The 144,179-nt window shown below is 36.6% G+C and overlaps 1 protein-coding gene and 1 pseudogene across 1 annotated transcript; one reads left to right on the top strand and one right to left on the bottom strand.

Moving 5' to 3' along the window:
- Positions 1 to 84,822: 84,822 nt before the first annotated feature.
- Positions 84,823 to 121,758, top strand: LOC148569285 (uncharacterized; annotated as a pseudogene).
- Positions 121,759 to 125,142: 3,384 nt separating this feature from the next.
- LOC148569284 (uncharacterized) lies at positions 125,143 to 131,174 on the bottom strand. The gene is made up of 3 exons (XM_088483568.1): positions 131,146 to 131,174; positions 125,523 to 126,954; positions 125,143 to 125,163 (listed from the first exon to the last, which is right to left on the bottom strand). Exons 1-3 carry the CDS (start codon positions 131,172 to 131,174, stop codon positions 125,143 to 125,145), a joined length of 1,482 nt encoding a protein of 493 aa, XP_088339694.1.
- Positions 131,175 to 144,179: the final 13,005 nt, after the last annotated feature.

The raw sequence follows: 144,179 nt of genomic DNA, 5'->3' as shown, positions 1-144,179 counted from the left end.
TAAATCATATCCAACACCCTCAATGGTGTATATTCACGGGGGCGAGCTCATCCGAAACTTTCACAGTGTCCGGCAACACTTACGACATAGGAGTAGCAGAGTATCGAGTCTCCACCTAGAGCACGTGGTGGCTAGCCACTGCTTTCACCCAGGAAAACTCGTATCTCAGATAGGTGGAGTGCAACAACCATAATAATCAACAATTCAGCATATATGCATTTAATCACAGCCATATATTAACATTCATCTCAGCCATCCAGCTTACAATTCATAATTTATAATCAGTCATAAATCACCATCAGATACCGCCATTCGGCTCATCTCATACTCAGCCATTCGGCTCATGTCATACACAGCTACTCGCCTCATATCATATACAACACTCCACCATCGTCCTCATTAACTCATACCACCCTCATTAATCATAACTCATCATAATATCCTCTTTTTTCATCCACAAGTTACCCTCTTCCCTAGCTTACTCTCAATCATTAGGCATTCTATATCAATTTAAGATTTAAGGGATGAAATTGGGAGTTTATAAGTGTGAAATAACATCTCGGAAGGTTACAAGCTTGTTGAGAATGTGAAAGACTTGAAAACAAAAGCTATAGAAAGGACAGGGTTGCGTGCGTACGCACAGGGGTGTGTGTGCGCACACCCAGAATCATTTTCAGAAAGTGTGCGTGCACATAGGCTTGTGCGTACGCACAGAAAGTTAAATTTCCAGGGTTGAGTGCGCGCACAAGGTGTGCTAGTGCCATCAACCGAATGCCATTCCTAACGTGTGCGTGTGCACAGGCCTGTGCGTACGCACAGTTCGCAAACCTTCGTTGATTGTGTGTGCACACAGGGCGTTTAATAGGTCGATCCAGTTGGACCGACGGTCCGGTTTGGATCCGGTTCAATCGGTTCGGCCCGTCAGGTCCAATCTTGGACCGTTTTCTTCAAAATTAGTGTCAAAATTCTCATTTTGATGAGCTCTATCCTAATTTGATATAATATTAGCATTTCTAATCTTTCTTATTAAAAACTAATTTATTGACTAATTATCTTCTAATTTATCGGGGTTTACATCCTACTCACCTAACAAAGAATTTTGCCCTCAAAATTCAAATTTAGTTACCTGAAAAGAGATGTAGGTAGTCCTTTCGCATATCTGATTCAATACTAGCTCGATTCCAAGCTACCTTTACCAATGATACTTCTTTCCCGCGTAATCGTTTAACATTAGTGTCATCAATTCTCACCGGAATTACTGGGAGTGTTAGATCTTCTCTTACCTAAATTGGTTCCGGTTCCAGAACATGACTCGTGTCAGGAGTATACTTCCGAAGCTGTGATACATGAAATACGTCGTGAAAATTCAAAAGATACGGCGGTAAGGCAATTCTATAAGCTACTGGCCTAATTCTTTTCAGGATTTCAAATGGTCCAATATAACGGGGATTCAGTTTCTTAGTCTTAATAGCTCTTCCCACTCCAGTAGTTGGTATAACTTTCAGAAAGACATGTTCCCCTTGTTCAAACTCCAAAGGCTTTCGCCTTTGATCAGCATAACTTTTCTGACGGCTTTGGGCTATAAGCATTCGGCTACAAATCTTATTTATCTGTTCTGTAGTTTCAACTATCATCTCAGGCCCTAATAAACTTCTTTCTCCAGTTTCATACCAACATAGCGAAAATTGACATTTCCTGCCATACAGAGCCTCATATGGAGCCATTCTGATGCTTGCATGGTAGCTATTATTATAAGCAAACTCTACTAATGGAATATATAGTCCCAGCTCGCCGGCTGGTCCAAAACGCAAGCCCTTAGCATATCTTCCAAAGTCTGAATGGTTCTCTCTAACTGACCATCTGTCTGAGGGTGATATGCAGTACTCAAACTTAACTGAGTTCCAAATGCACGCTGAAAAGCTCCCCAGAACCTTGATGTGAAACGAGGATCCCTGTCAGATATAATGGTAGAAGGCACGCCGTGCAACCTGACAATCTCTTTGATATACATTCGAGCCAATTCTTCCATTGTGCAACTTATTCAAATAGGAAGAAAGTGAGCTGATTTTGTCAGTCGATCCACAACCACCCAAATAGCGTCACAACCAGACCGGGTTCTAGGCAAACCTATCACAATATCCATTACAATACTCTCCCATTTCCATTCTGGAATCTCCAAAGGCTGAAGGGTCCCTAACGGTCTCTGATGCTCGATCTTAACTTTCTGACATGTTAAACATTTAGATACATGCAATGCCACATCATTCTTCATCCATGGCCACCAGAACATCATTTTTAGATCCTGATACATTTTGTTGCTCTTTGGATGAATTGAAAACCCGCTCTTATGAGCTTCCTCCAAGATACTTTGTCGCAGGTCTCCGACATCTGGCACAATAATTCGGTTCTTGAACCTCCACAAACCATCCTGTCCTTTTGACACTTTCCACTATTTTCCCTGTTCAGTTGTTGGCAATATCTTAGTAATGCTTCACCATCTTGATGAGCCTTCAGAAGTTTTGATTTAAAATCACTTGAAATCTGCAACTGACTCAAACACAGAATTCCAGATTCTTCTCTAACTCCCAAATTCAAACCTTGAAATGCCTTTAGTAACTCTTCTTCTCGCAACATCATCCAGGCTACATATAAAGACTTCCGACTCAAGGCGTCTGCACAACATTCGCTTTTCCTGGATGGTAATTCAATTCAAAATCATAATCTTTCAGAAGCTCCATCCACCTCCTCTGATGCATATTCAACTCTTTCTGTTCAAAGAGATACTTCAAACTCTTATGGTATGAGAAAACGTGAAAATTAACGCCATAGAGATAATGTCTCCAAATTTTTAGAGGAAACACAACAGCAACAAGTTCTAAATTGTGAGTCGAATAGTTCATCTCATGCGGCCTTAATTGCCATGAGGTGTAACACCCTAATATTCAAATCCTTATGCTCGAGTCATAAGTCAATGATATTACAGTGGTACGACTCTCAGGTGGATTTTTAATAAATAAATATAGGTAATTTCGAAAGGAGTATTAATCGAGAAGCCTGAAAAGAGTAGAAATAAAATCGCGAAGACGTATCTCTCACGTTTCGACAACAAAAGATAAACCGTGAAGCCAAAAATGATATACGGACAAGGCGTAGAGGAGATTAAGAGATAGATAACAGATAGATATATATAACATAAGTAAATAGCCACTAGTCGCGACCCGCGAAGTTTAGGTCGGCTAGGGTACAGTATAAAAGTAGTTGACAACAGTATATCCTAATCTCTCCCGAAGAAAACATGAGAGCCTCTATAGGCAAATTCAAAGAGTTCAATATATAATGTAAACTTTCCAAAACAAAGGTGGAGAGATTCTAATCAAAACACAAAGTAGAGGAAATAAAGATCTTCGCCGTCTCTCAGACGACCCACAATTCACTTCTGAGCACCTGGACCTGTATATGAAAAACGAGAGATATATACGGAATGAGAACCCCGGGCCCATGGGTTCCCAGTACGGTAAAAGTGCCAAATAAATACAATGCACTGCAATAAAACTCACTAAGCATCCTAAGCTTCTTCACCAATTATTCATCTTAGGTTCTCGCTAATCCATGAATAGGCAACTGTCATAAGGGAGTGCTAAATCTAATTCATGTTTCACATGTTTCCCAACTCGCTGACTCTTCCACGAATCAGACTCAGAATTATAAGCAAAACCATCACCAGTTATTCTGCCTCAGCAATTCTATATCAATACATCATACACTCGCCTGGAGCTAGTGAAACCACATCATTGCGTCTACCCAGGGAGCTACAATTATCTCATTCAATAATCATCATCATCATGCAATCGCATCATCAATTCATCCCATCAAGAACAACCCTCAACACCCACCGACACCAGCATGAGGGGCCTCTCAGTTGTACAAACACAAGCAATACAGGCAAGTAATACACAAATATGGTACAAGTAGAACAAGTAACATATAGTCAGGTAACATGGCATATATGATGTAGAAATCCAAAACAAATGGCAAACCCAAACAATTCAAACATATGCAAATGATGAATTCCTGCCCTATGGCTGATGATATCATCTGTCGGTTATATAGCCAACCCGACATGTCCTGGTAGCTAACCATTGGACAGAAACACCCATTGCGGAGCAAGTAGGTTTGAGCTACAACCCCCTTGCTACTACCCGCTCAACCCAGAGCTAGTGGAATAACCAATACTGCGGCTACTACCCAGGTGGGTGTTTAAAAGCTCAACCTGGAGCGAGTGGATTCACCACTACTGCCGCTACTACTCAGGCGTCACAATCTCTGACCTGGAGCAAGTGGGACGAACCACAACCCTTGCTACTACCCAGGTATCTCAAGCATTGGCCCGGAGCAAGTGGGACGAACCACAACCCTTGCTGCTGCCCAGGTATCTCAAACATATATTCATTCAATCTCAATTCATATTATCAACATTCATTGTTACCAAATCTCAAACATTAACTTGGAGCAAGTGGGATGAACCACAACCCTTACTACTACCCAAATATCACAAATAAACATTTATTCATAATCACTCTTCATTATTATCAATTCTCAGACAATGACCCGGAGCAAGCGGGACGAACCACGACCCTTGCTACTACCCAGGTATCACAAATACACATTTATTCAAAACTCCATGATTAAACTCATTTATCATAATCCTCCTTTTCCGTCTCATACCCGGAGCAAGTGGACAACGCCACTGCCTACTACCCGGGGTCGCACATCACATTTCAATATTTTTTCATTATTATCCATCTAACATATTCATTCATTAATCATATATGCATTTATACTCAGCCATAAACAATAATGGCTTTGCCGTAACCCGGCAATAACTTAGCCATCCGGCTCATGGTCCAATCAAGAACCGGCCATTTATCAATAAATATAGCCCTCCGGCTCATGGCATACACGGTACTTCCACCGTCATCCTCCATATCTCATATAATCATCTTTGATCATTATTGATCATAACTTTTCCCCTTGCTTCACTCGCAAGTTACCACATCTCCTAGCTCCTTTCTCATTGCTAGGCATATCATAATGATTTAATATATAAGAGGTGAGATCGGAGGCTTAGAAGTATGAGATTTGGCTTTTAAAACTCAAAAATCAACTTTGGCATGAAAACAGGGCCACGCGTACGCGTACTCCACGCGCACGCATTGATGGCCACAAAACTCATCGACGCATATGCGTCATGCACGCAGACGCGTGGATTGAAAATTTGCCAAATGACGCGTACGCGTCAGCCACACGTACGCGCGGATACATTTGTGCCCCAGGCACAAAACTGGCACAACTCTCGGGAAAATGGCTGGGCATTTGCTGCAGTGCATCGACGCGCCCGCGCACACCACGCATACGCGTGGATGGTGCTTTCTTGAAGAACGACGCGTACGCGCCAAGTGCGCCTACGCGCGGAGGGTCGTTCTGCTAAAAATTTTCTAAGTTAAAAGCTGCAGAATTTACAGATTCAACCCCCAATCTTCCGACGGACATAACTTTCTCATTTTAAATCATTTTTCACTCGTTCTTCGAACGGCATGGACATCCCGGATCCAATTTCATTTCTAAACAGATTTGGCACAAAACAGAGATCCGTAGTCCAAGTTATGTCCCGTCAAAGTATGCCCAAAAACCATATTTTCATACAAAACCACAAGGTGCCATTTTCAAAACAAGCCATTTTCAACTCTTTTCAAAATCAACCAAAACATGCCAATTTCAACCTTTTTTGAAATCAATCAAAATGTACCAAAATCCACATCAAGCCATCCTCAACTCACACATTGACATTTTAGCAAAAATTCCCAAAACCACATCCAACCATTTTAACACTTCTCAATCAAATGACTAAAGGACAAACACAATATCATGTCATACATCCTTCCTCATCCCAATTTCCAATAATACCATTTCCAATCAACCATCATTATACATAATCAATATCATACTCACTATCACGTGATTTCACCCACAAATCAACCTTAATCATTCCCCAAGCATATATCACAACATACATATCTCTAATGCATCATCATACCATTCAGGCATCAATAACCATAATCATATATATGATCACATAATATATCTCAACCGAACCAAACATACCTCATCTACATAATTTCACCCAAAATTACCAAATTCCACACTTCAACTTCTCAAACCTTATTATTCAATAACCAACCTAATCATTCATATATTCATTATCTGAAATTCATCCAATCACTTGTGCCATCATACAATGCACACATCAACTTACCTTTCTTACCTCTTTCCGGCCTCCGGCCCAAAATTCACGGCCTCCGGCCCAATTTCACAATTTAAATGCATAAACCACAAATCAATACTCATTACCCAGTACATCAAATTCTCAATACACCAAGCATACAAGGTTACACAATCCTCAACCCAATCATTAATTCACATTACATACCAACTATGCATATTAGCACCAACCATTTACGCAATCCAAACTTAATCCTAGGGGCATCTAGCCTAGGAATTCTCATCACAACACATGGTACTTAAATGAAACTTAAACCGTACCTCTTGTAGCCAAACCAATTGAGCCTCTTCTACGGAAGTCTTCACCAACCTTAGCTCCAAGCCTCACCAAAGCTCCTCAAGCAATACCAATCTTCCAATTGTGCACCAACATCACCAAATACACTAACATAACCAATATCACATACATACATCAACCTAGGGCTCATAAAAATGGAAAATCACAAGGGTTTGAGCACATCTTACCTCAGCCCATATGAAGTAGGGATAGAACCCACTTAGAATCCATGTTGGAGTATCCCTAAACATCTAAAATCACAAGATTTCAATACTAACTACCCAAAAACGTGTAACAGTGGGGAATTTCGAAAACTGGGCAGAGATGAATGAAATAATCACCACATAACTTAGATAGAATTGTAGAGGATGAGAAGAGCGACGCGTGGCCGCAAACGGCTCGTCAATCGGAGCTCCGTAGCTCAAGTTATAGTGGTTTGAAGATCAAAGAGAGTTAGGTTTTCTCTCTTCTCTTCTCTCTTCTCAATTTCAGCGCCCCAATCCTTCTTTTTAGGGTAAAATGAGCTGAAATGCTCATAACTAATGTTTATATATGTTGGATCTTGGGCCCACTTAGGCCCGGTTCACTTATTTTTGTCCGTTGGCCCAATTTTGGGCCAAAACCTTTAAGATTAGCGCTCTAAATCGCACTTTAAATATTTCTACCTTCCCTAATTATAATTCCTCATTTCTTAATCTCATTTACCCATAATCAATTTCTTCAGCTGTAGTACCAGACAGATCTCAGCCGGTACTGCCGGTCAAAATTCTACTGCGCGCTTTTACGCAGAAAACTATATTTTCCGACTCGGAAAAAATTCACTGAATCCAAATATCATATTTAAATTATCAAATTCCAATTGTCAAATCTTCCAACCATATTCGCTCCTATTTAACTTATTATTTAATTAATTTCGGTTAGACCGGGTATTACATTCTACCCCCCTAACAGAAATTTTTGCCCTCGAAAATTCCATCCATCACTATCCTCTCCCTCTGCCAAGCCAATTACCATTAATCACAGCTCAACTCCAAGCATAACCTCCAAACTTACTTTCTTATTCTCAAACCCTCGAATTTCTACATGACTTGCTGTTATAAAGTCTCTGACTCATCAATCAAAAACCCCTTTCATTTCTAGAAAGCAAATAAGTTTGAAATAACAATTTAACAAAAATCATGAGAATCCGCTTTCCTTTAATAATCTATAAAATCATCCGAGACACATCAATTTAGTGGCTTTCACATTCGTCTTTCAAAACCAATCATTATAAATCTCAATCTAATTCCAAGGTCACTATGACCAAACATCATGGTACTCATCTCTCAAACACGACAACTTGCACTCTCTCATCATCTAAATCCAATTATGCATCAATGATAATTTCCTCATCCGCTTTAGAACCATCAAAGCTCGCAGCCGCAATCAATTCCAACTATTTGGGGATCATTACTTGTAGTAACCCACTTAACCCTTCTAGTATTCAAACTTAAGATATTATAGTAAACTTTTACAGCTCCTATTTGTAGCTATCCTGTGTTACTGCTTCCGCAAGTTTCTGCTACTTTATTCTGATCTCTCGTCTAGTATGAGCTCTATTACTTACTTCCTCAAGTACTCAACCACAACTTAGCATAACTGGCATTTCAAATCAACGTTTCCAAATCCCTCATTTAGGACCATTCCTTATCTATTTAAATCAAAGGAACTAAAAGTCACGGGTTCAATCCGTTCCACCAAAAATCCAGAAATCAACCAACTACATAACAAACACAACATATCATTCTCAACAAAAAATCATTTACATCACAGGAATTTATCCATTTGTATTAAGGCAAATCCTTACTCGGATCATCCGATTTGCTCCTCAGTCTAATATTAAACTCGACATTCCCAGTTTTACGGTACATGCGGTATTATAAAATCACGCACTGTCCTTTAAGCCTGATTATTGCAATTACCTCAATCTTACTGTCGCAATTAGCCCACATCCTGACTCTCTCCTTGTTGGCAATTTTTTGATACATGCCCTGGTAACCCGCACTTGTAACATACGCCTAACCCCAATCGGCACGGCCTATTTGAGTGATGACTACCACATCTCTGACAGCTCAAAACATCAGAAGCAGTCGCTGCCCGTTTTCCCTTACCATTTCTTTGGGACTCCTCACTCGTCGCAAAGTTATTCTGTCCTTGGGGAAAGTGTTGTACGTATCCTCTCTCCTTAAACTCTCGACCCCTTGGTGCGAATCCTTGGTTGTGTTCTCTATGACTTCCTTTCTCTGCAACCCTCCTTTTCACACACTCTTCAGCAATTCTGCTTTTATTCACTAACTCTGAAAAAGTTCGGATCTCCATTGGTCCCACTGAACTTAAGATGTCGCTCCGGAGCCCTCCTTCATACTTAATGCATTTCCATTCCTCGAAGTCTCCCGGAGCTCCTTGACACATGCGGGAAAACCTGAATAGCTCCTCAAATTTGTCTGTATACTCAGATACGGACATAGCACCTTGCTTTAGCTGCAGTAACTCCAATTCCTTGGCTGTCCTGGCAGAATTCGGAAAGTACTTCTTATAGAATTCTACCTGGAAGGCATCCCAAGTGATATGATCATTCACCTGTTGCAGGAGACGTCGAGCCCCTTGCCACCAATGCGATGCTTCCCCCGTGAGTAGATAGGTAGCGAATTCAACACGCTGCTCTTCAAGCACCAACTGCGCTTGTAGTGCTCGCTCCATAGCCTGAAACCAAGTATCAGCTTCTGTCGGATTGGTGGTTCCCTTGAACTTAGGTTGATTAACCTTTAAGAAGGTTGCCAGTGTCATCGGGCCCTGAGCTTCCCTTCCACCATTGTCATTATTGTTTATCTGTTGCCCAAGAGCCTCCGCAGTGGCCTGCATAGCAGCAGCCATATTCTCCAACGCCGCCATAAGGTTTACCGGGTTATTCGGGTTGATTTTCGATTCCTGCGTATTAGTACGACCTCTTTCACGTCCTCGACCGGGTCCACGAGGTGCCATCTGGTTTCTATACACACCAAACAATCGATATCAAGTTGATCAGTCTTAATATCGGAAGTATAGTGCTTCAAAGTACCAAAGGTACACTCATAGACTTCATGCTAGATGTATCAGTTAGATACCCTAACTAGCACAGGCACAGACTCAGAGTATGCATTGAAGCATAAGCAGTTCCATCCCTCAGGCTCACGAGGACGAACTGCTCTGATACCATAATGTAACACCCTAATATTCAAATCCTTATGCTCGAGTCATAAGTCAATGATATTACGGTGGTACGACTTTCAGGTGGATTTTTAATAAATAAATATAGGTAATTTCGAAAGGAGTATTAATCGAGAAGCCTGAAAAGAGTAGAAATAAAATTGCGAAGACGTATCTCTCACGTTTCGACAACAAAAGATAAACCGTGAAGCCGAAAACGATATACGGACAAGGCGTAGAGGAGATTAAGAGATAGATAACAAATAGATATATATAACATAAGTAAATAGCCACTAGTCGCGACCCGCGAAGTTTAGGTCGGCTAGGGTACATTATGAAAGTAGTTGACAACAGTATATCCTAATTTCTCCCGAAGAAAACATGAGAGCCTCTATAGGCAAATTCAAAGAGTTCAATACATAATGTAAACTTTCCAAAACAAAGGTGGAGAGATTCTAATCAAAACACAAAGTAGAGGAAATAAAGATCTTCGCCGTCTCTCAGACGACCCACAACTCACTTCTGAGCACCTGGACCTGTATCTGAAAAATGAGAGATATATACGGAATGAGAACCCCGGGCCCATGGGTTTCCAGTACGGTAAAAGTGCCAAATAAATACAATGCACTGCAATAAAACTCACTAAGCATCCTAAGCTTCTTCACCAATTATTCATCTTAGGTTCTCGCTAATCCATGAATAGGCAACTGTCATAAGGGAGTGCTAAATCTAATTCATGTTTCACATGTTTCCCAACTCGCTGACTCTTCCACGAATCAGACTCAGAATTATAAGCAAAACCATCACCAGTTGTTCTGCCTCAGCAATTCTATATCAATACATCATACACTCGCCTGGAGCTAGTGAAACCACATCACTACGTCTACCCAGGGAGCTACAATTATCTCATTCAATAATCATCATCATCATGCAATCGCATCATCAATTCATCCCATCAAGAACAACCCTCAACACCCACTGACACCAGCATGAGGGGCCTCTCAGTTGTACAAACACAAGCAATACAGGCAAGTAATACACAAATATGGTACAAGTAGAACAAGTAACATATAGTCAGGTAACATGGCATATATGATGTAGAAATCCAAAACAAATGGCAAACCCAAACAATTCAAACATATGCAAATGATGAATGCCTACCCTATGGCTGATGATATCATCTGTCGGTTATATAGCCAACCCGACATGTCCTGGTAGCTAACCATTGGACAGAAACACCCATTGCGGAGCAAGTAGGTTTGAGCTACAACCCCCTTGCTACTACCCGCTCAACCCAGAGCCAGTGGAATAACCACTACTGCGGCTACTACCCAGGCGGGTGTTTAAAAGCTCAACCTGGAGCGAGTGGATTCACCACTACTACCGCTACTACCCAGGCGTCACAATTTCTGACCTGGAGCAAGTGGGACGAACTACAACCCTTGCTACTACCCAGGTATCTCAAGCATTGGCCCGGAGCAAGTGGGACGAACCACAACCCTTGCTGCTGCCCAGGTATCTCAAACATATATTCATTCAATCTCAATTCATATTATCAACATTCATTGTTACCAAATCTCAAACATTAACTTGGAGCAAGTGGGACGAACCACAACCCTTACTACTACCCAAATATCACAAATAAACATTTATTCATAATCACCTTCATTATTATCAATTCTCAGACAATGACCCGGAGCAAGCGGGACGAACCACGACCCTTGCTACTACCCAGGTATCACAAATACACATTTATTCAAAACTCCATGATTAAACTCATTTATCATAATCCTCCTTTCCCGTCTCATACCCAGAGCAAGTGGACAACGCCACTGCCTACTACCCGGGGTCGCACATCACATTTCAATATTTTTCATTATTATCCATCTAACATATTCATTCATTAATCATATATGCATTTATACTCAGCCATAAACAATAATGGCTTTGCCGTAACCCGGCAATAACTCAGCCATCTGGCTCATGGTCCAATCAAGAACCGGTCATTTATCAATAAATATAGCCCTCCGGTTCATGGCATACACGGTACTTCCACCGTCATCCTCCATATCTCATATAATCATCTTTGATCATCATTGATCATAACTTTTCCCCTTGCTTCACTCGCAAGTTACCACATCCCCTAGCTCCTTTCTCATTGCTAGGCATATCATAATGATTTAATACATAAGAGGTGAGATCGGAGGCTTAGAAGTATGAGATTTGGCTTTTAAAACTCAAAAATCAACTTTGGCATGAAAATAAGGCCACGCGTACGCGTACTCCACGCGCACGAGTGGATGGCCACAAAACTCATCGACGCATATGCGTCATGCACGCGGACGCGCAGATACATTTGTGCCCCAGGCACAAAACTGGCACAACTCTCGGGAAAATGGCTGGGCATTTGGTGCAGTGCATCGATGCGCCTGCGCACACCATGCGTACGCATGGATGGTGCTTTCTTGAAGAACGACGCGTACGCGCCAAGTGCGCCTACGCGCGGAGGATCGTTCTGCTAAAAATTTTCTAAGTTAAAAGCTGCAGAATTTACAGATTCAACCCCCAATCTTCCGACGGACATAACTTTCTCATTTTAAATCATTTTTCACTCGTTCTTCGAACGGCATGGACATCCTGGATCCAATTTCATTTCTAAACAGATTTGGCACAAAACAGAGATCCGTAGTCCAAGTTATGTCCCGTCAAAGTATGCCCAAAAACCATGTTTTCATACAAAACCACAAGGTGCCATTTTCAAAACAAGCCATTTTCAACTCTTTTCAAAATCAACCAAAACATGCCAATTTCAACCTTTTTTGAAATCAATCAAAATGTACCAAAATCCACATCAAGCCATCCTCAACTCACACATTGATATTTTACCAAAAATTCCCAAAACCACATCCAACCATTTTAACACTTCTCGATCAAATGGCTAAAGGACAAACACAATATCATGTCATACATCCTTCCTCATCCCAATTTCCAATAATACCATTTCCAATCAACCATCATTATACATAATCAATATCATACTCACTATCACGTGATTTCACCCACAAATCAACCTTAATCATTCCCCAAGCATATATCACAACATATATATCTCTAATGCATCATCATACCATTCAGGCATCAATAACCATAATCACATATATGATCACATAATATATCTCAACTGAACCAAACATACCTCATCTACAGAATTTCACCCAAAATTACCAAATTCCACACTTTAACTTCTCAAACCTTATTATTCAATAACCAACCTAATCATTCATATATTCATTATCTGAAATTCATCCAATCACTTGTGCCATCATACAATGCACACATCAACTTACTTTTCTTACCTCTTTCCGGCCTCTGGCCCAAAATTCACGGCCTCCGGCCCAATTTCACAATTTAAATGCATAAACCACAAATCAATACTCATTACCCTGTACATCAAATTCTCAATACACCAAGCATACAAGGTTACACAATCCTCAACCCAATCATTAATTCACATTACATACCAACTATGCATATTAGCACCAACCATTTACGCAATCCAAACTTAATCCTAGGGGCATCTAGCCTAGGAATTCTCATCACAACACACGGTACTTAAATGAAACTTAAACCGTACCTCTTGTAGCCAAACCAATTGAGCCTCTTCTACGGAAGTCTTGACCAACCTTAGCTCCAAGCCTCACCAAACCTCCTCAAGCAATACCAATCTTCCAATTGTGCACCAACATCACCAAATACACTAACATAACCAATATCACATACATACATCAACCTAGGGCTCATAAAAATGACAAATCACAAGGGTTTGAGCACATTTTACCTCAGCCCATATGAAGTAGGGATAGAACCCACTTAGAATCCATGTTGGAGTTGAAAAGAGCCTAGCAGCGGAAACGACACAAATGTCCAATCCAAGAATAATATGGAAGCACTCACAACACAATATGGCAGCAACTATAACAAGCAAATATAGCAAGTAAAGCAATAATAAGAACACACCGAGATTTTAACGTGGAAAACCCCTCAGTGTGAGAGGTAAAAACCACGAGTCGTCCAGACCAATGAAATAGCTCTACTATAATCAAATGAGGTACAAGAGAGTCTCAAACAAAGTACAAAAATGTGCATATAACCAGCTAAAACATCAAAGCACCAAAGCTCACAAATGAAAAGCAAGAAGATGAAATATACCCAAAAAAACAGAGCTACTGTCGAAGCCAATTTCTCCCTCTACAGACCTCCAATTAAAATCTTCACCATCCAGAATGAAGAACAAGATGTAAAGAATCTACAGTTCAAATTTCACGTCGATCCAACGGTGAAATAATGAGAAACTGCCGTTCCAAAATTGCTGCTCTGTGTAAAACCGGGAAACCTAATTTCTCTCTTGCGAAGCCAATTTCTCTCACTGAAAATCTCCAATAAACATCTCCACCGACCAGAATGAAGAACAAAATGATAGGAACATGCAGTTTAAAGTTCAAGCCAATCCAACGGTGAACAAATGAGAAACTATCATTTGAAATTTACTGCTTTGGGCAAAAACGGGAATTCTGTTTTTCCCTTTCTCTCTCACTTGGTGGCTACTCTCTCTCACTCTCAATGACCCCCAAAAATCTGAACTAGGGTTGTGGCACAATGGGTGCAAGAGACACCCTCAAAATGTTGGGCTTGGGCCTCATAAAGGAGAGAAAAATCCAACAAATCTCCCCCTTCTCGACTAGGTGGAGGCTCTCGCCATTCCGGCGATCAAACAACATGTTTCAAACTTTTCTCTTGACAATGCTTTTGTCATCATATCAGCACCATTGTCATCAGTGTGAACTTTCTCAAGTTCCAACAACTTTGAATCTAACACATCCCGTATCCCGTGATACCTAACATCAATATGTTTAGATCTTGGATGAAAAGTAGAATTCTTGGCAAGATGAATAGCACTTTGGCTATCACACAACAACACATAACGGTCTTGCTTGAAACCAAGTGCTGCAAGAAACTTCTTCATCCACAACAATTCTTTACATTCTTCAGTTGCTGCAATAAACTCTGCCTCTGTGGTAGAAAGTGCAACACACTTTTGTAGCCTTGACTGCCATGAAATAGCTCCCCCTATAAACTTGACCAAATAACCTGAAGTAGACTTTCGAGAATCAATATCTCCTGCCATGTCTGCATCAGTAAAGCCAACTAGCAAAGGTTTCTCACCACCAAAACTCAAACTCAAGTTAGTTGTACCTTTGAGATATCTCATAATCCATTTAACAGCATTCCAATGTTCTTTACCTGGATTAGAGAGAAAACGACTCACAGTACCAACCGCATGAGCAATGTCTGGTCTAGTACATACCATAGCATACATCAAGCTTCCAACAGCTGAGGCATAAGGAATTTCATCCATTACTTGTTTCTCCTCATCAGTGGTTGGACACTGCTTGGTACTCAACTTAAAATGAGGAGCAAAAGAACTAGCAACACATTTGGCATCATTCATGCCAAACCTTTGAAGCACCTTCTTTATGTACTTCTCCTGTGACAAATAAAGCTTCTTGGAATCTCTATAACGAGTAATAGTCATGCCCAAAATTTGTTTGGCAGGACCCAAGTCCTTCATAGCAAAGAACTTACTCAACTGTTTCTTCAACTCATTAATCCTCAAAGCATTCTTGCCCACAATCAAAATATCATCCACATAAAGCAAAATAATGATAAAATCATCATCAGAAAATTTTTGCACAAATACACAATGATCTGAAGTTGTCTTATAGTAACCATGCTTCCCCATAACAGATTCAAACTTCTTGTACCACTGTCTTGGAGCTTGCTTCAACCCATAAAGACTCTTCTTAAGCTTGCACACAAAATCTTCCTTTCATTTAACAACAAAGCCCTCCAGTTGCTCCATGTAGATCTCCTTGTCTAAATCACCATGAAGAAAAGCTGTCTTCACATCCATTTGCTCAATCTCCAAATCAAGAGACGCTGCTAATCCAAGCACAGCACGAATGGATGACATCCTCACAACAGGAGAAAAGATCTCCTCATAATCAACACCTTTTCTCTGGCTAAAACCTCTAACAACCAATCTAGCCTTATACCGAGGCTTAGAATTGTGTTCTTCATTCTTGATTCTGAATACCCATTTGTTCTTCAAAACTCGCATACCTTTCGGTAGCTTCACTAACTCATAGGTATCATTCTCAAGTAAGGACTTCATTTCTTCTTGCATAGCTTCAAGCCAATGAGCTTTGCTTTCATCTTCAACAGCCTCTCCAAAGCATTCAGGTTCTCCCCCATCAGTCAACAAAACAAACTCATGTGGAGAATACCTTGACGAAGGCTTTCTCTCTCTTGTGGACCTTCTAAGTGCATTTGCAGGAATTTCTAAAGCTGGTTCTTCATCTTGATCATCATCACCAACTTCATCAAGTATTGGATCAACTGTTCCATCTTCACCTGCACTTGTATTATGCTCATTATTTTGAGCTTCAACTCTACCATCTTCTACCATAGGCATAGAGGGAGTAATATCCAAGTCAGAAAAATCATCACTAGGCTGAACCATTGGCTTTTCCGCATTATCAACATCCTTCAATGTTTGGTCTTCAATAAAGACAACATCTCTACTCCGAATCACCTTCTTGTTAACAGGATCATAAAACCTGTAACCAAACTCATCCATGCCATAGCCAATAAAAATACATTGCCTAGTCTTTACATCAAGCTTAGATCTCTCATCTTTAGGAATATGAACAAAAGCTTTACATCCAAAGACTCTTAAATGATCATAAGAAACATCTTTACCTGACCATACCTTTTCTGGCACTTCAAATTGCAAGGGAACACATGGTGTCCGGTTCAAGACATGAACAACAGTGCTCAAAGCTTCACCCCAAAAGGATTTTGCCAATCCAGACTGTGACAATAAGCACCTAACTCTTTCAACCAATGTTCTGTTCATCCTTTCAGCCAAGCCATTCAACTGAGGAGTCTTCGGAGGAGTCTTCTGATGTCTTATACCATGCTCTTTACAATAAGCATCAAATGGACCTGAGTACTCACCACCATTGTCAGTACGAATACATTTCAACTTCTTCCCAGTTTCTCTTTCAACAGAAGCTTGAAATTGCTTGAACACATTCAAAACTTGATCTTTGGTCTTCAAAGTGTAAACCCATAATTTCCTAGAATGATCATCAATAAAGGTTACAAAATAGATAGACCCTCCAAGTGTTCTTGTCTTCATCGGCCCACATACATCAGAATGCACCAAGTCAAGTATCTCTGACTTCCTTGAAGGTGGGTGGCTCTTGAAAGAAACCCTGTTCTATTTCCCAGCAAAGCAATGGTTGCACTTTTGCAAAGCAACCTTACAACCAGATAAAAGATTCTTCTTGGATAACATATTCATGCCCTTCTCACTCATATGACATAATCTCTTATACCATAAATCAGTTTCATCAACAAACTCAGCAGCATTAACAACATCTTTCACAATCTTTGCTTGAGTTAAATAAAGAGTAGAGTGTCGAATACCTCTAGCAACAACCATGGAACCCTTGGTGAGCTTCCAACTATCACGAGAGAATGAGCTATCCAAGTCTTCATCACACAACTTACCAACAGAAAGTAAGTTCAACCGAATATCTGGAACATGCTTCACACGCTTCAAAGTCAACTTGGTACCGTTGGAGGTTTCCAAACAAACCTGTCCAACACCGGCACATTTTGCAACACCTTGATGAGCCATTTTTACATCACCAAAATCACCAGGAGTATAGGACGTAAACAAATCCCTCCTAGATGTAACATGAATAGAAGCACCGCTATCAATCACCCAACTAGTGCTATTATCAACAAGGTTAACAGATTCAAACTCCTCAACAACAAGAAAATCATCATGAGTTACATTAACCTTGTCTTCCTTGCTACCATCATCTTTATTTGTGCTCTTGTCTTTACTTGCCTTGGCTTTCTCCTTCTTTAGCTGCCAACAAAATTTCTTCACATGTCCCTTTTGACCACAATGATGACACTCAATATTCTTATACTTTCCTCGAGACTTGCTTCTGCTTTGATCTCTACCTTTAGGACCTCGACTTTTGCTTCTCCCCCTAGACTCAGAAACAAGAACATCTGAATGTGTAGTCGATGTACCTTGTGACTTTCTTCTCATCTCTTCATTCAAAACACTGCTCTTGGCAAGATCCATAGAGATTACACCATCAGGAGCAGAATTAGACAATGACATTCTGAGAATTTCCCACGAGTCTGGTAAGGAGCCAAGAAGTAACAATCCTTGAACCTCTTCATCAAACTTGATACCCATGGAAGATAACTGATTCATAATTTCTTGGAAATTATTCAAGTGATCTGTCATTGATGTCCCATCTGTATACTTCAAAGCCAACAACTGCTTGATCAAAAACATCTTGTTATTCCCAGTTTTTCGAGCATACAACTGTTCAAGCTTAATCCAAAGAGTCTGAGCATGTGTCTCTCCAATAATATGGTTCAACACATTATCGTCAACCCACTGCCTAATATATCCACAGACTTGTCTATGCAACAAAGTCCAATCATCATCAGATTTATCATTAGGCTTCTCTGTACCAAAAACTGGTTGATGAAAATTCTTGACATAAAGCAAATCTTCCATTTTTGACTTCCACAAATCATAATTAGGACCATTAAGAGTGATCATCCTACTAGTATTAGTATTAGCTTCCATTGTTCACAGAATCACAAGCCCAGAAAAATACCAACAAGCTCTGATGCCAGTATGAAAAGAGCCTAGCAGCGGAAACGACACAAATGTCCAATCCAAGAATAATATGGAAGCACTCACAACACAATATGGCAGCAACTATAACAAGCAAATATAGCAAGTAAAGCAATAATAAGAACACACCGAGATTTTAACGTGGAAAACCCCTCAGTGTGAGAGGTAAAAATCACGAGTCGTCCAGACCAATGAAATAGCTCCACTATAATCAAATGAGGTACAAGAGAGTCTCAAACAAAGCACAAAAATGTTCATATAACCAGCCAAAACATCAAAGCACCAAAGCTCACAAATGAAAAGCAAGAAGATGAAATATACCCAAAAAAACAGAGCTGCTGTCGAAGCCAATTTCTCCCTCTGCAGACCTCTAATTAAAATCTTCACCGTCCAGAATGAAGAACAAGATGTGAAGAATCTACAGTTCAAATTTCACGTCGATCCAACAGTGAAATAATGAGAAACTGCTGTTCCCAAATTGCTGCTCTGTGTAAAACCGGGAAACCTAATTTCTCTCTTGCGAAGCCAATTTCTCTCACTGCAAATCTTCAATAAACATCTCCACCGACCGGAATGAAGAACAAGATGATAGGAACATGAAATTTAAATTTCAAGCCGATCCAACGGTGAACAAATGAGAAACTGCCATTTAAAATTTACTGCTTTGGGCAAAAACGGGAATTCTGTTTTTCCCTTTCTCTCTCACTTGGTGGCTACTCTCTCTCACTCTCAATGACCCCCAAAAATCTGAACTAGGGTTGTGGCACAATGGGTGCAAGAAACACCCTTAAAATGTTGGGCTTGGGCCTCACAAAGGAGAGAAAAATTCAACAGGAGTATCCCTAAATATCCAAAATCACAAGATTTCAACACTAACTACCCAAAAACGTGTAACAGTGGGGAATTTCGAAAACTGGGCAGAGATGAATGGAATACTCACTACAAAACTTAGATAGAATTGTAGAGGATGAGAAGAGCGACGCGTGGCCGCAAACGGCTCATCAATCGGAGCTCCGTAGCTCAAGTTATGGTGGTTTGAAGATCAAAGAGAGTTAGGTTTTCTCTCTTCTCTTCTCTCTTCTCAATTTCAGCGCCCCAACCCTTCTTTTTAGGGTAAAATGAGCTGAAATGCTCATAACTAATGTTTATATATGTTGGGTCTTGGGCCCACTTAGGTCCGGTTCACTTATTTTTGTCCGTTGGCCCAATTTTGGGCCAAAACCTTTAAGATTAGCGCTCTAAATCGCACTTTAAATATTTCTACCTTCCCTAATTATAATTCCTCATTTCTTAATCTCATTTACCCATAATCAATTTCTTCAGCTGTAGTACCAGACAGATCTCAGCCGGTATTGCCGGTCAAAATTCCACTGCGCGCTTTTACGCAGAAAACTATATTTTCCGACTCGGAAAAATTCACTGAATCCAAATATCATATTTAAATTATCAAATTCCAATTGTCAAATCTTCCAACCATATTCGCTCCTATTTAACTTATTATTTAATTAATTTCGGTTAGACCGGGTATTACATGAGGCATATGCTACAACATTCCGGTGCTGCATCAAAACGCATCCTAAATCCTTTAATGATGCATCACAGTATACTTCAAACGGTTCACTTGGTTCAGGAAATACCAACACGGGTGCAGTAGTCAACCTGTGCTTCAATGCTTGAAAACTCTCCTCACACTTCGGAGTCCAAACAAAAGGCGTATCTTTCCTAGTCAACTTAGTTAAAGGTAAGGCGAGCTATGAAAATTCCTTAATGAATATGTGATAATACCCTGCCAGACCTAGAAAACTCCTGATCTCTGTCACTGAAGTTGGTCGCTCCCAATTCATCACTGCTTACACCTTAGCAAGATCCATAGCTATTCCCTACTTACTCACCACGTGGCCGAGAAATTTCACCTCACTCTTCCAGAACTCGCATTTAGATAACTTAGCATATAACTTCCTGTCTTTCAAAATTTGCAGCACAGTTCGCAAGTGATCAGTATGCTCCTTTTCAGTCTTAGAGTAAACAAGAATATCATCAACGAAGACAATAACAAACTTGTCCAGATACGGCCAGAAAATTTTGTTCATATAATCCATGAATACTGCTGGAGTATTAGTTAACCCAAAAGATATTATTGTATACTCATAATGACCATAACGCATCCTGAAAGCAGTTTTCGGAATATCTTCATCTCTAACCCTTATCTGATGATACCGGATCGCAAATCAATCTTAGAAAATACACCAGCACCCTGTAACTAATCCATTAGATCATCGATTCTAGGTAATGGATATTTATTCTTCGCAATGATCTTATTCAATTGCCGATAATCGACACACAAGTGCATACTTCCGTCTTTCTTCTTTACTAGTAACACTGGCGCTCCCCACAGAGAAATACTTGGTCGAATAAAGTGCTTACCCAACAGATCTTCCAGCTGAGTTTTCAGTTCAGCCATTTCTAAAGGTGACATCCTGTAAGGAGTAATCAAAATCGGACCGGCTCCAGGCACCAACTCAATAGCAAATTCAACCTCCCAGTTAGGTGGAAATTTATTAATATCATCCGGAAATACATCTAGAAATTCACATACAACTGGAATCTGCTCTAAACTCTGATCATCACCTGATACTCCCGCAGTAAATAGCATAATACCCTGACATTTAGTTCCATAATAGTTCACTATCATGGAGTTCAAATAGTAACTATTCACCACAACTGGCGCTTCTGACCCCTCTGGCATAAACTATACTGACTTCTCAGACCAATCAAGCAAAACATGATTCTTGGATAACTAATCCAATCCCAAGATGAGATCAAGACCAGTCATTGGCAAACAAATCAAATCATGCATAAATTCACGTTGTTACACTCGAAATGAAACTTGTGGGCATCTTATTCTAGTCACTATAGCTTCATGAGTAGCATTATGCACTTTCAAATCATAACCTAAAACCACCATTCTCAATCCTAACTCATTAGCCTTTTAAAACACAATAAATGAATGAGTTGCTCCTGAATCAAATAAAATATTTAAGATTTTACTAGCCATTTCACAATTACCTCTAATCAGTATCTCAGATCCCTCAGCACCTGCTGCAGAAGTGGTATATACTCTCCCCGGCTGCTGTACTCTACCAGTCTCATACTTCTTCTCCGGACAACTATTGGCCATATGCCCGGGCTGTTCACAAAAATAACATACTCTAAGTCCTAACTTGCACGAAACTCCAAGATGATACTTTCCACACCTCTAACAGTTCAGATCCTGCTGTGGTTGCTTTCCAAACCTTCTTCCCTGATTGATATTAGTATTCGGCCTTCTGTAATTTCCCTGGCCTTGAGTCTGCTATGGATCAAAGCCTCCACGCTTGAAATTCCTATCTCTCGAGGTGAAGTTCCTCCCTGAAGGCCTCTGAAAAGGCACCCTCAAATTTCCTTTCTCTGCTGCCGCTTTTCTCACACAATCTTCACCCACCCTACTCTTATTCACCAATTCAGAAAATACACTGATCTCCATTGGAGCTACAAAGCTCAGAATATTGCTCCGAAGACCTCCCTCATATTTGATACACTTCCATTCAGCAAAATCTTCAGGTGCACCTTGACAGATACGAGAAAAGCGACATAACTCCTCAAATTTACTAGTATACTCAACAACTGTCATCTGTCCCTACTTTAACTGCATCAATTCAAGTTCCTTGGCATTTTTGGATGAATTAAAAAAGTATTTCTTATAGAACTCTGTCCGAAAAACCTCCCAAGGAATCACAGCACCATCAAGCTGCAGGATACGTCGTGTTTCCTGCCACCAATACTGAGCCTCACCTAGCAACTGATAAGTTCCAAACTCAACCCATTGCCCTTCAGGAACCTGTTGGGCCTGCAACGCCCTTTCCATAACCTGAATCCAATTATCTGCATTAGTGGGATTTGAGGTTCTCCTGAAGGTAGGAGGGTGAACTTTCAGAAATGTAGCGAGTGTCATAGGACCGTCCTCATCATCATTATTCTCGTGATTACCCTGGTTTATCTGATTACCTAATGCCTCGGTTGTCGCCTGCATAGCTGCAGCCATATTTCCAAAGGTAGCCATAAAGTCTACTGGATCAGTCCCCGCTAGGTTAGGAGTAACAGTGCCAATCCTACCTCTACCTCGCCCGCGACCGCGTCTGCGAGTCGACATCTGGTCCCTATATACACCAAACAAGTGATATTAAGTTGATCAGTCTCAATATCGCAAGTCTAATGCTTTAAGTTCTAAATGCATGCTCAGAAACATTTATGCCATATATATCAATTAGATATCATAATGGCATATAAACACATATACAGAGAATGCACAGAAGCACAATCAATCCGTCTTTCAGGCTCTATAGGAACGAACTGCTCTGATACCATAATGTAACACCCTACCACACTGAGCTTTACACTTATGTAAAATAGAGGTGGTGTGGCATTATGACCTCTAAAATAAAATATGTACATATAATAGCAGAAGAATTGTAATATGCTAGGAGCCTTGAAGAATAGAGAAAACAAAAATTTGCGAAATAAAATCACAACGCTCAAGAAACAAGTTATCTTGCGTGCTAAAAAAGCTACATCTGTTTAGTGTAAAGTAACCCAAAACAGAAACTGAGAGTCAAAGATACAAAGTAACGAGCTCCTGACTCAGCCTGCGAAGTCAAGACTGGCCGGAGAATATACACACACATATATATACATATATACACATCCAAAACCCAAATGTACATAAAAAAATCATGCCTTTCCATATATATATATATATATATATATATACATCACTGTACAACAAAATAACCCAGTAACCACTTCACTTCAGGTGTCCTAAAAAATAACAACATAGTATGGAATGGAAACCGAAGGTTCTCAGTATGGTAAATGTGCCACACACATAAGATATAAGGTCCTGGAAATGCCAGAGGCAATCCTAGAATGCCGACACTCAGATTCTAGAGCTTAAAGTATTAAACTAAAGCCATAAAAGGTGGTTTTCTAAGAGTACCTAAGCTTAACTTAACTTTAAATCTAAGTCTCATACTACCATTCCTCCATACCTCCATCTCCATCAGCATTTTCATAGACAAATAAATAGATAAAGGGAAGCACAAGAAGATTACAAGTACTGCAGGTAACAAATATACATTCAACATAGCAATTACACTTAGGCATACCCAATTAATGCACAAACAAGTAATTCAAGTAGTATGCATATGATGCATGTCTGTTCTATGGCTGATGAGGCTCATCTGTCGGTTATCCAGCCAACCCGACAAGTCTGAAAACCTTAGACTGTCCCCCGACGTGCATCCCTAAGAGTCTAGGTATAGTTTTTTCTCAAATAATCAATATTGCTCAATGGGGGTAAACATTCTTGGAAATTTATAGTGCCCGGTCACCCTTACGTCGTAGGGTCAACAGAGTATCGAGTTTTTAACCTGTTACACGTGCTGGCAAGCCACGACACTTTATCCAGAGAATCTCGTATCTCAGATCATTAAATTATTCAAGCCAAGTTTCATACATAATCATTCATTTGATTATCAAGTCAAGTATCATAAATGATCATCGATAACATTTCATAATCAATTCATCACTTCTCAGTTATACTTTATCTCCAAATCATCTCCATTTCCTAACTTCGTCTGATTATCAGGTGTAATACTACTATTCATGACTAAAAGAATGAAAATAGAAGTTTAGAGGTTTGAAATACAATTTCAAACGTTAAAAGTCATGTTTGCTGAAATAGGATCCACGTGTACGCGTGGCTCACGTGTGCGCGTGGAGATGTAAAACTGCAGCTCGCGCGTGCGTCCTTTTTAATACGTACGCGTGGGTGTAAATCTCATGTCATGCATATGCATATACATGCTTGTTTACTCTTTACGCGCATGCATGGGACTCGTCGCGTACACATCGCCAAAAATCCACTCCACGCGTACGCGTGGGCGTACGTTCTTTAAAAAAAATAAGGCAGATGCAGTAACAAAGTTGTAGTAACGGAGTTGGAGAAGCAAAGCTGCAAAATCTATTTAAGCACAGTTTATGGATTCAATCTTTCAACGGGCATAACTCAATCGTTTTAAATCTTTTTTCTTCCATTCTTCGAACGACATAAACTTTACGAATCCAATTTTCATTTAAATGAGTTGAAATAAATTTGAGATTCCAGAAGCCAAGTTATAGCCCGCCGAAGTTCAGCCCAAAACCAAAATTTTGAAAACTCATTAAACCTTATTTTCATCCAAAGTTTCCATCCCATTCACTATTAACATATCAATTCCAGCACAATTTCCAACAACAACACTCAATCATGATTTTTTCTAAATTAACATAATAGCAATCACCACCATAATTAATCACTAATCATCCAACAAACATCAACCAAATATAATCATCAACTACAACACTCAACCATAATCCTTTCCAAATCAACATAACAACAATCACCATCTATAATCAATCACTAATTATCCAACAAACATCAACCAAATATATTCATCAACAAATTACTAAACATTAAACATACACCTGCATTCCAACTTATCCTATGGTCATCTAGCCTAAGTTTTCACAGAACATTATATATTAAATGCAAGAAATCTAAACCATACCTTGTCCGATTTTCACATAATGACCAAAGCAATTTATTTAAAGCCAAGGAAGCCCCTCAAAATTCAACAATCTCTAAGCTTAACTTCCTCCAAATTTCAATATTCACAATTTCAAGCTCCAATTATTTATTTTCAACCTAATACACATTTATAACACATATATTTCCAATTTAATACTCAAAGCTCAAATTCAATGAAATTAAAAGAGTATTATCGTATCCTCACCTTACCCAAGCTTCACATAAGCAAGAGTGAATGTTTTCCTCAAGCTAATTGGATCCTAAAACATCAGAAATCAAAGAAATTCAACATTCCTACTCAAAATTTGAAAATTGGGGGAAGAGGAGGCTGAGAGTGATTAAACAAGTTACCAGTGAAATTATTCCGGTAGAAATGTAAAGCTTGATGCGGTGGACGCGTGGCCGCAAACGGTACAGCGATCGGAGCTCGGACGGAGGAGTTACGACATTCGGAGTTCATCGTAAGGGTTTGTGTTGATTTTCGTTCTCTTCTCCCCTGTAAGTGCTTCAACTTTGTTTCAGCTGAAATGAGGGAGAAGAAAGCCTTGGGTTCATTTAATATGTCGGTCCGGTTGGGCCAACGGCTCAGTTTGGGCCCGGTTCGGCCCGTCCGGTCCAATCTTGGACCGTTTTCTTCGAAATTAGTGTCAAAATTCTTGTTTCGATGAGATCTATCCTAATTTGATATAATATTTACATTTTTAATCTTCCTTATTAAAAACTAATTTATTGACTAATTATCCTCTAATTTATCGGGGTTTACAACAAACCCTAAACACTCAATCTATAATAATAATAATAATAATAATATCATCGTATTATATTTATATATTATATATTATATTTATTTATTTATTCATCGGGTATATTTTTCACTGAATATATAATATTATATTTAGTCACCAAAAAATAATATTATATTTATTTCTAATTTTTAAATGAATTAATGAAGCATCCTTTAATAGACACTTAGGCGGTCATTATTTTAGTTTTTAAAATTTTTGTCAAAAATTGGGTCCGATTTAGAACTTACATATATCTAAGTAGGTAGAGACCGATTTGGATTTTTAGATTTTTTAGGGGGTGAAAAGTCCATCGGGCAAATGGTTAGGGACCGGAAAGAACATTTACTCTAAAATAAAAGTTTAATTATTCTATTAGTCTTTATAATTTTACTAAATTTATAATGAGATTTTTATATTTTTTAATAATATGTAATCAATCTAATTAGATTCTATGTTGTTTAATTTATATATTCAATTTGCAAAAAAATATTCGGTGAATCCAACTAAAAAAAATATAAAAACCTAATTGTACATTTTATGAAATTATAGAGACCGACAGAACAATTAAACATAAAATAAATTCTTCGTTCTTGATCAAGGATTAGAAATAGATATAAAAACAGATCATTAGAAACTTTTGTAAACTGTTTGTGATTCAGAAATTCATTTATTTTATTTGTAAAGTACACATATTTTTTTGGCATATATTTATTTGGTATATTAAAAAGAGTAAATTACCATTTTTACCTATGAAAGTTGAAAACGCTGACATATCTATCCATAGAAGACGAAAATTACCATTTGTATCCATAAAAAATGGCTTTCGCAACCAAAATTATCCAAATCCCTAAAAAAATAATTACAATTACCAAACTACCCTTCTCTCCACCACTACCACCATCATCTCTCTCCCTTTTCTCTCTCTGATCTCTCAATGTTCTCAGCTCCCCCAATCCCAAACTCTACCACCACTCTCATCCCCAACTAATACCATCACTGCTACCATTACCATCATCACCACCGCCATCACCACCTTTCTTCCTCCCTCCACCTCTTTGACTCCGATCTCAACCGCAGGCTCTACTTCTTCCTCGCCATCCACCTCTTCGGAAACTCTAACCGCGTTGCCTCCTCCCATACCAACTTTGAAAGGAGTTGGGAGAGATTGAAGGAAACTATTAACCAGTAAAAACTAACTCACTACAAACTTCAAGCAATTGGTACAAGAAAAAAAATCCATCACCTTTCTTATCCACCTCATCACCATTCACATTCACATTTTCATTATCACTCACTAAGTTCTGTGGGAAAATACCCAAGAAAGCCTTCAAGAGAACCTTCATTGACAACCCTCTCTTCTTCTTTACATCGCAGATATGAAATTTACCACCTTGCTTCACCTGGACTATCAAACAAATACCTTTCGTCCCCTTATTCTTGTGCCCTGACAGGAAGCAGTGCTTAAGATCCTTTGCAGCTTTTTGAATACCCACTTTCAAAGGGTGTAACACCCTAACTACCAAAGCTCACGCTTCCGGCTGCGCGACTCTGATAGCTCAGACATTACGACGACACTTATATTATTCAATACTAAAATATGAGCCTATTTAAAACTTTAAACCGCAATACCGCTCCCAAAATACTTTCGTTCGACAACGTACATCCATAGATACCATACAACTTACAAAAACTCATAAAGAGTACATCCATAATATACATATATTATTATTATTATTATTATTATTATTATTATTATTATTATTATTATTATTATTATTATTATTATTATTATTATTATTATTATTATTATTATTATTATTATTATTATTATTATTATTATTATTATTATTATTATTATTATTATTATTATTATTATTATTATTATTATTATTATTATTATTATTATTATTATTATTATTATTATTATTATTATTATTATTATTATTAACCAATACAATCCCTATCCCTCTTAAAGAATATATCAAGATAAAGGCAAGGGTGCAATAAACCATAACTAAAACAATACAGAGCATCTCAACAACAACTAAATAAACTTTTCGTAACTTCTGCGCCCATATCCTGAAAAGGAAAAATGTAGGGGGGTGAGAACATCATCCTCGAAAGGGTTCTCAGTAGAGGGTTTTTTGGGAATTACTGTAATAGGATACGTGAAGATAAACCGTACCAGTGATTTAACAACCGTCTTATGCCTCTTTTCAAAAATAATGGTTTACAATAAAAGTAAAGTCAGAAATCTTTTCTAAAAGAGGAACCATTCAATTCTCAAAAACTCAAAAGCCTTTCAAAAGGTTTATCTATACTGAACCAAAATAGCCTTTCATATTTTTCCAAACCAGAAACACCAAATTGAAACCAACCATCGGTCCATCTCAATTCAACCACGGCCCTAGGCCCAAACAATCCAACAACAACCAATCCACAATCCAACAGAGTCCCAGATGCAAACACAGATAGGAAGTTCAAGCACAAACAAACAGTTACAGCAAGTAGAACAATTAGCAGTTAATCACAAATAGTCACAAAGGCAAACCAAGTACAATATGCACACCCAAACAATGTCACATGCCTGTTCCTAGTGGCTGATGATATCATCTGTCGATTATAGAGCCAACCCGACAAGTCCTGGTAGCTAACCATTGGACTGTCCCTCTATCGTGCATCCCCAACTCGAGTTACACTCATCATAAACTTGATCATAATCATGATCCATATCCATCACCCTCACTGGTGAATATTTACGGGGGCGAGCTCATCCGGGACTTTCACAGTGCCCGGCTACACTTACGACATAGGGTCAGCAGAGTCTCGAGTCTCCACCTAGAGCACGTGGTGGCTAGCCACTACTTTCTCCCAAGGAACTCGTGCCTCTGATAGTGGAAGTGCAAATCACAATTATCAATAATTCATCATTTACATGCATTCATTCTCATCCATGGATCAACATCCATCTCAGCCATCTGGCTCATGGTTCAGTCCAGAACCAGCCAATATTCATATCATACACAGCCATTCCGGCTCACGGTTCAATCCAGAACTAGCCAATATTTATAATCATACACATCCATTCAGGCCCATAACAAAACAGCACTTCCACCATTCAACATCATTAAATTCATAAAATCGGCATTTAAGCCATAAATCACTTTTTCTCAATTTATTTCACTTTGAAATCAAGTTTTAACTCTTTTCAGCCTTGGCTTTAAAGATCTAATTTCTCAAATCATCTCGGGCTCATAAGCCAAATTTACTCAAAGTGAGTTCACTTTTTAAAACAAAGCCGCTCTCGGCATCCTCTTTCCAAAACTTTCAAAACCATGGAAAGTTAAAGATTCATTTTGGGAACATTCAAAATCACCCATCCCATAATGGGATTTTATAATAGTTTCTCGGCAGAGTCCCAAGCCTTTAGGGGAGAATAACATAACTCATTTTGCCAAATTCACCTAAAATCATTAAAAACCTTGGCTTCTAGATTTGAGTAATAAAATAGGATCTAAGCCAAACCGAGTCACGTAATCAATTACTTCTTTCAAAGCCATTTCCTTTACTTAGGCAAAACTAACTTCAACCCCCATGATAAATTCTAGAACGTTTCAACTGTTCAAAATTGTTTTAGTCTTGCAAGAATTCAGAATTCAAAGAGTACTTGAAACCTTTCTCAAAACATTTTAAAATGAAACATGTCAAGAGACATTCAAGTTCTTTCAAAGTCATTGAAACTCCTCTAATTGAAACCCTCAAGTCAAATTCAAAGGCATTGCCCTTGTAAAATTTAAAATAGCTTTAAAACATAAGTTTCATCTAAATAACTTTCTCCTGAAAGAGATACAATGCCTTTCTTAAGAAGTAAGACTAAATCACAATTTCCTCTTTAATAATTCACTTCGAAAGCATGAATCATCCTTTTCTTGATAATTCAAATAAAATAGTAGAAGTCTTTAACTCATCATTTTTCCAAACAACATTCAACAAAGACTCGGATGTTATAGAAATTTTGGCAGCATCTCCCTTAAAACTTGGACTTTGCCACCCTGTTCGGGTCCAACCTAAACCGTTTCACAATCCTTTTCAATAGCCCAAAATCCAAAAATCAGTCCAAGGCAAGCCAAAATCCAACAGTCATCTCAATTCCATATTTCAAGAAAACCGTTTCAAAATCAAGTCATTATCAGCCGAATAAACTCATTTCTAAAGCTTTAAAGAAACGGTTCATCAACAATCATTTATCAAACCAGATTATTTAAAGCAAACTAGGCTGAATTCAAGAGTGTATTCTATTTTTCACATTCTCAAGAAAATCAACTCAACTCAAATCAATTCCCAACAGATTAAACTCGATTTCAAAGCTTTAAAAGAATCAACTTCAAAAGCAATTCGTTTCACAAAACCACACAACAATCCAACCAACAAACGTTCATAATCAATCGAGATAAATCAAACCAATCATAAGGCCGATACAATCACCAAATACACATTCTCTCACAGCAGTATCCATATATAATAATTCCAATATATAAAAATATAGTTTTTGGAAAGCGCCCCTACCTCAAAACGCAAAATTCCATAATCCAAATGCCCCCACACATTTTTGCAGCAGCATAAATAGCTCTAAATTACAACAAGCAACCTCAGTTACTAAACTCTAGGAACATTAATATCGTAAAGGCTTTAATACACGTACGGGACACTAACATAGGATTTTCGAAACATAATTTCTTACCAGAATAACAACACGAAACAGCTGCAATTTTGAACCAGCCCGGCAACAGCTTTGGCGGTGGCCAGAAGCTCCGGTGGATCAACTATAAAAACCACACAGCATTAAAACCTTCTCGAAATCCAAAAAGGCAGAAACCTCAATTAAAACCCTTACCAGAAGAGTTCTCCGGCGACGGCAGCGAGGTTCTCCGATGACAGAGGCTCAGCCCAAAGTTCTGGCGGTGGTCCCAGAAGTGAAAGAACTACTCCCGGCGGTCAGAAATACAAAGGCACATCTTTCTTCTCTAGCAGCGACACCTGTGGCGGTCTGAACCCTCCTCTTATTGCGGTTCAGCTTACCATCACCAGCAACGACGACGGACATCAGCAGCGGTGAACGGCAGCAAAAGGACCAGCCCCAACTCATGACGCCATTTCCTCCTCTCTTTATATTTGATGGCAGTAGATCCAGCAAGAAAAGGACCCTCGGCGCGGCGATGAGGCGCGACGCCAGCACAGTCCTTTCCTTCTCCTCCCCTTCTTCCTCACGGTGACAGGGGCGTGACTATGTCTCCAGGGACGAGACGATAATGGCGGCGACAGTAGGGCTCCTCACGCGTGGCAATCTGCCGGCAAGGCACGGCGGGTTGGTCGGTGGTGCGGCGGCACACTCTCTTCTCTCTTCCCTTGCGTGACAGCCCTCAAGGCTTGAACAACGGCGCACTCCCTCCTTCTCTCCTCCACCGCGACTCAGTCTCCCTCTCCCTTTGTTAGCGACGGCAGCGACTGTGAAGTGCGGCTCGCGGTGAGGCGCAGTGAGGACGATGGCGGTGGCGGCGGCAGCATGGCTTATCTCCTCTTCTACCATAGCTATCTGCCTCTCTTATTCTCTATTCTTACATCATATGGATTTGGAAGAAAAAGGGAGAAAACATGCATATTGCAGGTTTGCTGAGGGAAGAAAAAGGGTGGCGGCTGCTGGGTATAGGATTAGGGTTTCCTTTTTCAAACTTAGGGTTAGTGTTGAGCTAGGGGTAGTTTAGGTCATTTCAAAAACAAGTAGGGATAATATAGTAATTGAACCCAAATTAAATCCAACACTAATTATATATAGAAAAATACTATTTGCTCCTCAATTTTACAAATTATTTTCAAAGAGATGCTCAAATCCAAAAATTAGAAACAATATACTTAATTTCTTTATTTTTCAAAGTAGCAGTATTACTATTTAAAATATTAATTACTTAGTCCAAATCATATAAAATTCTTATTATTTCATAACTATCAACTGTATACTTTAAACATAGAAAATAATCCAATAATTATAAAATTAGATAATAATCATAACTTATCTCAAATTCAATAAATCAAAACTTGCCTTAATTATCTTTAATAAGATAACTCCTGAAATTAAGACTATAAATAACTATATGATTTGAGACTTGCTCATAAAAAGACTTTTCAAAGGTTTTGGGTCTTACAAAGGGGATAGCAATTCCTTTACAACCTGAATAGAATTGAAGAAGGATTCAACTGGGTGGTCCCAGATACCATTTTTTGATGAACCCTTGAAAAATTCATAGCCTTTGAGTGTGTGTAGAGAAAATTCAATCCGATTCTCTAGAACCTGATCCGAATCGTCGAATAGTGAAAGCAAAGATGCGTAATGCAGAAGCCTCTTCACACACTCTATGAATTCCGTTAGGGTTTTTCTTCGTCATAGACAGAGGCTGAGCTTGCGTTAGATGATTATGCTAGTGATGGTGGTGCTGGTGCTGTTGAGTCACAACTGACACCGATGGGGAGTGTGCGACGAAGGGGTTAGGGTGACGGTTGAGGAGGAGGGCGAGGTGGTGGTACTGAGCGGCGATATGGTTGATGTTGGAATTGGGTCGATGAGAACATTGAGAGAGAGAGAGGGGGGGGGGAGGGGGAGACGATGGTAGTAGTAGTGGAGAGAAGGGTGATTTAGAAATTTTATTTCATTTTTTAGGATTTGAATAATTTTGCTTGCAAAAGCCATTTTTATGGGTACAAATGGTAATTTTCGTCTTCTATTGGTAGATATGTCAGTATGTTCAACTTTCATGGGTATAATAGTAATTTACTCTTTTTAATATAATATAGAATAGATAAATTGATGTTAATTAGAATTTGTATTTATATATAATGACACTTGATAGCAAATTTAAAAGCAATTGGAATTTGTGTATAAATTATTACTTTTGTTTTCATGTAAGTTTAAAATATAAATTTGATGCTAATTGGAATGCGAATAGAATATTTGATTATTGTCCTTGATTGTTGCTATTTTAATATTTGATGATTGCTGTTTTAATGTAGGTTTAATACTTGATTGATATTGTTTTAATGTAGAGTTAGTATTTGATTGTTGTTCTTATTTAATTGTTTTAATGTAGGTTTAATGCTAATTGAAATTTTTCTATCGAGTATTTTTAAAAATTGATGATTGATTGTTGTCATGTATTTTATATTAATTTAAATTTAATATTTGTTTATTGATTATTTTATATTTTTATTTATGTAGGACTAATTTTATCGATTTAACTAGTAATTTATCGTTTGAACCAATAAATCAGTAGTTTAACTAATTCAATTATGGTTTGGTTCTGACAACTATACATAAACATACTTTTAGCACAAAAAGTTGTTGATATTTGGATAATTATTATCTCTCTCTTTCTCTTTATTGTGGATGATATATATATCATGGTGGATATATAAAAAGATAAACATAAATGATTATATCGATATAATCTAAAATATAGTAAATTATAAAATTAATATCGATTGATTTAAAAATTAGCTATAATGAGTAATTTTGAGTTGATGTTTGGATAATTATTATCTCCCTCTCTTTATTGTGGATGAATATATATATATATATATATATATATATATATATATATATATATATAAAGATATATATGAATAATTATATCTATAACGATATAATATAAAATATGGTAAATTATAAAATTAATATCTATTGATAATTTGAAAACTAGCTATAATGAGTAATTTTGACTATTTGACTTTGAGAAAATAAAAAATGACGAAATAGACATCATAATAATTAATTTTGATAATATTTGACTACTTGTTTGATGAATAATATCTTAATTTTTGATTAGTAAATTAAATTTGGAAAAAATTAAATTACAATCAATGAGAGTTGATGCATATTTTGAATGTATTATTTCAAGATGTTTTAAGAGACTAATCTTATATTTGAATTTAAAAGAAATTGACTCTATTACAACAAATTTAAAACATTAAAAAAATGATATATATATATATATATATATATATATATATATATATATATATAATTATAATGATGGATAGATAAAAAAATAGACATGAATAATTATATTCATAAAAGTACAATTTAAAACATGGTGAATTGTAAAATTAATATTTATTGATAGTTTGAAAACTATAATGAGTAATTTTGACTATTTTTATTTTTAGATTTTAATTTAAAATAGAATTATTTGATTTTGAGAAGATAAAAAAATGAAGAGATACACATCATAAATCCATAATAATTAACTTTGACAATATTTGACTACTTGTTTAATGAATAATATCTAAATTTTTGGTTGGTAAATTAAATTTGGAGAAAATTAAATTACAATCAATGAATGTTAATGTATATTTTTAATGCATGATTTTAAGGGTTTTTAAGAGGCTAATCTTATATTTGAATTTTTTTTTAAAAAAATTTACTCTATATTACGACAAATGTTTTTTTACAAAAAAAAAGTGATTTCTCTAAAAGAGTTAACATTCCCTTTAGTTTGTTATTATTTTGGTGTTGCATTAACTTTTAAATTAACCAATTCGAGTTTGTCCAAATGATAACTCAGTCGTCCGCTTAAGTAAGTGTCAAAAATTTAAATTATATTTTATATAGAGAGCAATTTATTGACCTATAACAAATCTTTAAATGAAAATTAAATTTGTGACAGATTAATCTTTAACTTGTTCAATTAAAAAATAATGTGAAAAAAACTTTTAAATTAGTGATTTTATTTTTGAAAATATATGGTCAATTTTTTAATGCATTTTTAATACATACTATGATTTTCTAATATTAAAAGTATATATACATGAGGTATATAATTGGACAAAATTATTCGTATTACCCAAATTTACTAATAACGACACATGCAAATTGTAAAAATAGACAATTAACACGAGAGAGTGATCAACTTTGATTAGTAGTTCTTTTTCACATCACTCAACTTAAGAATATCAATAAATAGGACAACTATTGGTAGTTTCTTTTTTTTATATATATTAATGTATGTTTCCGTGTCCTATACGAATTAATACATAAAATTATATAAATTTTTTTATTAAATTTAAATAAAAATATACATAGTAATTATTATTATAAATATTTTACAACTTAAAAAATATAATTAATATTTATTTTAATCAATTTAAATTTATTAAATGGTCATCTCATTTGTCCGCTTAAGCAAGTATTTGGAGTTTGAATCTCGCCTTGTGTGTATCACAATCCATTAGTTAGCGACATACCCTTAATAAATAAAGCATCAATATGTGGTGAATTGATTCTCGACTTGCCAAGTTAGGAAATCCATAGAAAAAAATTGTATTTGTCTTTAAAATAAATTAATTTTTCATTAATAAAAATACTTATGAATTTTTGTCTTTGTTGAAATTTACTTGGGACAATTTTATTTATTGCTATCGTATTCATTCTTGAAATCAAAATAATATGATCAACATTATTACTTGTTAAAACTTCACATTTTATGAAATAATTTTTAAATTTTCAAATTCATAAACTTATGTCATTACAAAAGTTATTAGATCGATTAATATTTTTTGGTAATATGGTGTATCGAAACACCATCTTTGAGTATTAGTTAGTGTGAAAAGAAACCGATAGCAACTTTTGTTATTCAATATATAATTTATTCTATTAAAAAATAAATTAATATGGTAATAAGGACTCAGGAGAGTGTGAGAAACCCACTTTCCATCCCTCATTCCTATTTAAAAAAAATATCCCCGTTCTTTCTCCGTCATTACAAGTTCCTGTTTAATTACCCCTTAGAGAACGTAGATCTCTTCGGGTATCTACGAATATTCTTTAAAAAATTTTTAAAAAATTAACACAAAAATACATAATATAATAAATCATAAAATAATCAATTCAATATAATTCAACACAATTTATAACATATTCGTTATGAAAAATAACATTTCAAAAGGAGAAAACATAAAAAAATAATCCAACATAATAACATAACATAATTTTTTAGGACGATACTAAGCGACATAGTGACGGATTTGATGAGAGGTAGAGAAAGTGAGTTAGAGAGAGAGAGGATCAAGGCTGAGAATGAATCTGGAAGAAAAAGAAAAAATTCAAATTGAAGGCAGAATTTAGGATTACTAAATTCAAGAAATGGATTTACGTATATATAAATTAGGATAAATTAATAATTTTTATTCGCGTATATTTATTAAGTTTCGTGGGGCGGATACTTATGTCTGTTCCCCTATTAGGAGTGGCAACCGGGAAAGTCCGCCCTGTCTCGCCAAAAGCCCGCCCTGCCTAGTAAGACGGTTCTAAATTTTTCCTCCGCCCGCCTAATGGTAGGCTGGTGGGATCTCCTTTTTTTTTATAAGCCATTAAATATTAAACAATATATATAATTTCCCAACAATTTTAATAAATTTATAATTTCTAAAAGTATAAAAAAATTATAATTTTTAAATTCATATACATTAACATCTTTATAATTATAAAGGTGTAATAAATATAATTATAAATATTTTTTTGAAATAAAATAATAAAACCAACATTGTCCAAAGCAAAACAAATATTATCCAAAATATAACTTAAAACTTCTTCAATTATCGTCTTCATCATTTTGTAGATCAATAACATCATAGAAATTTGTAAAAAAATGGCTCTACTAAAATAAAAGCTTGGCTCAGCGGGAAAACCTGTCCCGCCCCGCTAAATCCCGTGGATTAGGCGGTGCAGGGTATGCGGGATTTTTAAGTTTGGTGACCATAAATTTCCAGCCCAACCCGCATTTTTTGGTGGGTTATACGACCAGCTCGATAAATTTCGACCCGTTTGCCACTCCTAGTCCCCATTCATTTTCTCATGGCAGGTCGTGAGGATTTCAGGGGTCCCCATCTAGCTCCAAAACGCAAGTAATTCCTGCAAATACCCGTTTCGGCTGTTTTTGTGATCATCCTTATTGCTAGCATTCATTGGTTCGTGACGTGGAGCTATTCTAGCCACTCAATAAATTCTTAGATAGTCAAAGTTTAGGTTATATCATTTTTATAAAGTTACATGTATCATTGTTATAGCAGTATTAATAAAAGATAAATGGATAAACACTAAACTATTGTTTGGATATAAGATAAAAAATAAGAGGAAAGAAAATGGAATGAAAAGTATATTTTTTGTGTGTGCTGTTTAGATGAAAAAAAATGAATGAAAAGAAAATAGAGGAAAATTTTTCTTTTGCTTGAATGGAAGGAAAAGTAAGAAGAGAAAAAATTATAAAAGAGAAAAATTATATTAATGTTTTTATATATTATATATAAATTATATTTCAAATGGTAACTCTGTATTTTTATCCATGTTTGCACTTTTGAATCAGTTTTCTTCGCAACTTTGAAGAGAAAAAATTTACGTGAGCTTCATATACACTTTTATGTTTTTCATTCAATTTCTTTGTTGAACCAAATAATAAAAAATTGATTTTTCCATCCATTTTCTTTCCCAGCATGTTATTTCTCTACAAATTCTTCTAATCTAAACAATGCATAAATATGTCACTTTTTTTTTATATATATAACAAAAACTAATATCACATATTAGGCTAATTTACGTTGATAAACCAAAGTCACCCTAAAATCACCTGAATCCCCTAAACTCAATAACGTTACCTAGTTGTTTCCATTTAAATCGAATTTAATGAATTCGAAGTAGGGTAATAAGTAATAAATCTAATTTATATTTAATAATTTACCTCTAACTTATGGTAAAAATGTAAGATATGATACCAAAAAAAAAAAAAAAAAACTAAAGCGTCATAAATTTTTTACTAACAAAAAAATATTTTTTTTTCATTTTTTAGACACCTATCTATCTTTTTAAGTTATATATTTTGATTTATATAAATTAATGATAATTAAATGTAATACTAATTAATAAAGGAATAAAATTTAAGATTAACATGTCCTGAACAAATTGAAATAAAATAAAGACTTTTAATTATGATTATTAATTATAATTACATATATTTACTTCAAGATTTATACTTCGAAAAAACAGAATAAATTAAGTGTTTAATCGAAGAATTTAATATTTATATAATAATATGACAAAATAAATTAAATTTTGAGTTTAATCATAGCAAGTGTTCAAGTTTAAATTTTTATAAATTAATTTATTTGTGTTAAAGTGAATTGCACAATAAAAAATTCATAAAAATTTCATATATTGAAGTAGACAATAATTTATTTGTAAATACAAAAAGTGTATTGAATAAGTAAGAAATTATTTTATTTTAATTTGGTCCATAATTCACATGATTTGAATTTAGCTCAATATATATTATTCGATTTGATTTGATTTAATTATTAGTTGAAAGTATCTCAGTTGCCTATTTTATTCATAGATTTATTATTTTAATGGCTAATAAATTAATTAAATTAATTAATTAGTACACACAATAAATTTGGGTTAATAAATTTAAAAAAATAAATTAAAAATACTAACAGAATATTAAAATAAATAAATTAAAAAATACTACCAAATCAAATTGATATAAATTACAATAAATTATATAATATTTAAATATTTAATCAAATTAATTAGTTGATATAATTAATTTATCGTAATAAGTTATAGTTAATGAGTTAAAAGAAATAAATCGAAAAATATTCTCAGAAGCATGCTACGTCAGGTACATCATTAAGTACAAAAATTTAATTTTTATATAATAGAATAGATAAATTTAAATACGTAATATTATTCTTATTAAAATTATCTAATTATATTTATGCAGCTTAAACTTTTAGAGAAGATTATTAATGACATCTTATTGGTCAAAAAAATTATTAATGACTCTAGAGTCTAGATAACTTGATGTGAAATTTTTTTTATATTTTACATTAACTTTAGATAAAAAAAATAGTTCTGACATATAATTGAAAACTTAAAATGCAATTAATAAAAATTTTTTATCTATAATTATTAATAAGATATAATCTAGATATAATGAGAAATAAATCATATAAATAGAGATTTTGTATAATAGATAGAGTTAAATTCAAGAATAATGATGTTTTTAATTAATTTTTTTAATTTATTCAATAATAATAATAATAATAATATATTTGTCTAACTTAATTTAATTTTCTCGTAGACAATTTCTAATATATTTTATATTCATCTACATTTAAAAAAAAGGAAAGAAATGAAGGATATATAATCTTTAACACGGTGCTCTTTTAGATATTTAGAAATCTAAAAAAAAAAAGTCTTGAAAAACCAAATAGCCACCTAACTTTTTTTGCCCTCAATTCTATGATCTCACTCCCAAAACCCCAGGAGAGTAGAATATTGCTTGACTTGCTTTCGAATGCAATAGAGAAGAATATGCAACTTCCATCTCGTCGCCGTTATTCCACTTGTCCAGTCACTACTGTTGTCGTGTCTGCTCTGTCGCCGTGTGCATTGTTATGTGTCATCCAATTTAATGAATTTAACTAGAATAAATAATAAATTATTTATTTAATTTTAGATTTCATAAATGAAAAAACTAATTCACTGATATAATGAATTACAATTAACGTAGTCCAATTAATTAAGCAATATAAATTTTAATAAATTATATTAATATTTAAATATCCAATCAAATCAATTAGTTAATATAATTAAGTCATTGTAATAAATTATATTTAATGAGTTAAAATAATTAAATTGAGAAACACTTTCTGGGACATACTATGTCAGCTCCATCATTAAGTGCAGAAACTCAATATTTATATAATAGAATAAATAAATAGCATAAATAAGTAAGTAAGTATTTGCACTATTATACTTCTTGTTCTACATGATGACTTAAGATATTTGTTTTGTATGTTAAATAATATAAATAATATTTTGTATCTTATATTCATTAAATATTGATATTAAGATGAGAAAATTATGTAATAAATTTTATAAATAGTAATTATAAAAAATAGATAATTATTTATTATATATAATAATTCTTGGTATACATAGGATCGGATCATGTATATATTAGGATATCTATTTTAATTATGTGAGTAATTATTGTTATTTTTAATTTTTTATTATATTAGTAAATAATATTTAAAACTAAAAGAAAAAAATAACTAAAAATAAAATTTTCTTAATTTGAATAAAAACTCTCTTATAAATATAGTAAAAATATAAGATGTGATATAGAAAAAAAAAGCTAAAGCGACATAAATTTTTACTAAAATTAAAAATATTTTTTTGTTTATTTTTTTAGACGCGTAACTATTTTATTCAAGGTATAAATTTTAATTGATATTTTATAAAAAAAAAGGCAATCAATACAAAAATAAAACTTAAATAAGGCAAATATGTTCTGAAAAAAATAAAATAAAATAAAAACTCCAATTATAACCATTAATCATAATCATATATATTTATTTTAAGATTTATACTTTGAAAATTTAGAATATTAATATTTTATATTTTATATTTTTTTAATTTTAAACTATTATAAATATTTGTTGTTCTCTAATAATAGTAATCCTTTTAAAAGAATAAACATAATTAAATAATTTTAAAAATATATAATAATTTTTAAAATAACAAAAACTGTATAATTACCTAAAATATATTATTTTTTTGTAGCAGTTGAAATTTAATTGTCAATATAAAAATTATATATAATATCCTATCAGAAACAAATAAGTGTTTAATCAAAAAATTTAATATTTATATAATATAAAAAATAAATTAAAATTTGAGCTTAATTATAATAAATACTCGAGTTTAAATTTTTATAAATCGAATTTTATAATTTTTTTCTCGAAGTAACTTATACAATGAAAAATTTCTAATGCATTATTGATACTCAAATAATAGAAATAATATATTAATAAATAAAAAATATTATTAAAAGTTAAATATACAGATAAAAAATTATAACTTGCAAAAATATCTCTAAAATTTATTACATAAATATTAAAAGTCATGTGTTTATATAAATTAAATTATATTAAATTATAAGATATTTAGATATTTAATTAAATTTAAAAATAAATGGTATGCCAATTCAAATAATTTAGATTGAAGATAAAAAAGTATATAATCAAATTATATCATATAACATAACATTTCTATAAGTTTCTTTTATAAGAGATTTTTTACAAAAATATTTATCGTCATCTGTTTAACGTAACAATTTAAATTTAGGAGAATTTTTCCAAAAAATACCTTTTTCGAATTATTTATTGTTAATATCAGGTCAATTTCATAACATTCAATAATAACATAAATGATTATATTTGAACCACAAAGTTAACCTAAAATAAAATATAGAAATTGATGAGAACAAAATATTAAGACAAAAAATTATTAAAAACGTAAAAATAGAAAAAAATATCAAATTTAAATAATGTAAAAAAATCTAATATATAAAGATGTGAATTGTAAAAATAGAGGGATACTGATGGGAAAATTTGGAAAAACAGATTTTCAAACACCCAAACTCACCGGCAAGTATATCGGGTCGCATCAAGTAGTAAAACTCAGTTAGAGTGAGGTCGATCCCACGAGGATTGATGGATCAAGCAATTTTAGTGGGTGATTCGTTTAGTCAAGCTAACATTGGTGAATTGGGTGGAAAGTAACCAACAGAAAGTAAATTGCTAAGAATTATAAATGACAGAATGTAAATAGGTAGGAAACTTAAATTGGCATAAGCTTAAAGAGCAAGAAAAGTAAATTGACAGAATCTTAAAGAGTAAGAAATGTAAATTGCATCAAATGTAAAGGAAATTGGGTGCAGAGAAATTAAAGAAAGCTAACAAGGAAGTGTAAATAGCAATCAAACAGAGAAGTAAAAGATGCAGCAGATTCAAACAGATTTGGAAAATCACTTGAAAAATCAAAACAAAAAGCAGCTTGGCTCAATTGCAAAATCTAAATGAGAGGTTGAAGATCTCAGGAGCTCAATGAGACTAGAAAACAAGTCTAGATCTCAATCCCTTCCTTGATCTAACAGCAAACAGATTGAAGAAGAAATAGAGATGAAAGCAGTAAAGAGAGCTTTGATTCAAATCACAATTCACTGAAATTATGCAGACAAGCAAACAGAGAGAATTCTCGAGGTGAGATTGAAACAGAATTTCTTCAATTCTCAACCCAAGATTCAAAACAAAAAGAAAAAACTAAAAGAGAGAGCTCTCTAATCCTAGTGCTCCCTAGTGGAGCCAGCCCCCTAGTGAAATGAAACTAATGCCTTTATATAGGCTTTTACAAAATGAAAATGAAAAATAAAAATAATATTTTACAAAATAAAATTTCTAATCTAACTTCTCTGTGTGCCTTTGAGTCATGTGGGCTTTGCTTGCTTTGGAGTGGAATTGGGTTGAAGATGGATCCGGATGGTTGCTCTTGGACTTGGGAAAAAATCCGTTTGCAATTTGGACTTTGGAGCCTTTAAGTTTGAGTCAAAGTTTGAGGCAAACTTTAACTCAAACGTTGGGTTGATGAAATTATGCAGAACGGTATTTTGCTGTCATTGGCGTTTGAGTCCAAGTTTGAGGCCCAACTTGGATGCAAATGTTGACGCTTGTTGCACATCAAGTCTTGGGGTGCTACTTTGTCCTCTTGTCAACGTTGTCAATTTCATGCCCACTATAGACTATTATATATGGTTGGAAAGCTCTAAATGTCAGCTTTCTAACCCAATTGGAATCACCTCAATTGGACATCTACAACTCAAGTTATGCTCCTTTGAAGAGGACAGGGTCGCTAGCTTTGGTGTGCAACGTTTGAGGCGACGTTTGCCTCAAACGTGGTCAAAAACGCCAGATTTTGGAGGCTCAAACGCATTGTCCACCCCATACTATTATATATTATAGGAAAGCTCTAAATGTCTACTTTCCAATGCCGTTGGAAGCGCATCATTTGGAGCTCCACAGCTCGAGTTATACTCCGTCGAAGGTGCAGAGGTCAGTTGGCCTCACTGTAGATTGCCACCATGTTCGTTTATGCACATTTCGGGGTAGTTTTCTCCCTCAATTTTAGTGTCCACTGTAAGACCCGGTTAATTAAAGGCTAATTAACCCATAAATAAGAATTTATTCTAGAAAAGTCAAAAATGTTATTTTTATGGCTTAATATGATAGAGGAGATTGAGACGAGAATTTCGGTACCAATTTTATAGAAATCGGACCAAGATTGGACCGAACGGGCCAAACCGGTCCAACTGGATCCAAAATGGGCCCTTGGCCCAACTAAACTAAACCAAAACCCTAGTTTTCAGCACTCTCTCTCCTCACAACACACTCAAACACGCTGAAATGGTGGAGAGGAAGGGAAGAACACTCTCTCAACTTCTTTCTCTCACTTGATCTTCAAACCACCATAACTTTTGATCTAGAGCTCCGATTGCCGCTCCGTTTATGGCCACGCGCTCACCGCGGAGAGCGCTACAAAACCCATACAATCAATCTTAAGGTAAGCCACGTTTTGCTCTTCGAAATTCCAGCCCTTGTTTTCGAGTTTCATGGGTGAAATGTTGAGATTTTGGGTTCTTTGATGTTATAGGACCCAACTCTCTTGAAGGAGAAGGTTAATCTTGTCTCCTTGAACCTTAGGTGTGGTAAGATTCTCAACCCTAGTGTAATTTATTGTTCTATGATGTTTGGGTATTGAGATGTTGTGTATGGATATGATGATTGTGGCTTAGGTTGTGTATATGTGAATATTGAAGCTTGATTGGTGATTTTGAAAAGCTTGGAAGAGGGTTTTGTGTGATAAAATTTATTCTTGGAGGTGTTGATACCTTGAGAGCTTGTGGACAAGTGGTTTGGAAGTGCTCTGGTTGAGCTTGGGAAATCGGCTAAGGTATGGTTTCGGTTTCCCGTATCTAATATGTAATGTGGTAGGAAATACTTAGGCTAGAGGCCCTAAGATAGGCATTGGATTGTTGATGTTGTTGAATGGTTGAGATATATGATGTGTTCATATATGTGATTATGAATATTGATGCCTTGATTGTGTGATATATGAGAAGGGCATGTTGTGATATATGCTTGATGGATGATTGAGGTTGAATTGATGGGTGGTACCATGTTGATGGTGAGTATGATGTTGATCATGTATAATGATGGTTGATTGGAAATGGTATTATTGGAAATTGGGATGAGGAAGGATGTATGACATGATATTGTGTTTGTCCTTTAGCCATTTGATTGAGAAGTGTTAAAATGGTTGGAGGTGGTTTTGGGAATTTTGGTAAAATGTCAATGTGTGAGTTGAGGATGGCTATTTTGATTGATTTCAAAGAAAAGGGATGAAATTGGCATGTTTTGATTGATTTTGAAAAGAGTTGAAAGTGGCTTGTTTTGAAAATGGCACTTTGTGGTTTTGTATGAAAACATGGTTTTTTGGCATACTTTGACGGGACATAACTTGGACTACGGATCTCTAATTTGTGCCAAATCTATTTAGAAATGAAATCGGATCCGGGATGTCCATGCCGTTCGAGGAACGGGTGAAAAACGATTTAAAATGAGAAAGTTATGTCCGTCGGAAGATTGGGGGTTGAGTCTGTGAATTCTGCAGCTTTTAACTTAGAAAAATTTTAGCAGAGTCACCCCCCGCGCGTAGGCGCACTTGGCGCGTACGCGCCGTTATTCAAGAAAGCACCATCCACGTGTGCGCGTGGTGTTGCGCAGGCGCGTCGATGCGCTGCACCAAATGCCCAGCCATTTTCCCAAGAGTTGTGCCAGTTTTGTGCCTGGGGCGCAAGAGCACCCACGCGTACGTGTGGCTGACGCTTGCGCGTCGTTTGGCTAATTTTCAACCCGCGCGTTCGCGCGTATGACGCTTGCGCGTCGATGAGTTTTAAGGCCATCCACGCGTGCGCGTGGAGTGCGCGTACGCGTGGCCCTGTTTTCATCCCAAAGTTGATTTTTGAGTTTTAAAAGCCAAATTTCATACTTCTAAGCCTCCGATCTCACCACTTATGTCTTAAATCATTATGATATGCCTAGCAATGAGAGAAGGGGCTAGTGAATGTGGTAACTTGCGAGTGAAGCAAGGGAAAATGGATGATCATTGAGGATCAAAGATGATTATGTGAGATGCGGAGAATGGCGGTGGAAGTGCTTGTTATGCCATGGGCCGAAGGGCCATAATTGTTAATGAATTGGCTGGTTATGGATTTAACCGTGAGCCGGATGGCTGGATTATGCCGTGTGATGGCGGAGCCATGTTTATGGCTAAGTATAAATGCATATATGCTGTTGAATGAATTGTGAATGTTTGCACTTCCACCATCGGAGATGAGGGTTTCCCTGGGTAGTAGCAGTGGCTAGCCACCACGTGCTCCAGGTTGAGACTTGAAGCTCTGTTAACCCTATGTCGTAAGTGTGGCCGGGCACTGTGAAAGGCCCGGATGAGCTCACCCCCGTAAATATTCACCAGTGAGGGTGATGGATATGGATCATGATTATGATCAAGTTTATGATGAGTATAACTCGAGTTGGGGATGCGCGACAGAGGGACAGTCCAATGGTTAGCTACCAGGACTTGTCGGGTTGGCTCTATAACCGACAGATGATATCATCAGCCACTAGGGACAGGCATGCATCATAAGCATACTACATGAATTGTTTGAGATTGCCTATTTGACTGCATATTACTTGCTAATTGTCTAAATGCCTTATCTATTCCTATTTGTAAATCTCTTGTCTGATATAACTGTGTTTGCTATATTATACTCCTGCTGGTGGTTGGAAGGTCTGAAGGAATTGGAAAGGGAAGTATTAGTTAGACTGAAGGATCTTTAGTCAGTTGCCACTTATGGTTTAGCTCGTTTATAAGCTTTGATATTATCTGGAGGAAGTTCTAGGATTGCCTTCGGCTTTCCTCTATTATTATGTATTATATATGTGGAAGCTGTTACCATGCTGGGGACCTCTGGTTCTCATCCATGCGGATTTTGTGGTTTTCAGATGCAGGACGCGAGGCTTCTCGTTGAGGCATGCTGGAGACTTCTGGATTAGCGAAGATCCTTATTCTCGGGGCTCTGTTTTGGGTTATATATCTTGTTTAGATACTTTTATCTCCATTAAATAATACAAACTGTGATGACTCCTCTTATAGGAGATTTTTGGAGAATAGGTTCTCTGTATTTGTGTCCCTTTGGGTTTTCCTTGGGGTTTTCCTTATTTTATTATATGTATATATTGCTATGCTCGGACCGGTTATCTTCGCAGCTGGATTTTGAGTCTTGATACTCCTGTTTCCGATACTCCTTTATATATATAATCTCGCGTTTGTTTATCCTTGTTCGTTACGTTATCGATCGGAGTGTTGCGCGTTCGAGTTACGGTTTTTGTTTACCCCTTTTTCTACAAAGGCTCCTAGTTACAATCAATTATTCATACTACTATACGTACTAAATTTTTGTTTTAGAGGTCGTAATACCTTGCCATCTCTGACTTATGACTTAAGCATAAGACTCTGTATGGTAGGGTGTTACATTATGGTATCAGAGCAGTTCGTTCCTGTAGAGCCTGAGGAATGGACTGACTATGCTTCTGTGCATTCTCTGTATGTGTGCTATGTGCTATTAGTATATCTGCTTGATATAATTGGCATAAACGTTCATGAGCATGCATTTGGGACTTTGAAGCACTAAACTTCCGATATTGAGACTGATCAACTTAATATCGATTGTTTGGTGTGTATAGGAACCAGATGGCGCATCGTTGATGCGGTAGAGGCCGTGGGAGAGGACATACGAATGCTCGTGCGCCGGAGACTAACCTTAATGACCCGGTGAACTTTATGACTACGTTGGAGAACATGGCTGCTGCTATACAAGCCACTGCTGAGGCTCTTGGCCAACAGATGAACAACCATGGTAATGATGGAGGTGGAGTTCAGGGCCCGATGACACTGGCGAACTTTTTAAAGGTTAATCCCCCGAAGTTCAAGGGAACTACTAGCCCGACTGAGGCCGATACATGGTTTCAGGCCATGGAACGAGCACTGCAAGCGCAGGTGGTACCTGAAGGGCAGCGTGTAGAGTTCGCTACCTATTTGCTCACTGGGGAAGCATCGCATTGGTGGCAAGGAATCCGACGCCTCCTGCAGCAGGGTGATGATTATATCACCTGGGATGTCTTTCAAGAGGAGTTCTATAAGAAGTACTTTCCGACTTCTGCCAGGACAGCCAAGGAGCTTGAATTGTTGCAGCTGAAGCAGGGTACTATGTCCGTATCTGAGTATACTGACAAGTTTGAGGAGTTGTTCAGATTCTCTCGTATGTGTCAAGGGACTCCGGTGGAATATGAGGAATGGAAGTGTGTTAAGTACGAAGGAGGACTCCGGAGCGATATTTTCAGTTCAGTGGGACCAATGGAGATTAAGACTTTCTCCGAATTGGTGAACAAGTGTAGGGTTGCTGAAGAGTGTGTGAAGAGGGCAACCGCTGAGAGAGGAAGTCACAAAGGATCATTTTTACAGAACCGAGGAAAGAGCTTTGCACCTAGAGGTCCGCCCTTCAAGAGGGGAGGTTCTTTTAGGAGGCCCAACAACAACTACTCCCAAGGGAAAAGGTTTGGGAAGCAGCCTCAGAATGATCAAGCTTATACTAGGTGTGGAAGTCACCATCCGAGAGTACCATGCAAGGCCGGATGGGGTTTGTGCTACAATTGTGGAAAGGCGGGGTATAAAGCCGCAAGTTGTCTGAAGAAGCAAAAGCAAGGTGCTGGAAAAGCACAACAGACTGGTCGGGTGTTCACCACCTCAGCTGTGGGTGCAGAGGGATCCGAGACACTCATTCGAGGTAACTGTGAAATGGCTGGTCAAACTTTAAATGCTTTATTTGATTCGGGAGCATCGCATTCATTTATTGCATTTGAGAAAGCCCATGAGTTAGGATTGAAGATCGTAACCTTAGGTTATGACCTAAAAGTGTACAATGCTACCCATGAGGCCATGGTAACTAGGCTAGGATGCCCGAAAGTTTCGTTTAGGTTCAAGAAGCATGATTTTGTCCATAATTTAATCTGTTTACCGATGATCGGTCTTGACCTTATCTTGGGATTGGACTGGTTATCTGAGAACCATGTCCTGCTTGATTGTTCTACAAAGTCGGTGTACTTTATGCCGGAAGATACAGAAGGGCCGGTCGTGGTAAATAATTATTACTTGAATTCGATGATGGTGAACTGTTCTGGAATCGAATGTCAGGGTATCCTATTGTTAACCGCGGGTGTTTCGGGTGATGATCAAAGGTTGGATCAGATTCCGGTAGTGTGTGAGTTTCCGGAAGTGTTTTCCGATGATATTGAGGAATTTTCACCTAACCGAGAGGTCGAGTTTGCTATTGAATTGGTGCCTGGGGCGGGACCAATCTCAAGTGCTCCTTATAGAATGTCACCGTTAGAGATGGCCGAGCTAAAGTCTCAGTTAGAGGAATTGTTGGGTAAGAACTTTATCCGACCAAGTGTTTCCCCATGGGGTGCTCCAGTGTTACTTGTAAAGAAGAAAGATGGAAGTATGCGACTCTGTGTGGATTACAGGTAGCTGAACAAGGTCACCATAAAGAATACGTACCCATTGCCGATGATTGATGATCTCATGGATCAGTTACAAGGAGCTGGGGTTTTCTCCAAGATCGATTTGCGATCCGGTTATCACCAGATAAGGGTGAGGGGTGAGGATATCCCTAAGACCGCTTTTAGGACTCGTTATGGTCATTACGAGTACACTGTAATGTCCTTTGGGTTGACGAACGCTCCTGCGGTATTCATGGATTACATGAATAGAGTGTTCCGTCCGTTTTTATATAAATTTGTTGTTGTCTTCATCGACGATATACTAATTTACTCCAAGACTGAAGAAGAGCATGCGGAACACTTGAGGACCGTGTTGCAGATTCTAAAGGAGAAGAAACTCTATGAGAAACTGTCTAAGTGTGAGTTCTGAAAGAGTGAGGTGAAGTTTTTGGGTCACGTGGTGAGTAAGAAGGGAATAGCCGTAGACCCATCCAAGGTGGAAGCTGTGATGGATTAGAGGCAACCAACCACAGTAACCGAGATAAGGAGTTTTCTGGGTTTAGCTAGCTATTACCGAAGGTTCATCAAAGGCTTTTCGCAATTAGCTTTGCCGTTGACAAAGTTAACGCGCAAAGACACTCCGTTTGTTTGGAATCCTGAGTGCGAGGAGAGCTTTCAGACATTGAAGGAAAAGTTGACCACTGCACCTGTGTTAGTGTTACCTGAGCCGAACGAACCATTTGAGGTGTACTGTGATGCCTCATTAAAAGGTCTAGGGTGCGTGCTGATGCAGCATCATAATGTGGTGGCGTATGCCTCACGACAGTTAAGACCTCATGAAGTTAGTTACCCTACGCACGATCTGGAACTCACTGCGGTCGTGTTTGCCTTGAAGGTGTGGAGGCATTATCTCTATGGGGTTAAGTTCCAAGTCTTCTCTGATCACAAGAGCTTGAAATATCTCTTTGATCAGAAAGAGCTTAATATGAGGCAAAGGAGGTGGATGGAATTGTTGAAGGACTACGACTTTGAGTTGAATTACCATCCGGGAAAGGCGAATGTAGTGGCGGATGCGTTAAGTCGGAAGTCGTTATATGCGTCTTGGATGATGCTTCAAGAGGAGAAGTTGCTCAAGGGATTCGAGAGTCTAAAAATTGGTGCTCGAGAAGTATCTGGAACCTTGTATTTGAGCCGATTAGAAATCTCGAGTGACTTTAAGTCCGAACTCCTAAAGGCTCATGAAAATGATGAAGCGTTATGGAAGGTGTTACCGGCTATCGAGCAAGGAAAACAGTGGAGAGTGTCGGAAGAAAAAGATAGGTTATGGAGATTCAAAGGTAGGTCATTGTGTCGGATGTTGGCACTTTGAGGCAAGATATCTTAAAGGAGGCACACAAAAGCGGATTCTCCATTCACCCGGGGAGTACTAAGATGTACCATGATTTAAAGGCGATATTTTGGTGGCCGGGTATGAAGAATGATGTGGCGGAATATGTTTCAAAGTGCTTAACTTGCCAAAAGGTAAAAATTGAACATCAAAGACCTTCCGGGATGTTGCAACCTTTAGAGGTTCCGCAATGGAAGTGGAAAAGTATTGCAATGGACTTTGTGTCGGGATTGCCAAGGACTAGGACTGGTTTTGATGTTATCTGGGTGATTGTGGACCGACTGACGAAGTCAGCTCACTTTTTGCCCATTCGGATGACTTACACCCTTGAGGAGCTAGCACGGTTATACATAAAGGAGATTGTGAGACTTCATGGTGTACCTGCTACTATAATCTCTGATAGAGATCCTCGTTTCACTTCGAGATTCTGGGGTGCATTTCAGAAAGCTTTTGGAACCCGATTAAGCTTGAGTACAGCTTACCATCCTCAAACAGATGGTCAATCCGAGAAGACGATCCAAACACTAGAGGATATGTTGAGAGCTTGTGTTTTGGACCAACCGGCGAGTTGGGATCGGTATATGCTATTAGTGGAGTTTGCATACAATAATAGTTACCATGCGAGCATCGAAATGGCTCCGTATGAGGCATTGTATGGGAGAAAATGTCAATCTCCGCTATGTTGGTATGAAGCTGGAGAGAAAGGCTTGTTGGGGCCGGAAATGATAGCTGAGACCACTGAACAAGTCAAGAAAATCCGAGATAGGATGCTCACGGCGCAGAGTCGCCAAAAGAGTTATGCCGATCAGAGGCGGAAGCCCTTGGAATTTAAGGAAGGAGATCATGTTTTCCTGAAGGTTACTCCCACCACAGGAGTAGGTAGGGCAATTAAAGCAAAGAAGTTGAATCCTCGATACATTGGTCCATTTCAGATCCTGGAGAGGATTGGACCGGTGGCATATCGGATGGCTCTACCACCTCATCTTTCGAACCTACACGATGTGTTTCACGTGTCGCAGCTTCGGAAGTACACTCCTGATGCTAGCCATGTGTTAGAACCTGAATCGGTTCAGTTAAGGGAAAATTTGACGCTTCCAGTGGCTCCAGTTAGAATTGATGATACTAGTATCAAATGGTTGCGTGGAAAAGAGGTTTCATTGGTCAAAGTGGCTTGGAGTCGAGGCAGTGTTGAGGAACACACTTGGGAACTTGAGTCGGAGATGCGAACGAATTATCCGCACTTATTCTCAGGTAATTGAATTTGAATTTTGTGGGCAAAATTCCCAATTAGGTGGGTAGAATGTAAGACCCGGTTAATTAATGGCTAATTAACCCATAAATGAGAATTTATTCTAGAAAAGCCAAAAATATTATTTTTATGGCTTAATATGATAGAGGAGATTGAGACGAGAATTTCGGTACCAATTTTATAGAAATCGGACCAAGATTGGACCGAACGGGCCAAATCGGTCCAACCGGACCCAAAATGGGCCCTTTGCCCAACTAAACTAAACCAAAACCCTAGTTTTCAGCACTCTCTCTCCTCACAACACACTCAAACACGCTGAAATAGTGGAGAGGAAGGGAAGAACACTCTCTCAACTTCTTTCTCTCACTTGATCTTCAAACCACCATAACTTTTGATCTAGAGCTCCGATTGCCGCTCCGTTTGCGGCCACGCGCTCACCGTGGAGAGCTCTACAAAACCCATACAATCAATCTTAAGGTAAGCCACGTTTTGCTCTTCGAAATTCCAGCCCTTATTTTCGAGTTTCATGGGTGAAATGTTGAGATTTTGGGTTCTTTGATGTTATAGGACCCAACTCTCTTGGACCTTGAGTGTGGTAAGATTCTCAACCCTAGTATAATTTATTGTTCTATGATGTTTGGGTATTGAGATGTTGTGTATGGATATGATGATTGTGGCTTAGGTTGTGTATATGTGAATATTGGAGCTTGATTGGTGATTTTGAAAAGCTTGGAAGAGGGTTTTGTGTGATAAAATCTGTTCTTGGAGGTGTTGATACCTTGAGAGCTTGTGGACAAGTGGTTTGGAAGTGCTCTGGTTGAGCTTGGGAAATCGGCTAAGGTATGGTTTCGGTTTCCCGTATCTAATATGTAATGTGGTAGGAAATACTTAGGCTAGAGGCCCTAAGATAGGCATTGGATTGTTGATGTTGTTGAATGGTTGAGATATATGATGTGTTCATATATGTGATTATAAATATTGATGCCTTGATTGTGTGATATATGAGAAGGGCATGTTGTGATATATGCTTGATGGATGATTGAGGTTGAATTGATGGGTGGTACCATGTTGATGGTGAGTATGATGTTGATCATGTATAATGATGGTTGATTGGAAATGGTATTATTGGAAATTGGGATGAGGAAGGATGTATGACATGATATTGTGTTTGTCCTTTAGCCATTTGATTGAGAAGTGTTAAAATGGTTGGAGGTGGTTTTGGGAATTTTGGTAAAATGTCAATGTGTGAGTTGAGGATGGCTTGATGTTGATTTTGGTACATTTTGATTGATTTTAAAGAAAAGGGATGAAATTGGCATGTTTTGATTGATTTTGAAAAGAGTTGAAAGTGGCTTGTTTTGAAAATGGCACTTTGTGGTTTTGTATGAAAACATGGTTTTTTGGCATACTTTGACGGGACATAACTTGGACTACGGATCTCTGATTTGTGCCAAATCTATTTAGAAATGAAATCGAATCCGGGATGTCCATGCCGTTCGAGGAACGGGTGAAAAACGATTCAAAATGAGAAAGTTATGTCCGTCGGAAGATTGGGGGTTGAGTCTGTGAATTCTGCAGCTTTTAACTTAGAAAAATTTTAGCAGAATCACCCCCCGCGCGTAGGCGCACTTGACGCGTACGCGCCGTTCTTCAAGAAAGCACCATCCACGCATGCGCGTGGTGTGCGTGGACGCGTCGATGCGCTGCACCAAATGCCCAGCCATTTTCCTGAGAGTTGTGCCAGAGTTGTGCCTGGGGCGCAAGAGCACCCACGCATACGCGTGGCTGACGCTTGGGCGTCGTTTGGCTAATTTTCAACCCGCGCGTTCGCGCGTATGACGCTTGCGCGTCGATGAGTTTTAAGGCCATCCACGCATGCGCATGGAGTGCGCGTACGCGTGGCCCTGTTTTCATCCCAAAGTTGATTTTTGAGTTTTAAAAGCCAAATTTCATACTTCTAAGCCTCCGATCTCACCACTTATGTCTTAAATCATTATGATATGCCTAGCAATGAGAGAAGGGGCTAGTGAATGTGGTAACTTGCAAGTGAAGCAAGGGAAAATGGATGATCATTGAGGATCAAAGATGATTATGTGAGATACGGAGAATGGCGGTGGAAGTGCTTGTTATGCCATGGGCCGAAGGGCCATAATTGTTAATGAATTGGCTGCTTATGGATTTAACCGTGAGCCGGATGGCTGGATTATGCCGTGTGACGGCGGAGCCATGTTTATGGCTAAGTATAAATGCATATATGCTGTTGAATGAATTGTGAATGTTTTCACTTCCACCATCGGAGATGAGGGTTTCCCTGGGTAGTAGCAGTGGCTAGCCACCACGTGCTCCAGGTTTAGACTCGAAGCTCTGTTAACCCTATGTCGTAAGTGTGGCCGGGCACTGTGAAAGGCCCGGATGAGCTCGCCCCCGTAAATATTCAGCAGTGAGGGTGATGGATATGGATCATGATTATGATCAAGTTTATGATGAGTATAACTCGAGTTGGGGATGCGCGACAGAGGGACAGTCCAATGGTTAGCTACCAGGACTTGTCGGGTTGGCTCTATAACCGACAGATGATATCATCAGCCACTAGGGACAGGCATGCATCATAAGCATACTACATGAATTGTTTGAGATTGCCTATTTGACTGCATATTACTTGCTAATTATCTAAATGCCTTATCTGTTCCTATTTGTAAATCTCTTGTCTGATATAATTGTGTTTGCTATATTATACTCCTGCTGGTGGTTGGGAGGTCTGAAGGAATTGGAAAGGGAAGTATTAGTTAGACTGAAGGATCTTTAGTCAGTTGCCACTTATGGTTTAGCTCGTTTATAAGCTTTGATATTATCTAGAGGAAGTTCTAGGATTGCCTTCGGCTTTCCTCTATTATTATGTATTATATATGTGGAAGCTGTTACCATGCTGGGGACCTCTGGTTCTCACCCATGCGGATTTTGTGGTTTTCAGATGCAGGACGCGAGGCTTCTCGTTGAGGCATGCTGGAGACTTTTGGATTAGCGAATATCCTTAATCTCGGGGCTCTGTTTTGGGTTATATATCTTGTTTAGATACTTTTATCTCCATTAAATAATACAAACTGTGATGACTCCTCTTATAGGAGATTTTTGGAGAATAGGTTCTCCGTATTTGTGTCCCTTTGGGTTTTCCTTGGGGTTTTCCTTATTTTATTATATGTATATATTGCTATGCTCGGACCGGTTATCTTCGCAGCCGGATTTTGAGTCTTGATACTCCTGTTTCTGATACTCCTTTATATATATAATCTCGTGTTGGTTTATCCTTGTTCGTTACGTTATCGATCGGAGTGTTGCGCGTTCGAGTTACGGTTTTTGTTTACCCTTTTTCTACAAAGGCTCCTAGTTACAATCAATTATTCATACTATTATACGTACTAAATTTTTGTTTTAGAGGTCGTAATACCTTGCCATCTCTGACTTATGACTTAAGCATAAGACTCTGTATGGTAGGGTGTTACATCCACCATGCAGTGCCATGTATGCTTGGAAAGCTCTCGATTCCTACTTTCCATTGCTTTTTGAATCACCTCATTTGGAGCTCTGTAGCTCAAGTTATTCTTGTTGGAAGTATACCCCTTCAGGCTGTGAGGAGCAACGTTTGACCTCAAGTTTGAGGCAAACGTTGGCGCAAACTTGGCATTACTCCAGGGGAGTTCATCCTTGTTCTTGTGGCGCCAACGTTTGACCTCAAGTTTGAGGCAAACGTTGGCGCAAACGTTGGCTTGCCTCCAGGGTGTGGTTGCACTCTTCCTCACGTTTGAGTTCAAGTTTAAGGTAAACTTGAGCTCAAATGTGAGTGCTTCTTCTTGTCCCTTGCTGTCCCCTTTTCTTCAACCTTCTTCCAAGCCTCTTTTCACCTATCATCATCAATCAACAATTGCATCAAGCTATGCTATAATCATGAGAGTTCTTCTTCTTCTTGAAATTCAAGTGATTATAGTACAAAAACTCATGAAAATGCATCCATTTATCCATGGTTGATTGAATCTAAGGAAAACATGAAATCCTACCCAAATGGCTTACTTATGGCTCAAGAAAGTGCATAAAACCTATTGAAAACAAAGGAAAAAGGCTAGTGAAACTAGGCTAAGATGACTTGTCATTACAACACCAAACTTAAACCTTGCTTGTCCCCAAGCAAGAAAAGAATCATGCAATAGAGATTGACAATCCAAGGTAAGAAGAATAGCAACTCAATGCTCATGGCAAGCTAGTTTTCTATGCATGCTACAATCACAAAAGAAATGTAAATGATTGATGCTTCTATTTAACTCATTTTATGAAATATTTTCTTTAAGTTTCTTCCTTGAAGCAAGCTTTTGATTTTTCTTGTTAGCTTCTCCTTTTGGGTGCTTTGCCCCACGAGTTAATAACAAAGCTACGATTCTAAATGCTTTGTTTTCAAGTATTACCACTTGATACATAAGCACCACAAGCATTTGATTAGAGGACTTCATTAAGCTCATTTGTTTCTTTTCTTTACTCTCTAATCATTGATGCTCAGAACCTTGAGCTTTGAGGGAGTGCTTTTGCACTTGAGCCTAGCCTTGACTTCTAAGTGTTTTGTTTTCAAGCATTTGGCTTGATACATAAATACCACAAGTACTTAACAATATAATTGTCATTGGTACTCAGAGCCTTCAGCTTTCTCATTCTTTCCCTTTTTCTTTTCTTGCTTTATTTTGCATTTGCTTCTTCAAGGTTTTCATGATTTTAAAAGATTTCACAAAACGTGCTAGATGAAAACTTCAATTAAATAAAATCTAATGCAAACAACAATCAAACATACTAGCTTTCCAATACTTTTATGCGCATGCTAAATTCTTCTTTAATTCCTTGTTTGTTTATGATCATGATATTTTATTGCTTTTGAATTCACAAAACTCAAGTTGGTAATCATAATGGCATAGCACCATGTTGCAATTTAGAAATCAAACTATGCCTTTTCATACACACATGCATACAGAGAAGGTAAAGACAATCATGCAGTTTATAGTGCTTGAAACAAATGAGAGGAAAAGGAACTTTACAACCTTGTAGTTCATCTTCTCTATTGTTGTCATTTTCCTCCCATTCTTCCCTTTCCCTTGCCAAACTCAGAATGCTTGCTCATCCTCAAGCAACAATTAGAACAATGGCTATGGGGCTAAGATGGATCATGAATGTCTTACACAATGAAATATTAGTAGCACATGTGTTTTAAGCAAGAAAAATTAAAGATAATAATCAAGGCACAAAGGACAGAGACACTGTGATTGCATAGATAAGAAGGTGTGCACAATACATTGCATAAAAGATAAATGGCACACCCAACTTAGTGTGACACTTTCACTTGGAATTAATGCAAGTATCCAGTAAGGATTGGAAGCAAATTTTTGTTGCATAGCAACACCAAACTTAGAATGCAACCATATGTCAATTTATTTAAACTAAAACTAAATGAAACTATTATATGTTAAATACAATCACCAAGTAAAGAATATGTCATGAATAAGGGTCTCTTGGTGATGTATTAACAAAAACAGTTAATAAAAGAAAGCATTAAAAACAAGAAAATGACTCAAAAAAAGAAAACTAAAATTGTCTAACTAAATGAAAGATAACACTGCAAGGCATTATGATTATGCAAACAAGTGATGTTGCTGGATATATTGCATAGAAAATTAAGTGGCACACCAAACTTAGAATCTTAGTGTGACACTTCCATGTAGAATTGATGCAATCATCCAAAGAGATTGAAAACAAATTGTTGTAGGGCAACACCAAACTTAGAATGTAATCATAAGTCAATTTATTGAAATTTAAACTAAACAGACAGAGAAAATGAACTAGACAAAGAAATAAAATGTTACCCAAGGTTGGGTTGCCTCCCAACAAGCGCTCTTTTAGTGTCATTAGCTTGACATGTTGTTATTCACTTTCTTCCTCTTCTTCCAGTTTGTTAAGAGGAATGACCTAAAGGGGGGAGAAGATTCAGCTACTGTCCCTGGTCTTGGCCTTTCCTCAGCAAGCTTCCTTTTGCAAATGGCTTGATTGATCTTGCTTGCTGGATCAGGGACAGGATTGGTGCTCTTGTTAGTTACCTTCACTTCTTTGGATTCAAGACTTGGTTGCTGTGTGATTATTGGAGTTTTGTCTTCATCAAGAATTCCTTGCAATGGTGGTTCAATAGGCTCTTCCTTCATGTGCTTCTCTGCTTCACTTGAGTGTGGATTCTCTTGATTGTCTTCCTTACTTTCTCATTCTTCCAATTCCTCCTTCACATCTACCAATTGGTCTTTGTCTTCCTTTCTTAGCAGTTCTAAGTTTCTCCTTCCTTTCTCCAAGTGCTCATCCACTTCCTTGAAGAGGATCTCTTGCTCTTTCCAGGATTGTTGTTGTTTCTCCATGAGTTGTTCTTGTCTTTTCAACAATTCTCTGGACTTTTGAAGGGGATCTTCAATTAGTTCAAGGGCCTCTTCATTTTGCTCTTCCACTTTCTCCTTCACATCCATCAATTGGTCTTCATTTTCCTTGCTTAGTGGTTTTGAGCCTTTCCCTATGTTCTCCAAATCCCCATCCGTCTTCTGAAAAAGGGTTTCTAGTTCTCTCCAGGATTGTTGTTGTTTCTCCACAATTCTGTCGAACATGGACTCAAGCTTTGAGAGTCTCTGGCTCGTGGAAGTTTGTGTTGAGGCATATTTAGGTGATGAAGAATTTTCAAATGTAGAAGTGGGAGGTGAGGTTGGACAATCTCTCATGTGAATTGACTGCTCAGAATTTGCAGTTTCTTGGTAATACTCCCAACCACCATTAGAATAATAACTTGAATCATTTTGTGGTGGAGAGAAATATCCCATATGATTCTCTTGCTCATCTTGTGTCTCTGAAGCAAATCTCCATGGATTGGATTACTCAGAATCTGTATTTTCTTGGTGATATTCACAACCATCATTAGAGATTGGTGATGGTGGGTAATATCCCATAAAATTTGTTTGATCATAAGATGAGTTGAACTCCATTTGAATTTTGTGAAACACACAACTAGTGAAAACTGAAATTACTCATATCAGAGATGAAAATTTCTTAGTGAGGCAAAAACAGAAACACCTTGGTTTCACTTTAAAATAGAGAATAAAAACAAATAAAATGCTTGATCTAGACTTCTCACCCACTTAATCATTGTTGATCTAAATCAATCCCCGGCAACAGCGCCAAAAACTTGATGGAAAAATTTGGAAAAACGGATTTCCAAACACCCAAACTCACCGGCAAGTATACCGGGTCGCATCAAGTAGTAAAACTCACTTAGAGTGAGGTCGATCCCACGAGGATTGATGGATCAAGCAACTTTAGTGGGTGATTCGTTTAGTCAAGCTAACATTGGTGAATTGGGTGGAAAGTAACCAACAGAAAGTAAATTGCTAAGAATTATAAATGACAGAATGTAAATAGGTAGGAAACTTAAATTGGCATAAGCTTAAAGAGCAAGAAAAGTAAATTGATAGAATCTTAAAGAGCAAAAAATATAAATTGCATCAAATGTAAAGGGAATTGGGTGCAGAGAAATTAAAGAAAGCAAACAAGGAAGTGTAAATAGCAATCAAACAGAGAAGTAAAAGATGCAGCATATTCAAACAGATTTGGAAAATCACTTGAAAAATCAAAACAGAAAGCAGCTTGGCTCAATTGCAAAATCTAAATAAGAGGTTGAAGATCTCAAGAGCTCAATGAGACTAGAAAACAAGTCTAGATCTCAATCCCTTTCTTGATCCAACAGCAAACAGATTGAAGAAGAAATAGAGATGAAAGCAGTAAAGAGAGCTTTGATTCAAATCACAATTCACTGAAATTATGCAGACAAGCAAACAGAGAGAATTCTCGAGGTGAGATTGAAATATAATTTCTTTAATTCTCAACCCAAGATTCAAAACAAAAAGGAAAAACTAAAAGAGAGAGCTATCTAATCCTAGTGCTCCCTAGTGGAGCCAGCCCCTAGTGAAATGAAACTAATGCCTTTATATAGGCTTTTACAAAATGAAAATGAAAAATAAAAACAATATTTACAAAATGAAATTCCTAATCTAACTTCTCTGTGTGCCTTTGAGTCATGTGGGCTTTGCTTGCTTTGGAGTGGAATTGGGTTGAAGATGGATCCGGATGGTTGCTCTTGGACTTGGGAAGAAATCCGTTTGCAATTTGGATTTTGGAGCCTTTAAGTTTGAGTCAAAGTTTGAGGCAAACTTTAACTCAAACGTTGGGTTGATGAAATTATGCAGAACGGTATTTTGCTGTCATTGGCGTTTGAGTCCAAGTTTGAGGCCCAACTTGGACGCAAACATTGATGCTTGTTGCACATCAAGTCTTGGGGTGCTACTTTTTCCTCTTGTCAACGTTGCCAATTTCATGCCTACTATAGACGATTATATATGGTTGGAAAGCTCTGAATGTCAGCTTTCTAACCCAATTGGAATCACCTCAATTGGACATCTACAACTCAAGTTATGCTCCTTTGAAGAGGACAGGGTCGCTGGCTTTGGTGTGCAACGTTTGAGGCGACGTTTGCCTCAAACGTGGTCGAAAACGCCAGATTCTGGAGGCTCAAACGCATTGTCCACCCCATACTATTATATATTGTTGGAAATCCCTGAATGTTTACTTTCCAATGCCATTGGAAGCGCATCATTTGGAGCTCCACAGCTCGAGTTATACTCCGTCGAAGGTGCAGAGGTCAGTTGGCCTCACTGCAGGTTGCCACCATGTTCGTTTATGCACATTTCGGGGCAGTTTTCTCCCTCAATTTTAGTGTCCACCATGCAGTGCCATATATGCTTGGAAAGCTCTCGATTCCTACTTTTCATTGCTTTTTGAATCACCTCATTTGGAGCTCTGTAGCTCAAGTTATTCTTGTTGGAAGTATACCCCTTCAGGCTGTGAGGAGCAACGTTTGACCTCAAGTTTGAGGCAAACGTTGGCGCAAACTTGGCATTACTCCTGGGGAGTTCATCTTTGTTCTTGTGGCGCCAACGTTTGACCTCAAGTTTGAGGCAAACGTTGGCGCAAACATTGGCTTGCCTCCAGGGTGTGGTTGCACTCTTCCTCACGTTTGAGTTCAAGTTTAAGGCAAACTTGAGCTCAAACGTGAGTGCTTCTTCTTGCCCCTTGCTGTCCCCTTTTCTTCAACCTTCTTCCAAGCCTCTTTTCTCCTATCATCAATCAACAATTGCATCAAAGCTATGCTATAATCATGAGAGTTCTTCTTCTTCTTGAAATTCAAGTGATTATGGTATAAAAACTCATGAAAATGCATCAATTTATCCATGGTTGATTGAATCTAAGGAAAACATGAAATCCTACCCAAATGGCTTACTTATGGCTCAAGAAAGTGCATAAAACCTATTGAAAACAAAGGAAAAAGGCTAGTGAAACTAGGCTAAGATGACTTGTCATCAGATACATATATAAAGAAGAATAGCATGTATGCATAAACGTTTTTTCACTATATCATAATTTGCTCCAGCTATACGATGAATTCAGCGGCAGTCAGCAACTCCAAAAATTTGCATCGGTGCACCTCGAACACATGACCTGATTTCTTAAGCTGCAAGTATGCCGAGCACATTGTCGTCCAATTCCATCAGCAACGGTAATGCCTAAATTAAGACATTTTCGAGTTATAAACAAACAATCAACGAAATACTATTTATCCATACCTTCTCATTTATCCATAAAAGAAATTTCACATAAAAAAAAAAAGAAGAAAAGAAGAGTTAAAATAGCAAGAGCGATAAAAATGATGATTCTTATCATTTTGTTTGGCCGTCTATATATAGAAGACCAGAAAATCATCATTATCTACAAAATTAATTTGTATTTATTGTATTTAATTTGAATAAGCAAGAAATTATCATATTTTAATTTAGTATTTAATTCACATGATTTGAATTTGGCTTAATATATATAATTTAATTTGATTTAATTATTAGTTAAAAATATCTCAATTGCTTATTTTATTTATAGATTTATTATTTTAATTATTAATAATTTAATCAAATTAATTAATATACATAATTTATACCTAATTTGATTTAATAAATTAAAAAATACTACCAGAATATTAAAAGAAACAAATTAGGAAATACTATTAAAACAAATTGATAAAAATTATAATTATTATGTAATATTTAAATATCTAATCAAATCAATTAGTTGATATAATTAATCTCATAATAAATTGTATTTAATGAGTTAAAAGAAATAAATCGAGAAACACTCTCAGAAGCATGCCACGTCAGCTCCATCATTAAGTGTAGCAATTCGATTTTTATATAATAGAATTGAATAGATGTTAATTTATATATAGTATATAAATAAATTTAATTAGAATAAATAATAATTTATTTATTTTATTTTAGACTTTATAAATGAAAAGACTAATTCACTAATATAACGAATTATAATTAATGTAGTATAATTAATTAAGTAATATAAATTATAATAAATTATATTAAGAAAAGAAATATTTAAATATCTAATCAAAACAATTAGTTAATATAATTAATTCAGTGCAATAAATTGTATTGAATGAGTTAAAACAATTAAATAGGGAAACAGTTTCCGAAGCATGCCACGTCAGCTTCATCATTAAGTGCAGACATCCAATTTTTATATAATAGAATAGATAATAAATTATTTATTTTATTTTAGATTTCATAAATGAAAAAACTAATTCACTGATATAATGAATTATAATTAATGTAGTCTAATTAATTAAGTAATATAAATTTTAATAAATTATATTAATATTTAAATATCCAATCAAATCAATTAGTTAATATAATTAAGTCATTGTAATAAATTGTATTTAATGAGTTAAAATAATTAAATTGAGAAACACTCTCTGAAGCATGCTATGTCAGCTCCATCATTAAGTGTAGAAACTCAATATTTATATAATAGAATAAATAAATAAAATAAATAAGTAAGTAAGTATTTGCACTATTATACTTCTTGTTCTACATGATGACTTAAGATATTTGTTTTGTATGTTAAATAATATAAATAATATTTTGTATCTTATATTCATTAAATATTGATATTAAGATGAGAAAATTATGTAATAAATTTTATAAATAGTAATTATAAAAAATAAATAATTATTTATTATATATAATAATTCTTGGTATACATAGGATCGGATCATGTATATATTAGGATATTTATTTTAATTATGTGAGTAATTATTGTTATTTTTAATTTTTATTATATTAGTAAATAATATTTAAAAGTAAAAGAAAAAAAATAACTAAAAATAAAATTTTCTTAATTTGAATAAAAACTCTCTTATAAATATAGTAAAAATATAAGATGTGATATAGAAAAAAAGCTAAAGTGACATAAATTTTTACTAAAAATAAAAATATTTTTTGTTCATTTTTTTAGACACGTAACTATTTTATTCAAGGTATAAATTTTAATTGATATTTTATCAAAAAAAAGCAATCAATACAAAAATAAAACTTAAATAAGGCAAATATGTTCTGAAAAAAATAGAATAAAATAAAAACTCCAATTATAACCATTAATCATAATTATATATATTTATTTTAAGATTTATACTTCGAAAATTTAGAATATTAATATTTTATATTTTTTATTTTTTTAATTTTAAACTATTATAAATATTCGTTGTTCTCTAATAATAGTAATCCTTTTAAAAGAATAAACATAATTAAATGATTTTAAAAATATATAATAATTTTTAAAATAACAAAAACGGTACAATTACCTAAAATATATTATTTTTATGAGCAATTGAAATTTAATTGTCAATATAAAAATTATATATAATATCATATCATAAACAAATAAGTGTTTAATCAAAGAATTTAATATTTATATAATATAAAAAATAAATTAAAATTTGAGCTTAATTATAATAAACGCTCGAGTTTAAATTTTTATAAATCGAATTTTATCATTTTTTTTCTCGAAGTAACTTATACAATGAAAAATTTCTAATGCATTATTGATACTCAAATAATAGAAATAATATATTAATAAATAAAAAATATTATTAAAAGTTAAATATACAGATAAAAAATTATAACTTGCAAAAATATCTCTAAAATTTATTACATAAATATTAAAAGTCATGTTTTTATATAAATTAAATTATGTTAAATTGTAAGATATTTAGATATTTAATTAAATTTAAAAATAAATGGTATGCCAATTCAAATAATTTAGATTGAAGATAAAAAAATATATAATCAAATTATATCATATAACATAACATTTCTATAAGTTTCTTTTATAAGAGATTTTTTACAAAAATATTTATCATCATCTGTTTAACATAACAATTTAAATTTAGGAGAATTGTTCCAAAAAATACTTTTTTTCGAATTATTTATTGTTAATATCAGGTCAATTTAATAACATTCAATAATAACATAAATGATTATATTTGAACCACAAAGTTAACCTAAAATAAAATATAGAAATTGATGAGAACAAAATATTAAGACAAAAAATTATTAGAAACGTAAAAATAGAAAAAAATATCAAATTTAAATAATGTAAAAAAAATCAAATATATAAATATGTGAATTGTAAAAATAAAGGGATACATATATAAAGAAGAATAGCATGTATGCATAAACGTTTTTTCACTATATCATAATTTGCTCCAGCTATACGATGAATTTAGCGGCAATCAGCAGCTCCAAAAGTTTGCATCGGTGCACCTCGAACACATGACCTGATTTCTTAAGCTGCAAGTATGCCGAGCACATTGTCGTCCAATTCTATCAGCAACGGTAATGCCTAAATTAAGACATTTTCGAGTTATAAACAAACAATCAACGAAATACTATTTATTCATACCTTCTCATTTATCCATAAAAGAAATTTTACATAAAAAAAAGAAGAAAAGAAGAGTTAAAATAGCAAGAGCGAAAAAAATGATGATTCTTATTATTTTATTTGGCCGTCTATATATAGAAGACCAGAAAATCATCATTATCTACAAAATTAATTTGTATTTATTGTATTTAATTTGAATAAGCAAGAAATTATCATATTTTAGTTTAGTATTTAATTCACATGATTTGAATTTGGCTTAATACATATAATTTAATTTGATTTAATTATTAGTTAAAAATATCTCAATTGCTTATTTTATTTATAGATTTATTATTTTAATTATTAATAATTTAATCAAATCAATTAATTAATATACATAATTTATATCTAATTTGATTTAATAAATTAAAAAATACTACCAGAATATTAAAAAAAATAAATTAGGAAATACTATTAAAACAAATTGATAAAAATTATAATTATTATGTAATATTTAAATATCTAATCAAATCAATTAGTTGATATAATTAATCTCATAATAAATTGTATTTAATGAGTTAAAAGAAATAAATCGAGAAACACTCTCAGAAGCATGTCATGTCAGCTCCATCATTAAGTGTAGCAATTCGATTTTTATATAATAGAATCGAATTGACGTTAATTAGAATAAATAACAATTTATTTATTTTATTTTAGACTTTATAAATGAAAAGACTAATTCACTAATATAACAAATTATAATTAATGTAGTATAATTAATTAAGTAATATAAATTATAATAAATTATATTAAGAAAAGAAATATTTAAATATCTAATCAAATCAATTAGTTAAAATAATTAATTCAGTGCAATAAATTGTATTGAATGAGTTAAAACAATTAAATTAGGAAACACTTTTCGAAACATGCCATGTCAGCTTTATCATTAAGTGCAGACATCCGATTTTTATATAATAGAATAGATAATATAAAAAATAATAAATCATGCTAGGTGATTGAAAATTTGAAATACAAAATCAGCCAACAGTACGATAAGTTGATAATATATTAAAATATATATTAAAAATAAGTTAAATTATATATGTATAATAATTTATAATAATTTTTTATGTACATATAATATTTTTATAAATTAATTAACGGATTAACTTCCGAAGTAAAACTAAATTTTAAATATGAAAATATACAGTTTAGTTTATCAAAAAAGAAATATTTGAATTTATTTGTCACCTTTTTAGGCAACTATATTTTCTTACCTTTCTTTTTTGGAACATATATATCAGGTTCTGTTAATTTTAAATTAGGCACGTGGGCTTCGCAATTTTGTCTCCTCCCTTAGTAGTTAATACTTCAATTTGATCTTTTATATATATAAAATATATATATATAATTCGAATTTCTGCACTTAATGATAGAACTGACGTGGCATGCTTCTGAGAGTGTTTCCCAATTTATTTCTTTTAACTCATTAAATACAAGTTATTATGATAAACTAACTATATCAACTAATTGATTTGATTAGATATTTAAATATCATATAATTTATTATAATTTATATCAATTTGATTTGGTAATATTTCTTAATTCATTTATTTTAATATTTTATTAGTATTTTTTAATTTAATTCGTTTAATTTATTAAACCAAATTTATTGTGTGTATTAATTAATTAATTTGATTAATTTATTAGTCATTAAATAATAAATTTATGAATAATATATCGATTATATTAAAAAATAAGGATTCTTAAAAAAATCTATTATATATTACCAATTTTATAATTAAAATGTCACATATCATATTTTCATCTATTCTATTTATCAGATTTCAGCACTTAATGATAGAGTTGACGTGACATTGAGAGTGTTTAGCGATTTATTTATTTTAATTCATTAAATACAATTTATTACAAAAAAATTAACTATATCAACTAATTGGTTTTATTAGATATTTAAATATCACACAATTTATTATATATATATATATATATATATATATATATATATATCAATTTGATTTAGTAGTATTTTTTAATTTATTTCTTTTAATGTTCTGTTAGTATATTTTTTAATTTATTAAACCAAATTAATTATACTAATTATTTGTATTAATTAATTAATTAGATTAATTTATTAATTATTAAAATAATAAATCTATGAATAAAAATAGACTCTCCAGATATTTTTTACTAATAATTAAATCAAATCAAATAATATATATTAAGCTAAATTCAAATCATGTGAATTAAGGACTAAATTAAAATAAGATATTTTTTTACCTATTCAAATTGAATGCAATAAATACAAATTAATTTTGTTAGATAATCATAGTCTTTTGATCTTCTATATATAGATAGCCACACAAAATTATAAGAATCATCATTTTTATCGCTTTTGCTATTTTAACTCTTCTTTCCTTTTTTTTATGTATAAATGTACTTAAAATGAGAAAGTATAGATGAGTGTTTCATTAACTATTTGTTTGAAAAATATTATAGTCTGAAAATGTCTCAATTTAAGCATTTTACCGCTGCCGATGGAAGTTGAACCTATAGTAATTTAGGGTGACCATGATATTTTTTTATAGTATTACATAAAAAAATATTTTTTATAATGAATATATCCATTGTAATTAATTTTTTTTGTCAATCTGTTATCTTTTACCTAACAAACAATATCCACATGTTGAATATATTATTTTCATTAGAAGTCATACATAATTGATTGATAATTCTATATATAAAAATACTCCTGTGGTAACTAAATACCATATTGTTATCTCATTAAAGTTAATTCTCTTATGATTATGTCAATGTATAGCACTATCAGATGAAAATTGATTAGATTATATTTATTTTCGACGAGGTGGGTAACCTTTTAGGCCTAATTACGGTCGAAGTTGAGAAAGGTTTGAAAAGTGCTAACAATATAAATATTTTTTATTTTTAATACCCAATAATAATATATAAATTAAAACTAATATTATTTTATACAAAATTATAAAATGTATATTATACTTAAAATATATATAATCCGTATTAACTGTTATTGTTTATCAATTACGTTATAATAAATTTGGTTACTAAAAAAGATTAAAATTAACTTAAATATACATGCCTTTTATTTTTATTTTATCATCATAAAAAATCATACATATTATAAGAAAACATCATCTTTTTACCAACGGTTCTTCCATTCAATAGTTTCTATAAAGAACAGATGGATGCTTTTGTTATTTTTAGTTCTTTGGTAAATATGGATGACGCATAATAATATTATGTTTAGCAAGAATATATGACATTTTAAAAGGATGAAGCATAGGTTTTAGTCTTTAACATATTCGTAGATAAAGTGCAGAGTAGATAAAAAGATAGCTAATAAAAGAATAAATAGTTAAAGCTTCCTCATTGTTAACAGTCGTAGTGTATGATAGGTGTTCTATAACATTTTTGAATTTGATTGTTTCTATATTATTATATGTTGTTCTGTTTAATTTATGCTACAAAAATTTATGATAATCATCTTATTGTGGTAGTGTAAAAGTTGTAAGTGTTATGTTTACTTTGTATGCTCTTAAATCTCATATCTTTGATGAATATTTGTGACTGAATAATTATTAAAATAAATTGGTTTAATCTCTATTATATATTTTATTTAAATTATAATAGTGAGTAAATATTTTTTTCAAAGTAAATAATGCGATTTTTTATAAAAAATAACGTTTGAATATTCGTGAAATTAGATTATACTACAGATGATGATAAATATCTTAACATTAGATCTGCTATAAAATAAACTTCTAAAAATTTTATGTTGTATTATATAATTTAATTACATTTTTTTTTATTTTTAATCTGCATTATTTGGATTGGCATATTTTTAAAAAGGGTTATTCAATTTTTTTTAAATTATTAAATCAAATCCATTACAACTATTTAATTAAGTTGATTAAATATATAGATATTTTATAATTTAATATAATTTAATTTATATAGATACATGATTTTTACTGTTTTACTATTTATTGTAATAAATTTTAGAGATAATTTTTTTTAAGTTATAATTTATTTTTTTATCTGCATATTCAACTTTTAAGAATAATTTTTTAATTTTTTAATTATAAATAGATTATTTTTTACTTTAATATATAATTTTTTATGAATTTTTTATTATGTAATTTATTTTAACAAAAATAAATTAATTTATGAAAATTTAAATTTAAATATATCATCTATAAAATTATATAAAAACTCAATTATATAAAATTCAATAGTTTCTTTCAAAACAAACTTTGGACACAAATAATAATATCTAATATATCATTTAACTAATACATGTTTTGGACAATATTTGTTTTGCTTTGGACAATGTTAGTTTTATTATTTTGTTTTAAAAAATTTAGTTTATAATTATGTTTATTACATATTTATAATTATAAAGACTTTAATGTTTGTAAATTTAGAAATTATAATTTTTTTATATCTTTAGAAATTATAAATTTATTGAAACGGTTGTGAAATTATATATATTGTTTAATATTTAATGGTTTATAAAAAAAAGATATTTAGCGGAATTGGCCCGCCAACTTACCGTTAGACAGGACGGGGGAGGAATTCAGGACTGCCTCACTAGGCAGGGCGGGGCGGGGCGGTCCATTCTGCCAAATGACAAGCTTTTGGCGGGGTAAAGCGGGCTTTTCTATTTGCCATCCCTAATGGGAATACAGACATAAGTACCTGCCCCATGAAACCTATTAAATACGCAAAAATATAAAATTATGAATTTATCCTAATTTATATATAAATAAATCTAATTCCTGCCTCCAATTTGAATTCTTCCTTTTTTCTTCCAGACTTTCTCTCTCTCTCTCTCCCATTATCATACCTAACTAGCAATAGAGATCTACTTTGAGACAATTTGAGAGGAGACTTATGGACTTCATCTGCATTAGGCTTTTAAGGTTGATTTTGCTTACATTGAAGTCTTAGTAGGCCCAAATATATATTGAATTAATATTTTGAATAATTATTATAACAAATACTATACTATTTAATATTATAACACTTAATATATATAAAATTTTGATATATTTACAAGAAAAATTTTAATTCAAATTAAAAATATTAATTATTTTTTTAGTTTTAAATATTATTTACTAATATAACGAAAAAATAAGAATAACAATAATCACTCACATAATTAAAATAGATAATCCTAATATATACATGACACTATATATATATATCAAAGATTATTATATATGATAAATAATTTTTTTCTTTTCTGTAATGACTATTTATATAATTTATTGAACAATTTTTTTATTTTAATTTTAATGAATTTAACATTCAAAAAAATAGTGTATAGTAGTCTAAATACTTACTTATCTTAATGAATTTAATGAATCTTAATATCTCAATTTTTTTATATAAGTAACTTAAGTCATCATCTAAGATAATAAATATAGTAGTCTAAATACCTACTTATTTATTAATAATAAAAAATATATAAATAGTATAAATTGATATTTTTTTAGTATAAAAGCAATAATAAAGATTAATAATTAAGTTAATTACATAATTAAAAATTATGAATAATTTTTAAATAATAATAAAAAATAAGATCATTATTTTCACATATTATAAAATTTATGAAAAATTTTTTGGATAATAAATCAATCATCAATAGATTATACATTAGTCCTGTCAAAAAAATTAAATATTAATACATTAGATAGTATATGTACTAATATAATATATATTATCGATTATTAAGTTTATAATTAATTTTTAAACCAATTTTTGGTAACTAAAATTTAAATAATTGAAATCATTAAATGCTGAATATTTTGTATGTAACCAATTTTATTTTTGTTTCTGAAATTAAAAAAGGATGAGTTGTTAATCAATTCTAAATTTAAATTTAGATTTGAGTAAGAAAATAAAAATATTTTAAATTTTATCTCACTAACTATAATTAATTTTAAGATAAGAAATTATTTTGTACATCATATATATTTTAGGATACTATGGTCATTTGCTATTTTTTAATGGTAAATATTTTCAAATAAAATAGTGTAAGAAATTAGAAGGAAATGTATTTACCAGTTCAAAGAATATTAATTTAATTTTTATTAGAATAAATTATATATTGAATAACAAAAGTTGTTATTGGTTTCTCTTCACATTTATTAATACTCAACGACGATGTTTCGGTACATCATGTTACCAAGAAATATTAATCGATCTAATAGCTTTTGTAATGACATAAGTTTATAAGTTTATAAATTTATAAATTTAAAAATTATTTCATAAAATGTGAAGTTTCAACAAGTAACAATGTTGATCATATTGTTTTGACTTTAAAAATAAATACGATACCAATAAATAAAATTGTCCCAGGTAAATTTCAACAAAGAAAAAAGTCTATAAGTACTACTATTACTGGGAAATTAATTTATTTTAAAGACAAATACAATTTTTTTTCTACGGATTACCTAATTCGAGAAGTCGAGAACTAATCCACCACAATTAATGCTCTATTTTAAGGGTATGCCGTTAGCTAATGGATTATTATACACACAAAGTGAGATTTAAACTTCAAATATTTACTTAAACGAACAAATGAGATGACCATTCAACTAATCTAAATTGATTAAAACAAATATTAATTATTTTAATATTTTTAAATTATAAAATATTTATAATAATAATTACTATATGTATTTTTTATTTAATTTTTTAATAAAATTTTTTTATATAATTTTATATATTATCCGTGCAGGGCACAGAAACATACACTAGTAACTATAAAAACATCAATAGGTCTTTGTGTTCGAAGCATTTTCATGGTATGACTTCTTCTTCTTCTTATGGTTCAATTATTATTATTAAGCAGCGGCGAATTTTCACCAAAAATACATGTGACCATCCAAAATTACATGGAAAAACACGAAGACTTAATAGTTCATTGTAAATCCAAAGAAGATGATCTTGGAGCGAGGCTGGTGAAGTATATGGATACATATGAATTTGGATTTCGACTTAATTTCTTTGGTGGCACACTTTTTTTTTTGTAGCTTTCAATTTCAAGGTGTGTGTCAGTGGTTTGAAATATATAATGAAGATAGGGACTGAAAAAAATGTAAACAATGTATTTATAAAATATATGAAAATGGACCTTCTAAGTATGTATCAAATAATACAGATATTTGGTATTCATAAAATTCAGATAGATGTTGATTTATTTTATATAAAGAGGAATGTTAGGGGGCAGTAATTTTGGTGTTTTGTAACCATTAATTAGCCATCAATAGTATTTTTAATGGTATGAGATTACATCTAATGGTATATAATGGTGGGAGATCTATCACTTTTATTTTGATAGTTAAGTGTTGGCCAGAAAATACAAAAGTTGCTGCCCCCTAGACTTTTCTTTATATAAATATTTTAGATAATAAATTTACAAGATCACTATCAATAGAGATGTTTTTAATAAATAAATTCTCGTTGAAATAAATTTGATATTGAAATAGGTCGTGTTACTTTATTTATTTATTATTTTATATGGTCTTGATTTAGACTGAGTGATTATTTTTTTATTCTTCTTACAAGTATCATTAGTTTCATTTAGATTAAAAAAAATAATTTTTTAATTAAATTAAATAACGAGGTTGAGAAAATATTTTTTTAGTCAGTATTTTGTCTTCATTCCATTTCTTTTTTTTTTGGCTTTCATAAACTCATAAATAACAATCATATTCTTTGCATTGTGACGAAAAACGTGATGAATATGTGTAACCATGAAATTAGACAATAACAAAATTTTGTATAATTGTTATTCAATAATCAACTTAGAAAATGGTATATTAAGCCTATTACTGATAATTTTTTCAATCATGCTACATAAAGTCATATACACTAAAATTCTATTACTAAATCAACCATCAATAATAAGTTTTTCAATGCGATTCTTCTAAATTTTTTTTATAGATATTAATTATGTATAATTTGTATTTTCTTGAAAATATATAGTTCTTAAAAGGACAAATTATATTATACACATTATGATGGTCATCTTTATCGTTACCACCACTTCTTTTAAATATTATTTATTGTAATAATGTATTTTTTTTTTAATTTAAGATTAAGATTCGAATTTGATACTTTTAAATAAAAAAAAAACTATATCATTTAAACTATAATTCGCTCCTTAACTTGTAATATTTCTTATAATAATGCATTATTATAAGGACATCATCTATGATATATATACTCTCAACCTATTACAGTACATAGTATAAAGATCAGTTATTTAATTAGCATGTATCTTCTCTATCTCCAATTGAATTGTTCACATTTTCCATGTCCCTTTAATTTGTTGATCATATATGTCAAGCCAATGATGACAAGCACCATTCCATTGAAATCTACAATAGAAAAGTAGTGTTCCACCAAAGACATTGTTTGAATATATTAACATCAATTAATTCTCATTAAAATTATTTAACATATCTTGAATATTATTATAGGATATTACGTATTTATTATTTTAATTCTCTTAACACCAATAAATACCTTTTTATATTATATCATTCCATACAATTAGAATACATACAAATCATTTCTTTATTGCTCTCTCTTACCTCTCTAATATGATATCAGAATTATAGTATCCTCGCTACAAAAAAGTTGTCAAATATCGTTAGGTTTAACGACGGAATAAATCCAACGGTATAATCCTCGTCGATAACTACTTACCGGCGAATTTTTTGCGTTCGACGCTAATTTTTGTAGAATTTAACGACGGAAAAGAAAAACTATGATAACGGAATCTATTATAATTATATAAAATCAATATTTAATGCATTATCAACTAATGAAAGTGAGGTATCAATTTTTCATGAATTTATTTTCCCTCCAAAATGAAAGCACTATTCTCTTTTCAAAATTTATTTTAGAAAAATATATTTATTATAATTATATTACAATATTACAATTAGTATTTAATAAATAATGCATGATTATACTAATTTATGAAAATATCTTTATTATAATTATATAAAATCAATATTTAATGCATTATTAAACAATTATGAATCAGAAATATTTTTAATATTTTTAATTATATTGAAACAATTCTAATTCTTATTTACTATACAATAATTTTATTATTGGTGTAAGACTCAGAATTTTCGAAAAACTTTATTGTGAACTAATTTCGATTTATTTATTCATTAAATATTTTAATTTCAGAAATTATTTTACTAAAGCTAACTAAATCAAATTTTGATAATTAAATTAGAAATTTTATCTAATTTTACAATTATTGGATAATTTTCATATTTAAATTATAAAGTTTAGAAATCGTAAAATAATAAGAATTTACATGATTTGATTTAAATAATTGTGATTTTAGAAATTAATACTTTAATTTTTGAGTAAAGAAAATTAATTATATTATCTATAGTTTTCGAATTAGAATTATTTATTTGAGAATAATTTGTAAATTGATAATTAAATAATATTTTTAATAAATATTAGTGTTGGATTACAATAGGTTTTTAATTATCCTATTACTCTTACTTTTATAAAATTATTATATTACTTATATGAATTTTATCCTAACTCTAAATTCCCAAATAAAACCCTAATTTTAATCAAATTAAACTATAACCCCCTCCTAATCTAACCTAACCACCGCCATTCCCTAACTCAAAGTCAGCTCCATCCCTTCAGAAAAAAATAAAAGAGAAAGAAAGAAAGAAAGAAAGAAACGAAGGAAAGAAAAAGGGAAACGGGGAAGGGGAAAATCAGATAGGAAGGAAGAAAGCACCGGAGAGGAGCCACCGCCGCACTACCGCCGCGCTGCTCAGGATTGTGTCCCGCTCGCTGCCGCACCGCACTTAGTGTCGTCCTTGCCGTCACAGCCGTGTCATCGTCACGCACAAGAGGAGGAGAAGGGGAGCGACGGGGAGAAGAGGAAGGGATGACGCCGTGACTGGGCTCGCCGCCATTGCGTCCCAGGAGCTTCCAGTTCCGTTGCCGCCGTTCGCGCTGTCAGCTCCAGCTCACGCCGTCACCGATCGCGAAGAGGGAGAGAGAGAGAGAGAGAGAGAGAGAGAGAGAGAGAGAGAGAGAGAGAGAGAGAGAGAGAGAGGGGAGACCCGTGCTCAGCCACCGCCGCGCCTCTGCCGCCGAGAAACTCCACTACCTCCACTGAGATTCACCATCGGTAAGGGTTTTTTAAGTTTGGTTTACCTTCATTTGAGATTCTAAAAACCTTATTGTCTCTGCGTGTTGGTTTTAGTTACCGTCGAAGAAGTTTCAGCCGCTGCCGTCGATTGTCACTAGGGAACAACCGCCGTGCCTCTGGTCGCCGGGATCACGGACTAGAGAGAAGGGAACTGCCTCTCCTATTGCTGCTGCTTCGTTCTTTTATCGTAAGCAGTCTCTGTTTCCAGTTCTATTGAATTCATTTCTGTTTTTGATTCCATTGAGTTTGAATTCTCTATTTTGCTGTAACCATGGTCACTGTTGCTGGAATTACTGATGCCGCTCTTGTTGCTGGTTGGATTAACCACCATAGCTATTCTGCATTACCTTCACTTTCCATTATTTCTGTCAGGTCCCGTTCTTGCCGGTGATGGCCGTTGGATTTGCAATAGCTCCAACTTTTATTTTCCTCTTGATTCGGTGAGTCTTTCTTGTTTTGGAACTCTCGCTGTTAGCGATTCGTTATAGTTTATTGAGGATTTTGCAATGTTATTTGCTATTTGATTGAGTTTCGGTTATTTCTTATTACGATTAGAGTAACTATGGTTGCTGCAAAAGTGGTTTGGAACTGCGGTTGTGGTTGCCGCTGTGATGAGTCGGGGGAAAAAGGGATTCAACGCATTTAATTATGCGGATTGCGAATAATTGAGGTAGGAGTTTTTCTTAAAATCTATTTTACATTACAGAGTTGTGATAAATAGATATTGACGCAAAATGATATACTTATGTGATTATATTTGTCATGTGGATGTGATGGTTTGTTGGATTGGATTATTGGGTGCTTGATTGCGTGAGTGGTGTATGGTTGTTGGTAAAAACTGGTTTGAAATGTTATTTACTTGATTATTGTGAAATGTGGATTTTCTTGGTTTTAGAATTTACTTGGTAATATAAATGAATCGATTTTGGAAATAATTTGAGATATGAAAATAAATTGATTCTGGGAGCGGTTTGATTTTGAGTTGGTCTGATTTTATAAATGATTTAATATTTGAGCTGATTTGATTTTAAAAAGAGTTCTATTGCTGGAAAATTGGTTTGTTTTGAAAAATAAACTGATATTGGAACTGGTTCAACTGTGGAACATGTTTGAGATTTGGAAATGGTTGAGAAAAGGTTTGAGAAATGTTTGGATGGGACCCAAAAAGGGTGGTAGTGTCTGAGTTTTAGAGGAGATGTTGTCGAAATTTTATAAAATTGGAAGTTTTATTTGAAGTAATTAATTAAAAAGATTTGTTTTTAAACATTATATGTTTTAAGATTGATTTATTTATCAAAGAAAGAATTATGTTTTGAATTGGGATTGTTAATGGATGGAATGGAAAGAAGAATGATGAGAATTTTCTTTGAAATATGGTTTTTGAATGAATTTGGAAACAAGATTTGGATTAATGAATGATGATGATGTTGAGAATGATGAGAAAATTGAGATATAGATTGAGAATGTTGAAATATGATCTTTGAATTATTCATCTGGCTTATGAATTTGAATTATCTGAGATACGAGGTTCCCTGGATAAAGTACCATGGCTTGCCACCATGTGTACCAGGTTGAAAACTCGATACTCTGTTGACCCTACGACGTAAGTGTGACCGGGCACTATATAAATTCCCGGGAATGTTACCCCCATTGAGTAATATTGATTATTTGAGAAAAGCTATGCATAGACTCTTGGGGATGCACGTCGGGGGACAGTCTAAGGACAATTCAAACTTATCAGGTTGGCTGGATAACTGACAGATGAGCCTCATCAGCCATAGGACAGGCATGCATCATATGCATCTGTATGCTTTGCTTGGGTTTGAACTAGTTTTGGTTTGCCTAATTGCTAAACTGTTCTTAACTGCTACTTGAACTATTTGCTGTAAGTACTACCTACTTGTACTTTCCTTGTCTGTCTTGCCTGTGTTTGCCCTGGCATGGTACATTTGAGAATGAACTTTGGTGCTGAATTAATGATTGTGTTGTTTGATTGCGTGGTTGATTTTCTGATTGAGATTTTCTTATAAGAAAGGAAAGGTTTCGAATTTCTAAAAGATTAAACATTGTTTCTTCGAAAAGGTTTTGAACGATTATCTATTGGTTTTTAAAAGATTCATAAGGCAATGATAATCACTGAGCTTGAAAACGGTTTTCTTATTAGATATCTTCTTATGACAACTTTGAAACTCCGTGGTGAGACCGTGTGGTTAGGTTCTCACCCCCCTACAACTTTACCTTTTCAGGAACCAGATGAAGATGCATTAAGAAGAGTTATACTGTGTTTGGTTTATATGCTCATATGTTAATTAGATTATTTTCTTTCCTCGTCTTTGTTATTACAAGTTTTTATAAGAGGGATAGGAGTTGTATGTTTTATTTGTATAATATATTATGAGATATTATGTAAGGAGTCTTGTATATGAATCTATGCCTGCTTGTATTTTTCTTAAGATAAAGTATTTATTTCCTGGTTTTCAAAGAAATCAGCAATACATGTAGTGTCGAGTCACATGCTCCTATTTTAATATTTAATATGTAAAGTAGTCGTAATACTTCTTGCTATCAGAGTAGCACAGCCAGAAACGTGACTTCTAATAATGAGAGTGTTACAATTGGCAAGTTGTTACGTTAATAATGACCAATTTATAATAATAATAATAATAATAATAATAATAATAATAATAATAATAATAATAATAATAATAATAATAATAATAATAATAATAATTAAATACTAAAATAATTGCCAAATATTATCTACCTAGCTTCAATTAGTTAACAAATTTAGTTTTAATTGTTATATTTTATTTTCTACATAATTATATTAATGGTCAATTATTATACACCAAATTAGCATTTAATACATAATTATATTAATTTTCAGTAATTTTAATTTTCAATCATTGTAATATAATTTCAAATTAATCATAATTTCTTGCGAGCTGATATTGATATCTACCTTAAAAAAGTAAACAAAAATCTATAATTTTAATCATGATAAAAATGTATATGATATGATAATGACTTATCCAATCACGACAAATATATGATGTATAAGGTAAATAATAAAAAATTAACTTAATAATAACTAATTTATATAATTTTTTTGTTCTAATAAAGGCTATATATATAGTGTTTTTTATGGTTTGTGAGTCTAGATCTAAGAGTCGACTCATTTTTTTTTAATTTATTATTCTTCCTTGACTACTTCATAGAATAAGAATGTAGTCTTCGTTTTTCATCGAAATTGATCATTTTAAGGTAAAATTTATAATTTTTATAGTATTTTTTATATACTTATTCTATTACATTATTCTTTTGATAATTTAATGATTGTTCTTACTCTAACTTATTCTTTTTGTCTAATGTTCCAGTGCAATTATTTTTTGTCGCAATCATTTACAGTGCACCACATCCATTAAATACCATCTCAAGTTGTATTCACTTATTCAAGTTCTAATTATATGGATGTAAGCGTCCAGCGGCAGTAAACTCTATTTTACTGAAGGATTGGATCTACTCACATATTATGACCAACCTAATAGAATGTGGGTAAAGTTAATTTTCTTGGGAGCAGCTCGATTTTTTATTAAGGAATTGTTTTCACGGAGCTTTGTAGACCAAGTTCAAGTTCCATCCCCTCCATGCTTTCTACGTCTGCCCGAAAATATTCGAAGTTGTAAACCCCGTTAAATTAGTAAATAATTAGTCAATAAATAATTTTTAATAAAGAAAATGAGAAATGTAAATATTATATTAAATTAGGATAGAGCTCATCAAAATAAAAATTTTAACACTAATTTCAAAGAATTCGGCTCAAGATTGGACCGAATAGGCCGAACCGATTAAACCAGGCCCAAACCAGGCCCATGGGCCTAACCGGCCCAGCACTTAAGTGAACCCAAGCCTCTCTTCTTCCCCAATTCAGCAGAAGCAGCGCTGAAACACAATAGGGGAGTGGAGAAGAGAAACTTTCCTTAACCCTTACATTGATTTCAAATCATCGTATCTCCTCCGTCCGAACTCCGATCGCCGCACCGTTTGCGGCCACATGACCACCGCGTTGAGCTCTATGTTTCTACCAGAACAATTTTATAGGTAATTCACTTATTCACTCTCAGCCTCTTCTTCCCCCAATTTTCGAAAATTAGGTAGTGGTGTTGAATTTTTTTTGCTTTTTGATGTTTTAGGATCTAATTAGCTTGAAGAAAACGTTTACTCTTGCTTATACGAAGCTTGGGTAAAGTGAGGATACCATAAATTCTATTTGATATTCTGAATTTGTGCTTTGGATATTAAATTGGGTATATATGTGTTATAAATGTGTATTAGGTTGTAAATAAATAATTTGAGCTTGAAATTGTGGATATTAGAACTTAGAGGAAGCTGTTTTATTGAACTTTTGGAGGCTGTGTTTATTTTAGTAAGTTTCCTTGGGCAATACACGAAAAATCAGCCAAAATATGGTTTAGGTTTCTTGCCTTTAATATATAATGTTCTGTGAAAACTTAAGCTAGATGACCATAGGATAGGTTGGAATGTGTGTGCATGTATTTATTGCTTAGCGTCTTGTTAAGAAGTATGCTTTGGTTTGATGCTTTGTGGCTGGTTGGTGATGCTTGATGGATTGTTATTTAGTGATTTGAAGATATAAATATATGAATTTAGGACTTATGAGCTATGGCTTTGGTTGATGGATTTTGGGAAGTGTATGTATATTATAGTTGATTTGAGGTATGAATTATTATGGTGGTTATTTTGACAATAAGGAAGGATATACCATGTTGACAATTGTAGGTTTGGTAATGAAAGGAATGAGATTTTTGGAATGAAATGAGGTTTAGGAAGTTTGTGAAATTTTGGTTTTGGGCCAAACTTCGGTGAGCTATAATTTAGCATCCGGACCCCCCAAATGGTTTCAAACTTATTTTGATAAAAAATGGGTCTGTGAAGTTTATGCCGTTCGAAGAACAGATAAAAAGCGATTTAAAATGATTAAGTTATGCTCGACGAAAGTTTTGGTTTGGAATAGGTAATTCTGCAGTTTTCTACTGAATCAGATTTTTGGAAAAAATGTACGACCACGCGTACGCGTGGCATGGAATCTTTTACTATGCGTACGCGTAATGAACAAGCAAGCATGTCCATGCGTACGCATGTCCCACGCATACGCGTGACATGAAGTATTCACCTACGCGTACGCATGACAAAGGGATGCGCGCGAGAGCTCTCTTTTTACACTCCCACGCATACGCGTGGCCCCTATTCCAGCAAACATGGTTTTCTGAGTTTTAAACCCTATTTCAAACTTCTAAACCTCTATTTTTATTCCTTTAGTCATACAATAGTATTAAATTTGATAATCAAATGAAGTTAGGAAGTGGGGATAAGTTGGAGGTGAAGTAAAGCAAAAAAAGTGATGAATTGAATATGAATGTTATGAATGATTATGTATAATACTTGGCTTGATTAATTAAATGATCTGAGATACAAGATTCCCTGGGTAAAGTTCTGTGGCTTGCCACCACATGTACCAGGTTGAAAACTCGATACTCTGTTGACCCTACGTGTAACACCCTAACTACCAAAGCTCACGCTTCCGGCTGCGCAACTCTGATAGCTCGGACATTACTACGACACTTATACTATTTAATACTAAAATATGAGCCTGTTTAAAACTTTAAACCGCAATACTGCTCCCAAGAATACTTTTGCTATACAACGTACATCCATACATACCATACAATTTACAGAAACTCATAAAGAGTACATCCATATATATATACATACATATATATAAATAATATTACAAACATTATCTAATACAATTCCTATCCCTCTTACAGAAAATCTCAAGATAAAGGCGAGGGTATAATAAACCATAACTAAAACAACACAGAGCATCTCAACAACAACTAGATAAACTCTTCATGACTTCTGCGCCCATATCCTAAAAGGGAAAAAATGTAGGGGGTGAGAACATCATCCTCGAAAGGGTTCTCAGTAGAGGGTTTTTGGGAATTACTGTAATAGGATACGTGAAGATAAACTGTACCAGTGATTAATAACTGTCTTATGCCTCTTTTCAAAAACAACGGTTTACAATAAAAGTAAAGTCGAAAATCTTTTCTGAAAGAGAAACCATTCAATTCTCAACAACTCAAAAGCCTTTCAAAACGGTTATCTGTGCTGAACCAAAATAGCCTTTCATATCTTATTCCAAACCAGAAACACAAAACCGAAATCAACCATCGGTTCATTTCATTCCATCCACGGCCCTAGACCCAAACAATCCAACCATCAACCAATCACCACAGTCCAACAGAGTCTCAGTAGCAAACACAAATAGGAAGATGCAAGCACAAACAAACAGTTACAGCAAGTAGAACAATTAGCAGTTAATCACATAGGCAAACCAAGTACAGTATGCACACCCAAACAATGTCACATAGATTCATATGATGCATGCCTGTCCCTAGTGGCTGATGATATCATCTGTCGGTTATAGAGCCAACCCGACAAGTCCTGGTAGCTAACCATTGGACTGTCCCTCTGTCGCGCATCCCCAACTCGAGTTATACTCATTATAAACTTGATCAAAATCATGATCCATATCTATCACCTTCACTGGTGAATATTTACGGGGGCGAGCTCATCCGGGATTTTCACAGTGCCCGGCCACACTTACGACATAGGGTCAAAAGAGCTTCGAGTCTCAACCTGGAGCAAGTGGTGGCTAGACACTGCTTTCTCCCAGGAAAACTCTTATCTCCAATAGTAGAAGTACAAATCTCAATTATCAATAATTCAGCATATACATGCATTCATTCTCATCCATGGATCAACATCCATCTCAGCCATCCGGCTCATGGTTCAGTCCAGAACCAGCCAATATTCATAGCATACACAGCCATTCCGGCTCACGGTTCAATCCATAACCAGCCAATATTCATAACATACACAGCCATTCCGGCTCACAACAAAACAGCACTTCCACATTCAACATCATCAATTCGTAAAATCGGCATTTAAGCCATAAATCACTTTTTCTCAAATCGTTTCACTTTGAAATCAAGTTTCAACTCTTTTCAGCCTTGGCTTTTAGAAATCTCGTTTCTCAAATCATCTCAGGCTCATAAGCCAAATTTACTCAAAGTGAGTTGATAAACCACTATTTTATGGTTTACAATGTGTTTAATTATGTGGTTTTATCATGGTCTTTACCCACTTATTCATATAATTAGCATGCATTTATATTTCCTTCCTAAAATTATTACATGATTGAAAACTCACTTCCTGGAGACCTTTAATTAGGTATTTTAATCCTCCTTTATTCCATTCGATGCCGTGATCTGTGTGTTAAGTGTTTCAGGCTTTATAAGGCATGAATGAGTGGGAGATTGGGAAGGAAGCTTGCAAAAATGGAACGAATACAAGAAATTGAGGAGATGACCAGCGAGAAGTGACGCGACCGCGCGGAATAGAGGAATTCGCAGTGACTCGGCCGCATGAGTGACGCGGACGCACGGATTGGAAAAGCAGAAGCGACGCGGAGGCATGGACAACGCGCCCGCATGAAAAAGAAAAACGCCGAATGACACGTCCGCGTGAATGACGTGTCCGCGTGACGTGCGCAATCTGCAGAATTTTAAAAGTCGCTGGCAGAGTTTCTGGGCCGGATTTCAACCCAGTTTTCGGCCCGAAATTACAGACTAGAGTCAGAGAACATGCAGAAACGGGGGACACAATTCATTCTACATAATTTTTAGTTTTAGATCTGGATTTACTCCTCCCCTAGGTTTTTATCACTTGACATTCATAATTAGGATTTTTTGGGAAGATTTTAGCTTTAGCTTTTGAGAAGAGTCTACCTCCGGTACTAGTCATCTTATTTTTGTTATTTACCTTTTATATTTATTCTTCCATATTCTTACTCCCTCTAGAGTTGACTTTGGCTTATTTTTATAAGTTATTAATATAGACCATTTTTATTTTCAATTAATCCTTTTATTTTTATTTATCATGTCTTCTTTTATTTTCACCATTAATTCTGTGAATTTTATAATTATGATGAGTGAGTAGTTCCATGACTTGATTGGGGGATGATTGAAAGGAACCCTTGAGTTGAACTACTCAAAAGAGAAATTATAATTGGGTCTATTGTTGAATCACCCTCTAATCATTAACTCTAGTCCTTCCCAAGGGAGAGGATTAGGACTTATGACTAGAAACAGATTTTCAACTTGCTTGACTTTCCTTTACCTAGTAAGGGTTAACTAAGCAGAGTAACTTCCAATTATTAATTAATCTTGAGAGTATTTCAACAAGAATAGGGCTTCCAACTAATCTACCCCCACTCAAGGCTTTTATTTAGAATTAATTAAATTCTCTATTTTAATTTCCTATTTACCAACTCAACCACTTTTGAAAACACCCGATTGATGAAATAGCACATCTCTCTGCAACTCGTTGGGAGACGACCTGGGATTCATACTCTCAGTATTTTAATTTTCAATATTGTGACAACCCCTTTTAAATTGATAAGCGAATTTTCGGCTGGTTAAGGACTATACTTGCAACGTATTCCTATTAATAAATTCTTAACTCGCCAATTTCGCACGTCAATTTTTTGGCGCCGTTGCCGGGGAGTTGCAACAGTGTGCTAATTTATTGATTGGTATTTATTTTAATTGCAATTTTTCTTTTCATTTTGTCACTATGAGCTGTACATTTCTCTCGTTAAATGACGCGTTCACTTCCTGATCCAAGCTTGCCAGTATTTGACCCTGAGATTGAAAGAACTCTTTCACGTATAAGGCAAGCTCGGCGTCGGCGACTCCTCTTTGAGGACGAACCTGAACCGTCATCTAAGGAAGAAACAAGCTCCCTTTCTACTGATCCAGTTCATTTACGTGCAGGTGACATGGCAGCGCCCAGAAGAGTCACTATCCAGGCACACCACCCAGCAGTAGCTGTAGATTTTGAAATAAAGTCTTCACTACTCAACTTGATGCCCAAGTTTCATGGCTTACCTGCTCAAGAGCCTATCAAGCATCTTAGGGATTTCTAGACTGCTTGTTCTACTGTTAAGCGTGATGGCACTGATGAAATCTCCATTCTGTTGAAAGCCTTTTCGTTTTCTCTGGAAGGAAAGGCAAGAGAGTGGTACTACACTCAACCCGGAGCAACTGTTTCCAACTGGGATACACTTAGGAGAGAGTTTCTGGAGAAATTCTTTCCAGCTGAAGTTGCCGATAAGCTGAGGAAGGACATGTCTATGACCGTTCAGGATGAATCTGAGACCCTCTATGAATACTTGGAATGCTTCAATAATCTTCGAGAAGCATGCCCCCATCATATGATTGACAAGATAGTGTTGCTCGGTTACTTTACACAGGGTTTGAAATCTCAAGATAGGACCACACTGGAAGGTGCTAGTAATGGTTCTATGAAAAAGTACAAGACTACGGAAGAAGCATGGCAATTGATCAGCGACTTAGCTGACTCTACTAGGAATCACAGGCAGAAACAAAGTCGGTCGAGAGCTGTTGTAGAGGTATCCACTAGTAAAGAGACTGCTGCTATAGCTCAGAGCTTATGTAAAATGACTAACTTGCTGAAGCAGATGCAACTGAATTAACAACAGCCTCAGCAAGTTCAGCCTTCTCCACCACAGCACAGCCAGCAATTGGTTCCACAAAGAGTATGCAGAATCTGTGCAGATTACAGTCACTATACCGATGAGTGTCCGCAACTCCAACCAGAAGACAACACTGTAGCAGCCACGCATAACTTTCATGACCGCCCCAATCAAGGGTACAATCAAGGTGGCAACTATAACCAAGGATGGCAGGATAACTCTAACCAAGGTTGGAGAGACAATTCTAACCAGGGTTGGAGGGACAATTATAACAGAAGAGGCAGATATAACAATGGAAATCAGAGGTGGAATAACAATAACAACTTCAGACAGCAGAATTAGAATCAGACCTATAGAGTACCTCATTTAAGACAGCCTCAAGCATCTCAGCAGACCTCTCAGATCACTTACCCCTCTTTATCTCCTAATGATGAGTTACTACAATCTATTGATCAGAGACAACAGGCCATGGAAAACAACCTTACTTCTACCTTGAATGGTTTGAATTCTACTTTGCAAGCCCTTGTCTCACAGATTGGATCAATGAACAACTCCAACAACCAGTCCTCAAGCTCTGGTGGACTCCCCTCTCAACCATTACCCAACTCAAAGGGTGGTATTAATGCCATCACCCTAAGGTCCGGAACCACACTGCAAGAGAGGAATCAGGAAGAGCCAAATCCACCTGAACACACCTCAGTTGAAGAGGTAGTGGAAATAGAAGATGTTGAAGAAGAAAAGAGCATACAGGACATGGCTGAAGAAGAAGACACCAAATCACAGAGAGAAGCACCATAGGGCGCAGACACTATAGAGGACGCCGTTCCTATTCCATTTTCACAACTTGCTAGGAAGCCCAGGAAGCAGTTGGAACCTGATCCCAAGATGGTAGAAATCTTCAAAAAGGTTGAGGTAACTGTTCCCTTTTTTGATGTCATTCAACAGGTACCTAAATATGCAAAGTTTCTAAAGGATTTATGCATACATAAAGATAAAATTAATGAATTAGAAAATATTCCTTTAGGTAGTTCTATATCTACTTTAATGGGAAATATACCTAAAAATGTAGTGATCCAGGTCCATGCATGGTTAACTGTACCATTGGATGTATGATATTTTCTGACTGCATGTGTGATTTAGGAGCATGTGTTAGTATAATGCCTTTATCTGTATATGATGTTTTGAGGCTCCCTCCCTTAAAAAGGTCGGCAGCTCGTTTTGTGTTAGCAGATAAAAGTATTATTACAGTGGCTGGAGTTGCTGAAGATGTATTACTGGGTATCAAAGGTCTCACTTTCCCCATTAATTTTTACATCCTGGAGATGCCCCAAAATGACTCAGAGAAGCCATCATCAATCCTACTCGGAAGACCTTTCTTGAAGACCTTGAAGTTCAAATTAGATGCTTTTGCAGGCACTTACTCTTTTGAAATAGACGGCCGAGTAGTAAGCTTCAATCTGAATGGAGTTATGAAGCAACCTCCAGAAGACCGTTCTATCTTCCAGTGTGACATCATAGATAAAACCGTAGCTGAAGTTCACCAGGAAGAGTTTGAAGATAAGTACATAGGACAAGGTCCAAGTGTGGGGAATTCCGAGGACAATGCAGGTACTCTACCACTGCCACCAGTTCCAGATAATCCAGAGCCATACCATGAGCAAAAGCTAGAATTGAAACCCCTTCCTCCACACCTCAAATATGCTTACCTCGAGAACAAGCAGAAGTTTCCAGTTATCATTGCACATGACCTCACTTCTCAGCAGGAAGAGCAGTTACTTAGTGTGCTGAGGAAGCACAAGAAAGCAATTGGGTGGAGTTTAGCAGACATAGTAGGCATCAACCCTCAAGTTTGTGAGCACATGATATTTTTAGAAGAAGGAGCAAGACCTGTTCGTCAACCCCAAAGAAGACTAAACCCCACTATTTTAGAGGTTGTCAAGAAGGAAGTGACCAGACTATTAGAGGCATGTATTATCTACCCCATCTCAGACAGTGAATGGGTGAGCCCAGTGCAAGTGGTGCCCAAGAAGTCTGGAGTCACTACAGTGAAGAATGAGCACGGAGAGCTCATAGCAACCAAAGTACAGAATGCCTGGAGGGTCTGCATTGATTACAGGCGTCTCAACCAAGCTACTCATAAGGATCACTACCCTCTTCCATTCATTGATCAAATGCTGGATCCCCTGTCAGGTAAATCACATTATTTCTTTTTAGATGGTTACACAGGCTATTTCCAGATTCATATAGCTCCCGAGGATCAGGAAAAGACTACCTTTACATGTCCTTTTGAGACTTATGCTTACAAGAGAATGCCCTTTGGCCTGTGCAATGCACCAGCTACTTTCCAAAGGTGCATGATGAGTCTTTTCTCTAATCTTATTGAGGAGTGTATGGAGGTTTTTATGGATGATTTTAGCATTTATGGTGATTCTTTTAACCTTTGCTTGGATAGTTTATCTAGAGTATTAGATAGATGTGTCAGTACAAACCTTGTATTGAATTTTGAAAAATATCATTTTATGGTTAAACAAGGAATCGTACTGGGACATGTTGTATCTAATACTGGCATTTCTGTAGATCCAGAAAAGGTGGATGTTATTTCTAGTTTGTCTTACCCCTCTTCTGTGAGGGAAGTCCGTTCGTTCCTTGGCCATGCAGGTTTCTACCGAAGATTCATTAAGGACTTTAGTAAGGTAGCACTTCCCCTATCCAGATTACTGCAGAAAGATATCGAGTTCGAGTTCAGTGAGGATTGCAAACAAGCGTTTGATAAGCTGAAAACCGCCCTGACTCAAGCTCCAATTGTGAGAGGACCAGACTGGAGCCAGCCATTCGAAATCATGTGCGATGCTTCCAACCATGCAGTAGGAGCAGTACTGGCTCAGCGTGAAGGTAAGGATCCTTTTGTTATTGCTTACGCGTCTAAAACTTTAGACGCTGCTCAGTCCAACTACACTACTACTGAAAAAGAGCTTCTTGCTATTGTTTTTGCTCTGGATAAATTCCGAGCCTATTTACTTGGTACTAAGGTAGTAGTGTATTCAGACCATGCAGCTCTAAAGTATCTATTAGCTAAAAAGGAATCCAAACCAAGGCTTATACGTTGGATACTGCTGCTACAAGAATTTGATTTAGAAATAAAGGATAGGAGTGATACCCAGAATCTAGTGGCAGACCACTTAAGCCGCCTTGAACACATTAAGGATGACTCCACTCCTATATCTGATAATTTTCCATTTGATAACCTACAAGCAGTATCTGCGTTAACCCCTTGGTATGCACCTGTAGCTAATTATCTAGTTAGCCGCACTTTTCCTCCACAATTTACTAAGCACCAAAGAGACAAGCTGAAAAGCGAGTCTAAATATTATATATGGGATGACCCATATTTATGGAGATGTGGCGCTGACCAGGTAATTAGAAGGTGTGTGCCTCAATCAGAATTCCAGTCCATTTTAGAGGCCTGTCACTCATCTGAGAGTGGAGGACATTTTGGCCCCCAAAGAACAGCTAGAAAAATCTTAGACTATGGATTTTGGTGGCCCACCTTTTTTAAAGACGCTGCTGAATTTTGTAAATCTTGTCCCCCATGCCAGAGGTTTGGTAATATATCCCAGAGGAATGAAGTGCCTCAACAAACTATGCTTTTCTGTGAAATTTTTGATGTCTGGGGCATTGACTTCATGGATCCATTTCCAAATTCTAATGGCCACCTCTATATATTGTTAGCTGTAGACTATGTTTCTAAATGGGTGGAAGCGATTCCTACCCGTACTAATGATGCTAACACTGTTGTTTCCTTTGTTAGAAACCACATTATTTGTCGCTTTGGATCACCACGAGCAATTGTGAGCGATCAAGGCACCCATTTTTGTAACAGGAGACTAACAGGATTACTGAAGAAGCATGGGATAATTCATAAAATAGCAACAGGCTACCATCCTCAGACTAATGGGCAAGCCGAGGTGTCTAACAGAGAAATAAAGCGCATCTTACAGAAGATAGTCAAACCTCATAGAAGAGACTGTAGCACCAGACTACAAGATGCACTATGGGCATACAGAACAGCATACAAGACACCCATTGGGATGAGTCCTTTCCGTTTAGTCTATGGAAAGGCTTGTCACCTTCCAGTTGAGGTGGAGCACAAAGCTTTTTGGGCAGTAAAGGAAGTTGCAACTGCAAGAATTGGAGAGCCTTCGCCTAGAAGCTTATGAGAACTCAAGACTGTACAAGGAGAAAATGAAGGCTGTACATGATCAACACATCAAGAGAAAGGAGTTCCAACCTGGGGATTTGGTCCTTCTTTACAACTCTAGACTGAGGCTCATGCCAGGCAAACTGCGATCAAGGTGGGAAGGTCCATATAGAGTCGAGAGGGCTGAACCGTACGGAGTTTTCCATCTAAGTCACCCTTCAAGCTCTGAACTCATCAAGGTTAATGGACATTATTTGAAGCTCTACCATGGTGAGAAGGCAACGAAAAACAAGGAGTTAGAGATCTTCCTCCTGGAGGATCCACTCGCAACTGAAAACTGAGCTACTGAAGCGTCCAACTTAAGGACGTTAAAGCAAAGTGCTAGGTGGGAGACAACCCACCACGGTATGATCGTTCCTCTTCTTCTCCTTCTCTTCCCTCATCTATAACTCTTCTCCATACTACTGCCTATATCTTGCACCTCATCTGCATCCTGCATTTGCATATAAAAAAAAAAAATTTACGCACGCGACGCGTAAGCGTCACTAGTGCATTTTGAAGAAAGGGGAATTGAATAGAGAGTCACGCGAGAGCGTGGCTGGAGGCGTGCCTTTGGCACAAATCATCCCATGCGACCACATCGTCGACGCGTCCGTGTCAAGTGCGAAAACTGGCCTCCCACGCGTCCGCATCACTCACGCGGCCGCGTGATCTGAACTTCGACGTAACATGGGTGCACGACCGAAAGTTGTGCTAGTGGTGCTGGATCGGTGCTGAACGCACAAATTCTTTCCACGCGGAAGCATGGCTTGCGCGTCCGCGTCATATCCATCTACTGGCCACTCACGCGAGCGCATGATCCACGCGTTCGTGTCGCCCAAAATTTGGCAAAAATATAAATTCGAACAGAAAGTCGTGCAAGCGCGAGGCTGCCCTCGCGCCAGTAGCATAACCTGAGTCACGCGTCCGCGTGACCGACGCTTCCGCGTCGATTAACTTAATGCACCTTCGCGCGAACGCGTCACCCACGCGTTCGCGTCGCTTGCGCCGCAAAACTTATCCTAATTTGCCAAATATCTTATCTTTCTCTTCCCCCAATCCTACTTTTTCTTTTCCCTCCTTATTTCTTTCTTCCCCCTTCTTCCTTCTTCCCTCCTTCTCACTTTCTACTTTCTCTCTCTCTTCCCACCATTATCAAGGTTTTTTTTTCTTTTCTTCTTCCCTCCTAACTTTTCTATTCTTCTTCTTTATTTATGTTTTCTTCTTCCTTTCTCTTTCTTTTTACTTTCATTGCATATGTTTTCTTTTTCTTTCTTTTTTTATTGGTGTTGGAAATCTATTTGGTCATTGTGGATTGTTGCAAAATTGTTTGGCAATATTATTTTTAAAGGGTTGCTTGCATGTTCAATTTATTATTTTCATTGGATTATTTACCATGCATGCTATGTGTTTGTGAAAAAGCCCATATGGCATCATGCACTTTTCTACATTATTCTATTCTACTATTCAATGCTTGCTTTTCACAAATTCCCTTTACCATTTTATTAATTGAATTTAATTGTCAATACAAAGGCGATAGTTTGTTACAAAGTGATGCTTGATCTATGCTACTCATGCCCTTGCCGGCATGCCAATAAACATCTTGCATCTACTTACCCTCTAATGCACTTATTTTATTCCCTTTGATGAACTTTTCACATGTTGTCATGACCATGTGTTCCCTTCATTCATCTTTACCGTGTATTGACTATCACTCACTCAACCCTCTCTCTTGCTTTATCTCTTTAAATTTAATTTACTTTCTCTTCCCTTTTTTAGAATGGCCACTAAGAAAGGCAAAGAGAAAGCTACCCCTAAACCCACAGCAAGAAAAGGAATGAAGAGAGCATTAGTGGCAGAGCCTTCTTCAACTGCAGTCAAGCCCTCAACAAAAAGAATTAAAAGGATTATCAAGGTTGATGAAAAGGAGAGATCCTTCTGGTGCACGAAATTGTTACATATTACTCTCTTACAACTTCGCACAACTAACCAGCAAGTGCACTGGGTCGTCCAAGTAATACCTTACGTGAGTAAGGGTCGAATCCCACGGAGATTGTTGGTTTGAAGCAATCTATGTTTATCTTGTAAATCTCAGTCAGGATATAATATCAATAATAATTTTTAGTTTGAATTGTAAAAAGTAAAAGGGCAGAACACAAATTATACTTGTATGCAGTAATGGAGAATATGTTGGAGTTTTGGAGATGTTTTGTCTTCTGAATCTCTGCTTTCCTCTCTCTTCTTGTTCACGCACGCACGTCCTCCTATGGCAAGCTGTGTGTTAGTGGATCACTGATGAGCGGATATTTTATACGCTTTTTGGGGTTAATTTCATATAGTTTTTAGTATATTCTAGTTAGTTTTTAGTTTATTTCCATTAGTTTTTAGGAAAAATTCATATTTCTGGACTTTACTATGAGTTGTGTGTTTTTCTATAATTTCAGGTATTTTTCTGGCTGAAATTGAGGGAGCTGAGCAAAAATCTGATTCAGGCTGAAAAAGGACTGCTGATGCTGTTGGATTCTAACCTTCCTGCACTCAAAGTGGATTTTCTGGAGCTACAGAACTCGACATGGCGCGCTTCCAATTGCATTGGAAAGTAGACATCCAGGGCTTTCCAGCAATATATAATAGTCTATACTTTGCTCAAGGATAGATGACATAAACTGGCATTCAACGCCGGTTCTCTGCCCAATTCTGGCGTCCAGCGCCAGAAAAGGATTAAAAGTTGGAGTTCAACGCCAGAAATGGACCCAAACCTGGCGTTGAACACCCAAAACAGCCTTATGCACGTGAATTGCTTAAGTCTCAGCCCCAGCACACACCAAGTGGGCCCCAGAAGTGGATCTCTGCACCATCCATCATAGTTTACTCATTTTTTGTAAACCTAGGCTACTAGTTTAGTATAAAAACAACTTTTAGAGACCTATCTTGTATCTCATGACATTTCAGATCAAAACTTTGTATTCTCTGACGGCATGAGTCTCTAAACCCCATTGTTGGGGGTGAGGAGCTCTGCTGTGTCTCGATGAATTAATGCAAGTATTTCTGTTTTCCATTCAAACATGCGTGTTCCTATCTAAGATATTCATTTGCACTTCAATATGAATGTGATGAACGTGACAATCATCATCATTCCTCCACGAACGCGTGCTTGATAACCATCTACGTTCCACTATAGAATGAATGAATATCTCTTAGATTTCTTAATTGGAATCTCCGTGGTAAAAGCTAGATTGATGGCGGCATTCATGAGAATCCGGAAAGTCTAAACCTTGCCTGTGGTATTCCGAGTAGGATTCTGGGATTGGATGGCTGTGACGAACTTCAAACTCGCGAGTGCTGGGCGTAGTGACAGACGCAAAAGGATAGTAGATCCTATTCCGGTATGACTGAGAACCTGCAGATGATTAGCCGTGCGGTGACAGCGCACTTGGACCCTTTTCACTGGAAGGATGGATGGTAGCCATTGACAACGGTGATCCACCTACACACAGCTTGCCATAGGAGGACATGCGTGCGTGATTCAGAAGACAGAGGAAAGCAGAGATCCAGAAGACAAAGCATCTCCAAAACTCCAACATTTTCTCCATTACTGCATAACAAGTAACCTTTAATTCATGCTCTCTTGTTTATTTGCAATCCAACTGATAAATATAATTGACTTCCTAACTAAGATTTACAAGATAACCATAGATTGCTTCAAACCAACAATCTCCGTGGGATTCGACCCTTACTCACGTAAGGTATTACTTGGACGACCCAGTGCACTTGCTGGTTAGTGGTACGAGTTGTGAAAAGTGTGATTCACAATTTGTGCACCAAGTTTTTGGCGCCGTTGCCGGGGATTGTTCGTGTTTGAACAACTGACGGTGAGTCTTTGTGCTTAGATTAGGAAACTTTTGTCTTGTGGGTTAGAGTCTTTTATTTTCCTTTTCAAAATTTTTTTAAAATAAATTATTTTTCTATTAAATCTTGTGCCAAACTCTAAGTTTGGTGTTTTCTCACTGATTTTCCTTTGTTTTTCGAAAATTTTATCTTGGTTTTCTAAAAATTCTAAGTTTGGTATTTTTCCTCCACAATTTTCGAAATCTATTTCCAAAATTCAGATTTTTATTTCAAAATTTGAAACCTTTTTCAAAAATCATCATATCCTTTTCAAACTTCTTAACCACTTTCTCTCTCTTCAATTTTTTTTTTTGAAAATCTTCACTCATTTTTATTTATTTTATTTTGATTTATTTTCGAAATAAATAAATAAACAAAAAAATTATATATTTTTGTTATTTTACATCATCTCCCTTTCTCCATCATGGACCTAAGCGAAAATGAACAGTCCAGGAGGACTCTGGGGTCATATTCTAACCCCTCTACTGCTTCATATGGGAGTAGCATCTGCATACCCTCCATTGGAGTCAGTAGCTTTGAGTTGAATCCTCAGCTCATTATCATGGTGTAGCAAAATTGCCAGTATTCCGGTCTTCCACAGGAAGAACCTACAGAGTTTCTGGCACAGTTTCTACAGATTGCTGACACAGTACATGATAAAGAAATAGATCAGGATGTCTATAGACTATTAATGTTTCCATTTGCTGTAAAAGATCAAGCTAGGAGGTGGTTGAATAACCAACCTAAGGCCAGCATAAGGACATGGAAACAGCTGACAGAAAAATTCCTGAATCAATACTTTCCCCCAAAACGGATGACACAGCTAAGGCTGGACATCCAAGGCTTTAAACAAGGAGATAATGAATCTCTTTATGATGCCTGGGAGAGATACAAAGAGATGCTACGAAAATGCCCCTCTGAAATGTTTTCAGAGTGGGTTCAGTTAGACATCTTCTACTATGGGCTTGCAGAAGGAGCTCAGATGTCTCTAGATTACTCAGCTGGTGGATCTATCCACATGAGAAAGACAATTGAAGAGGCTCAAGAGCTCATTGATACAGTTGCCAGGAATCAGCATCTGTACCTAAGCAGTAACCCTTCCATGAAAGAAGAGGTTAAAACAGCAACTACTGAACTCAGTCCTGTAAAACAAGCTGCCGAATTCAACCAGCAATTGGACTTTCTAACAAAGCAGTTAGCCGAATTCAAAGATAGACTACAAGAGATAAGGATGGCTAATATACATATGGAAGAACAGTTTAGGCAAACAAAGCAGCAGCTGTCAAGACAAATAACAGAAGAATGCCAAGCAGTTCAATTAAGAAGTGGGAAAACATTAAATACCCCACCTCAAGGCAGCAAAAAGCCAAGAAATGAGCAAACCACCCAAAATTTACCTGAGGATAGTAAGAGCCCAGGGAAAAATAACTCTGGCACTAAAACGCCAGAAATTTGGTGGAAGGCTGGCGCTGAACGCCCAGACCATGCCCAAAACTGGCGTTCAACGCCAGAAACAAGCAAGAACTGGCGTTCAACGCCAGAAATGGGCAAGGATCTGGTGCTAAACGCCCAAAATGGGCAGGATCTGGCGCTGAATGCCCAAAATGGGCACAGTTCTGGCGTTCAGACGCCAGGAACAGACAAGGAGTTGGCATCTAACGTCACTCCAGTTTCTAACTCTGGTACTCAATTGCCAGTGAGGGATCAGACACACACAAGTGCTGATAATAACCCCTCTAAAAAGGCTTCTTTAACCACTAAGGTTGAGGAATATAAAGCCAAGATACCTTATCCTCAAAAACTCCGGAAAGAGGAGCAGGATAAGCAATTTGCTCGCTTTGCAGATTATCTTAGGACTCTTGAAATAAAGATTCCATTTGTAGAGGCACTTGAGCAAATACCTTCTTATGCCAAGTTCATGAAAGAGATCTTGAGTCATAAAAAGGAGTGGAGAGAAACAGAACTCCTCACTGAAGAATGCAGTGCAGTCATTCTGAAAAGCTTTCCTGAGAAGCTTAAAGACCCTGGGAGTTTTCTGATACCATGCACATTAGAAGGTAATTGCACCAAGACAGCTTTATGTGATCTTGGGGCAAGCATGAACCTAATACCTGCATCCACTATCAGAAAGCTTGGTTTAACTGAAGAAGTTAAACCAAACCCGGATATGTCTTCAGCTTGCTGATGGCTCCACTAAATACCCATCAGGCGTGATTGAAGACATGATTGTCAGGATTGGGCCATTCGCCTTTCCCACTAACTTTGTTGTGCTGGAAATGGAGGAGCACAAGAGTGCTACTCTCATTCTAGGAAGACCCTTCCTAGCAATTGGATGATCCCTCATTAACGTCCAACAGGGGGAAATAACCCTGAGAGTCAATGATGATGAGTTCAAGTTGAACGCTGTTAAAGCCATGCAGCATCCAGACACATCAACAGACTGCATGAAAGTTGATCTTATTGACTCCTTGGTAGAAGAGATCAACATGGCTGAGAGTCTCGAATCAGAGATGGAAAATATCTTTAAAGATGTTCAGCCTGATTTGGAGGATTCAGAGGACATGAAAGAGCCTCTGAAATTTCTTCTGGAAGAGGAAAAACCTCCTAAACCCGAGCTCAAGCCACTACCACCATCCTTGAAATATGCATTTCTGGGAGAAGGTGACACTTTTCCAGTGATCATAAGCTCTGCTTTAAATTCACAGGAAGAGGAAACGCTTATTCAAGTGCTAAGGACACACAAGACAGCTCTTGGGTGGTCCATAGGTGACCTTAAGGGCATAAGCCCAGCTAGATGCATGCACAAAATCTTATTGGAGGATAATGCCAAACCAGTGGTTCAACCACAGAGGATGCTAAATCCAGCCATGAAAGAAGTGGTGCAGAAAGAGGTCACCAAATTACTAGAGGCTGGGATTATTTATCCTATTTCTGATAGCCCCTGGGTGAGCCCTGTCCAAGTCATCCCAAAAAAGGGAGGCATGACAGTGATTCATAATGAAAAAAATAAACTGGTTCCTACAAGAACAGTTACAGGGTGGCGCATGTGTATTGACTACAGAAGGCTCAATACAGCCACCAGAAAGGATCATTTTCCTTTACCATTCATAGACCAGATGCTAGAAAGACTAGCAGGTCATGAGTATTACTGCTTTTTGGATGGCTACTCAGGCTATAACCAGATTGCAGTGGATCCCCATGATCAAGAGAAAACAGCATTCACATGTCCATCTGGAGTGTTTGCTTATAGAAGGATGCCATTTGGGCTGTGTAATGCGCCTGCAACCTTCCAGAGATGCATGCTCTCTATTTTCTCTGATATGGTGGAAAAATTTCTGGAAGTCTTCATGGATGACTTCTCAGTATATGGAGACTCATTCAGCTCCTGTCTTGATCACCTGAAACTTGTTCTGAAGAGATGCCAAGAGACCAACCTAGTTTTAAACTGGGAAAAATGTCACTTCATGGTGACTGAGGGGATTGTCCTTGGGCATAAAATCTCTAACAAGGGAATAGAGGTGGATCAAGCAAAAATAGAGGTAATTGAAAAATTACCACCACCTGCCAATGTTAAGGCAATCAGAAGCTTTCTGGGGCATGCAGGATTCTTTAGAAGGTTTATAAAGGATTTTTCAAAAATCGCAAAACCTCTAAGCAATCTGCTAGTTGCTGACACGCCATTTGTGTTTGACACAGAGTGCCTGCAGGCGTTTGAAACGCTGAAAGCTAAGCTGGTCACAGCGTCAGTCATTTTTGCACCAGACTGGACATTACCATTTGAGCTAATGTGTGATGCCAGTAATCACGTCATTGGTGCAGTACTGGGACAGAGGCATGACAAGCTTCTGCATGTCATTTATTATGCTAGTCGCGTTTTAAATGATGCCCAGAAAAATTACACAACCACAGAAAAAGAATTACTTGCAGTGGTTTACGCCATTGACAAGTTCAGATCATACTTAGTAGGATCAAAAGTGATTGTGTATACTGACCATGCTGCTCTTAAATATCTACTCACAAAGCAGGATTCAAAACCCAGGCTCATCAGATGGGTGTTGCTTCTGCAGGAGTTTGATATAGAAATAAGAGACAGAAGAGGGACAGAGAACCAAGTGGCTGATCATCTGTCCCGGATAGAGCCAGTAGAAGGGACGCCCCCCCTCTCTTGAGATCTCTGAGACTTTTCCGGATGAGCATTTATTTGCCATTCAGGAAACACCATGGTTTGCCGATATTGCAAACTATAAAGCTGCAAGGTTCATACCCAAGGAGTAAAACAATATACAAAAGAAGAAATTAATTACTGATGCTAAGTACTACTTGTGGGATGAACCCTATCTCTTTAAGAGATGCGCAGACGGAATAATCCGTAGGTGTGTGCCTAGAGAAGAAGCGCAGAGGATCTTATGGCATTGCCATGGATCTCAATATGGAGGCCATTTCGGAGGTGAGCGAACAGCCACCAAGGTCCTCCAATGTGGCTTCTATTGGCCCACACTCCATAGAGATTCCCGAGAGTTTGTACGTAACTGTGACAGTTGCCAAAGAGCTGGTAATCTGCCTCATGGTTACGCCATGCCTCAACAAGGAATCTTGGAAATTGAGTTGTTTGACGTATGGGGAATTGAATTCATGGGACCTTTCCCGCCATCATACTCAAACACTTACATTCTGGTGGCAGTTGACTATGTATCAAAATGGGTTGAGGCCATTGCCACACCCACCAATGATACTAAAACAGTGCTGAAGTTCCTCCAGAAACATATCTTTAGCAGATTTGGTGTCCCTAGAGTACTAATCAGTGATGGGGGCACCCACTTCTGCAATAAACAGTTTTACTCTGCCATGGTTCGGTATGGAATTCGCCATAAGGTGGCCACTCCATATCATCCACAAACCAATGGGCAAGCTGAAGTCTCTAACAGAGAATTAAAGAGAATCCTAGAACGGACAGTAAGTACCCGTAGAAAGGATTGGGCACGGAGCTTGGATGATGCTCTGTGGGCTTACAGAACAGCATTCAAGACCCCTATAGGGACCTCTCCATACCAACTTGTGTATGGTAAGGCATGTCACCTGCCCGTGGAATGGAACATAAGGCCTACTGGGCAACCAGATTCCTAAACTTTGATGCCAAATTAGTAGGAGAAAAAAGATTGCTCCAGCTAAATGAGCTAGAGGAATTCAGATTCACAGCTTTCGAAAATGCCAAGCTTTATAAAGAGAAATAAAAAAAATGGCATGACAGAAAGCTGTCATCTAGAATCTTTGAACCAGGACAGAAGGTTCTGATGTTTAACTCTAGACTCAGGCTATTCCCCGGGAAATTAAAATCCCGGTGGAGGGGACCATACGTGATTACAAGTGTATCACCATATGGTTATGTGGAGCTTCAAGATATTGATTCTGATAAGAGGTTCATTGTCAATGGACAGAGAATCAAGCACTATCTTGAAGGCAACGTTGAGCAAGAGTGCTCAAGGCTGAAGCTAGACTAAAAGCTCAGCAAGGTCCAGCTAAAGACAATAAAGAAGCGCTTGCTGGGAGGCAACCCAGCCATGGGGCATCAATCCTCTAAGCATTTTGCCCTATTTTTATTTTTATTTGTTTATATAAAGTTCACTGACACTAAGGTAAAGAATAAATTTTATAAATTCACAGGGTCACAGAAGGAATCTGCACTCAAAACAGAGAAAAAGAGCTCACTGGCAAGAAAACGCCAGTAAGAGGCCATTTTGGGCGTTCAGCGCCCAAAAGGGGCAGCCAGTGGGCGCTGAACGCCAGTAAGGGTAGCAATCTGGCGTTCAACGCCAGAAAAGGGCAACAACTGGGCGTTGAACGCCCAGGAGATCAGCATTTGGGCGTTGAACGCCCAAAACAGGCAGTGTTTGGGCGTTCAAACGCCAGGATGGCAGGGAGGAGGCAAACTAATTTTTCTTCATATTTTTTCATTTTAATCATGATTTTCATACTTCAATTCATGATTTCTTGCATAAACATGTCAAGAACCCTGATTTCTAAAATCCCTAATTTCTAAAAATCCTACTTTCAAAATATCAAATGTATCTTAATCCATAAGCACAGACCCTCTTTGCAAATTCAATCCAACTCTTTTCAAATCTTTTTAAAAAACAAATCTATCTTTTCAATTCATCAAATATCTTTTTCAAAATCTCCACTTTATCTTTTTCAAAATCCAGATCTATCTTTTTCAAAAATCTTTCATATCTTTTCAATCTTAAACTATATCCTCTCTTATCATATCTTCTATCTTATCTTTTCCAAATCAATCTTTTTTATCATATCTTTATCTTTTTTTTTTCGAAAACCCACCCTCCCTCCCTTTATATATGGGTTCGGCCTCCCTCTCCCTTCCATCAACAATTGCACCTAGCTCTCCTTCTACTCCTCTCCTTTCTTTTCTTTTGCTTGAGGACAAGCAAACCTCTAAGTTTGGTGTGTTTATCCAAGATCACTAAGATCATGGCTCCTAAAGGAAAACAACCCACTCCAAGAGGCAAGAAAGAGAGCATTCCAAAACCACTTTGGAATCAAGGGAAGTTCTTATCTAAAGAACATTCAGACCATTATAGCAAAATAATGGGTCTGAGATCAGTGATCCCGAAAGTTAGATTCGATCTGAAAGAAGATGAATATCCAGAGATCCAGGAGCAAATTCGAATCAGGAACTGGAAAGTCCTAGCTAATCCTGAAATGAAAGTGGGAAGGAATATGATCCAGGAGTTCTATGCTAATATGTGGCAGACTGACAAGCAAAAACTATCTGGAACTGCTTTCTATGAATATCGGACCATGGTCAGAGGAAAGATTGTTCATACCACCCCTGACAAGATTAGAGAGATCTTAAAGCTACCTCAGCTGAAAGATGATCCAGACTCCTTCAACAGGAGAATGATGAGAACAGACAAGGGCCTGGATAAGATTCTAGAGGACATATGTATCCCTGGAGCCAGGTGGACCACCAATACAAAGGGTGTCCCAAATCAACTCAAGAGAGAAGATCTCAAACCAATCGCCAGAGGATGGCTGGACTTCATTGGGCATTCTCTGTTGCCCACTAGGAACCGTTCTGAAGTCACTGTTAAAAGAGCAGTGATGATCCATTGCATCATGATGGGAAAAGAAGTGGAAGTTCATCAACTGATCTCAGCTAAACTCTACAAAATTGCTAACAAAAATTCTAAAGAAGCCAGGTTGGCTTATCCAAACGTGATTTCTCTGCTCTGCAAGGACGCTGGGGTAAGGATGGGAATAACTGAGTATATCTCAGTCGAGAAACCAATCACCAAAGCATCAATGGAAAAACAACAGGCACAGGATGATCCCACCAAGAAGAAAACACAGGAATTTCTTCCAGAAATCCCTCAATCTGAATACTGGGAGTACCTTGAGACGTATATTACCAAGATACGGGAAGCTATGGAACAAATAATAAAAGAACAGAAGGAACAAAGTCAAATTCTTACCTATATGTTTAAAGAACAAGAGGAGCAAGGGCGTGACTTGAGGGACTTGAAGCGCCAGAAGTTATCTCTTGAAGGACCAAACACCCCAAAGATCCGAGGAACACCCGTTCCCCAGAACAAAGGTTGTTAAATTCCTATTCCTGCTTTAACTCTGTGATAGTGCCATTATAAAAGATCACCTTAGGAGTCATATAGTAGTAATTAGTATCTATTTTGATTTTACCTTCAATTAAGCTATAGTTTATTTTTCTCATCATCATTAAACATGAATAAAATAGTAGATCTTTTGAATAAGAGGCAATAAAACTTCGAGTTTTTAATAAGATAAATTCTAATTAGTTACATGTGGTGGCAATGCTTTCTGTCTTTTGAATGAATGCTTGAACAATGCATATGTCTTTTGAATTTATTGTTTAAGACTGTTAAATATGTTGGCTCTTGAAAGAATGGTGAACATGAGACATGTTATTAATAATCTGAAAAATCATAAAAATGATTCTTGAAGCAAGAAAAAGCAGCAAAAAAAAAAAAAAAAAACAGAAAAAGCCAATAACCCTTAAAACCAAAAGGCAAGGGTAATAAAAAGGATCCCAAGGCTTTGAGCATCAGTGGATAGGAGGGCCTAAGGGAATAAAATCCTGGCCTAAGCGGCTAAACCAAGCTGTCCCTAACCATGTGCTTGTGGCGTGAAGGTGTCAAGTGAAAACTTGAGACTGAGCGGTTAAAGTCAAGGTCCAAAGCAAAAAGAAGAGTGTGCTTAAGAACTCTGGACACCTCTAATTGGGGACTTTAGCAAAGCTGAGTCACAATCTAAAAGGTTCACCCAATTATGTGTCTGTGGCATTTATGTATCCGGTGGTAATACTGGAAAACAAAGTGCATTTGTGAGCGATCAAGGCACCCATTTTTGTAACAGGAGACTAACAGGATTACTGAAGAAGCATGGGATAATTCATAAAATAGCAACAGGCTACCATCCTCAGACTAATGGGCAAGCCGAGGTGTCTAACAGAGAAATAAAGCGCATCTTACAGAAGATAGTCAAACCTCATAGAAGAGACTGTAGCACCAGACTACAAGATGCACTATGGGCATACAGAACAGCATACAAGACACCCATTGGGATGAGTCCTTTCCGTTTAGTCTATGGAAAGGCTTGTCACCTTCCAGTTGAGGTGGAGCACAAAGCTTTTTGGGCAGTAAAGGAAGTTGCAACTGCAAGAATTGGAGAGCCTTCGCCTAGAAGCTTATGAGAACTCAAGACTGTACAAGGAGAAAATGAAGGCTGTACATGATCAACACATCAAGAGAAAGGAGTTCCAACCTGGGGATTTGGTCCTTCTTTACAACTCTAGACTGAGGCTCATGCCAGGCAAACTGCGATCAAGGTGGGAAGGTCCATATAGAGTCGAGAGGGCTGAACCGTACGGAGTTTTCCATCTAAGTCACCCTTCAAGCTCTGAACTCATCAAGGTTAATGGACATTATTTGAAGCTCTACCATGGTGAGAAGGCAACGAAAAACAAGGAGTTAGAGATCTTCCTCCTGGAGGATCCACTCGCAACTGAAAACTGAGCTACTGAAGCGTCCAACTTAAGGACGTTAAAGCAAAGTGCTAGGTGGGAGACAACCCACCACGGTATGATCGTTCCTCTTCTTCTCCTTCTCTTCCCTCATCTATAACTCTTCTCCATACTACTGCCTATATCTTGCACCTCATCTGCATCCTGCATTTGCATATAAAAAAAAAAAATTTACGCACGCGACGCGTAAGCGTCACTAGTGCATTTTGAAGAAAGGGGAATTGAATAGAGAGTCACGCGAGAGCGTGGCTGGAGGCGTGCCTTTGGCACAAATCATCCCATGCGACCACATCGTCAACGCGTCCGTGTCAAGTGCGAAAACTGGCCTCCCACGCGTCCGCATCACTCACGCGGCCGCGTGATCTGAACTTCGACGTAACATGGGTGCACGACCGAAAGTTGTGCTAGTGGTGCTGGATCGGTGCTGAACGCACAAATTCTTTCCACGCGGAAGCATGGCTTGCGCGTCCGCGTCATATCCATCTACTGGCCACTCACGCGAGCGCATGATCCACGCGTTCGTGTCGCCCAAAATTTGGCAAAAATATAAATTCGAACAGAAAGTCGTGCAAGCGCGAGGCTGCCCTCGCGCCAGTAGCATAACCTGAGTCACGCGTCCGCGTGACCGACGCTTCCGCGTCGATTAACTTAATGCACCTTCGCGCGAACGCGTCACCCACGCGTTCGCGTCGCTTGCGCCGCAAAACTTATCCTAATTTGCCAAATATCTTATCTTTCTCTTCCCCCAATCCTACTTTTTCTTTTCCCTCCTTATTTCTTTCTTCCCCCTTCTTCCTTCTTCCCTCCTTCTCACTTTCTACTTTCTCTCTCTCTTCCCACCATTATCAAGGTTTTTTTTTCTTTTCTTCTTCCCTCCTAACTTTTCTATTCTTCTTCTTTATTTATGTTTTCTTCTTCCTTTCTCTTTCTTTTTACTTTCATTGCATATGTTTTCTTTTTCTTTCTTTTTTTATTGGTGTTGGAAATCTATTTGGTCATTGTGGATTGTTGCAAAATTGTTTGGCAATATTATTTTTAAAGGGTTGCTTGCATGTTCAATTTATTATTTTCATTGGATTATTTACCATGCATGCTATGTGTTTGTGAAAAAGCCCATATGGCATCATGCACTTTTCTACATTATTCTATTCTACTATTCAATGCTTGCTTTTCACAAATTCCCTTTACCATTTTATTAATTGAATTTAATTGTCAATACAAAGGCGATAGTTTGTTACAAAGTGATGCTTGATCTATGCTACTCATGCCCTTGCCGGCATGCCAATAAACATCTTGCATCTACTTACCCTCTAATGCACTTATTTTATTCCCTTTGATGAACTTTTCACATGTTGTCATGACCATGTGTTCCCTTCATTCATCTTTACCGTGTATTGACTATCACTCACTCAACCCTCTCTCTTGCTTTATCTCTTTAAATTTAATTTACTTTCTCTTCCCTTTTTTAGAATGGCCACTAAGAAAGGCAAAGAGAAAGCTACCCCTAAACCCACAGCAAGAAAAGGAATGAAGAGAGCATTAGTGGCAGAGCCTTCTTCAACTGCAGTCAAGCCCTCAACAAAAAGAATTAAAAGGATTATCAAGGTTGATGAAAAGGAGAGATCCTTCTGGTGCACGAAATTGTTACATATTACTCTCTTACAACTTCGCACAACTAACCAGCAAGTGCACTGGGTCGTCCAAGTAATACCTTACGTGAGTAAGGGTCGAATCCCACGGAGATTGTTGGTTTGAAGCAATCTATGTTTATCTTGTAAATCTCAGTCAGGATATAATATCAATAATAATTTTTAGTTTGAATTGTAAAAAGTAAAAGGGCAGAACACAAATTATACTTGTATGCAGTAATGGAGAATATGTTGGAGTTTTGGAGATGTTTTGTCTTCTGAATCTCTGCTTTCCTCTCTCTTCTTGTTCACGCACGCACGTCCTCCTATGGCAAGCTGTGTGTTAGTGGATCACTGATGAGCGGATATTTTATACGCTTTTTGGGGTTAATTTCATATAGTTTTTAGTATATTCTAGTTAGTTTTTAGTTTATTTCCATTAGTTTTTAGGAAAAATTCATATTTCTGGACTTTACTATGAGTTGTGTGTTTTTCTATAATTTCAGGTATTTTTCTGGCTGAAATTGAGGGAGCTGAGCAAAAATCTGATTCAGGCTGAAAAAGGACTGCTGATGCTGTTGGATTCTAACCTTCCTGCACTCAAAGTGGATTTTCTGGAGCTACAGAACTCGACATGGCGCGCTTCCAATTGCATTGGAAAGTAGACATCCAGGGCTTTCCAGCAATATATAATAGTCTATACTTTGCTCAAGGATAGATGACATAAACTGGCATTCAACGCCGGTTCTCTGCCCAATTCTGGCGTCCAGCGCCAGAAAAGGATTAAAAGTTGGAGTTCAACGCCAGAAATGGACCCAAACCTGGCGTTGAACACCCAAAACAGCCTTATGCACGTGAATTGCTTAAGTCTCAGCCCCAGCACACACCAAGTGGGCCCCAGAAGTGGATCTCTGCACCATCCATCATAGTTTACTCATTTTTTGTAAACCTAGGCTACTAGTTTAGTATAAAAACAACTTTTAGAGACCTATCTTGTATCTCATGACATTTCAGATCAAAACTTTGTATTCTCTGACGGCATGAGTCTCTAAACCCCATTGTTGGGGGTGAGGAGCTCTGCTGTGTCTCGATGAATTAATGCAAGTATTTCTGTTTTCCATTCAAACATGCGTGTTCCTATCTAAGATATTCATTTGCACTTCAATATGAATGTGATGAACGTGACAATCATCATCATTCCTCCACGAACGCGTGCTTGATAACCATCTACGTTCCACTATAGAATGAATGAATATCTCTTAGATTTCTTAATTGGAATCTCCGTGGTAAAAGCTAGATTGATGGCGGCATTCATGAGAATCCGGAAAGTCTAAACCTTGCCTGTGGTATTCCGAGTAGGATTCTGGGATTGGATGGCTGTGACGAACTTCAAACTCGCGAGTGCTGGGCGTAGTGACAGACGCAAAAGGATAGTAGATCCTATTCCGGTATGACTGAGAACCTGCAGATGATTAGCCGTGCGGTGACAGCGCACTTGGACCCTTTTCACTGGAAGGATGGATGGTAGCCATTGACAACGGTGATCCACCTACACACAGCTTGCCATAGGAGGACATGCGTGCGTGATTCAGAAGACAGAGGAAAGCAGAGATCCAGAAGACAAAGCATCTCCAAAACTCCAACATTTTCTCCATTACTGCATAACAAGTAACCTTTAATTCATGCTCTCTTGTTTATTTGCAATCCAACTGATAAATATAATTGACTTCCTAACTAAGATTTACAAGATAACCATAGATTGCTTCAAACCAACAATCTCCGTGGGATTCGACCCTTACTCACGTAAGGTATTACTTGGACGACCCAGTGCACTTGCTGGTTAGTGGTACGAGTTGTGAAAAGTGTGATTCACAATTTGTGCACCAAGTTTTTGGCGCCGTTGCCGGGGATTGTTCGTGTTTGAACAACTGACGGTGAGTCTTTGTGCTTAGATTAGGAAACTTTTGTCTTGTGGGTTAGAGTCTTTTATTTTCCTTTTCAAAATTTTTTTAAAATAAATTATTTTTCTATTAAATCTTGTGCCAAACTCTAAGTTTGGTGTTTTCTCACTGATTTTCCTTTGTTTTTCGAAAATTTTATCTTGGTTTTCTAAAAATTCTAAGTTTGGTATTTTTCCTCCACAATTTTCGAAATCTATTTCCAAAATTCAGATTTTTATTTCAAAATTTGAAACCTTTTTCAAAAATCATCATATCCTTTTCAAACTTCTTAACCACTTTCTCTCTCTTCAATTTTTTTTTTTGAAAATCTTCACTCATTTTTATTTATTTTATTTTGATTTATTTTCGAAATAAATAAATAAACAAAAAAATTATATATTTTTGTTATTTTACATCATCTCCCTTTCTCCATCATGGACCTAAGCGAAAATGAACAGTCCAGGAGGACTCTGGGGTCATATTCTAACCCCTCTACTGCTTCATATGGGAGTAGCATCTGCATACCCTCCATTGGAGTCAGTAGCTTTGAGTTGAATCCTCAGCTCATTATCATGGTGTAGCAAAATTGCCAGTATTCCGGTCTTCCACAGGAAGAACCTACAGAGTTTCTGGCACAGTTTCTACAGATTGCTGACACAGTACATGATAAAGAAATAGATCAGGATGTCTATAGACTATTAATGTTTCCATTTGCTGTAAAAGATCAAGCTAGGAGGTGGTTGAATAACCAACCTAAGGCCAGCATAAGGACATGGAAACAGCTGACAGAAAAATTCCTGAATCAATACTTTTCCCCAAAACGGATGACACAGCTAAGGCTGGACATCCAAGGCTTTAAACAAGGAGATAATGAATCTCTTTATGATGCCTGGGAGAGATACAAAGAGATGCTACGAAAATGCCCCTCTGAAATGTTTTCAGAGTGGGTTCAGTTAGACATCTTCTACTATGGGCTTGCAGAAGGAGCTCAGATGTCTCTAGATTACTCAGCTGGTGGATCTATCCACATGAGAAAGACAATTGAAGAGGCTCAAGAGCTCATTGATACAGTTGCCAGGAATCAGCATCTGTACCTAAGCAGTAACCCTTCCATGAAAGAAGAGGTTAAAACAGCAACTACTGAACTCAGTCCTGTAAAACAAGCTGCCGAATTCAACCAGCAATTGGACTTTCTAACAAAGCAGTTAGCCGAGTTCAAAGATAGACTACAAGAGATAAGGATGGCTAATATACATATGGAAGAACAGTTTAGGCAAACAAAGCAGCAGCTGTCAAGACAAATAACAGAAGAATGCCAAGCAGTTCAATTAAGAAGTGGGAAAACATTAAATACCCCACCTCAAGGCAGCAAAAAGCCAAGAAATGAGCAAACCACCCAAAATTTACCTGAGGATAGTAAGAGCCCAGGGAAAAATAACTCTGGCACTAAAACGCCAGAAATTTGGTGGAAGGCTGGCGCTGAACGCCCAGACCATGCCCAAAACTGGCGTTCAACGCCAGAAACAAGCAAGAACTGGCGTTCAACGCCAGAAATGGGCAAGGATCTGGTGCTAAACGCCCAAAATGGGCAGGATCTGGCGCTGAATGCCCAAAATGGGCACAGTTCTGGCGTTCAGACGCCAGGAACAGACAAGGAGTTGGCATCTAACGTCACTCCAGTTTCTAACTCTGGTACTCAATTGCCAGTGAGGGATCAGACACACACAAGTGCTGATAATAACCCCTCTAAAAAGGCTTCTTTAACCACTAAGGTTGAGGAATATAAAGCCAAGATACCTTATCCTCAAAAACTCCGGAAAGAGGAGCAGGATAAGCAATTTGCTCGCTTTGCAGATTATCTTAGGACTCTTGAAATAAAGATTCCATTTGTAGAGGCACTTGAGCAAATACCTTCTTATGCCAAGTTCATGAAAGAGATCTTGAGTCATAAAAAGGAGTGGAGAGAAACAGAACTCCTCACTGAAGAATGCAGTGCAGTCATTCTGAAAAGCTTTCCTGAGAAGCTTAAAGACCCTGGGAGTTTTCTGATACCATGCACATTAGAAGGTAATTGCACCAAGACAGCTTTATGTGATCTTGGGGCAAGCATGAACCTAATACCTGCATCCACTATCAGAAAGCTTGGTTTAACTGAAGAAGTTAAACCAAACCCGGATATGTCTTCAGCTTGCTGATGGCTCCACTAAATACCCATCAGGCGTGATTGAAGACATGATTGTCAGGATTGGGCCATTCGCCTTTCCCACTAACTTTGTTGTGCTGGAAATGGAGGAGCACAAGAGTGCTACTCTCATTCTAGGAAGACCCTTCCTAGCAATTGGATGATCCCTCATTAACGTCCAACAGGGGGAAATAACCCTGAGAGTCAATGATGATGAGTTCAAGTTGAACGCTGTTAAAGCCATGCAGCATCCAGACACATCAACAGACTGCATGAAAGTTGATCTTATTGACTCCTTGGTAGAAGAGATCAACATGGCTGAGAGTCTCGAATCAGAGATGGAAAATATCTTTAAAGATGTTCAGCCTGATTTGGAGGATTCAGAGGACATGAAAGAGCCTCTGAAATTTCTTCTGGAAGAGGAAAAACCTCCTAAACCCGAGCTCAAGCCACTACCACCATCCTTGAAATATGCATTTCTGGGAGAAGGTGACACTTTTCCAGTGATCATAAGCTCTGCTTTAAATTCACAGGAAGAGGAAACGCTTATTCAAGTGCTAAGGACACACAAGACAGCTCTTGGGTGGTCCATAGGTGACCTTAAGGGCATAAGCCCAGCTAGATGCATGCACAAAATCTTATTGGAGGATAATGCCAAACCAGTGGTTCAACCACAGAGGATGCTAAATCCAGCCATGAAAGAAGTGGTGCAGAAAGAGGTCACCAAATTACTAGAGGCTGGGATTATTTATCCTATTTCTGATAGCCCCTGGGTGAGCCCTGTCCAAGTCATCCCAAAAAAGGGAGGCATGACAGTGATTCATAATGAAAAAAATAAACTGGTTCCTACAAGAACAGTTACAGGGTGGCGCATGTGTATTGACTACAGAAGGCTCAATACAGCCACCAGAAAGGATCATTTTCCTTTACCATTCATAGACCAGATGCTAGAAAGACTAGCAGGTCATGAGTATTACTGCTTTTTGGATGGCTACTCAGGCTATAACCAGATTGCAGTGGATCCCCATGATCAAGAGAAAACAGCATTCACATGTCCATCTGGAGTGTTTGCTTATAGAAGGATGCCATTTGGGCTGTGTAATGCGCCTGCAACCTTCCAGAGATGCATGCTCTCTATTTTCTCTGATATGGTGGAAAAATTTCTGGAAGTCTTCATGGATGACTTCTCAGTATATGGAGACTCATTCAGCTCCTGTCTTGATCACCTGAAACTTGTTCTGAAGAGATGCCAAGAGACCAACCTAGTTTTAAACTGGGAAAAATGTCACTTCATGGTGACTGAGGGGATTGTCCTTGGGCATAAAATCTCTAACAAGGGAATAGAGGTGGATCAAGCAAAAATAGAGGTAATTGAAAAATTACCACCACCTGCCAATGTTAAGGCAATCAGAAGCTTTCTGGGGCATGCAGGATTCTTTAGAAGGTTTATAAAGGATTTTTCAAAAATCGCAAAACCTCTAAGCAATCTGCTAGTTGCTGACACGCCATTTGTGTTTGACACAGAGTGCCTGCAGGCGTTTGAAACGCTGAAAGCTAAGCTGGTCACAGCGTCAGTCATTTCTGCACCAGACTGGACATTACCATTTGAGCTAATGTGTGATGCCAGTAATCACGTCATTGGTGCAGTACTGGGACAGAGGCATGACAAGCTTCTGCATGTCATTTATTATGCTAGTCGCGTTTTAAATGATGCCCAGAAAAATTACACAACCACAGAAAAAGAATTACTTGCAGTGGTTTACGCCATTGACTAGTTCAGATCATACTTAGTAGGATCAAAAGTGATTGTGTATACTGACCATGCTGCTCTTAAATATCTACTCACAAAGCAGGATTCAAAACCCAGGCTCATCAGATGGGTGTTGCTTCTGCAGGAGTTTGATATAGAAATAAGAGACAGAAGAGGGACAGAGAACCAAGTGGCTGATCATCTGTCCCGGATAGAGCCAGTAGAAGGGACGCCCCCCCTCTCTTGAGATCTCTGAGACTTTTCCGGATGAGCATTTATTTGCCATTCAGGAAACACCATGGTTTGCCGATATTGCAAACTATAAAGCTGCAAGGTTCATACCCAAGGAGTAAAACAATATACAAAAGAAGAAATTAATTACTGATGCTAAGTACTACTTGTGGGATGAACCCTATCTCTTTAAGAGATGCGCAGACGGAATAATCCGTAGGTGTGTGCCTAGAGAAGAAGCGCAGAGGATCTTATGGCATTGCCATGGATCTCAATATGGAGGCCATTTCGGAGGTGAGCGAACAGCCACCAAGGTCCTCCAATGTGGCTTCTATTGGCCCACACTCCATAGAGATTCCCGAGAGTTTGTACGTAACTGTGACAGTTGCCAAAGAGCTGGTAATCTGCCTCATGGTTACGCCATGCCTCAACAAGGAATCTTGGAAATTGAGTTGTTTGACGTATGGGGAATTGAATTCATGGGACCTTTCCCGCCATCATACTCAAACACTTACATTCTGGTGGCAGTTGACTATGTATCAAAATGGGTTGAGGCCATTGCCACACCCACCAATGATACTAAAACAGTGCTGAAGTTCCTCCAGAAACATATCTTTAGCAGATTTGGTGTCCCTAGAGTACTAATCAGTGATGGGGGCACCCACTTCTGCAATAAACAGTTTTACTCTGCCATGGTTCGGTATGGAATTCGCCATAAGGTGGCCACTCCATATCATCCACAAACCAATGGGCAAGCTGAAGTCTCTAACAGAGAATTAAAGAGAATCCTAGAACGGACAGTAAGTACCCGTAGAAAGGATTGGGCACGGAGCTTGGATGATGCTCTGTGGGCTTACAGAACAGCATTCAAGACCCCTATAGGGACCTCTCCATACCAACTTGTGTATGGTAAGGCATGTCACCTGCCCGTGGAATGGAACATAAGGCCTACTGGGCAACCAGATTCCTAAACTTTGATGCCAAATTAGTAGGAGAAAAAAGATTGCTCCAGCTAAATGAGCTAGAGGAATTCAGATTCACAGCTTTCGAAAATGCCAAGCTTTATAAAGAGAAATAAAAAAAATGGCATGACAGAAAGCTGTCATCTAGAATCTTTGAACCAGGACAGAAGGTTCTGATGTTTAACTCTAGACTCAGGCTATTCCCCGGGAAATTAAAATCCCGGTGGAGGGGACCATACGTGATTACAAGTGTATCACCATATGGTTATGTGGAGCTTCAAGATATTGATTCTGATAAGAGGTTCATTGTCAATGGACAGAGAATCAAGCACTATCTTGAAGGCAACGTTGAGCAAGAGTGCTCAAGGCTGAAGCTAGACTAAAAGCTCAGCAAGGTCCAGCTAAAGACAATAAAGAAGCGCTTGCTGGGAGGCAACCCAGCCATGGGGCATCAATCCTCTAAGCATTTTGCCCTATTTTTATTTTTATTTGTTTATATAAAGTTCACTGACACTAAGGTAAAGAATAAATTTTATAAATTCACAGGGTCACAGAAGGAATCTGCACTCAAAACAGAGAAAAAGAGCTCACTGGCAAGAAAACGCCAGTAAGAGGCCATTTTGGGCGTTCAGCGCCCAAAAGGGGCAGCCAGTGGGCGCTGAACGCCAGTAAGGGTAGCAATCTGGCGTTCAACGCCAGAAAAGGGCAACAACTGGGCGTTGAACGCCCAGGAGATCAGCATTTGGGCGTTGAACGCCCAAAACAGGCAGTGTTTGGGCGTTCAAACGCCAGGATGGCAGGGAGGAGGCAAACTAATTTTTCTTCATATTTTTTCATTTTAATCATGATTTTCATACTTCAATTCATGATTTCTTGCATAAATATGTCAAGAACCCTGATTTCTAAAATCCCTAATTTCTAAAAATCCTACTTTCAAAATATCAAATGTATCTTAATCCATAAGCACAGACCCTCTTTGCAAATTCAATCCAACTCTTTTCAAATCTTTTTAAAAAACAAATCTATCTTTTCAATTCATCAAATATCTTTTTCAAAATCTCCACTTTATCTTTTTCAAAATCCAGATCTATCTTTTTCAAAAATCTTTCATATCTTTTCAATCTTAAACTATATCCTCTCTTATCATATCTTCTATCTTATCTTTTCCAAATCAATCTTTTTTATCATATCTTTATCTTTTTTTTTTCGAAAACCCACCCTCCCTCCCTTTATATATGGGTTCGGCCTCCCTCTCCCTTCCATCAACAATTGCACCTAGCTCTCCTTCTACTCCTCTCCTTTCTTTTCTTTTGCTTGAGGACAAGCAAACCTCTAAGTTTGGTGTGTTTATCCAAGATCACTAAGATCATGGCTCCTAAAGGAAAACAACCCACTCCAAGAGGCAAGAAAGAGAGCATTCCAAAACCACTTTGGAATCAAGGGAAGTTCTTATCTAAAGAACATTCAGACCATTATAGCAAAATAATGGGTCTGAGATCAGTGATCCCGAAAGTTAGATTCGATCTGAAAGAAGATGAATATCCAGAGATCCAGGAGCAAATTCGAATCAGGAACTGGAAAGTCCTAGCTAATCCTGAAATGAAAGTGGGAAGGAATATGATCCAGGAGTTCTATGCTAATATGTGGCAGACTGACAAGCAAAAACTATCTGGAACTGCTTTCTATGAATATCGGACCATGGTCAGAGGAAAGATTGTTCATACCACCCCTGACAAGATTAGAGAGATCTTAAAGCTACCTCAGCTGAAAGATGATCCAGACTCCTTCAACAGGAGAATGATGAGAACAGACAAGGGCCTGGATAAGATTCTAGAGGACATATGTATCCCTGGAGCCAGGTGGACCACCAATACAAAGGGTGTCCCAAATCAACTCAAGAGAGAAGATCTCAAACCAATCGCCAGAGGATGGCTGGACTTCATTGGGCATTCTCTGTTGCCCACTAGGAACCGTTCTGAAGTCACTGTTAAAAGAGCAGTGATGATCCATTGCATCATGATGGGAAAAGAAGTGGAAGTTCATCAACTGATCTCAGCTAAACTCTACAAAATTGCTAACAAAAATTCTAAAGAAGCCAGGTTGGCTTATCCAAACGTGATTTCTCTGCTCTGCAAGGACGCTGGGGTAAGGATGGGAATAACTGAGTATATCTCAGTCGAGAAACCAATCACCAAAGCATCAATGGAAAAACAACAGGCACAGGATGATCCCACCAAGAAGAAAACACAGGAATTTCTTCCAGAAATCCCTCAATCTGAATACTGGGAGTACCTTGAGACGTATATTACCAAGATACGGGAAGCTATGGAACAAATAATAAAAGAACAGAAGGAACAAAGTCAAATTCTTACCTATATGTTTAAAGAACAAGAGGAGCAAGGGCGTGACTTGAGGGACTTGAAGCGCCAGAAGTTATCTCTTGAAGGACCAAACACCCCAAAGATCCGAGGAACACCCGTTCCCCAGAACAAAGGTTGTTAAATTCCTATTCCTGCTTTAACTCTATGATAGTGCCATTATAAAAGATCACCTTAGGAGTCATATAGTAGTAATTAGTATCTATTTTGATTTTACCTTCAATTAAGCTATAGTTTATTTTTCTCATCATCATTAAACATGAATAAAATAGTAGATCTTTTGAATAAGAGGCAATAAAACTTCGAGTTTTTAATAAGATAAATTCTAATTAGTTACATGTGGTGGCAATGCTTTCTGTCTTTTGAATGAATGCTTGAACAATGCATATGTCTTTTGAATTTATTGTTTAAGACTGTTAAATATGTTGGCTCTTGAAAGAATGGTGAACATGAGACATGTTATTAATAATCTGAAAAATCATAAAAATGATTCTTGAAGCAAGAAAAAGCAGCAAAAAAAAAAAAAAAACAGAAAAAGCCAATAACCCTTAAAACCAAAAGGCAAGGGTAATAAAAAGGATCCCAAGGCTTTGAGCATCAGTGGATAGGAGGGCCTAAGGGAATAAAATCCTGGCCTAAGCGGCTAAACCGAGCTGTCCCTAACCATGTGCTTGTGGCGTGAAGGTGTCAAGTGAAAACTTGAGACTGAGCGGTTAAAGTCAAGGTCCAAAGCAAAAAGAAGAGTGTGCTTAAGAACTCTGGACACCTCTAATTGGGGACTTTAGCAAAGCTGAGTCACAATCTAAAAGGTTCACCCAATTATGTGTCTGTGGCATTTATGTATCCGGTGGTAATACTGGAAAACAAAGTGCTTAGGGCCACGGCCAAGACTCATGAAATAGCTGTGTTCAAGAATCATCATACTGAAATAGGAGAATCAATAACACTATCTGAATTCTAAGTTCCTATAGATGCCAATCACTCTGAGCTTCAATGGATAAAGTGAGATGCCAAAACTGTTCGGAAGCAAAAAGCTACTAGTCCCACTCATCTAATTAGAATCTGAGCTTCACTCAAAAACTCTGAGCTATTATTGCTTCTCAACTTATTAGTCTTCTATTTTATTTGTCTAGTTGCTTGAGGACAAGCAACAGTTTAAGTCTGGTGTTGTGATGAGCGGATATTTTATACGCTTTTTGGGGTTAATTTCATATAGTTTTTAGTATATTCTAGTTAGTTTTTAGTTTATTTCCATTAGTTTTTAGGAAAAATTCATATTTCTGGACTTTACTATGAGTTGTGTGTTTTTCTGTAATTTCAGGTATTTTTCTAGCTGAAATTGAGGGAGCTGAGCAAAAATCTGATTCAGGCTGAAAAAGGACTGCTGATGCTGTTGGATTCTGACCTCCCTGAACTCAAAGTGGATTTTCTGGAGCTACAGAACTCGAAATGGCGCGCTTCTAATTTCATTAGAAAGTAGACATCCAGGGCTTTCCAGCAATATATAATAGTCCATACTTTGCTCAAGGATAGATGACGTAAACTGGCGTTTAACGCCAGTTCTCTGCCCAATTCTGGCGTCCAGCGCCAGAAAAGGATTAAAAGTTGGAGTTCAACGCCAGAAATGGACCCAAACCTGGCGTTGAACGCCCAAAACAGCCTTATGCACGTGAATTGCTTAAGTCTCAGCCCCAGCACACACCAAGTGGGCCCCAGAAGTGGATCTCTACACCATCCCTCATAGTTTACTCATTTTTTGTAAACCTAGGCTACTAGTTTAGTATAAAAACAACTTTTAGAGACCTATTTTGTATCTCATGACATTTCAGATCAAAACTTTGTATTCTCTGACGGCATGAGTCTCTAAACCCCATTGTTGGGGGTGAGGAGCTCTGCTGTGTCTCGATGAATTAATGCAAGTATTTCTGTTTTCCATTCAAACATGCGTGTTCCTATCTAAGATATTCATTTGCACTTCAATATGAATGTGATGAACGTGACAATCATCATCATTCCTCCACGAACGCGTGCCTGACAACCATCTACGTTCCACTATAGAATGATGGCGGCATTCATGAGAATCCGGAAAGTCTAAACCTTGCCTGTGGTATTCCGAGTAGGATTCTGGGATTGGATGGCTGTGACGAACTTCAAACTCGCGAGTGCTGGGCGTAGTGACAGACGCAAAAGGATAGTAGATCCTATTCCGGTATGACTGAGAACCTGCAGATGATTAGCCGTGCGGTGACAGCGCACTTGGACCCTTTTCACTGGAAGGATAGATGGTAGCCATTGACAACGGTGATCCACCTACACACAGCTTGCCATAGGAGGATATGCGTGCGTGATTCAGAAGACAGAGGAAAGCAGAGATCCAGAAGACAAAGCATCTCCAAAACTCCAACATATTCTCCATTACTGCATAACAAGTAACCTTTAATTCATGCTCTCTTGTTTATTTGCAATCCAACTGATAAATATAATTGACTTCCTAACTAAGATTTACAAGATAACCTTGGACGACCTAGTGCACTTGCTGGTTAGTGGTACGAGTTGTGAAAAGTGTGATTCACAATTTGTGCACCAATCACCGCCATCAATGGCTACCATCCGTCCTCTCAGTGAAAATAATCCAGATGCGCTGTCACCGCACAGCTAATCATCTGTCGGTTCTCGTTCATACTGGAATAGGATTCTTCGTCCTTTTGCGTCTGTCACTACGCCCAGCACTCGCGAGTTTGAAGCTCGTCACAGTCATTCAATCATTGAATCCTACTCGGAATACCACAGACAAGGTTTAGACTTTCCGGATTCTCATGAATGCCGCCATCAATTCTAGCTTATACCACGAAGATCCTGATTAAGAGATCTAAGAGATACTCATTCAATCGAATATAGAATGGAGGTGGTTGTCAGGCACACGTTCATAGGTTGAGAATGGTGATGAGTGTCACGGATCATCACCTTCGTCACATTGAAGCGCGAATGAACATCTTAGATAGGAACAAGCGCGTTTGAATGGAAAACAGAAATACTTGCATTAATTCATCGAGACACATCAGAGCTCCTCACCCCCAACAATGGGGTTTAGAGACTCATGCCGTCAAAATACAAAGTTCAGATCTAAAAATGAGATGAGATCCAGAATAAGTCTCTAAAAGTTGTTTAAATACTAAACTAGTAAACTAGGTTTACAGAAAATGAGTAAACTAAGATGGATAGTGCAGAGATCCACTTTTGGGGCCCACTTGGTGTGTGCTGGGGCTGAGACTTAAGCTAATCACGTGCATAAGGCTATTTTGGGCGTTCAACGCCAGCTTTGGATCCTTTTCTGGCGTTGAACTCCAACTTGTAACTTGTTTCTGGCGCTGGATGCCAGACTGCAACATGGAACTGGCGTTGAACACCAATTTACGTCATCCATCCTTGAGCAAAGTATGGACTATTATATATTTCTGGAAAGCCTTGGATGTCTAATTTCCAACGCAATTGGAAGCGCGCCAATTGGAGTTCTGTAGCTCCAGAAAATCCATTTCGAGTGAAGAGAGGTCAGAATCCAACAGCATCAGTAGTCCTTTTTTCAGCCTGAATCAAATCTTTGCTCAGCTCCCTCAATTTCAGTCAGAAAATACCTGAAATCATAGAAAAACACACAAACTCATAGTAAAGTCCAGAAATATGAATTTTGCCTAAAAACTAATAAAAATATACTAAAAACTAATTAAAATACTCTAAAATCTACATGAAATTACCCCCAAAAAGCGTATAAAATATCCGCTCATCACAACACCAAACTTAAACTGTTGCTTGTTCTCAAGTAACTAGATAAATAAAATAGGATAAAAAGAGGTCAAGAAGCAATAATATCTCAGAGTTTCAAGGGAAGCTCAGATTCTAATTAAATGAGCGGGGCTAGTAGCTTTTTGCTCCCAAACAGTTTTGGCATCTCACTTTATCCCTTGAATTTTAGAATGATTGGCATCCATAGGAAATCAGAATTCAGATAGTATTATTGATTCTCCTAGTTTGATACGTTGATTCTTGAACACAGCTTCTTTATGAGTCTTGGCCGTGGCCCTAAGCACTTTGTTTTCCAGTATTACCACCGGATACATAAATGCCACAGACACATAACTGGGTGAACCTTTTTAGATTGTGACTTAGCTTTGCTAAAGTACCCAGTTAGAGGTGTCCAGAGTTCTTAAGCACACTCTTTGCTTTGGATCACGACTTTAACCGCTCAGTCTCAAGCTTTTCACTTGACACCTTCACGCCACAAGCACATGGTTAGGGACAGCTTGGTTTAGCCGCTTAGGCCAGGATTTTATTCCTTTAGGCCCTCATATCCACTGATGCTCAAAGCCTTGGACCCTTTTTATTACCCTTGCCTTTTGGTTTTAAGGGCTATTGGCTTTTTCTTTTTCTTTATCCAATGATTTTTTTTTGAATGCTGCTTTTTCTTGCTTCAAGAATCGATTTCATGATTTTTCAGATCAGCAATAATATTTTTCTTGTTCCTTATTCTTTCAGGAGCCAACAATTTTAACATTCATAAAATTCAAGATAAAAAATATGCATTGTTCAAGCATTCATTCAGAAAACAGAAAGTATTGCCACCACCTATAATTAATTAGAACTTTTCTTATTAAGAACTAAAAAAATATAAATTGCCTTTTTATTCTAAAAATCTACTATTTTATTCATGTTTGCTGATGATGAGAAAAATAAATTATAACTTAATTGAAAATAAAATCAAAATAGATATACTAATTACTACTACTTATATATACTTTCTAAGGTAAACTCCTATAATGGAAACTATCACAGAGTTAAAGCTAAAATTAGAATTTAACAACCTTTATTCTGGGAAGTGGATGTTCCTCTAGTCTGTGGGATGCTTGGTCCTTCAAGAGATAATTTCTGACGCTTCAGTTCCCTCAAGTCACGCCCTTGCTCCTCTTGTTCCCTTAGGTGCCATGATCTTGATGAGTTTTAGCTCAGTGATTATGGCAAATCACACCAACCTTAGAGGTTTGCTTGTCCTCAAGCAAAAGAAAGGAAATGAGAGGAATAGAAGGAGAGGCAATTTCGAAATTCAAAAGATATGATGAGTTGAAAAAGATATGAGAAGAAATTAAAAAGATTTGAAAAGAATTCAAAAAGATAGATGAGTTTTGAAAAAGATTTGAAAGGAATTTAAAGAAAAATCAAGAAATATGTGTAGGATTAAAATTTTTTGAAATTGAAGTTCAAAGATGAGAGTTTGTAACATGTTTATGCAAAAAATCATGAATTGAAACATGAAAATTGGAAAAAATCTGAATTGAAAACGAAATTACCTCCTCCCCACCATCCTGGCGTTTAAACGCCCAAATGCTGCATGTTTTGGGCGTTTAACGCCCAAATGCTGCTTCTCCTGGGCGTTCAACGCCCAGCTGTTGCTTCTTTCTGGCGTTGAACGCCCAGAACTCCTTTGTCACTGGGCATTTTTCTGAACGCCCAGGACGCTGTAAATCTAGCATTAAACGCCCAGAACGAGCTTCTTTCTGGCGTTCAACGCCCAGATGGCTATCCTTACTGGCGTTCAACACCCAGTGGATGCTTCTTTTGGGCGTTGAACACCCAAAACAGACTTTTACTGGCATTTTCTTGCCAGTGAGCTCTTTTTCTCTGTTTTGTGTGCAGAATCCTTCTATAACCCTGTGAACTTATGCAATTGACTCTTTACCTTAGTATCAATGAACTTTATATAAACAAATAAAATCAAGAATAGGGCAAAATGCTTAAAGGAAGTGATGCCCCATGGCTAGGTTGCCTCCCAGCAAGCGCTTCTTTAACGTCAATAGCTTGACAGTGGGCTCTCATGGAGCCTCACAGATGTTCAGAGCATTTTTTAGACCTCCCAACACCAAACTTAGAGTTTGACTGTGGGGGCTTTGGTTGTCTCTGCAGTGAGAGAAGCTTTTCATGCTTCCTCTCCATGGGTACAGAGAGAGATCCTTGAGTCTTATAGTTTGCAATGTCTGCAAACCATGGAGCTTCCTGAATAGCAAACAATTGCTCATCCGGAAAGGTTTCAGAGATCTCAGTAGAAGGGAGGGATGCTCCTGCTACTGGTTCTATCCGGGACAGGTGATCAGCTACTTGATTCTCTGTCCCTTTTCTGTCTCTTATTTCTATATCAAACTCTTGCAGAAGCAACACCCATCTTATGAGCCTGGGTTTTGAATCCTGCTTTGTGAGTAGATATTTAAGAGCAGCATGGTCAGTGTACACAATCACTTTTGATCCTACTAAGTATGATCTAAACTTTTCAATGGCATAAACCACTGCAAGTAATTCTTTTTCTGTGGTTGTGTAATTTTTCTGGGCATTATTTAAAACACTACAAGCATAATAAATGACATGCAGAAGCTTGTTATGCCTCTGTCTCAATACTTCACCAATGGTATGGTCACTGGCATCACACATTAGTTCAAATGGTAATGTCCAGTCTGGTGCAGAAATAACTGATGCTGTGACTAGCTTAGCTTTCAGGGTCTCAAACGCCTGCAGACACTCTGTGTCAAACATAAATGGCGTGTCAGCAGCTAGCAGATTGCTCAGAGGTTTTGCAATTTTTGAAAAATCCTTTATAAACCTCCTATAGAATCCTGCATGCCCCAGAAAGCTTCTGATTGCCTTAGCATTGGCAGGTGGTGGTAATTTTTCAATTACTTCAACTTTAGCTTGATCCACCTCTATTCCCTTGTTTGAAATTTTATGCCCAAGGACAATCCCTTCAGTCACCATAAAGTGACATTTTTCCCAGTTTAAAACTAGGTTGGTCTCTTGGCATCTTTTCAGAACAAGTGCTAAATGGTTAAGGCAGGAGCTGAATGAGTCTCCAAATACTAGGGGTGTTCAAAAAATAACCAAAATATGGTTAACCGGTTAAAAAACTACAACCACATTTTGGTTAACCAGTTTAATAAAACAATTTTAAAAACCATATCCATATATTTTGAAATTGGTTAACCAAAACCAAATTTAAAAAAACCGGTTTTTAACCGGTTAACCAAAACCAAAACCAAAATAAAATTAAAACCTAAATCAAAACCTAAATTGAAATTCGCACTTCCAGAGTTCGACAAAACCCAATTCACTCTTCTCCAGTTCGCCGCCGTCAACAGTTCTTCTCCTCCGCCTCTCGCCGGAGCTCGCCGATGATTCGTTGGACCTCTACCTCTACCTCTACCTGGATTCGCAACTCTGTCTCTCTGCCTCGACCTCCCATTCGCGACTCTGTCTTCACTTTGATTCGCCTAAGTATCTCTCTTCTTCTTTCGTCGGTAGCTCGCCGGAGCTCATCAGTTGTGGTAAGCCTCCTCCTTGCCCTTGGTTCTGAGTTCTGAGTTGGATTTGTTATCTGGGTTTTTTCTATTTTGTTGATTTGTTCTGTTATGTTTCTTCGTTAGTATACTTCTGAGTTCTGAGTTCTGACTTCTTCATTTTAATGGATTGAAAATGTGCAGATTTTAAATCTCTCAGTATTGAACTCTTCATTTCAATGGATACTGCTGTAAGTTTCTTCTTCACTGTGGTTCACTTTTTGTTTGGTCAAGACTTAATTAATTTGTATGAATTGAATGGAGAATTGTTCACATTTAGTTTTTGAATTCTGGTTATGTAAATGGCTTTGGCAATTCAAGTGCATATGTTCCTATTTTTCTGTGATCAAGCTTTTATTTTGTTTTATTTAATTTGTCAATCATATGAAAAATCATTATTTAGTTGAAGAAAACTAACTTATCTTATACATGTTTCCGGCTTCTTTGTTCTGATTTTTGTTGAAGAAATAATATGGATTTTTGTTCATCTCCTTTGATTTTGGTCCTGCATTCTTGTTTTACATTGTTATATGCAATGCTTATAGCTATGAGTTTGCACTTTGCAGCGTGTAAGTTGGACTGAGAATCATTGTTATATGCTAGTTTTGTTGAGAAATATTTTGGTATATGGTTGTAGGATGAGTGACGTAGGAATGGAAACAGAATGAACTGATAGAAATTTGTTGTTTAGTACCAAATTCTACTTAGAGATTTCTAACTTGAAGTACAGGTTCCTGCCAGATTCAAATATTGTAGGAAAACTATTCGACAAAATGTGAGGATTTAGCTCTTTTATGAAATTCCAGTGCTTCAGGAGAATAAAGGCAGGATATTAATTGAGTCCTTGATCTAACATTAGATGAATTAATTAAAACAGTGATTGGTGGGTAGGTATATATGGTAGATAGAGAGTGGACAGGCACATAACAAAAGGTCTTTAACTTTAACTGTTAATTTTGTTAGACATTGACCATTTGAGTCAAATATAGGCACATAACAAAAGATCTCTTATTATTACAGTTGTACCAAGGAACTTGTGTATGAACTATGAAGCTGTTACCATAAGTACGGCCACCTTAGCTAAGAGGTCAAGCACAATCCGAGACACCATGCATTTTACAACAATGGCAATAAGTGATTTTTAATTAAAATTTAACTAATCCAGTTTCAACTACAATCCAAGAGTCATTAATTTATATGCTGCCTTTTCCATCTAGTTTAGTAAGCTACACACTCTAGCTAATTTATATTAGGTCCCATCTTCTATTTGGTGATGAACATTATTTGCTACTGACACGTATAATTTAAATGTGCTAATATGGCACTCTTAGCTGTTATATATAATTGTACTTAGTTACCAATTACATATGCATCCCTGGATAGCTTCACATGCTTTCTTAATTTCTTCTTATTATTGTTAGTATTCACAATTTGTTGCGTTGTATATTGGTTATAAACAATAGTATTCACAATTTCTTATTGATTCAATGATACTGTACTTTCTGCGCGCTCCCTCATGAACCTAATGATGATGATCATCATCACAAATACAAGATATATTAAAAATTACTATGTACCTGGATTCAGTTGTCCTTTGTAGCTTGTGGTTTGAAGTGTTTGATTTGATGTTATGAAAGCTATGATAATCAGTAATCCTGTTGTAGCTTTAAATTGTTATAAGTTTCTGAATTGGTATATATGTGTAGTTTCCAATTGATATAACTTATTCAGAAACTTTAATTGATATATATGTGTAGCTTCAATCACCTTTTGCACTTTGAATTGAGCTTGTTTGTACTTGTTTGTGAACATCAACATTTTGAACACCCCTGGAATCAGTTTCAAAGTATATGTATATATTGTTTGAACTTGGCTTTGTGCTTGATAACTTTGCTTTGTTGAAGTATTTAATAATTAGATTTTATGGCTTCTTATTCAGAATGAGGTAGCTGATCGTGATGTTCCCATGTCAGAGTCTGCAGAGCATTCGGCTTCTACATTACCTCCTCTCCCAACCACATCATCTGAGCGCAAAAATCGATCAACAGTTTGAGACCACTTCAAGAGAACATCTGATGATGAAAATAAGGCTCAATGTCAACACTGTTTGAAAGTGATCAAGTGCGGGAATGGAACAAGTGCAATGAGATCACATTTAAAGATTTGCATAAGCAATCCCAGTTCAGATAGAGGCAAACGACAGAAAACAGGCACATCGCCTAGCCCAGAGCACAAGTGGGTAGGTTTGATGCAGAATATGCCCGGAAAAAATTGATATCAATGTTTATTCGCGAGGAGCTTCCTTTTCGATTTGTAGAAAGTCAAGGTTTCAAAGAATATTCGGCGGCTCTGCAACCAGGATTCAACACTCTTTCACGTATTACATTGGCACGTGACATCTTGATGTTCTATGAAACAAAGAAGGTTCAACTTCGAAAATACTTTTCCAAATATGGAGGAAGAGTTTGTCTTACAACTGATAACTGGAGTTCGTGTCAGAATATGGCGTATATGTGTTTGACAGTTCATTTCATTGATGTGGACTGGAAGTTGCAAAAGAAAATACTAAATTTTTGCCAAGTCACCGGCCACACGGGAGAGATTATGGCTCAAAATGTTGAAGCTTGCTTGAATAGCTGGAAGTTGAACAAGATCTTGAGTTTGACAGTTGAAAATGCATCGTCCAACGATGTAGAAGTTATGTATTTAAAAAAAAGGCTGATTTCTTGGAAGAGTTCAGTTTTGAATGGGGAGTATCTCCATATGCGGTGTTGTGCGCATATTTTAAACCTGATTGTGAAGGATGGATTGAAGGAGATTGATGATTCGGTCGCCAAAATTTGGGATGATGTGAAGTATGTTAGATCCTCAAATTCAAGATTAGCTAGGTTCAAGGCATGTATTGCACAAGAGAATATTCCACATAAGAGTCTTGTTTGCATAGATGTTGAAACGCGATGGAACTCTACATACTTAATGTTAGTAGCAGCTTTAAAGCATCAGAAGGCATTTGAGCTATTAGAGATGCAAGACAAAAAATTTGTTGAAGAATTAAACAAGGGAAGAGGGGTACCTTCAATTCAAGATTGGGATTATGCTAAGTCCGTCTTACCATTTTTAGAGATGTTTTACGATGCTACACTTCGCATCTCTGGATCCTCTTATGTCACTAGTAACTTATACATGAAAGAAGTGTTTGCTCTTGGAAGGAGGATTCAACAATATCGTGATGATGATGATTTGAGCATAAGTCTTATGGCAAGTAAGATGAAAGTAAAATACAACAAGTATTGGGGAAATGCAAAAACTATTAACATGTTGTTGTTAATTGCCGTAGTTCTAGATCCTTGCCATAAGTTGGATTATGTTGAGTGGTGCCTAGTTAATTCTTTTGGTGCAGAAGTTGGTGGTGAATTGAAGACAAAGTTGTCTTCTTGTCTTCATTCACTTTATAATTTATATCAAGGTGCAGATGAAGGAAACCAAGATGATACCCTCTCCCAACCGAGTCCAAGTGATAAAGCCAAAGACATTTATGATATGGGGTTATATCGCCGATCAACCGGTCGCAAATCCAATCTTAAATCTGAGCTTGATCGTTATTTGAATGAAGACTGTGAGCCAGATGATAAGCCTTTGGATATTCTTGGATGGTGGAAGGTTAACTCGAATCGGTTTTCCGTCCTAGCAAATATGGCACGGGACATATTGGCTATACCAGTTTCAACAGTAGCTTCCGAGTCTGCTTTTAGTATGGGGGGAAGAATCATCGATCAATATCGTAGCTCATTGACTCCTAAGATGGTAGAAGCCCTTGTATGTATCGAAGATTGGCTTAAAGGAGACTTTTTCTCTTCTCTTGCACCTGAGAATTTTGAAGAGCTTGAAAAGGTCGAGCAAGGTAAATTGAATATTAAATGTTTCTTAAATATATCATATGATTTACTTAGAAAATGTTTTAGTTTAACTTATAATTATAATTTTTTAAAAGTTATAATTATAGTTTTTTTTGTGTGCAGATTTGATTTTATCAGAGGACATTACTTGTTCAGTGGGTCCAGGTTCAATTGCACTTGAGGATGACTAGAAAGTCTTGATTGTTTGTTTTCTTTAATTATTCTAAACACTTAGGTGGTAAAGAGATTAGACTTGCTTTTCCATATATGATTAGACTTGTTTATGTTTATGTTTATGTTTGGTGATAGATCAAAGAAATTCTATACTCCTTGGATGGGGATATTGGTGTCAACAATTATAGCAGTTGCAATGTCATTTTTTGCGGTTGGAATTTGCATCGTTTCTTTGGCTTAGGAGAAAATTTTCATTGTTGAAGAGGCCTTTTGAAGTGCCATTGGGAATGAAGGGTTTGATCCTAATGTGCCTTATACCTTCTTTGCTCTTGGTGTATGTGATAAGTATTGCCACCAAAAGTTTAGAAAAGTAATTATTATTGAGGTTGACATTTTATTGTCGATTGATGCTCAAGGACATTGGAGAATGATAAGTTTTGTGAGTCGTTTTTGTGATCACTGTGATGTAACATACATGTCAGGTGGTAAAGTGTTAGTTCAATTTCCTTGACAAAATTTACCATGTCAAGCATAGATTCCAATTTACCATGTCAAGCATACATGACCATGTCTATGCTTTTGTTTGTGCTCAAGTTTTAGATTTTAAACATGTTTTCTTCTAGTTTTTAGCCCTTTTTTCGATTCTACTTTCTCAGTTTAAAAGATGTAGATAAAGAATTTGGCTAAATGTATTCTATATTTCTTTATGCTTTGTGGACTTTTGACTATATATTTTTTTCTTTTTCTTTGTGAGATCTAGCCATCTTTTGACTATATTTTAACAATCGATTTTTTGAATTAAACTGTTCTAACCAGATAATCGATTTTTTATTAAACTAATTAAACCGGTCAATTCAATCCAATTTTTAACATCATGGATTTAAGTCAAATTTTAACTTATTTTGTTGATATTTCTCGGATTGATGTTACTTGTATTATTTGGAAAGAAAAAAAATTAATTTTTAGATTAAAAAAATCAATTTAAAAGAAAAAAGGTAAAAAATTTGGGTTTTTGTATGTAAAAATATTAATTTTTGTGTAAAAATTGGTTTTTGGGTGTAAAAACTAATTTTTTGGTTTAAAAACCAATTTTTTAGTTTAAAAACCGGTTTTTTAGTGTAAAAACCAGTTTTTTGATATAAAAACCGATTTTTTAATATAAAAACCACTTTTCTGATATAAAACCGATTTTTTCTATATAAAAACCGGTTAATTTTTTAAAACCGGTTTTTATTTTAATAACCGGTTAAAAACCAGTTTTAAATTTTACTAACCGGTTAATAACCGATTTTATAATATAAAACCAATTTGGTTAATTAACCAATACTATATTTTTGGTTAACCAAAAAACTAGTTTGGCTTTTAGATTAACCAAACCATGAACACCCCTACCAAATACTGAAAAGTCATCCATGAAGACTTCCAGAAACTTCTCTACCATATCAGAGAAGATAGAGAGCATGCACCTCTGAAAGGTTGCAGGTGCATTACATAGACCAAAAGGCATCCTTCTGTAGGCAAATACTCCAGAAGGACATGTGAATGCTATTTTCTCTTGGTCCTGTGGATCTACTGCAATTTGGTTGTAACCTGAATAGCCATCCAAAAAGCAGTAATATTCATGACCGGCTAGTCTCTCTAGCATCTGGTCTATGAATGGTAAAGGAAAATGATCCTTCCTGGTGGCTGTATTGAGCCTTCTGTAGTCAATACACATACGCCACCCTATAACTGTTCTTGTGGGAACCAGTTCATTCTTTTCATTATGAACCACTATCATTCCTCCCTTCTTAGGGACAACATGGACAGGGCTCACCCAGGAGCTATCAGAAATAGGATAGATAATCCCAGCCTCTAGTAACTTAGTGACCTCTTTCTGCACCACCTCCTTCATGGCGGGATTTAGCCGCCTCTGTGGTTGAACCACTGGCTTAGCATCATCCTCCAATAGGATCTTGTGCATGCATCTGGCTGAGCTAATGGCCTTAAGATCACTTATGGACCACCCAAGAGCTGTCCTGTGTGTCCTTAGCACTTGTAGTAGCGCTTCCTCTTCCTGTGGCTCTAAAGCAGAGCTTATGATTACAGGAAAAGTGTCACCTTCTCCCAGAAATGCATATTTCAGGGATGGTGGTAGTGGTTTGAGCTCGGGTTTATGAGGTTTCTCCTCTTCCTGAGGAGTTTTCAGAGGTTCTTTTATTTCCTCTGGTTCCTCCAGATCAGGCTGAACATCTTTAAAGATATCCTCTAGCTCTGATTCGAGACTCTCAGTCATATTGACCTCTTCCACCATAGAGTCAATAATATCAATGCTCATGCAGTCGTCTGAGGTGTCTGTATGCTGCATGGCTTTGGCAACATTCAACTTAAACTCGTCCTCATTGACTCTCAGGGTTAATTCCCCTTTTTGGACGTCAATGAGGGTTCGTCCAGTTGCTAGGAAAGGTCTTCCTAGAATGAGAGTTGCACTCTTGTGCTCCTCCATTTCCAGAACCACAAAGTTAGTGGGAAAGGTAAATGGCCCAACCTTGACAATCATGTCTTCAATCACGCCTGATGGGTATTTAATGGAGCCATCAGCAAGTTGGAGACATATCCGGGTTGGTTTGACTTCTTCGGTCAAACCAAGCTTTCTGATAGTAGATGCAGGTATTAGGTTGATACTTGCCCCAAGATCACATAGAGCTTTCTTGGTACAAGTACCCTCTAATGTGCATGGTATCATGAAGCTTCCGGGATCTTTAAGCTTCTCTGGTAAGCTTTTCAGAATGACTGCACTGCATTCTTCAGTGAGGTAAACTTTTTCAGTCTCCCTCCAATCTTTCTTATGACTTAAGATTTCTTTCATGAACTTAGCATAAGAAGGTATTTGCTCCAGTGCCTCTGCAAATGGAATCTTTATTTCAAGAGTCCTGAGATAGTCTGCAAAGCGGGCAAATTTCTTATCTTGTTCCGCTTGGTGGAGTTTCTGAGGATAAGGAATTTTGGCTTTGTATTCCTCAACCTTGGTTGCTGTAGATTTATTGCCTACAGATGTGGTTTGAGAAGCCTTTTTAGAGGAATTGCTATCAGCACTTGTATGTGTCTGATCTCCCACTGGCAATTGACTGTCAGGGGTGGAAGTTGGAGTGGCGTTAGACGCCAACTCCTTACCTGTTACCGGCGTCTGAACGCCAGAACTGGATCCATTTTAGGCGTTCAACACCCACCCCTTACTTGTTTCTGGCGTTGAACGCCAGGACTGGACATGGGTTGGGCGTTCAACGTCAGCTCTCCACCCATTTTCTGATGTTTGAACGCCAGAATCATTCCTTTCCGGGCTTTTACTGTCCTCAGATGGAATTTGGGTAAGCTGCTCATCTCTTGTTTTCCTGCTACCTTGAAGTGAGGTATTTAGTGTTTTCCCACTCCTTAGTTGAACTGCTTGGCACTCTTCTGTTATCTGTTTTGATAACTGTTGTCTTGTCTGATTTAATTGTGCCTCCATGTTTTTATTGTCCTTTTTAGTGTCTAATAGCATCTCCTTGAATTCAGCAAACTGTTTTGTTAGAAAATCCAATTGTTGATTGAATTCAGTAGCTTGTTCAATAGGACTGAGTTCAGCAGTTACTGTTTTAGCTTCTTCTTTCATTGAAGATTCACTACTTAAGTACAGGTGCTGATTTCTAGCAACTGTATCAATGAGCTCTTGAGCTTCTTCAATTGTCTTTCTTATGTGGATAGATCCACCTGCTGAGTGATCTAGAGAGATCTGAGCTCTTTCAGTGAGCCCATAATAAAAGATGTCTAATTGAACCCACTCTGAAAACATTTCAGAGGGGCATTTTCTTAGCATCTCTCTGTATCTCTCCCAGGCATCATAAAGGGATTCATTATCTCCTTGTTTAAAGCCTTGGATGTTCAGCCTTAGCTGTGTCATCCGTTTTGGAGGAAAATAATGATTCAGGAATTTTTCTGACAGCTGTTTCCATGTCTTTATGCTGTCCTTAGGTTGGTTATTTAACCACCTCTTAGCTTGATCTTTTACAGCAAATGGAAACAGTAATAATCTATATACATCCTGATCTACCTCCTTATCATGTACTGTGTCAGCAATTTGTAAGAACTGTACCAGAAACTCTGTAGGTTCTTCCTGTGGAAGACCGGAATACTGGTAACTTTGCTGCACCATGATAATGAGCTGAGGGTTCAACTCAAAGCTACTGACTCCAATATAGGGTATACAGATACTACTCCCGTATGAAGCAGTAGTGGGGTTAGCATATGACCCCAGAGTCCTCATGGACCGTTCATTTCCACTTATGTCCATGATGGATAAAGGGAGATGACTTGGATTTATTTTTATTTATTTTGTTTTATAGAAAAAGAACAATTTAAATAAAATAAAATAACTACAAATAAAATGTCAGTTTCGAAAATTAATAATAAAATAAAAATATTTTAAAACTAAAATAATTACTTAATTAAGAAGATTTGAAAAATTTTTGAATATGATTTTTGAAAAAGATTTTAAATTTTGAAATAAAAATCTGAATTTTAAAAGTAAAATTCGAAAGTTTTCTTTAAAATAGAGAGAAAATATATATTTGAATTTAAAGAGGAAAGAGAAAAATAATAAAATAGCACAAGATTTAAAATTTTTAGATCTAATACTCCTTGTCTTCGAAAATTTTGGAGGGAAAACACCAAGGAACACCAAACTTAAAAATTTTAAGATCAAAACACAAGGAAAACTCAAGAACACTTTGAAGACTCACAAGAACAACAAGAACATGAAGAAAGAACACCAAACTTAAAATTTTTAGAAAACCAAATTAAAATTTTTGAAAATTATAAAAGGATTTGACAAGAAAACACCAACTTAGAGTTTGGCACAAGGTTTTAATTAAAGAAAAATTATTTTGAAAGAAAAAGATTTCTGAAAGAAGATACCCAATGACCAAGAACATAGACCAACGCTCTAACCAATGGGCAGTAAATGTAACACTTGTTTTGAAGAAGTAGAATTTTTTTTTTATAATTAAGATTAAAATTTTGAAAGCTAATGTTTTGAAAAAGCACAAGAAAAACAAGAAAAGAAACAGAACAAGAAAAACTAAAGATCAAACAAGAAAATTAAAAAGAACAACTTGGAGATTAAGAACGAACAATGAACACAATTTTCGAAAATTTAAAGGAAATTAGCAGCATGCAATTGACACCAAACTTAAAATGTGAAACTAAACTCAAACAGAAAAACTAAAAAATAAAATTTTCGAAAAAATTTTTAAAAGAAAAAATAAGAATTTTAAAAAGAAAATTTCAACCAAAAATAATAATAAAAGACTCTAAACCAAAAAGAAAAATTTCCTAATCTAAGCAACAAAATAAACTTTAGTTATTCAAACTCGAACAATCCCCAGCAACGGCGCCAAAAACTTGGTGCACGAAATTGTTACATATTACTCTCTTACAACTTCGCACAACTAACCAGCAAGTGCACTGGGTCGTCCAAGTAATACCTTACGTGAGTAAGGGTCGAATCCCACGGAGATTGTTGGTTTGAAGCAATCTATGTTTATCTTGTAAATCTCAGTCAGGATATAATATCAATAATAATTTTTAGTTTGAATTGTAAAAAGTAAAAGGGCAGAACACAAATTATACTGGTATGCAGTAATGGAGAATATGTTGAAGTTTTGGAGATGCTTTGTCTTCTGAATCTCTGCTTTCCTCTGTCTTCTTGTTCACGCACGCACGTCCTCCTATGGCAAGCTGTGTGTTGGTGGATCACCGTCGTCAATGGCTACCATCCGTCCTCTCAGTGAAAATAATCCAAATGCGCTGTCACCGCACGGCTAATCATCTGTCGGTTCTCGTTCATACTGGAATAGGATTCTTCGTCCTTTTGCGTCTGTTACTACGCCCAGCACTCGCGAGTTTGAAGCTCGTCACAGTCATTCAATCATTGAATCCTACTCGGAATACCACAGACAAGGTTTAGACTTTCCGGATTCTCATGAATGCCGCCATCAATTCTAGCTTATACCACGAAGATCCTGATTAAGAGATCTAAGAGATACTCATTCAATCGAATATAGAACGGAGGTGGTTGTCAGGCACACGTTCATAGGTTGAGAATGGTGATGAGTGTCATAGATCATCACCTTCGTCACATTGAAGCGCGAATGAACATCTTAGATAGGAACAAGCGCGTTTGAATGGAAAACAGAAATACTTGCATTAATTCATCGAGACACAGTAGAGCTCCTCACCCCCAACAATGGGGTTTAGAGACTCATGCCGTCAAAATACAAAGTTTAGATCTAAAAATGAGATGAGATCCAGAATAAGTCTCTAAAAGTTGTTTAAATACTAAACTAGTAAACTAGGTTTACAGAAAATGAGTAAACTAAGATGGATAGTGCAGAGATCCACTTCTGGGGCCCACTTGGTGTGTGCTGGGGCTGAGACTTAAGCTAATCACGTGCATAAGGCTGTTTTGGGCGTTCAACGCCAGCTTTGGATCCTTTTCTGGCGTTGAACTCCAACTTGTAACTTGTTTCTGGCGCTGGACGCCAGACTGCAACATGGAACTGGCGTTGAACGCCAGTTTACGTCATCTATCCGTAAGCAAAGTATAAACTATTATATATTGCTGGAAAGCCTTGGATGTCTACTTTCCAACGCAATTGGAAGCGCGCCAATTGAAGTTCTGTAGCTCCAGAAAATCCATTTCGAGTGCAGAGAGGTCAGAATCCAACAGCATCAGCAGTCCTTTTTCAGCCTGAATCAAATCTTTGCTCAGCTCCCTCAATTTTAGTCAGAAAATACCTGAAATCACAGAAAAACACACAAACTCATAGTAAAGTCCAGAAATATGAATTTTTCCTAAAAACTAATAAAAATATACTAAAAACTAATTAAAATACTCTAAAATCTACATGAAATTACCCCCAAAAAGCGTATAAAATATCCGCTCATCACTTTCCCAGCCAAGGACACTGCACGATTCCCAAATCGCTACTGTGAGCAGATGTTTCCTATTCTGGCAGCTCGAAATTACAACAATGAACACCTTCTTATCCTTCTACCTCGTATTGTTGAATTTGTTGAGCCACAAATTGCACAAAGACATTGGGGATTTTTACAGAGACAGCCACGACAGGTTAATCTTTCTTGGGTTGTTGAGTTCTACTCCAACTTCCACCTACCGACTCTGCAGTCCATTTATTTATGCCAGAAGCAAGTCCCCATTACAGAAGAGGCCATTCAGCAAGCCTTAGATCTCCCCCCTGCTCCAGAAGAATTGGACGCTTTTCAGAAAGCCGCCATCAAACGCCAGGCGTACACCTTTGATTGGGACGCTGTTCTCAGAGTTATCGCTCAACCTGGCAGCAAATGGATCTTCGGATACCATCGTTCCCGTCCTAAGGGAATCTCGGCTTCCGCACTAACCTTAGAAGCTCACGTATGGGCACAGATTATGTCCCATTACGTCTTCCCGAGTACTCATGAGTCCTCCTTCACGGCAGACATGGCCGTTCTACTATGGTGCATCCTCATAGACCAGCCTCTTAATTTACCAAGACATATCTGGAATGCTATGGAATATGTGCAGATCGCGGGCAACCTACCTTTCCCCGCCTTGGTCTCTGATCTTATCTCAGCAGCCGGAGCCCCCTACAAAGCTGGAAACACCAAAGCCATACTTCCACGGGACGATCAGTACGTCCCCAATGGGAGATGTCTTAGGCCACCACTTGCCACTACCAGCCAGTCCACCGAGGATGCTGCAGTTCCTCCACCATCTACTAGTCAGCTACTGCATCAAATACTGAAGCGGTTGGACCAACAAGAAAAGAAAGCAAAGCTCCGAGAGCGCCGCAACCAACGCCGTTTCAAATACCTCAAGGAGCTCCTCATAGGCAATCACAGACCTGACGATGACCCAGGCACTCCGGACTCCACTTTCTTTACCAGCACAGGGAGCCATGACGGCCCCGACTGTGGAGACACTACCACCAGCCCACCATTGTTCCTGACAGATGGCACCGAGGACGGTGCAAATCCTTAAGTGTGGGGAGGTCGGTCAGTACCTGACTTCCGAAGGTAATTCTTCTTCCCTAAACACCAATAAATTAGGATATTTAGTTAGTTTTTCTTTTAGAATAGGATAAATTGCATAATAATAGATTAGTTGCATGCATGTTCTACTTGATTGAAAAGACAATAAGTTTCTTCTAAGATCCTAATTTTTTTGGAACAAAAAAAATTTTCACTAATTTTAATTAAAACTTTTATGTTAAATTTGCTTGAAGCTGTATTTGGAACATGAATTTTTGAGCTAAAGAACACACAACGTGTGAGATTTGAGCCTTTATGCATGGTTACATTATTTAACCATAATTGTTTTATTCTTGTGTGTTTACTTCTCTATTATTGTAATCTATATTTTGTTCCATCCTATATGTCCAATGTTTGGTATATTTATATGCTGCATATGATTGAGGCCATTAATTGTTTAGCTCACTTATCCAAATTAAGCCTACCCTGTCAATTACCTTTGTTAGCCACTTTGAGCCTTTAAATCCCATTTGTTCTATAACTTACCACATTACTAGCCTTAAGCGGAAAAACAATTGTATACCCCTATTTGAATCTTTGATTAGCGTAAGATAGAATTATGTGTACTAATTAAGTATGGGAAATTATGGGGACAAAGGATAATAAGGGAGTGTATCATGATAATATAATGAGAATTTGACACCTACTCATGTGAAACTATAAGAATCAAAAAAATTTATGTGCATTGATTAGCTATGTTTATTTTTATGTTTGTAAAAAAAAATTATTCAATAAATAAATAAGGGGACAAAAATTACCCCAATGCTGAGTTAAGAATCCAAAGATCAATGCATATATGATAAAATCCAAATAAAAAGTTGATACATGAGTATGGAATGTGAAAGAGAATTTTGGGTAGCTAGGTACGTACTCCAAGGTTATATAAAATATATATAAGTTATGTTAAAGCTTGGGTTAATTAAAGATTCAATTTAAAAGCTCACTTAACCATATATGTATCCTTACCTTTACCTTGACCCCATTACAACCTTGAAAAGACCTCGTGATGCTGCATTGGTATATTAAATGTTGTTAATTGGTTAGGAGAAGAACAAAATTTAGGAACCATGATTAGAGAAGGATAGAGTGATTACCCTATACACTGGAGAGATTAGAGTATACTTACATCATCAGTGAGGGTTCAATGCTTAAAATTTTATGTTCCCTGCTTTCATGAGCTACCTTCTTGCATTTTTATCTGTTCTTACTGTATGAGAATTGAATTAGTGGAGCTTGATTTGTAATTATTTTGAAGAGCTTATTTATTCTTGATCAAGTGGGCAAGAATCATATAGTTGCATTCACATATATAGGTTGCATTGCATTCCATGAGTTTTTACATGTTCCTACTCATTTATTCTATCTCCTTCAACTAAGCATGAGGACATGCTAATGTTTAAGTGTGGGGAGGTTGATAAACCACTATTTTATGGTTTACAATGTGTTTAATTGTGTGATTTTATCATGGTCTTTACCCACTTATTCATATAATTAGCATGCATTTATATTTCCTTTCTAAAATTATTACATGATTGAAAACTCACTTCCTGGAGACCTTTAATTAGGTATTTTAATCCCCCTTTATTCCATTCGAGCCGTGATCTGTGTGTTAAGTGTTTCAGGCTTTATAGGGCATGAATGAGTGGGAGATTGGGAAGGAAGCTTGCAAAAATGGAAGGAACACAAGAAATTGAGGAGATGACCAGCGAGAAGTGATGCGTACGCGTCAGCAACGCGACCGCGCGGAAGAGAGGAATTCGCAGTGACGCGGCCGCATGAGTGACGCAGACGCACGGATTGGAAAAGCAGAAGCGACGCGGAGGCATGGACGACGCGTCCGCATGAAAAAGAAAAATGCCGAATGACGCGTCCGCATGACGTGCGCGATCTGCAGAATTTCAAAAGTCGCTGGCAGAGTTTCTGGGCCAGATTTCAACCCAGTTTTTGGCCCGAAATTACAGACTAGAGTCAGGGAACATGCAGAAACGGAGGACACAATTCATTCTACATAATTTTTAGTTTTAGATCTGGATTTACTCCTCCCCTAGGTTTTTATCACTTGACATTCATAATTAGGATTTTTTGGGAAGATTTTGGCTTTAGCTTTTGAGAAGAGTCTACCTCCGGTACTAGTCATCTTATTTTTGTTATTTACCTTTTATATTTATTCTTCCATATTCTTAATCCCTCTAGAGTTGACTTTGGCTTATTTTTATAAGTTATTAATATAGACCATTTTTATTTTCAATTAATCCTTTTATTTTTATTTATCATGTCTTCTTTTATTTTCACCATTAATTCTGTGAATTTTATAATTATGATGAGTGAGTAGTTCCATGACTTGATTGAGGGATGATTGAAAGGAACCCTTGAGTTGAACTACTCAAGAGAGAAATTATAATTGGGTCTATTGTTGAATCCCCCTCTAATCATTAACTCTAGTCCTTCCCAAGGGAGAGGATTAGGACTTATGACTAGAAACAGATTTCTAACTTGCTTGACTTTCCTTTACCTAGTAAGGGTTAACTAAGCAGAGTAACTTCCAATTATTAATTAATCTTGAGAGTATTTCAACAAGAATAGGGCTTCCAACTAATCTACCCCCAGTCAAGGCTTTTATTTAGAATTAATTAAATTCTCTATTTTAATTTCCTGTTTACCAACTCAACCACTTTTGAAAACACCCGATTGATGAAATAGCACATCTCTCTGGAACTCGTTGGGAGACGACCTGGGATTCATACTCCCAGTATTTTAATTTTCAATATTGTGACAACCCCTTTTAAATTGATAAGCGGATTTTCGGCTGGTTAAGGACTGTACTTGCAACGTATTCCTATTAATAAATTCTTAACTCGCCAATTTCCGCCACGTTATGAGTTCCCTTTTTTAAAACAGAGCCACTCTCGGCATTCTCTTTCTAAAACTTCCAAAACCATGGCAAGTTAAGGATTTATTTCAAAGTATTCAGAATCACCCATCCAACAATGGGATTTTATAAGCCAAAGTTTTTCGGTAGAGTCCCAAGTCTTTAGGGGAGAATAACATAACTCATTTCGCCAAATTCATTTAAAATCATTAAAACATTGGCTTTACGATTTGAGTAATAAAATAGGATCTAAGCCAAACCGAGTCACGTAATCATTCACTTCTTTCAAATCTGTTTCCTTTACTTAGGCAAAACCAACTTCAACCCCCATGATAAATTCTAGAACGTTCCAACTGTTCAAAATTGTTTGTCTTGCAAGAATTCAGAATTCAAAGAATACTTAAAACCTTTCTCAAAACATTTCAAAATCTTGTCAATAGACATTCAGGTTCTTTAAAAGTCATTGAAACTCCTCTAATTGGAACCCTCAAGTCAAATTCAAAGACGTTGCCCTTGTCACATTTAAAACATCTTTAAAACATAAGTTTCATCTAAATAACTTTCTCCTAAAAGAGATACAATGCCTTTTTTAAGAAGCAAGACTAAATCACAATTTTCTCTTAATAATTCATTTCAAAAACATAAATCATCCTTTTCTTGATAATTCAAATAAAAGAGTAGAAGTCTTTAACTCATCATTTTTCCAAACAACATTTCAATAAAGACTCGGGTTTTATAGAAATTTTGGCAGCATCTCTCCTAAAACATGGACTTTTGCCACCCGGTTCGGATCCCAACTAAACCGTTCCTCATTCCTTTTCAATAGCTCAAAACCAGAAATCAATTCAAAAGCAAGCTAAATGCCTCAGTGGCATATCTCAAGGAAACTATTTCAAAATCAACTCAATATCAACCAATTTAACTCATTTCCAAAGCTTAAAAGAAACGGTTCAATAACAAATCATTTGTCCAAAACCAAGTCAATTAAAGTAAACCAGGCTGAATTCAAAAGAGCGTTCGATATTTCACATTATCAAGAAAATCAACTAAATCCAAATTAATTCTCAATGGATTAAACTCGACCTCAAATCTTTAAAGGAATCAACTCGAAATAATTCAGTTTCACAAAACCGCACAACAAACCAACCAACAAACGTTCATAATCGATCGAGACAAATCAAACCATACCTAAGGCCGATACAATCACCAAATACACAATATCTCACACCAGTATCCATATATAATAATTCCAATACATAAAACATAGATTTTAGAAAGTGCCCCTACCTCAAAATGCAAATTCCATAACCCAAACGCCTCATAAGTTCTTTTCGCCTCAACTCGAAATCAAAGGCAGCTTCAAAGCACAGCCCCACATATTTTCACAGCAGCATAATCAGCTCTAATTTACAACAAGCAACCTCAGTTACTAAACTCTAGGAACATTAATAACGTATAGGCTTTAATGCATGTACGAGACACTAACATTGGGCTTTCGAAACATAATCTCTTACCGGAATTTCAACACGAAGCAGCTGCAATTTCGAATCGGCCCGACGGCAGCTCCGGCGGCGGCCAGAAGCTCTGGTGGAACAACTATAAAAACCGTGCAACATTAAAACCTTTTCAAAATCCAAAAAGGCAGATACTTCAATTAAAACCCTTACCGAAAGAGTTCTCCTGCGACGGCAGCGAGGTTCTCCAGCGACAAAAACGGGCAAAAGCTTCGGCGATGGCCCCGATGGCCACAGAACTCTGGCGACAGTAGCAGAAGCTCTAGCTAAGCACCACGGAGTTGCAGATCAACAGAGACGGAGGTAGACGGCAGTGACGGGACGGCGGCAACCAGGCACGGTGCCTCCTCCGCCTCGGCCTTGGCTCGCATCTTCTTCTCCCGCTCCTGCTTGCGACTCCAACGGCGGCGGAAAGGACGAGTTCGACGGCCAGATCCGGCAAAGCTGGCGGTGAGGATGCGGCAGTGTCAGTGCGGCCTCTCTGCAGCGACGGTGGCCACCCCTGCGCCTGACGCGATGGCATCTAGGGACGGCGACCAAGCCGCGCCTCTTCTTCTCTCTGGCGCACTCCCTCGCCCTCGGTCTCCTCTCTCTGCCCGATCTCTCTCTTTCTCTCCCTTCGGTGCGCCATGGCGGTAGCTGGAAGAGGCGACGGTGGCGCGGTAGCGATGCTCCTCCTTCCCCTCTTCGCCGCAACTTAGTCCCCCTTTCCCTCTCTTCTAACCTTTCTCGATTCTGCCTTCCCTTTCTTTTTTTGTTTCTTTCTTTCTTTCAATCAGCTTGCAGCTGCTGCTACTGCATTAGGCATCCTGGGGTGTACCAGGTCAGGGGAACCGGGTAGGGTTTTTAGGGTTAGGGTTATGTGTGTTGAGTTTTAGGATTAGGGCAAAATTGGGTCCAAAGGTAATTTCGTAATTTCAAATAAAAGTAGGGGTAATATAGTAATTAAAACCCAAATTAAATCCAACACTAATTGTATATAGAAAAATACTATTTGCTCATTAATTTTACAAATTATTTTCAATAGAAAACCCAGAACTAAAAATTAGAAATAGTATAATTAATTTCTCTATTTTTCCAAAATAGCAATACTAATATTTAAAATATTATTGATCTAATTCAAACCATGTAAAACCTCTATTATTTCAAAACTGCCAAATTTATAATCTAAATATAGAAAATAATCTAATAATTATAAAATTGGATAATAATCATAACTCGTCTCAAATTCAATAAATCACAACTTGCCTTAATTTTCTTTAATAGAGAAATTTCTGAAATTAAGGCTATAAATAACTATATGATTTGAGACTTGATCATAAAAAGACTTTTCAAAGGTTCTGGGTCTTACATTCTATCCACCTTATAAAAATTTTCGCCCTCGAAAATTGATACAAAACAAAAGAAGTTTCATAACAGTTCACCCTTGAATACATTTCAGGAATAAGCAAAAATATCTCAACATATAGACTTATATACGATTTTCAAATACTTGGATGGTCGTATGCATAAAGATACAAAAGTAGGAGTATGGTTGCAAAGCAAACATTACAAGGTAGGCTCAATACAAAAGGTGACATGGGTCAAACATGTGATAGTAAGGCAAGGCATTGAAGGTTATAAAACAGGATGAGGTTACAACAACGTGCTCAACATTCGCACACTAATCTTATCTCAACCTCAAAGCTTCAACCTTCCAACTCCATCAAGCACTTTACAATCCCTATATCCGATCATAAGCCTAACGATCGCAAACCCGTTCGCAAGGAACAAAACACCCACAACTCATAACGTTGCACACCTACTGTTTCACCTTCCATATACACATATCACGTCTTAAAGAACTAACACATCGCGTTACTACGTCTACTAGTCGCTCGTGATATCAAAATAATTCTCGAGTCTACTTAGAAGGATACAAGATTTAGAAAGGAGAGTCAAATGTCAAAGATAGTACTCATAGATTTGAGAGAATGTACCCAACTCCAGATAAACAAGGATGCTCAAGCAATAAAATTTGCTAGAAACAAATCGATTGACAACTTCAAAGGTAACCCTTAGATCAAAGAAATTCAATAGGATCAATAAGAAGAAAACCAGCACATCAGTTTGAAACAAACTCAAGCTAAGTCGAGGAAGCATGATATTTACAGAAGAAAATATTTCAAACCCAAGATAAAGGTCACAGAACTCAAGAGCATGATTAAAAATACTTCCGAATGCATTGTTCACAAGAGAATCAAAAACTTGCGGAAAAATCACTTCGCAATTTAAAAGAAAAGTTAAGCAACAACCATTCTTCAAGAGAGTAGCCAAAAGCATAAATGTGGCTTTACTCCAATACAATTTCATGTCGAAGTAGACCATGTAGAGTTTTAAAAACAAAATGCACACAAGTTTGGCTAAGAGCTAAAATATTTCCCCAAATATTTTAGAAAGATAATTAGATGCACAACTTAACCAAAAGCAATTTATAAAAACCCGGAAGTAATCAAATGCTGGTTCAAAAATCTCCAAAGTCCATATTCAAATAAGCGTGTATAAAAATCTTAGCAAGGTCGAAAGAGAAGGTTAAGCTCTATTTAGAAAAGAAAATCCGAGGTAAGAGTTTGCTTATAAATTGGTAAAGGAATTAAGTGTTGCATTACAAACAAACCGGTTTCCACTAAACAAGAAAGCTTTCAAAACTTCATTTAAAACAGTGCATGCCAATTCTAAAACAACTTGTCAAAATTGTACAATGGTTTCAATCTCAATCAAATGATAGAAAATAAGTTCCGTTTAGTATTCCTTCAAAGAGGATTCAAAACTTCTTTAGAAAGTTCAAAACAAGACCCCAAAGTGTTTTTGAAATCACCATCTCAGAAGAACATTCAAGAAGTTTAAGATGTACTAAAAAGGAGTCAAGCCTTGCAAGAAAGGATCTTAAACAAAATAGTTCAAACAGGATTCCACTAGGCATGAGACATCAAATAAGCTTTCAATTTATCCAAAAGAATACAAAAGTTATAAAAAAAAGACAACTCAATTATTAATAATCTCTCAAGGATAACTCTTTGACTAAAAACTCTGGTAGGGACAATGAAAGGATAAATGATGCACTAATTTGAAACGAATTAAGCTGACTCACATGAGAATGAGATTCACCAGAGAAGGAAAGTTGAGATTGATTGTAGTGCTCCCAAAAGGTATATGTATAATTAAAAACAGAATCACGTATGACATTCATAGAGATAAAAAGCTTAATAAGGAATGAGTCCGTTCATAAGAAGAAGGCTATGAGTCCAACACTTTTAAAAGAACAACAATGGCATAAACTATATAGCATGCTAAATCAAACTCAGTTCAAAATAAGTTAAGTAAAGCTTATCAAACGAAACTCAACCGGGACAAGAGTGATAAATCCTTTCTTTTCAAAATATTAAAAAGTATCCAAATACATAATCAAATGAAGATGTGCATTGGAACTATAGTAAAATTACTAGAAAGCCAAATTATAATTTAAGGTAAATGCAGTTCCATAAACCAGTAAAAATACAGGCGAGGTATTAAAAATAGATAGTTGCTAAGCGGTATGAGAAATCTTCAAAATTTCATGTATATATAAGTATATATCTATTCAGCAGCAATTTTCATAAAATCTCAAAATTGGCTGTGCTCACTGTCAAATAAGAGAAAAACCAAATCAATAATTTCTCTAATAATGGACTTGGAATCCCGGAGTTAAAATGCACAGCGCATTAGGACAAGTTCAGGGCCATATCAAAGAATACATGAATCAAGAAGAATTCAAACAGGGGAAGATAGATGCAACAAGGATTTTAAACAAGCATATGCACTTAAGGTCAAACAAGAACGCATATGAGTAGAGAAACAGAGTGGAAACATCAAATTACTTTTCAAGAGGAGTAGCAAACAAGAACTTCAAGTTAGGATCTGAAAGAACAGGTCGACTCGAACAAAATCCAAGATAAACAACTGAATAGCCTCGAGAAATAGTTTCTAACGTTCCCAAAACCAGTGATTCGCTTTACTCAAAACTCGTATATCATCTATGATAATCCATTAATGCTTTCATATACATAATTCACTAGTATTAAGCCGGCCAAACTTAATACCAAGAATCATGCAATGCAAGACTAACAGCATTGATCAATAGACCGTCATGTGCATAAAGCTCTAATTCTCGTCATTCGACAAGACCTAATACATGACAAACGCTCAGAGTTTGCAATTGAAGCATAGTCGGTCCATTCCTCAGGCTATACAGGAAGGACCGCTCTGATACCATAATGTAACACCCTAACTACCAAAGCTCACGCTTCCGGCTGCACAACTCTGATAGCTCGGACATTACTACGACACTTATACTATTTAATACTAAAATATGAGCCTGTTTAAAACTTTTAACCGCAATACTGCTCCCAAGAATACTTTTGCTATACAACGTACATCCATACATACCATACAATTTACAGAAACTCATAAAGAGTACATCCATATATATATACATACATATATATAAATAATATTACAAACATTATCCAATACAATTCCGATCCCTCTTATAGAAAATCTCAAGATAAAGGCGAGGGTATAATAAACCATAACTAAAACAACACAGAGCATCTCAACAACAACTAGATAAACTCTTCGTGACTTCTGCGCCCATATCCTGAAAGGGGAAAAATTTAGGGGGGTGAGAACATCATCCTCGAAAGGGTTCTCAGTAGAGGGTTTTTCGGAATTACTGTAATAGGATACGTGAAGATAAACCGTACCAGTGATTAATAACCGTCTTATGCCTCTTTTCAAAAACAACGGTTTACAGTAAAAGTAAAGTCGAAAATCTTTTCTGAAAGAGGAACCATTCAATTCTCAACAACTCAAAAGCCTTTCAAAACGGTTATCTGTGCTGAACCAAAATAGCCTTTTATATTTTATTCCAAACCAGAAACACAAAACCGAAATCAACCATCGGTTCATCTCATTCCATCCACGGCCCTAGGCCCAAACAATCCAACTATCAACCAATCACCACAGTCCAACAGAGTCTCAGAAGCAAACACAAATAGGAAGATGCAAGCACAAACAAACAGTTACAGCAAGTAGAACAATTAGCAGTTAATCACATAGGCAAACCAAGTACAGTATGTACACCCAAATAATGTCACATAGATGCATATGATGCATGCCTGTCCCTAGTGGCTGATGATATCATCTGTCGGTTATAGAGCCAACCCGGCAAGTCCTGGTAGCTAACCATTGGACTTTCCCTCTGTCGCGCATCCCCAACTCGAGTTATACTCATCATAAACTTGATCATAATCATGATCCATATCCATCACCTTCACTGGTGAATATTTACGGGGGCGAGCTCATCTGGGACTTTCACAGTGCCCGGCCACACTTACGACATAGGGTCAAAAGAGTTTCGAGTCTCAACCTGGAGCACGTGGTGGCTAGACACTGCTTTCTCCCAAGAAAACTCTTATCTCCAATAGTGGAAGTGCAAATCTCAATTATTAATAATTCAGCATATACATGCATTCATTCTCATCCATGGATCAACATCCATCTCAGCCATCCGGCTCACGGTTCAGTCCAGAACCAGCCAATATTCATAGCATACACAACCATTTCGGCTCACGGTTCAATCCAGAACCAGCCAATATTCATAACATACATAGCCATTCCGGCTCACAACAAAATAGCACTTCCACATTCAACATCATCAATTCATAAAATCGGCATTTAAGCCATAAATCACTTTTTCTCAAATCATTTCACTTTGAAATCAAGTTTCAACTCTTTTCAGCCTTGGCTTTTAGAAATCTCGTTTCTCAAATCATCTCAGGCTCATAAGCCAAATTTACTCAAAGTGAGTTCCCGTTTTTAAAACAGAGCCACTCTCGGCATTCTCTTTCCAAAACTTCCAAAACCATGGTAAGTTAAAGATTTATTTCAAAGTATTCAGAATCGCCCATCCAACAATGGGATTTTATAACCAAAAGTTTTCCGGCAGAGTCCCAAGTCTTTAGGGGAGAATAACATAACTCATTTCGCCAAATTCATTTAAAATCATTAAAACCTTAGCTTTCCGATTTGAGTAATAAAATAGGATCTAAGCCAAACCGAGTCACGTAATCATTCACTTCTTTCAAATCTATTTCCTTTACTTAGGCAAAACCAACTTCAACCCCCATGATAAATTCCAGAACGTTCCAACTGTTCAAAATGGTTTTAGTCTTGCAAGAATTCAGAATTCAAAGAATACTTAAAACCTTTCTCAAAACATTTCAAAATGAAACTTGTCAATAGACATTCAGGTTCTTTAAAAGTCATTGAAACTCCTCTAATTGGAACCCTCAAGTCAAATTCAAAGATGTTGCCATTGTCACATTTAAAACATCTTTAAAACATAAGTTTCATCTAAATAACTTTCTCCTGAAAGAGATACAATGCCTTTCTTAAGAAGCAAGACTAAATCACAATTTCCTCTTTAATAATTTATTTCAAAAGCATGAATCATCCTTTTCTTGATAATTCAAATAAAAGAGTAGAAGTCTTTAACTCATCATTTTTCCAAACAACATTTCAATAAAGACTCGGGTTTTATAGAAATTTTGGCAGCATCTCTCCTAAAAATTGGACTTTTGCCACCCAGTTCGGGTCCCAACTAAACCGTTCCTCATTCCTTTTCAACAGCTCAAAACCAGAAATTAATTCAAAAGCAAGCTAAATGCCTCAGTGGCATATCTCAATGAAACCATTTCAAAATCAACTCAATATCAACCGATTTAACTCATTTCCAAAGCTTTAAAGAAACGGTTTAATAACAAATCATTTGTCCAAAACTAAGTCAATTAAAGTAAACCAGGCTGAATTCAAAAGAGCATTCGATATTTTACATTATCAAGAAAATCAACTAAATCCAAATCAATTCTCAATGGATTAAACTCGACCTCAAATCTTTAAAGGAATCAACTCGAAATCATTCAGTTTCACAAAACCGCACAACAAACCAACCAACAAACATTCATAATCGATCGAGACAAATCAAACCATACATAAGGCCGATACAATCACCAAATACACAATATCTCACACCAGTATCCATATATAATAATTCCAATACATAAAACATAGATTTTGGAAAGCGCCCCTTCCTCAGAACGCAAATTCCATAACCTAAATGCCTCATAAGTTCTTTTCGCCTCAACTCGAAATCAAAGGCAGCTTCAAAGCACAGCCCCACATATTTTCGCAGCAGCATAATCAGCTCTAATTTACAACAAGCAACCTCAGTTACTAAACTCTAGGAACATTAATAATGTATAGGCTTTAATGCACGTACGAGACACTAACGTAGGGCATTCGAAACATAATATCTTACCGGAATTTCAACACGAAGCAGCTGCAATTTCGAACTGGACCGGCGGCAGCTCCGACGGCGGCCAGAAGCTTCGGTGGATCAACTATAAAAACCGCGCAATATTAAAACCTTTTCAAAATCCAAAAAGGCAGAAACCTCAATTAAAACCCTTACCGGAAGAGTTCTCCTGCGACGGCAGCGAGGTTCTCCGGCGACAGAAACGGGCAAAAGCTTCGGCGGTGTCCCCGATGGCCATAAAACTCCGGCGACAGTAGCAGAAGCTCTAGCTAAGCACCACGGAGTTGCAGATCAACGGAGACGAAGGTAGACGGCGGTGACGGGATGGCGGCTACCAGGCACAGCGCCTCCTCTGCCTCGGCCTTGGCTCGCAACTTCTTCTCCCGCTCCTACTCGCGAATCCAACGGCGGCGAAAAGGATGAGTTCGACGGCCAGATCCGGCGAAGCTGGCGGCGAGGATGCAGCAGTGGCAGTGCGACCTCTCTGCAGCGACGGTGACCACCCCTGCGCCTGACGCGACG

The sequence above is a fragment of the Arachis ipaensis genome, chromosome B4, assembly GCF_059453495.1.
Source record: "Arachis ipaensis isolate K30076 ecotype BB chromosome B4, ASM5945349v1, whole genome shotgun sequence".
Taxonomy (NCBI): Eukaryota; Viridiplantae; Streptophyta; class Magnoliopsida; order Fabales; family Fabaceae; genus Arachis; species Arachis ipaensis.
Note: the sequence above shows the minus strand (reverse complement) of the source record. Positions and strands in the feature narration are given on the sequence as shown.

Bases quoted from the DNA above. Each gene is read 5' to 3' on its own strand.
- LOC148569284 (XM_088483568.1), bottom strand. From the start codon at position 131,174: ATGGTATCCGAAGATCCATTTGCTGCCAG. The intron at 126,955-131,145 runs GTTGAGCGATAA...AAATGGATCCAG, and splicing joins GAAGATCCATTTGCTGCCAG to TTCTGGCGTTCAGACGCCGG. The intron at 125,164-125,522 runs GTTCCCACAAGA...AGTATTTGGTAG, and splicing joins ATAATGAAAAGAATGAACTG to GGGTGTTCATGGTTTGGTTA.